General features: G+C 43.8%; 1 long non-coding RNA gene across 1 annotated transcript; it reads right to left on the reverse strand.

Annotated features, from left to right (window-relative positions):
- Positions 1-27,072: 27,072 nt before the first annotated feature.
- Positions 27,073-63,642, reverse strand: LOC132390719 (uncharacterized). The gene is made up of 2 exons (XR_009510988.1): positions 63,511-63,642; positions 27,073-27,346 (listed from the first exon to the last, which is right to left on the reverse strand). It is a non-coding gene; the product is annotated as an uncharacterized LOC132390719 (long non-coding RNA).
- Positions 63,643-144,179: the final 80,537 nt, after the last annotated feature.

Here is a 144,179-nt window from a genome sequence, read left to right on the forward strand (position 1 = left end):
ATTTCCAGCATCTTTAATACACTCAAATATGATGGCAGGATATAGTATTAATGGTAAGCCTCTTGGTAGTGTGGAGGATCAGGGAGATCTTGGGGTCTGAGTCCTTATGACGCTCAAAGCAGCTGCGCAGGTTGACTCTGTGGTTAAGAAGGTGTACGGTTTATTGTCCTTCATCAATAATGGAATTGAATTTAGGAGCCAAGAGGTAATGTTGCAGCTATATAGGACCCTGGTCAGACCCCACTTGGAGTAGAACAAAGAACATGGAATAGTACAGCACAGCACAGGCCCTTCAGCCCACAATGTTGTGCCAATCCTTAAACTTTGCATCCCATATACCCCCCACCACCTTAAATTCCTCCATATACCTGTCTAGGGGTCTCTAATTTAAAATTTTAGAAATTTAAGAGTACTGTGCTCAGTTTTGGTCACCTCACTACAGGAAGGATGTGGAAACCATAGAAAGGGTGCAGAGGAGATTTACAAGGATGTTGCCTGGATTGGGGAGCATGTTTTATGAGGATGGGTTGAGTGAACTTGGCCTTTTCTTCTTGGAGCGATGGAGGATGAGAGGTGACCTGACAGAGGTGTATAAGATGATGAGAGGCATTGATCACGTGGATAGTCAGAGGCTTTTTCCCAGGGCTGAAATGGTTGCCACAAGAGGGCACAAGGTTAAGGTGTTGGGGAGTAGGTACAGAGGTGATGTCAGGGTAAGTTTTTCACTCAGAGAGTGGTGAGTGTGTGGAATAGGCTGCCAGCGAAAGTGGTGGAGATGGATACAATAGGGTCTTTTGAGAGACTCTTGGATATGTACATGGAGCTTAGTAAAATAGAGGGCTATAGATAAGCCTAGTAATTTCTTTTTTTGTAATTTATTTCTTTATTGAAGTTCATCATCAAACAAACATTTTCATAAGATGTATTTCAGACGTTGTACATATATATCATATATGTCACAAATCTCCACTAAGTATTTATCTGAGGTATACACTTATAGACAAGAGTGGAAAGAAAAAACAAGCAAAAGGAAAAAAAGAACTATGTCCAAGTAGGGAGTGATTTCTAAGCCCGGCAATTTTTAAGGTAGGGATGTATTTGGCACAACTTTGGCGGCCGAAGTGCCAGGATTGTGCTGTAGGTTTTCTATGTTTCTAAAGTGCTGGAGGATCTCAGTAGTCCATGTTTATGGACGGGAATAAACAGTTGATGTTTCTGGCCGAGACCCTTCATCAGGCCTGGAAAGGAAGAGAGGAGAAAGTCAGAGTAAGAAGGTGGGGGGAGGGGAGGAAGAAGTACAAGGTGGCAAGTGATGGGTGAAACTGGGAGAGGGGCAGGGGGTGAAGTAAAGAGCTAGGGAGTTGGCTGGTGAAAGAGGTGGGGGGAAACTGATGGGGGAGGATAGAAGAGCATGGAAAAAAGGAACGAGGGAGGAGCACCAGAGAGAGGTGATGGCCAGCGTAGAAAAGAATGGGTGAGAGGGAAACAAGAATGGGGAATGGTGAGGGGTGGTAATTACTAGAGCTAATTATCAAAATACATGTACAATGTACCACCATATGTCACCTGAGGTTCATTTTCTTGTGGGTATTTACTGTAGATACATAGAAACACAGCAGAATTAACAAAGAAAAACTGGCATCAGCAGAATCTCTTGTGTTTACACAATATTATGCATTCTATTTTCCTTTTAGTTACTTTGATGTGCTTATGTATGTAATAATCTGTCTGAATAGCATGCATACAAAAAGAATTTCACTATGGGAATTTCTAAGGTAAGGACATGTTCGGCACAGCTTTGTGGGCTGAAGGGTCTGTATTAGTGCTGTAGGTTTGCTATGTTTCTATATCTTTTTCATCCAAGTACGGACCCAGTTTCATATAGATTACATCTGGATTTTCTATCTCTGTGGGACTGAGCTCCACATTCCTGCCATCGTAAAAAGACATGTGTTCCGAGTTCCATTTTAGATTTACTAGTGATTGTCTTCTTTTAACTGTTTCCTGCTTTGGCTTTCACTCACTGCAGGCTACCCTAAAATAACGTTCCGTCCTCTCTACACCCTTCAGTTGTCACCACACCTTCACTTTTCTGGAGAGCACAGCTTTGCCTTTACAAAAGTGCCCTGGTTATTGGTGTTGTGAATCAAGTTAATGTTCTTTACTTTTCACCTACACACTAACATCTCAGAATGGATTTTACAGACCTGGGCACATGAATCAATGGCTTCCACTGTGTAACAGACACACACACAATGCTGGAGTAATTCAGCAGGACAGGCAGCATCCATGGAGTTGGTTGTTTATTCCCTTCCATGGATGTTACCAGACCTGCTGAGTTCCTCTAGCATTTTGCATCTGTTACTCTGGATTTTCAACATCTCCAGAATCTCTTGTGTTTATGATTTGCTTTCCCTATGCAATAAGGGGTTTCTTGGATTCTACCTTAGCTGACAGCACCCACCTTCAATGCATCATCACCTCTCCATGTGCAAATCTCCGTTGGTTAGAGATGAGTACTTGTGTTAGGCTGATGCTTATTGATTAAAGCTCAGCGTTCAACACCATCATCCCCTCGGTATTAATCAAAAGGTTCCAAACCCTGGGCCTTCCTTGACTTCCTTATCAGGAGATCACAGTCAGTGTAGATCAGCAGTAAAACCTCCTTGCTGACAATCAGCACTGATGCACCTCGAAGATGCGTGCTTAGCCCACTGCTTTATTTTCTCTACACCCATGAAGACACATACTCAAAGCCTTAGGAAATGTTTCTTTCCCTCCGCCAATAGGTTACTGAAAGGATGATGATCCTATGACCACTACTTCATTATTTTTGCTCACTTTTTGTACTAATATAATTTTTAATATATATTTCTTAATGTAATTTATAACATCTTCCATGTCTTACACTACACTACAGCAGCAAAACAACAAATTTCATGACGTACAGTAACGATAAAGCTGATTCTGGTTAGGTCTGTGGGATTGCAGTGACAGCTATGCATGATCCTTTGACTAGATTATTGATTCAGAATGGTAAGTTCAAACCTCTCCATAGTTTGGATTTTCTTGAGTGTCTCAAGTCTGGTTTCACTTTGACTTTTGAGATTTGAAATGATTTTGATTGTTTTTGATTTCCTGTGTCTATTCAGTGCTCCAACGCTTTTCAAGTAGTCAACACTTTTTTCATTGCTGGGTCTTCTTTTGGCTAATCCATCTCTAGCAGGTTTTTTTCCCAAGAGTTTTCTATATTAATCACCCTCAAAATGTCTGAAATAGGACCAATAAGCTTTAGCGCAAGTTGTGAACTTAAATGACTACAGTAATTTGGAGAGACAAGATACTACAGAAGCTGGAATCCAGAGCTTCACACAAAATGTTGGAGGAACTCAACAGGTTAGGCAGCATCTGTGGAGGTGAATCATGTTTTGGGGCAAGACGTTTCATTTGCACTCAGTCCAAAACCTCGACTGTGCTTTCCCCTCCATAGATGCCACCTGATCATTGTTACTTCATTAAGCTATCTTACCTACATTAGACATGCATTTAAAAGTTTATCAGTACAGTATTGTGCAAAAGTCTTAGGCACCCTTAGAGTTTTTTGTATGGCCTTCATAGAAACCTGATTTCAACATTATCGAGCCTCCCTGGGACTACCTGGAGAGACAGAAGCAAGTGAGACAGAACAGAATTTGCAGAAGAACTGTGGCAAGCTCTCCAAGATGCTTGGAACAACCAACTTTCTTATAAAACTGCATGACAGTGTACCTCAGAATATTGATGCCGTTTTAAAGGCAAAGATTGGCCGCACCAAGTATTGATTTGATTTAATGTTTTTTTTACTGCTTACTGCTCTTTATGATAATTTTTTGATATTTAGAAACTTTTCATTTCATTATTTTTGAAAGCATCTTTGCTGTACAGATTTTTTTTTACACGTGCCTATGACTTTTGCACAGTACTACATGTCTCCATTCAAACTAAAGGCTAAAAGCTGAAGTGGAATCATAAGTCTCTGACATTTTACCTCCTTCCCCTTTTGGTTCCATCTACCTTTTTTGTTTACCTTTCTCTTTATCTGTCTCTGTCTACCACCTTCCAAAGTGCTTCAGATTACAGCATCTGCAATCGCTCATGTTTTCAAGCACAACTGTTGGACACTTACAAAGTTGCTTTGGAAACTGTCAAGGAAAACTCTTAAGCGGCACCCCCACTGTGAATCAGTAGCTTCTGCACTATCATTATTAAGAGAAAAACATCACATAGGAACACGTCTTGACTTATAATATGGGATTTGATGGTATATCATGATATGGACAGTTTTATAGAAATGCAGACTCTTCCATAATGCAGGGGTCACCTGTGGCTCTATTATGGTGCACAGAGCCTTGCACCCAAAAATTTTGGCAGTTCTTGCTGGAGAGATCGCCAAGGTTATGTTTGCATTTTGTAGGAGGTAATGACAACCCTAGTCCTAGGGAATCTTCTTTAGCCTGTCCGAGCTCCCTGAGCTACATTCCCACCCTGAAAAGTTGCATGAGACTGAGTGAGACCATTTGCTCAAATGCACACAAAGTGCTGGAGGAGCTCAGCAAGTCATATGGATGGGAAGAAACTGTTGACATTTAGTCTAAGCCTTTTCATCATGATTCCTGTTTGTCTTGGTTCCAGAGACCACTTAATGTTGTGTTTGAAGCAGAGCAAAGCCTACAACCACAAATCTGTGATAGCATTCTGACTGCCTATTTCTATCTTTGGCTCATCAGCTCGGTCCACCCAGTCTCTCGGTTTGTTGCAGATAAAACACTAATCCGTGCTTTTGTTACTTTGTGAAATGTCTTCCCAGTCAGTCTCCCTGATTTGAGTTTGTATAAATCTGTATCTTTTCTGGCTTCATCTTCCAAACTTCACCCAAACAATGGACTGATGCTTCCCATCCTGCAACATGTCCTGCCTCCAAGTTCATACCTTCCACCCTCTCCTAACAAAACTCTGCTCTTTCCCATTTTAAGCTATCCACAGTCGGTGGTCCTTCCTCCAAGTTTCTGGGCCCGGTGTTCATACATTTGTCTTTCTAATCTACTCTGCTACTCTATTGCAGTCAATAAAAATAATAGCGAGAATCGGATTTCAACAGGAGACTGAATAGACTGAATGTAATTGACATGTTTCATTTGGAATCTTTTCCTTCTGATTTATCAAAGTTCAAAGTAAATTTATTATCAAAGTACATACATGTCATTTATATTCTGCCTTCAGATTCATTTCTTACAGGCATTCACAACAGATTAGAGAAATACAATAGAATCAATGGGAAAACTACACACAAATACTTTCAAACAGCCTCTCTGCAAAAGAAAACAAACTGTGCAAATACACAACTAAATAAATGAATAATATTGACAATGTGCGCTGTAGAGTCCTTGAACGTGAGTCCATAGGTTGTGGAGTCAGTTCAGAGCTGTGGTGAGTGAAGTAATACATCCTGGTTCAGGAGCCTGATGGCTGAAAGGTGATAACCGTTCATGAACCTGGCGGTGTGGGAACTAATGCCTTTCATTCCTTTGCTAAAGAACTGAAGCAAATTTAATGAAAATCTGATAAGCTATCTGCTTGCTTGGCAATTCAGCATCTGGGCGTATGCAGGAACAGAAAGTACAAGACATTGGGGTGTGAAGATTGCGTGTGATAAGACAGCTAACAGATTCAGAGACTTCTTTGATACACTTAATTCCTTCTCTTGCTTTTTAAAAAGTGCTAAGATTAGATCATAAAATATAAGACACAGGAGTAGAATTAGGCCATTCAGATAATCCATTCTACTCCACTATTCAATCATGACTGATTTATTTTTCCTCTTAACTCTAGTCTCTTGCCTCCTCCCCGCCCCCTCTCTGCAGTCTTTGGCATTCTTACTAATCAAGAACCTATCGACCTCTGCTTTAAATGTACCAAATGACTTGACCTTCACAGCAAAGTAATGACAGATAGTCAATTAAAAGCAGTTCCAGTATTTACTCAAATTACTAAGTTATGAATATGTGTTATGATAACGACAGGGTAGGGAAGAGGCTGAACACTATCATCGCATAAGAGCTTGAATTATGAAAGGTGATTGACCTACGTCCTGTTTGATTTACAGACAAGAAACTCTTGGTCTCGTTGTTGTTCCTCCCATCTCACTCACCATTACACAGACTATGGTTGGAAGGCACTACCAAAGAGCGAGGGGAACTCGCATACAATCACTTTTTTTAAACAAGTATTTGGACAGGAAAATAAAGAGGCAAGATAAAGAAGAATGCAGCACTCTTGTGAGCAAGTGTGATTAGTGATGCTGAAGAAGATAAAATCAGCACGGACATAGTGGGTCAAAAAGACCCATTCCCATGCTGTATGACTCCACGATTTTCTATGCCTGCAGAGATCATTCTGCATCAGGTAAGCCCCTCTTCCATTCATCCCACAATCTCTTTGACCTCCTACCATCAGCCAAGAGGGACCACAGTGTAAGAATATAAACTGTCAGGCTGGGAACAGCTTCCTCCCCCAGGCTGTGAGACTCCTGAACACCCTGCACATTAGTAATGAGTGTACCAGTTCCATTATGCTGTTGTGTATTTAACTATATGTCGTATATGCACTTTACATCAACTTGTAAATCTATGGAGTATATTTAGCCTATCTGTTAATAATATTTTATTGCCTGTGTGTGATGCATGTACCGTGTTTTGCACCTTGGCCCAAGAGGAACGTTGCTTCATTGAGTTCTAGTATGCTCAGAGTAAATTTATTATTGAAGTACATATATGTCACCATATACAACCCTGAGAATGGTTTTCTTGTGGGCATGCTCAGTAACTCCAAGAGACAGAACGAAAGACCACACCCAACAGGGCGTAGAAACAACCAATGTGCAAAAGAGAACAAACTGTGCAAATACAAAAGAGGGAATAATAGTAAATAAGCAATAAATATTGAGAACATGAGATGAAGAATCCTTGAAAGTTGTGCTCATAGGTTGTGGGAACATTTCAGTGATGGGGCTAGTGAAGTTGAGTGAAATTATCCCTGTAATTCGAGAGCCTGATTGTTGAGGTGTAGTAACTGTCCCTGAACCTAATGGTGTGAGTCATGAGGTGCCTGTACCACCTTCCTGATGGCAGGAGTGAAAAGAGACCATGTCCTGGGTCGTGCGTTCCCGGATGATGGATGCTGCTTTGCTGTGACAGCATTCCACTTACATGTGCTCAATGGTGGGGAGGGTTTTGCCTGTTCTGGACTGGGCCATGTCCACTACATTTTGTGGGATTTTCCATTCAAAGGCATTGGTGTTCCTGTGCCACCTGTGCTGCAACATGTCAATATATTCTCTACCAATTTCCAAGTAACTGCAATAGACTTTTTGGCTACTGCCATTGCAATTTTTATGAATTCTGTCTGATATTTATTCAATTTGGATTTTGATTTTATCCCTTCAATATCGCCTAGTAAAAATAATATTGGATTGTGTGGAAGTTGTATTCCAATAATTTTTTCCAGTAAAACTCTTAAATTTGTCCAAAAAGGTTGAATTTTAGAACAAGACCAAGTAGAGTGTAAAAAAAAGTACCAATTTCTTGATTACATCGAAAACATTGATCAGATAAATTTGAGTTTAATCCATTTATTTTTTGTGGTGTAATATATATTTGATGTAAAAAGTTGTACTAATCTTAGTTGAACATTTATTGTATTTGTCATACTGTCAAGACATAATCTTGACCAACTTGTTTTATCAATTTTAATATTCAAATCTGTTTCCCATTTTTGTCTTATGAATTCCTTGTTTAATTGCCTGTTTTTGAATCAAATTATACATAGCAGAAATAATTTTTAAAATTTTTCCTTTATCAATTAAAGTTTCTATTTTATTAGGTTTTGGCAATTACATTGTTTGACCCAGTTTATCTCTTAAATAAGCCCTTAATCGGAAATAACATAAAGGAGTGTTATTTGATATTTTATATTTATTCTCTAATTGGTCAAATGACATTAATATACCTCCTCCGAAACAATCTCCTATATATCTAATCCCTTTGTGAAACCAGTTATATAAAAGTTGATTATCCATTGTAAAAGGGATAAGTTTATTTTGAATTAAAGGTTATTTTGAATTGCAGTTACTTGGAAATCGGATTCATACTTAAGTGTAGATCGTTGGAAGAATGAAATTTTTAGCTGCATTCCACTTGAGAAAATTACTTATAATTTAAGAGATAAATATGAAATATTTCTGAAAATTTGGCGCCCTTATTTACAAAAAATAGGATTAAATATATAGGTGCACCAAAGATAAAATTATTGGTTATCTGGGGAAAGAAATAAATATATATATTAAAGCTATTATGAACTCCATGGAGCATGTGGGGATCTTCCAATATCCAGGCATTCTTACTTTCTTTTCTCTTCTTTTTTTCTCTATAGGAATATGTTAGGGGGGAGGCGGGAAGGGTTGATAATTTTCTTTTTTCTTTCTGTAACCTATTTGAAAATACAATAAAAAAATTTCAAAAATATTCTCTACCACATATCTACAGAAATTTACCAAAGTTTTAGATGTCATGCCAAATCTTGCAAACTTCTAAAGAAGTAGATGGCCCTGCTGTGCACTCTTCGTGATGCTGCACCCTGGACAATTCACTTTGTTAAATCTATCCTTAATCTTCTCTGCACATGTACATCATGTGTGTACAGTACTGTGCAAAAATCTTAGGCACATGTAAAAAAAATCTGTAAAGTGAAGATGCTTTCAAAAATAATGAAATGAAAAGTTTCTTGTTACATTAATGGCTAGAAGATCTATTTTATTGAATTGGAAAGAAATTAATCCTCCAACTGTATTTCAGTGGTTTTCTCAAACTATTTCTTGTTTGAGTTTAGAAAAAATTAGAAGTGTGGTTTTTGATCCTTCAGTTAAATTTGAAGAAACTTGGAGACCTTTTATTCAACATTTTCACATGAGTTGAATTGTCTTTTCCTAAACCTTACTTATATTATCCTTAATTAATTGGATGGAGGTTCGGCGTTATTGGCACTACTGTATATGTACTTAATATTATTCAATGGCCCATGTTGGTTAGTGTTTTTTTTTGTTTTTTTTTCTCTCTTTTTTTGGGGTTTTTCTTTTTTTTCTCTTTTTACTTCTTTGTTCATTAATGTTCTGAGTTTGAGAGGTTATATATTTTTATTATTATATATCTGAATGTCTATTTAAACTATTAATTATGTACTCTCAAACATTTTGTATTCATGTTTCATTTATGTTTGTTTAAAACTAATAAAAGATTTAAAAAGAAAAGAAAAAAAGTTTCTAAGTATCCAAAAATGTTGTGATAAAGAGCAGTAAACAATAAAAAAAAACCTAAATCAAATCAATATTTGGTGTGACACCATTTGCCTTTAAAACTGCATCATTGAGAGAAAAACGTATATTCTTTTCCGGATGGATTCATCAATTGCCATATATCCACCAGACTGATATCTTCAATAAGTTGATGTAAGGCTGCCCTGTCCCAAGGTAAAGGTGAAGTCTGAAATTTGCTTTTATCAATAACTTGGTTAAAGTCTCCTGCTAAAATTATTTTTCCTTCCTTGGCACCTAAAATTTCGTTCACCTTGTTAAGAAAGCCTGGGTCTTCCTTATTAGGTGCATATATGTTACAAAGTACTACCTTCACCCTATTAATACGTGCATCTCTACAAATTATCTTGCCTTCCTTGTCCTTAAATTCTCCAAGCAATGCAAAATAAAGTTTTTTGTTAACTAAAATCATTGTCCCATTTTGTTTGCTATTAAATGATGAATAGAATACCTGGCCTACCCAATCTCTTCTAAATTTCAGTGCTTCAACATCTTTAAAATGTGTTTCCTGGACAAATGCAACATCAATTTGTTTACCTTTTAAGGTATGATATAATCTTTTTCTTCTTGATTGGGTTTCCATGATATGAAATTAACCATTTCCATGTCTTAAACTTCAATTTGTTTACCTTTTAAGGTATGATATAATCTTTTCCCTCTTGATTGGGTTTCCATGATATGAAATTAACTGTTTTCATGTCCTAAACTTCATGCACACATGTGCAAAAATATACATTTTCTGGGATGACTGAGTCTGGAATGCAATAATTCCAAAAACAATCCAAAGAAAAGCCTGCTGTACTCTCTATCCCCATGCTTAATTATTATCAACAAACATTGCAAATGCTGCTCTTTCAAACAATTAAACAACTAACATAACCCCAAAACATAGCGATAATATATTCCTGCCAGAATAACTAACAAATAAAAACAAACAGGCAGGATAAACTCTACAAAGAAACAGACACATGATATGGTCCGTGAAGTACCGTGCCAGCTAGTAAGCCTAGTACTAAACAGACCGCTTTATCCAGCTCCCCACCCACCCTGCTGTACCTAAAAGTTACCTCCACCTATTACTGTCTGTCAGTCAATGCCAGTGCTGCACTTTTCCTGAATGAATTTCACTGCTTCTGCAGCAGTAGTAAAGAACTTGTTCTTTCCCTTCCATATGAAGTGTAGAACTGCTGGATAAGCGAGTGTATACCTCACGTTGACTCTTTGCAACATCTTCCAAGCCATAGTAAATGCCCTCCATTTTTCAGCCAATTCTCTGGATGTATCTGGAAAGAAGGAGACTTTACATCCCTCCACTCAACTCCTCGTTTTGCTTTGGCCGCTTGCAGCACTTTCTTTCTAGCCGAAGAGCGCAAGAATCATATTAGCCTGGGGGTGGGGATCCTCGCCCGGCCTCAGAGCCGGGACCCGATGCGCCCTCTCAATCTCTCAATCTCAAACTCTACGTTCAGTTTGATGCCAAATCCCTTGGACATGATTCTTTGTGCACGCTTAATCAGACCGCCCGTTTCTGCACCCTCCTTTAGACCGATCAGCCTGACGTTGTTGCATCTGCTCCTGTTCTCAAGCTCCTCGACACGGTTCCACAGCAGGTCCAAGCGTTTATTATTCTGCTCGCTGACGCTCACCAGTTGCACAGTGGTGTCCTCCATGCTGGAGAGGCGGCCCTCGGCTTCCGTCTTGAAGCCTATCTTGAAGGGCATTGATGGAGTTCTTCAACTCCGTTGTTGTTTCCTTAATTGTAGATACAGCGGTAGCCACCCCGAGCAGAATGGAACTTATACAACTAACCTCAGCCAGTAAATTCTCCATGTTGGAGCCTTGGTCTGTCTGTGTCATTAACGTGCCCTGCGGGCCCTGTCTTGTAGCCACGTGGCTCACTGTAGCGCTCTTCAAAGGTCTTGGCATTGTACCGGATTATCTCGCAAAGTTGTTACTTTTTTAGTGAAAAAAAATCACACAGTTTTTAACTGTAGAACAGCTGTATCCGAATAAGGCGAAATAAATATGCTTTAGTAGTTGCACGCAACGCGCTACTAAAGAAACACACGGAGGCAGAGAGAGCTGAACTCAGAATGCCTTTACTGATCCCAAAATTGGGTGCTTAAATCTCCCCTCCCATGGGCCCCATTCTGCAACATGGAATTAGCCTTGTCTCCAAGCTCATAGCTTCACTTTCCACCCTCTCCTTCTAACAGCACCCTGTTCTTTCCCACCTTAAGCTGTCCACTCACCTGGGACCGTCAGGGGGTCGCCATAGACCAATTCCGCCGAGGAGGTGTCCAGGTCCTCCTTGGGGGCTGTGCGGATGCCCAGTATGACCCAGGGAAGCTCATCTGTCCAGTTGGGGCCCCTGAGGCGCGCCATCAGGGCCGACTTGAGATGCCGGTGGAATCGCTCTACCAAACGGTGGGTTGTTCCAAGCATCTTGGAGAACTTGCCACAGTTCTTCTGCAGATTTTACCTGTCTGGCTTGTTTCCAACTTCCAGGTAATTCCAGATAGCAATTATTCCAGGTAATTCCTGAAACATTGTGAGCGTGTCTTTAGGCTCCTGTACCTCCACCTTGATGGCAACAATGAGAAGAAGGCTTGTCCTGGGTGATGGGGATCCTTCATCATGGATGCTGCCTTTTTGAGTCTTTACCCTTTGAAGGTGTCTTTGTTGCTGGGGAGGCTGGTGCCCATGATGGAGCTGGCTGAGCTCACAACCCTCTGCAGCTGTTTCCAACCCTGTGCGGTGGTCCCTCCATACCTACCGGTGATGCAACCAGTTAAAATTCACTCCATGGAAAGTTGTGAATATCTTTGATGACATAGCAAGTCTCCTCAAACTCCAATTAAAATATAGCTGCTGTCGTGCTTTCTATGTGTTGGGCCATGGGTAGATCAGGTTGACACCGAGGAACTGGAAACTGCTCAGCCTTTTCACTGCTGACCCCTTGATGAGACCTGGTGTTTGTTCCCTTGACTTCCCCTTCCTGAAGACCCCAATCAGTTCCTCAGCCTTACTGACATTGTGTGTAAGGCTTTTTTCTGTAACACCGCATTGAACCATGCTCCTTGAACCATACCTTGCTCCTTGAGGAATGCCCGCACAATGTTGGAGGAACTCAGCAGATAAGACATCATAATGATATCATCGTCATCATTATGTGCTGTGCTGTATGACCTTAATTGTTCTTGGCAAATTTTCCTACAGAAGTGGTTTACAATTGCCTCCTTCTGGGCAAGTGTCTTTACAAGACGGGTGACCCCAGCCATTGTCAACACTCTTCAGAGACTGTCTGCCTGGAGTCAGCAGTTGCACAGCCAGGACTTGTGATATGCACCAGCTGCTCATAAGGCCATAAATCAACTACGCCCATGGCTTCTCATGAACCCGGTCCGGTGGTCTACACCTTGCGCAAGGATGACCTGTAGGCTAGTGGAGGGAAGGAGCACCTTGCACCTCCTTTGATAGAGACGTTTCTCCTCCACTGCCCTGACGGAACTATGGGAAGGAATATACAGTCAATGTTTTGGGCTGAGACCCTTTATCAGGACTGGTTCTAATGGTCCCATGGTCCTGGAGGAACGTTGCTTTGTTTTTTTTTACTGTGTACTGTACCAGAAGTTATGATTGAAATGACAATAAAAGTGACTTGACTTGAATGGAAAGGGGAAAGAAGCCAGAATAAGAAGGTGGGGGTGGGAAGGGAAGGAGTACAAGCTGGCAGGTGATAGGTGAAGCCAGTTGAGGGGGATGGTGACTGGATAGGGAAGGGAAATGAAGTGAGAAGCTATGAGGTGGTAGGTGGAAGAGGTAAAGGGCTGAAGAAGAAGGAGAGGAGAGTGGACCATGAGAGAAAGGGAGGAGGAAGGGCACCAGAGGAGAATGATGGGTTGCAATAACATCTGTCTTTATTGTATGATATGTGAAACAGTCCTTGTTTCAGTCATATGCCGACACCTTCCCTCAAATTTAATTCTGTTACGTGGGTGTGATTCCTGCACTCACGCAAAACACAGACATTTTGCTTTATATCAGCAGACTGAGGAATTGAAAGCTATTTGGAACTGGCAGAGAAGAAGATCTGAGGCCGGCACAGATGAGTCATAATCATTTTGCACAGAAGAGTAAAGATTGAAAATTAGCTTTATTTGCCCTATGTACAGTACTGTACAAAAGTATAAGGCACATATATATAGCTAGAGTGCTTAAGAATTTTGCAAAGTACTGGTAATGTTATGTATTGCACTGGACTGCTGTCACAAAAAAAGACAAATTTCATGACATATGTGAGTGATGATAAACCTGATTCTGATATGGGTCTCTATTGACGACTGAGAGGGGGAAGGGGGCAGAGAGAGGGGAATCATGGTTGGGAAAGGGGGAAGTGAGAGGGGAGGGAGCAGGAAGCACCCTGAAAGAGAGATTTTCTGTAATGATCAATAAGCCAGTTGTTTGGAATCAAATGACCTTGCCTGGTGTCTCAGCACTGGGTGTGTCTACACCTAGCCACTGCCCCCCCCCCCCAACCCTGACACCATCTTCTTCTCCGATACCTACCCTTCACCCCTCCTGGGGCGCGCCATCCTTGCAATTCCCAACACCCTTTGTTCCCACCGGATTCACAAACTTTGCTCCACATTGACGAATTGCAAAAATCTTAGTTAGGTGTCCTGGCTAGATACATGTACCCAAGTCTCTTGCACGGTACTGTACGTCAAAACATACAGTGAAATGATCCGTTTGCGTCAATGGCCAACACAGTCCGTAGACATACTGAGCACAGCCCACAAATGTCGTCATGCTTCCAAAATCCGAATCGGGTTTATTATCACTGACATCGGTCATGAAATTTGTTGTTTCGTGGCAGCAGTACAGTGCAATACATAAAATAGACAGTAAGTTACGGTAAGGAATATATATAAAAATTAACTAGTGCTAAAAAAGGACAAAATAATGAGGTAGTGTCTACGGGCTCGTTGGCCATTCTGAAGTCTAACCGCAGAGAGGAAGAAGCTACTTTTAAAACACTGACTGCGTTTCCTCCGGCCCATGTACCCCCTCCCTGATGGCAGTAATGAGAAGTGGGCATATCTGGGTGGTGAGGGTCTTTAAGTCCTAACCCATATATCTTTGGAATGCGGGAGGAAACTGGAGCACTGGCAATGGGCACTGTAAAGTGCTGCAACAACTGCTTACACTGCCATGCTGCCCCTAATGTGCAGGGAAAGCTGGAGGGGCTGAATGTCCTACACTTGTTCCTACTTTTTGTGTGATTCTCTCTTCCTGTAGTTTATGTATTCAGGCTGCCACTCTGCTCTGCTCTCATCTTTGCATGTCCCATCTCAGACTTTTCCATTCCTTTCCTGGGTATCTTTGAGGTGATTTTAGCATCAAGTATCCACGGACAACATGGATGGTACAGTACTGACACCTCCACAGAACCCCTCACCCACCAGACCTCAGACACTCCACAGTCACCCCCACCCGCCAGACCACAGACACTCCACAGTCGCCCCCACCTGCCAGACCACAGACCAGCCACACCCGCTATACCACAGATTGCACCTCTATAGATCCCCCCACCCACCAGACCATAGACACCTCCACAGACCCCCCACCCGCCAGACCACAGACACTCCACAGTCGCCCCCACCTGCCAGACCACAGACCAGCCACACCCGCTATACCACAGATTGCACCTCTATAGATCCCCCCACCCACCAGACCACAGACACCTCCACAGACCCCCCACCCACCAGACCACAGACACTCCACAGACCCCCACCCGCCAGACCACAGACAACACTGCCACAGATCCCCCCACCCACCAGACCACAGACACCTCCACAGACCCCCCACCCACCAGACCACAGACACTCCACAGACCCCCCACCCACCAGACCACAGACAACACTGCCACAGATCCCCCCACCCACCAGACCACAGACACCTCCACAGACCCCCCACCCACCAGACCACAGACAAAACCTTCGCAGATCCCTACACTGATCGATTCTCTTCCACGCTGACACACCTTCATTACCACACTCACGGTGGACTTGCCACATGTGCACCGACCACGACAAGAGGATAAGCTTACCTTTTCCCTCTGGCATCACAAACCAACACCCAGCCCCTTGTTTAAAGCCCTGACTGACCACACCAAAGAGAAGGAGAAGGCTGTAGAATCAGGTTGGGGGGGGGGAATATTAAATCACGCATGATGACATTCCAAGACATGTTGTCTTCTCTCTGCTGCCATTGTGAAAGGTTACAGGAGCTTTTAGGTCCAACATCACCGGGTTCTGAAGCAGTTATTGCCCTTCAACCAAAAGGCTTTTGAACCAGTGTGAATATCTTCACTCATCTTAACACTGAACTGATTCCACAACCTATAGACACACTTTCAAAGATACTGGACCTTGTGTTCTCAATATTATCTATCTGTCTATCATTTGAATTTTTTTCTATCTGCACAGTTTGTCTTTTACACAATGGCTGCTTTATGTGTAGTTTTTCATTGATTCTATCGTATTTCTTTGTGAATGTCTGAAAGAAAATGAAACTCAGGGTGGTATATGATACCATATATGTACTCTGAATGGAGGAGCAGACTCAATGGGCTGAAAGATCTAATTCTGCTCCCGTGTCTTATGTTCTTATCAGTGCAAGTAAAACAGAGGAAGACACACAAAATGCTGGAGGAAATCAGCAGGCCAGGCAGCGCCTATGGAAAAAAGTACAGTTGACATTTTGAGCCGAGACCCTTTATCAGGGCTGGGTCTGTGCATGTGTTGCTTGGACTTCCAGCATCTGCAGATTTTCTGTTGTTCGTGATTGAAATATCACAGAGCAGCTAAGTAAATGGGAGTCCTTACAGGGGGGCAGAATGGGAAAAGTATACAAACAGATCATATAAGCTGGAAGCAGGACCAGGCTATCAGTTCCTTGTTCCTGCCTTAAAGTTCAATAAGAGCATGAGTAACCTTCACTTCAGTACAACTTTTCTTTGCCAGCATCAGAATCAGATAAATTGTCATTGACCTGGGTGCTCTGACAGGTATAGAGATATCAAAATTGCACCTGTTATTTGCGGTCTGACAGGTCTGGGGATCTGTGGAGATACCAGAACTGTACCTACTGTTTGTGGTCTGATCTGATGGGTGTGGGGGTGTGTGAATGTGTCGACGCTGTACCTTTTGTCTGTGGTCTGACGCGTGCGGGGTATCTGTGGAGATGTTGGAGTTATACCTGTCGTATGTGGTCTGATGGGTGTGGGGGTCTGTGGAGGTATTGGTGTTGTACCTGTTGTCTGTGGTCTGATGCGTGTGGGGGGTCTGCGGAGATGTTGGTGTTATACATGTCGTATGTGGTCTGATGGGTGTGGGGGTCTGTGCAGATGTTGGTGTTATACCTGTCATATGTGGTCTGATGGGTGTGGGGGTCTGTGGAGGTATTGGTGTTGTACCTGTTGTCTGTGGTCTGATACGTGTGGGGGGTCTGTGGAGGTATTGGTGTTGTACCTGTTGTCTGTGGTCTGACGGGTGTGGGGGTCTGTGGAGGTATTGGTGTTATACCTGTTGTATGTGGTCTGATGGGTGTGGGGGTCTGTGCAGATGTTGGTGTTAAACCTGTTGTATGTGGTCTGATGCGTGTGGGGGTCTATGGAGGTACTGGTGTTGTACATGTTGTCTGTGGTCTGATGCGTGTGGGGGGGTCTATGGAGGTACTGGTGTTGTACCTGTTGTCTGTGGTCTGATGGGTGTGGGGGTCTGTGGAGATGTTGGTGTTATACCTGTCGTCTGTGGTCTGATGGGTGTGGGGGTCTGTGGAGGTATGGGTGTTATACCTGTCGTATGTGGTCTGATGGGTGTGGGGGTCTGTGGAGATGTTGGTGTAATACCTTTTGTCTGTGGTCTGATGAGTCTGGGGGGTCTGTGGAGATGTTGGCGTTATACCTGTTGTATGTGGTCTGATGGGTGTGGGGGTCTGTGGAGGTATTGGTGTTGTACCTATTGTCTGTGGTCTGACGCATGTGGGAGTCTGTGGAGGTATTGGTGTTATACCTGTTGTCTGTGGTCTGACGCATGTGGAGGTCAGTGGAGGTATTGGTGTTGTACCTGTCGTATGTGGTCTGATGGGTGTGGGGGTCTGTGGAGGTATTGGTGTTGTACCTGTTGTCTGTGGTCTGATGCGTGTGGGGGTCTGTGGAGATGTTGGTGTTGTACCTGTTGTCTGTGGTCTGACGCATGTGGGGGTCTGTGGAGGTATTGGTGTTGTACCTGTTGTCTGTGGTCTGATGAGTCTGGGGGGTCTGCGGAGATGTTGGTGTTATACCTGTTGTATGTGGTCTGATGGGTGTGGGGGTCTGTGGAGATGTTGGTGTTATACCTGTTGTCTGTGGTCTGATGGGTGTGGGGGTCTGTGGAGGTATTGGTGTTATACCTGTTGTCTGTGGTCTGATGGGTGTGGGGGTCTGTGGAGATGTTGGTGTTATACCTTTTGTCTGTGGTCTGATGCGTGTGGGGGTCTGTGGAGATGTTGGCGTTATACCTGTTGTATGTGGTCTGATGGGTGTGGGGGTCTGTGGAGGTATTGGTGTTATACCTGTTGTATGTGGTCTGATGCGTGTGGAGGTCTGTGGAGGTATTGGTGTTGTACCTGTCGTATGTGGTCTGATGGGTGTGGGGGTCTGTGGAGGTATTGGTGTTGTACCTGTTGTCTGTGGTCTGATGCGTGTGGGGGGTCTGTGGAGATGTTGGTGTTGTACCTGTCGTCTGTGGTCTGATGCGTGTGGGGGTCTGTGGAGATGTTGGTGTTATACCTGTCGTCTGTGGTCTGATGGGTGTGGGGGTCTGTGGAGATGTTGGTGTTATTCCTGTTGTCTGTGGTCTGATGGGTGTGGGGGTCTGTGGAGGTATTGGTGTTGTACCTGTTGTCTGTGGTCTGACGCATGTGGGGGTCTGTGGAGGTATTGGTGTTGTACTTGTTGTCTGTGGTCTGATGGGTGTGGGGGTCTGTGGAGGTATTGGTGTTGTACCTGTTGTCTGTGGTCTGATGGGTGTGGGGGTCTGTGCAGATGTTGGTGTTATACCTGGTGTATGTGGTCTGATGGGTGTGGGGGGTCTGTGGAGATGTTGGTGTTATACCTGTCGTCTGTGGTCTGATGGGTGTGGGGGTCTGTGGAGATGTTGGTATTATTCCTGTTGTCTGTGGTCTGATGGGTGTGGGGGTCTGTGGAGGTATTGGTGTTGTACCTGTTGTCTGTGGTCTGACGCATGTGGGGGTCTGTGGAGGTATTGGTGTTGTACCTGTCGTATGTGGTCTGATGCGTGTGGGGGGTCTGTGGAGATGTTGGTGTTGTACCTGTTGTCTGTGGTCTGATGGGTGTGAGGGTCTGTGGAGGTATTGGTGTTGTACCTATTGTCTGTGGTCTGACGCATGTGGGGGTCTGTGGAGGTATTGGTGTTGTACCTGTTGTCTGTGGTCTGATGGGTGTTGGGGGTCTGTGGAGATGTTGGTGTTGTACCTGTTGTCTGTGGTCTGATGGGTGTGGGGGTCTGTGGAGGTATTGGCGTTGTACCTGTTGTCTGTAGTCTGACGCATGTGGGGGTCTGTGGAGGTATTGGTGTTGTACCTGTGGTCTGTGGTCTGATGGGTGTTGGGGGTCTGTGGAGGTATTGGTGTTATACCTGTCGTATGTGGTCTGATGGGTGTTGGGGGTCTGTGGAGGTATTGGTGTTGTACCTGTTGTCTGTGGACTGATACGTGTGGGGGTCTGTGGAGGTAATTGTGTTGTACCTGTTGTCTGTGGTCTGACGCATGTGGGGGTCTGTGGAGGTATTGGTGTTGTACCTGTTGTCTGTGGTCTGATGGTGTGTGGGGGTCTGTGGAGGTATTGGTGTTGTACCTGTTGTCTGTGGTCTGATGGGTGTGGGGGTCTGTGCAGATGTTGGTGTTATACCTGGTGTATGTGGTCTGACGGGTGTGGGGGGTCTGTGGAGATGTTGGTGTTATACCTGTCGTATGTGGTCTGATGGGTGTGGGGGTCTGTGGAGATGTTGGTGTTATTCCTGTTGTCTGTGGTCTGATGGGTGTGGGGGTCTGTGGAGGTATTGGTGTTGTACCTGTTGTCTGTGGTCTGATGCATGTGGGGGGTCTGTGGAGATGTTGGTGTTGTACCTGTTGTCTGTGGTCTGATGCATGTGGGGGTCTGTGGAGGTATTGGTGTTGTACCTGTTGTCTGTGGTCTGACGCATGTGGAGGTGTGTGGAAGTATTGGTGTTGTACCTGTCGTATGTGGTCTGATGCGTGTGGGGGGTCTGTGGAGATGTTGGTGTTGTACCTGTTGTCTGTGGTCTGACGCATGTGGGGGTCTGTGGAGGTATTGGTGTTGTACCTGTTGTCTGTGGTCTGACGCATGTGAGGGTCTGTGGAAGTATTGGTGTTGTACCTGTTGTCTGTGGTCTGACGCATGTGGGGGTCTGTGGAGGTATTGGTGTTGTACCTGTCGTATGTGGTCTGATGCGTGTGGGGGGTCTGTGGAGATGTTGGTGTTGTACCTGTTGTCTGTGGTCTGACGCATGTGAGGGTCTGTGGAAGTATTGGTGTTGTACCTGTTGTCTGTGGTCTGATGGGTGTGGGGGTCTGTGGAGGTATTGGTGTTGTACCTATTGTCTGTGGTCTGACGCATGTGGGGGTCTGTGGAGGTATTGGTGTTGTACCTGTTGTCTGTGGTCTGATGGGTGTTGCGGGTCTGTGGAGATGTTGGTGTTATACCTGTCGTCTGTGGTCTGATGGGTGTGGGGGTCTGTGGAGGTATGGGTGTTATACCTGTCGTATGTGGTCTGATGGGTGTGGGGGTCTGTGGAGATGTTGGTGTTGTACCTGTTGTCTGTGGTCTGATGGGTGTGGGGGTCTGTGGAGGTATTGGCGTTGTACCTGTTGTCTGTAGTCTGACGCATGTGGGTGTCTGTGGAGGTATTGGTGTTGTACCTGTGGTCTGTGGTCTGATGGGTGTTGGGGGTCTGTGGAGGTATTGGTGTTATACCTGTCGTATGTGGTCTGATGGGTGTTGGGGGTCTGTGGAGGTATTGGTGTTGTACCTGTTGTCTGTGGACTGATACGTGTGGGGGTCTGTGGAGGTAATTGTGTTGTACCTGTTGTCTGTGGTCTGACGCATGTGGGGGTCTGTGGAGGTATTGGTGTTGTACCTGTTGTCTGTGGTCTGATGGGTGTGGGGGTCTGTGGAGGTATTGGTGTTGTACCTGTTGTCTGTGGTCTGATGGGTGTGGGGGTCTGTGCAGATGTTGGTGTTATACCTGGTGTATGTGGTCTGACGGGTGTGGGGGGTCTGTGGAGATGTTGGTGTTATACCTGTCGTCTGTGGTCTGATGGGTGTGGGGGTCTGTGGAGATGTTGGTGTTATTCCTGTTGTCTGTGGTCTGATGGGTGTGGGGGTCTGTGGAGGTATTGGTGTTGTACCTGTTGTCTGTGGTCTGATGCGTGTGGGGGGTCTGTGGAGATGTTGGTGTTGTACCTGTTGTCTGTGGTCTGACGCATGTGGGGGTCTGTGGAGGTATTGGTGTTGTACCTGTTGTCTGTGGTCTGACGCATGTGAGGGTCTGTGGAAGTATTGGTGTTGTACCTGTTGTCTGTGGTCTGACGCATGTGGGGGTCTGTGGAGGTATTGGTGTTGTACCTGTCGTATGTGGTCTGATGCGTGTGGGGGGTCTGTGGAGATGTTGGTGTTGTACCTGTTGTCTGTGGTCTGACGCATGTGAGGGTCTGTGGAAGTATTGGTGTTGTACCTGTTGTCTGTGGTCTGATGGGTGTGGGGGTCTGTGGAGGTATTGGTGTTGTACCTATTGTCTGTGGTCTGACGCATGTGGGGGTCTGTGGAGGTATTGGTGTTGTACCTGTTGTCTGTGGTCTGATGGGTGTTGGGGGTCTGTGGAGATGTTGGTGTTATACCTGTCGTCTGTGGTCTGATGGGTGTGGGGGTCTGTGGAGGTATGGGTGTTATACCTGTCGTATGTGGTCTGATGGGTGTGGGGGTCTGTGGAGATGTTGGTGTTGTACCTGTTGTCTGTGGTCTGATGGGTGTGGGGGTCTGTGGAGGTATTGGCGTTGTACCTGTTGTCTGTAGTCTGACGCATGTGGGGGTCTGTGGAGGTATTGGTGTTGTACCTGTGGTCTGTGGTCTGATGGGTGTTGGGGGTCTGTGGAGGTATTGGTGTTATACCTGTCGTATGTGGTCTGATGGGTGTTGGGGGTCTGTGGAGGTATTGGTGTTGTACCTGTTGTCTGTGGACTGATACGTGTGGGGGTCTGTGGAGGTAATTGTGTTGTACCTGTTGTCTGTGGTCTGACGCATGTGGGGGTCTGTGGAGGTATTGGTGTTGTACCTGTTGTCTGTGGTCTGATGGGTGTGGGGGTCTGTGGAGGTATTGGTGTTGTACCTTTTGTCTGTGGTCTGATGGGTGTGGGGGTCTGTGCAGATGTTGGTGTTTTACCTGGTGTATGTGGTCTGACGGGTGTGGGGGGTCTGTGGAGATGTTGGTGTTATACCTGTCGTCTGTGGTCTGATGGGTGTGGGGGTCTGTGGAGATGTTGGTGTTATTCCTGTTGTCTGTGGTCTGATGGGTGTGGGGGTCTGTGGAGGTATTGGTGTTGTACCTGTTGTCTGTGGTCTGATGCGTGTGGGGGGTCTGTGGAGGTATTGGTGTTGTACCTGTTGTCTGTGGTCTGACGCATGTGGGGGTCTGTGGAGGTATTGGTGTTGTACCTGTTGTCTGTGGTCTGATGGGTGTGGGGGTCTGTGGAGGTATTGGTGTTGTACCTGTTGTCTGTGGTCTGATGGGTGTGGGGGTCTGTGCAGATGTTGGTGTTATACCTGGTGTATGTGGTCTGACGGGTGTGGGGGGTCTGTGGACATGTTGGTGTTATACCTGTCGTCTGTGGTCTGATGCGTGTGGGGGGTCTGTGGAGATGTTGGTGTTATACCTGTCGTCTGTGGTCTGATGGGTGTGGGGGTCTGTGGAGATGTTGGTGTTATTCCTGTTGTCTGTGGTCTGATGGGTGTGGGGGTCTGTGGAGGTATTGGTGTTGTACCTGTTGTCTGTGGTCTGACGCATGTGGGGGTCTGTGGAGGTATTGGTGTTGTACCTGTTGTCTGTGGTCTGATGGGTGTTGGGGGTCTGTGGAGATGTTGGTGTTATACCTTTTGTCTGTGGTCTGATGCGTGTGGGGGTCTGTGGAGATGTTGGTGTTATACCTGTTGTATGTGGTCTGATGGTTGTGGGGGTCTGTGGAGGTATTGGTGTTGTACCTGTTGTCTGTGGTCTGATGGGTGTTGGGGTCTGTGGAGGTATTGGTGTTGTACCTGTTGTCTGTGGTCTGACGCATGTGGGGGTCTGTGGAGGTATTGATGTTGTACCTGTCGTATGTGGTCTGATGGGTGTGGGGGTCTGTGGAAGTATTGGTGTTGTACCTGGTGTATGTGGTCTGACGGGTGTGGGGGTCTGTGGAGGTATTGGTGTTATACCTGTTGTCTGTGGTCTGATGCATGTGGGGGTCTGTGGAGATGTTGGTGTTATACCTGTCGTATGTGGTCTGACGCATGTGGGGGTCTGTGGAGGTATTGGTGTTGTACCTGTTGTCTGTGGTCTGATGCGTGTGGGGGTCTGTGGAGGTATTGGTGTTGTACCTGTTGTCTGTGGTCTGATGAGTGTGGGGGTCTGTGGAGGTATTGGTGTTATACCTGTCGTATGTGGTCTGATGGGTGTTGGGGGTCTGTGGATGTGTTGTGGGCTTTCCACACTGGAGCCTCTGAAAAGTTCCCTTTCTTCCTTAATCATGGCTTTTCTTTCCCTCAGCTGAAGGAGATGATATATCTTGCTCCTTTTCTTGCAACCCCTCTCCCCACTGCACAGAGCAAGAACCATGTTTCTGATTCTAACTTTTTACCTCAATAGCCTTCATGCGCAACCAACACATCTGTGTAAAATTTCTACTGCCTTCGATTAAATTCCATGACCAGAGACATCTTCCCTTCTCTTCCCATGACCATTCCGGAGAGGCCCTTCCCTCCCTAATCCATTATTTCACCTCCACTATCTCCTCCCCTTTACAAAACACTCTGCTGAAGAAACATCAAGAGGTGTAACCACTGTCCTTCCACCAAGCCTACGAGATGACTGCTTTGTTGAAAACCCCCATTCAGTCCACAAGACCTACCATGATCTTTTGGATTCCTGCCTTTTTGATTCTCTGTCACCTTTAACTCTCTGCCTGCATTCCCGGAATGACCTGTCCCTAGCATTCTCCATTGTACCAAAAGTGTCCACTGCAAGTTTGGCAACCTGCACATTATCTTCTGTCTGGAGACATTATAACAATAGGGACTTCTTATCAAATTTGATTTCAGTTAACTTATCTTGGCCTGTTTCAAAACTGGCTGTTTTTTGCTGTGAGTTATTCATCCGTGATTATAACTTATTTTTTCTTTCTCCGCTGACTCTGCCTGATCTCCTGGACACATTCTGAAGTCAAAGTTCAAAGCAAGTTGGTTGTCAAAGTATGTACATCATATACAAACTTGAGAATTCATCTTGTCGCAGGCAGCCACAGCACAACAGAATTCGCTAAAAAGGCAGACGCAGCAAAGACCGATAATGAACAAATCATAAATAGAACATGAACTACAAAGTCTCCAAAATTAAGTCCACAGCTTCAGACTACAATCTGATTTACTCTGTCAGTGTTATTTGTCTCTAACTATTCCCATTAACCTGCAAGCCACATCAACAGTATTATAAACACAAGAGATTCTGCTGATGTTCGAAATCCAGACAAACACAAAGAAAAGCTGGAGGAATTCAACAGTTCAGGCAGCATCTGTAGAGAGGAATAAACAATTGACAATTCAGGCTGATACTTTCCTTCCTGATAATGTCTCTCGACTGCCAATGTTGATTGTTTTATTCCTCTCCATAGATTCTGCCAGACCTGCCATGTTCCTCTAGCATTTTGTATGTGTTACCTGAGATTCATCAATATTATTTCCACAGTGACCATAACTTCACCCTATAAGAGATATTCCTTTGTCCTATCCATCCCTCTCCCACCCTCTCTGCAAAACCAACTTGTTTTGTTTTTCTCTTACCCAGGTCTGATGAAAGTGTTTTGAACTAAAGCATTATCTGTTTCTCTTTCCATAGATACTGCCTGGTCCAGTGTTGGATCCAACTGTTTAATTCTTTGATTAAACTATTTAATTATAATTTTACTTGCAGCTTAACAATTTTCTGCTTGTATTTTAAGTCGTGTTTATATGCAGATAACAGTTTACTATGCTCTCTAGCAGTCACAGTGTGTATATACATTTGTTCAGTGTGCACTTTAGTGGTTATATTAGTATGATTCTGGAAAATGTTCTTTGTACTGAATTATTTGAATAAGAGATTTATTATTGGTGGACTCTTATCCACAAATTTGAATGGAACTTACATTAACTATGGGTATAAAAATTGCTGACCATAAGGCAGCGCCAGCTTAGTCTCTTATTTCCTAGTTTCTTTGTCTCTCCTTCACAGTACATATCTATCATTGTCTGTTTCAATTTTCCTTTGTTCTATTAATGCTTAATAAAATGATAATGAAGCAAAAAGTTTTCTGTGTCTTTCCTGACTTAGAACCATAGAACATTACAGCACAGAAACATGCCTTTTGGCCCTTCTTGGCTGTGCCAAACCATTTTTTTGCCTAGTCCCACTGACCTGCACCTGGGTCATATCCCTCCGAACCCCTCTCATCCAATTACCTGTCCAAGTTTTTCTTAAATGTCAAAAGTGAACCCGCATTCACCACTTCACCTGGCACCTCATTCCACACTCCCACAACTCTCTGCATGAAGAAACCCCCCCTAATGTTCCCTTTAAACTTTTCCCCCTTCACCCTTAACCCATGACCTCTGGTTTTTTTCTCCCCTGGCCTCAGTGGAAAAAGCCTGCTTGCATTCACTCTATCTATACCCATCACAATTTTATACACCTCTATCAAATCACCTCTCATTCTCCTACGATCCAGGGAATAAAGTCCTAACCTATTCAACCTTTCTCTGTAACTCAGTTTCTTAAGTCCCGGCAACATCCTTGTAAACCTTCTCTGCACTCTTTCAACCTTATTAATATCTTTCCTGTAATTAGGTGATCTAAACTGCACACAATACTCCAAGTTCAGTCTCACCAATGTCTTATACAACCTCACCATTACATTCCAACTCTTATACTCCATACTTAGATTTATAAAGACCAGTGTACCAAAAGCTCGCTTTACAACCCTATCTACTTGTGACGCCACTTTTAGGGAATCTAAAAGAACTTCTAAAAGAACCTTAGATTAATAACATCAGAATCTAACACTGCTGACTAAAGTTTAGCTTTATTTGTCACATGTACAGTACATCAAAACATACAATAAAACGCACCATTTTGCATCAATGACAGCACAGTCCAAGGATTGTGTTCAGGGAAGCTCCCAAGTGTTGCTGTTCTTCCAGCAGCAACATAGCATGCCTACAACTTAATAACTCTGTCTACCTTTGAAACGGGAAGAACATACAAATATCCTCACAAAAGAGTGGCAGTATTGAACCCGCGCCTAATGGCGTTATGCTAACCACTGCACTATTGTATTGCCTGACTCCAATTAACTGTTATTCATGCTGTTTGCTTTGGAAAAGAGGAAGCTAAGGGAAGTTCCAAATGAGGTGCATTAAAGGCCAAGATGGAGACTCTTTTAACAGCAGCAGAAAGCGAACTTCTCTGTAAAGCGATTGCATTAACCGTTACACTACGGTGCTGCCCCTACCATGCTCTCCTATGTTAATGTACATGAAATTTCAGAGTGATACTGTCATGATCCATGCCAGCCTATACACCTATGTTTGTTAATTGTTAGTGTATCTAGAGTCATTAAGCCCCTGTGATCTCTTGTGTAATCTTGTCAAGTTTATTGTGACTGGCATGGGTTTTCAGCAAATTGCGCTTAATTAAAGTGTATTCACAATTAGCGCGGATTGCGGGGTCCTGGTGTCCATTTTGAGAATGATTCATCCCGTGCTATCGCTCAGTCAAGGCACTGATGCTTGGTTGGAGATCTGATGAATAAACTCTTGTTTCTGTCTCAACATAGCCGGCCGGTAGTGCAGTGGCACCCGCACCGGACTTTGAGCCAGGTGATCTTGGGTTCGAATCTGGCCGGCTCCTTGCACGTTTTCCATCTGTGCTGGGTTCAGCGTTGAGCTAGCAATGTGGCCTCATAATAAAACAGACAAACGCTGAAGAGATGGCAAAAGCCACCCAACGAACCACAAGGTGAGGAGAGGAACTCAGCTCTGCCTCAATGTGAGAGTCTATCGTTCCTCCACACCTGGGTTCAGTCATCCGCCAGTGCACACAGTGACAGATACAGCATGGAATCTGGGTCCAACCCCTCACTTACTTTAATTCTGCATTAATATCATTTAGTGAATTAATCACTGGACAACAAATTTTTTTCAGAAGTGTTGCTTCCTCAGAATTTTTTTTTGTTTATGATAGACTGCTTGAAGATGAACACAAATATAATTTCAGACTACTTGTATCACGTAGGAATTTGGAGAAACAACAAATTAACTTTTATTGAATATAATGTGTTTAATTGCATAATGGTGCTGATGCTTTGCAATAGTTCAACTAAGTTAAAATGTTTTAGTTAATGATTTTCATTTGTATTCAGTGTCTGAGGCTTCTCGCTTAACTGTCCAGCAATAATTTGCCAGCATTGATGGATTCCAGTTGCCCTGGTATCTTTTCTCCATGACCACAATGTCCTGGTGAAGCCTTTCACCATGCTCATCACCAACAGCTCCAAGATTTGCAGGGAAGTCTAAATGAGAATGCAGAAAATGAATCTTTAGTGACATGTTGCATTTCATGGTTTTATATGCTTGAAGCATGCTTTCAACCAGCTGCATGTAGCTTGGTGCTCTGTGAAAGCTGATAAAAATTTCAACAACATCCTTGAATGCCTTCCATGCGATTTTCTCCGGTCCCACTAGAAATTCTTCAAGTTGCCTGTCATTGATGACCTGTTTGATTTGTGGACCAACAAAAATGCTTTCCTTAATCTTTGCATCAGTTATTCTGGGAAGCATCTGTCTCAAATATCAAAATCCTTCATGGAAATTTTTGTGCCTAGTGATACCAAATTCCATCCTTAAAGTCCTGAACCCAATAATTATTACTAAAACCTGTCCTGCCATGCAGCAACAGCACCGCCTAAGCCTGCCCAAGCGTGCCTGGACAAGGTAGGAAACTTTCCAGCTTACATTGTAGGCAACATTTTAATTGACTTGAATTATGAATTGAAACAATAAGCATAAGTTTATTTTAGAAAATGATGCATAATAGGGAAATTTCATGGTGATTTTCATGATCAGTAGCCCAAAATTCATAAAATATACCTAAAGGTATTCAGGAAGCAAAATCTTTGTTGTCCAGTAATATTAATCTTATTTTAATTCTTCCCACAGTCCCTTCAATCTCTCTCCACCCCTTCCCCCAGATTCTACCACACACTAGGTGGCAACTTACTACTAATCTACCATCATGTCTTTGGGATATGGGAGAAAACGGGAAGATCCAGAAGAATCCCACAGCAATAATGTGTAAACTCCGCATAGATAGCATCCTGGAACAGGACTGAACCCTGGACTCTGGCGCTGATTCTGATTCCAAAACAGACATAGCACAGCTGAATAGTTTCATTAAGTTTAGAGACTTCCTGGAAACTTGACTCAACTGTTCCGTTAACTTGTCCGACCACCTTCCTGCAGCTGCGCCCACGGACTACCCACCCCTTATATCTTACTTGTTTTGCACTGTGTAAGGTTATACCATTCAGCACATAGCTGAATATTTCTGTCAAAATGCATTATGTTGTGTGTTTCTGTGCCGGATTTCAGCTGTCGTGCACACTGATACTCAAACACAAAGTCAGTATCTTCCAAAAAGATCAAGGCTAAGGCAGAAAGTACAGGAACTAGAAGGCCCACACCTCAAGGTTCAACAACAGCTTCTTCCCCATTGCCACCAGGCTCTTGAACTGATCTGGAAAACCCTAAATTGGATGATATTTTCTTTCTCTTTCTCTCTCAACTTGCACTAACGTCATCGGGTTCATATTGTAAGTTATGTATAGTTTAACTTATGTTTGAAACAAATTGTGCTGCTGCTAAAAGTTTTATTGCATGTTTACTCTGACTATTCATGCCACAGGAAGGGGATTTAGAAACTGGAAGGACAAAAAGACTTGGGAGTTAAAATGCAAAGTTCCCTAAAGGTTAGCTTACGGATTCAGTTGGTGGTAAGGAAGGTTTATGCAAAGTTAGTAGTCATTTAAAGAGGACTAGAATAGTAAAAAACAAAGATGTAACACTGATGTATGTACAGCGGTTGTCAGACCACAGTTGGAGTGCTGTGAACAGTTTTGGGCCTCTTATCTAAGCAAGGATGTGTTGGCATAGGAGGGGGTCCAGAGGAGGTTTATAAGAATTATACTAGGAATGAAAGGGTTAATGTATGAAGGGACTGATGGCTCTACACATCTACCTACTGGAGTTTAGAAGAATGAGTGGGATCTTATTTAATCTACTGAATATTGAAAGGCCCAGATAGAGGAGACATGCAGATGATATTTCCTACAGTTGAGGTGTCTAGGACCCGAGGGCGCAGCCTCAGAATAGAAGAACAGAGATAAGGAGGAATTTCTTCAGCAAGAGGGTGGAATTCCTTGCCACAGACAGCTGTGGAGGACATCACTGGATATGTTTAAAGTGGAGATTTGATAGGTACTTAGCTTAAAGCGGAGGTTGATAGGTAAGAGTGTCAAAGGTTACAGGGAGAAGGCAAGGGATTGAAGTTGGGAAGGAAAATAAATCGGCCAGGAATGAATGGTGGAGCAGAGTCAATGGTTTAATTCTGGTTCTATGTCTTATGGCCTTATAAACTTGAACTTGAACACGAATCCATTCACATCTTGAGAACGGGAAGCATATATATAATAAGTTATCCATTGCCTCAAGAATTAGCAGAATGCAAAGAGATTTTCCTTGTACGGTAATTATCATTACAAATAAAACAACAGGTCTTTAAGTGTTGTTCAGCAGCTGCACTGATATCAGCTTATGAAATTTAATTTTAATTTTATTTAACTCATAGCTTCTTAACTATTGCTAAGGAAATAGATCTTGACAATAGTGTCTTGTATTTTTCTCAGTACAACCGTGGTCTAAAAATGAGTCACAAGCCTAAATTTAACTCCCATACATACCACATTATTGGTTAGCAATTGTGTCCCTCAAAATGAGCCAAATTTTGTTATAAGATTTGTGAAATGCTGAAAAAGCTGAGAAGGTTTAAAGAAATGAGTTATCTTTAAATTTTCAAAAATACCCCAAAATGAGAAGCCATAAGTTCAAAATATGTTATTAATTAAGCAAAAAAGCCTGGATTGTTCATAACCTATTTGTGCCTCAAAATTTGAGGTGACAAATTTTATTACTGAAGCCACAAATCTTTCTGTTGGCAATCGATGAAGCAAGCAAGGTTTAACCACGGCCTCACTTCAGTCCTTGCAACATATAACCTGCCTGACGTTCATTGACAAATGAGATGGGTGGATGAGGACTCTCCTGAGATTTTTTTCAGGGTGATGGGCTCCGCTGTGGACCATTGGGTGACAGAGCTGATGGTATTGGGAGGTGGTGGAAGTGGGGTGGGCAATTAATGGCCAGCGGTGGCTGCAGAGAACAAGGGAAGATGACAGAGAAGAGGACACACACCGGGAGGGAAGCACGTGGCCACTTGCTAGGGAATGAATGCTGACCATGATTGAGAGCGAGTGGGGGAAGTGACACTTGCTGAGTTCCTCCAGCATTCCGGGTTTCCAGCATCTGCAGAATCCCTTGTGTTGATGAGAAAGAAGAGACTGCGTGTGTTCCCTTGAGTGCTTGCGCCTGTGTGTGTTTGCGTGTGTGTGTGCCTGTATGTATGCGTGTTTGCATATTTCTATGTGCACGTGCACAAATGTGTCTTTGTATATGCATGTGTCTGTTCTTGTCTATGCAAGTGTATGAATGTGCATCTGCGTAGCATGCTGTATGTGCAAGCGTGTGTTTCTGGACTGTATGGTCTGAGTCTTTATGTGTTTCAAGTCTGCCCGTGTGTGTCCGGGCGTGTGTACCTAGTCCGTGCACAGTGAAGTCTAATTTCTGATAAACCTTCAACTATTTGTTCTTCTGCCAGTGGAGAAAGCTCTTCCTCCTGTTAGGGACCACACTAACATTATGGTTAGTGTTATTATGGATGAACTAAAATGTGAACCAGTCTTTCGGAAATAAACCTGTACACAATATAACTTCCAACTGATACTCTATGGTAAACCAACCATTCTAATTCTGGCTCATTGGAATGACTAGGGGAAGGCTCAAGGTGAGTTTTGCTGCCATTAGCAATGAAACGGAACATCCCTTGCCAAGTAATAGCCAGTTCAGGGCACAGTCGTAAACAGACGAGATACTGCAGATGCTGGAATCCAGAGCAACACAGACAAAATGCTGGAGGAACTCAACAGGTCGGGCAGCATCTATGGAGAGGAGTAAAGAGTTGATGTTTCAGGCTGAGCCCCCTCAACATGACAGAACGTATTTTGTCACTTCACCTTTTGGTTAGCAGTATATTCATAAAGCCACCCTTCAACACTGTAACAGAAGGGGTATATTTTGGGCATCTGCAGTTTGTACACAAAGGCTTTTGGAGCACACACCATGTTGAATGTTGTGTGCTCTGCTAGCAGGGATGTGCTGCCATTGTAAATATGAATTCTGTAAATTTACCATATTCAAAATGTTAAAATTTAAATAGGTGATTATAGCAATTGAAACTGTAGTTAATCATTGCAAAATGCTGGAGGAACTCAGCAGGCCAGGCAGCATCTATGGAAAAGAATAAACAGTCAACGTTTTTGAGGGGAGACCCTTCATCAGGATCCAAAACGTTGACTGTTTACTCCTTTCCATAGATGCTGCCTGGCCTGCTGATTTCCTCCAGCAGCTTGTGTATGTTGCTTGGATTTCCAGCATCTGCAGTTTTTCTCCTGTTTGTAATTAATTGTTTATTGGTACCTTCATGTTGAAGAAGTATACAACATCGTGTTAAGAAAGTGAAATTCTCTCGCATTGTTCTGGACTCACTCTCTCCTGGGAGTTCACTATGTGAATAAAGACTTCTATATTTCACATTTATGCCTTAAATATCTCTAATGTATCAATCTCTACTACCACCCCTGGCAGTAAGTTCCATGCGTCCGCCACTCCCCGTGCAAAAAACCTACCTAAGAAATCCTTTCCATACTTTTATCAAATCACCTTAAATTTTGCTCCCTCATGTTAGCCATTTCTGCCCGGGGAACAAAAGTGCTGAGTGTCCACTCTAATCACCTTGCACAACTCCATCAAATCACCTCTCAAACTCCTTCACTCCAAAGAGAAAAGCCTGAATTCACTCAATCTTTCCTCATAGGAATTGGTCTCCAATTCAAGTAGCATTCTGGGAAATCCCCTCAGTATGCTCTCAAAAACTTTACCATCCTTCCTAGAATGAGGCAACCAGAACACCACATAATACTCAAAGTCTACACAATACTCATAATACTCACCACACAATACTCAAAGTGCTAGAGGAACCCAACAGGCCAAGCAGCCTCCATGAAAATGAATAAACTGTTGATATTTTGGGCCAAGCCCTTTCATCAGGACTGGAAAGGAAGGGGGAAGATGCCAGAATAAAAAGAAAGGGGGGAGGGAAAGGAGTACTAGTTAGAAGGTGATAGACGAAGCCAGGTGGGTGGGGGAGGGTGATGAAGTGAGAAGCTGGGAGGTGATTGGTGGAAAAGGTGAAGGTGTGGAGACTTGACTTGACAATGGAATCTGATAGGAGAGGAGTGTGCACTATGGGAGGAGGGGCTCTGAGGGGCTCCAGGGGAAGGTTATAGGCAGCTGAGGAGAATGGGTAAGAGGGTGGCCATTGTTTTTTAAAGGGCTGTTTAATGAAGGCCAACACAACACTATCAACCTGCATGGCAGCTTTGAGGGATCTATGGATGTGGACCCCAAGATCCTTCTGTTCCTCCACACTAATAAGAATTCTACCATTCTACCCTATGTTCTGCTTAGCAAAGAATTATTATCTTCAATAATGCAGATGAGATCATACAACCTGAGAGAAGAAAGGGGCTATCAGCTCCTTGTTCCTGCTTCAACGTTCAAAAAGGTCATAAGTGATCTTGCAGCTCAACACCACTTTTCTACACCAGTATCAGAAACAGGTTTATTATTTTTGACTATAGTACTGTGCAAAAGCCTTTGACACAGATATATATAGCTAAGGTGCTAAGTCTTTTGCACAGTACTGTAGTAACTTTATGTATTGCACTGTACTGCTGCCACAAAAAAAAATTTCATGACACTTGTGAGTGATGATAAAGCTGACTCTGGCGTGGGTCTCTATTGTGGACTGAGAGTGGGAAGAGGGTGGTGAGCGAGGAATCCTGGTTGGGAAAAGGGGAAGGGAGAGGGGAGGGAGCGGGAAGCACCAGAGAGACATTCTGTAATGATCAATAAACCAATTGTTTGGAATCAAGTGACCTTGCTTGGTGTCTTAGGACTGCGTAGGTCTGCATCTGCACCACTCCCAGCCACTGGCACTCCTTCTCTGCCACCTGTCCCACCTGCCTCCCGCAGCACTCTTCCCTCATCGTTCACAACATCCATTGCCCCCACCAGATTTACAAACTGTGCAAAATTCTTAGGCATCCTAGCTATATATATATATATATTTGTGTTTAAGATTTTTGCACAGTACTGTAGGTGATGTGAAACTTCTTGTTAGGAGACAATACATTGCAAAGACAGAAAATTTCAAAAGTAAATAGTGTCACAAAAAGGAACAATGAGATAATATTCACTGGTTCATGGACTGTTAAGAAATTTGACAGCAGAAGGGCAAATCATTTTGCTGAATCATTGAGTGTGGGTTTTCAGGCTCCTGTACCTCCTTTCTGATGGTAGTAACATGAAGAGGGTATGTTGCAGATACTGAGGTCTTTAGTGCCTTCAATCCCCATATTTCTTGATTCCTTTAGAATCCAAACATTTCCAAGATCATAACACATAGGAGAAGAATTATAATATTCAGCCTATCGAGTTTGCTTTACCATTTCATCATGCCTGATCCACTTTCCTGTCAACCCCATTCTCCTGCCTTTTTCCCGTAATATTCCACGCTCTGACTAATCATGAACATATCTATCTCTGCCTTAAATGCACCCAGTCACTTGACCTCCACAGCTGTCTGTGGCAACAGTTTCCACAACCTCACCACCCTCGAGCAAAGAAAATTCCCCCTCATCTCTGTTCTAAATAGATGGCCCTCTATTCTGAGGACATACCTCCGGTCCTAGACTCCCCCACTATAGGAAACATCCTCTCCATATCCACAATCTAAGCCTTTCAGCATTTGATTGGTTTCAATGAGATCCCCCCCCCCCCCCCCCACCACCATTCTTCTAAGTTCCAGTGAGTACAGGCCCAGAGCCATCAGCACTTCTCATACGATAAGCCTTTCATTCCTGGAAACCTTTTTGAGAACCTCCTTTGTACCCTCTCCAATGCCAGCACATCTTTTCTTAGATAAAGAGCCCAAGACTGCATACGCCAAGAGCAGGCCGACCGATGCCTTATGGAGCCTCAGCATTACATCCTTGTTTTTATACTCTAGTCCTCTCAAAATAAATGCTAACATAGGATTTGCCTTCCTCACCACCGACTCAACCTGCAAGTTAACCAAGCCCCTTTGCACCTCAGGTTTTTGAATTTTCTCCCTGTTTGGAAAATAGTCTAGGCTTTTATTTCTTCTACCAAAGTGCATGATCACACACTTGACTCTATGCTGCATCAGCCAATTCTTTGCTTGTCCTCCTAATCTATCTAAATCCTCCTGCAGCCTCCCTGCTTCCTCAACACTGCTTGCCCCTCCACCTATCTTTGTATCATCCACAAACCAGGCCAGAATGCCATCAATTCCAGTAGCCAACTCATTGATTGACAATTTAAAAAGAAGCGGTCCCAATACCAACCCTTGCATAATACCACCAGCAGCCAATCAGAAAAAGTTTCCCTTTATTCCCACTCTTTGCCTCCTGCCAATCAGCAAATTCTCTATCCATGCAGGTATCTTTTCTGTAATACCATGAGCTCTTATCTTCCTTTAAGCAGCCTCATAAGCAGAACTTTGATAAAGGCCTTTTAAAAAACCAAATACATTCACTGAGTCTCCTTTATTCATTACTTCCTCAAAGAAACAATAAAACTGGCTGGCTGCATTATGGTCTGGTATGGGAACACCAATGTCTTTGAGTAGAAAATCCTACAAAAGGTAGTGAACCTGGCCCAGTACATCACAAGTAAAACCCTCCCAAAGATTGAGCACATCTACATGAAACGTTGCCGCAGAAAAGCAGCATCCATCATCAAAGATCCTCACCACCCAAGCCATGCTCTTTTGTCACTGTTGCCATCAGGTAGGAGGTACAAGTTCCTCAGGACTCTCACCACCAGGTTTAAGAAGAGTTCCTACCCCTCAACAATCAGATTCTTGAACAAAAAGGGATAGGTACACTCATTTAAGGACTCTATTATATTGTTATTTCATGCTCGTTATTTAATGTTATTTATTTATATCTGCATTTGCACAGTTTGTTTACAGTTAACAGTTCCTAATGTTTACAGTTTATATAGACTTACTACGTATGCCCACAGTAAAAAACATCTCATGGTTGAATGTGGTGATATGCATGTACTCTGATAATAAATGTTACTTTGAACTTTGAAGAATTACAATAGGTTTGGCAGGGAAGATTTTCCCTCTGTAATTCCCTTTCCTCCACTGTAATACTGATACAGCTGACTTTATTTTCTCCCTCTTAAATTGCAGGGTGAATTCTATCATGTAAAGGCTCTTTTACCTGAAGCTACCTAATCAAATCTGATTCATTATACAACACCCAATCCAGAATAGCTGATCCCCTAGTGGGCTCAACCATGAGCTGCTCTAAAAAGCCATCTTGTAGGCATTCTACAAATCCGCTCTGTTGAGATCCAGCATCAACCTAATTTTCCCAATCTTCCTGGATATTGAAATTCCCCATTACAATCATATCATTATCCTTTTGACATGTCTTTTCTATCTCCCATTGTCCACATCCTGGCTACTGTTTGGAGGCTTGTAAACTCCTTTGCTGTTACTGAACTCTCCCCACAAGGGTGCTACATCTTCTGATCCTACGTCATCTCTTTCAAAGGATTTGATTTCATTTTCTATCATCAGAGCCACACCACCCCCTTTGCCTGCCACCTGCCCTTCTGATAGAATGTGTATTCCTGAATGTTAAGTTCACAACTATAATCTTTTCTTGGCCACATCTCAGCAATGGCTACAATATCTGGCATGCCAGTATCTAACTGCCCTACAAAACCATTTACCTTTTACCGATAACTTTGCCCATTCAAATATAATGACCTTCAGTCCTGTATTTGTCATCCTTCTTGATTTTGCCTCAAGTCATTCTGCAGCTCATCCCAATGACCGCAATCTTCCCCTATATCATCTGCCTGTCCTTCCTCACTACACACTGCAGTTAGTTGTCAAACCATCTCCCCCATCCTCAGCCCTATCACTCCCACCCCCTCCCACCAAATTAATTCAAGCTCTCCCCAACAGTTCTAGCGAACCTGCCCCCAAAGATATTGGTTCAGGTATGATCTGTCCTTTTTCTACAGGTCATAACTTCCCCAGAAGAGATCCCAATGATCCAGAAATCTGAAGCCCTTCCCCCTGTATCAGTTCTTCAGCCACACATTCACCTGCCGAATCATCCTATTCTATCCTCACTTGCGTGTGGCACAGGCACGGTTGTGCACTTTGGTGTTAGAAATATAAGTGCAGACTATCTTTTAGACGGGGAGAAAATCCAGGTATCTAGGATGCAGAGGGACTTGGGAGTCCTTGTGCAGAACATCCTGAAGATTAACTTGCAGGTTGAGTTGGTGGTGAGGAAGGCAAATGCCATGTTAGCATTCATTTCAAGACGTCGAAAATACAAGAGCAAGGATGTGATGCAGGGGCTTTATAAGGCACTAGTGAGGCCTCACCTTGAGTATTGTGAACAGTTTTGGGCCCCTCATCTTCGAAGAGATGTGCTGGCATTGGAGAGGGTCCAGGGGAGGTTCACAAGGATGATTTCAGGAATGAAAGGGTTATCATACGAAGAATGTATGAAAACCCTTTTACCGATAATTTTGCCCATTCAGATATATTTTGAGGGTAAGAGGAACATTAGTGAAGGTAAGAGGAACGTTTGATGGCTCTGGGTCTGTACTCACTGGAATTCGGAAGGATGTGGGGGAAACTCATTGAAACCTTTCGAATGTTGAAAGGCCAAGACAGAGTAGATGTGGAAAGAATATTTCCCATGGTGGTAGAGTCTAGGACAAGAGGGCACAGCCTCAGGATAGAGGGGCACCCTTTCAAAACAGAGATGCGGAGAAATTTCTTTTGCCAAAGGGTGGAGAATTTGTGGAATTTGTTGCCATGTGCAGCTGTGGAGGCCAGGTCGTTGTGTATACTTAAGGCAGAGATTGATAGATTCTTGATTGACATGGTATCAAAGGTTACGAGGAGAAGGCCGGGAACTGGGGCTGAGGAGGAGGTGGAAAAAAAAGGGATCAGCCACAATGAATGGCGGAGCAGACTCGATGGGCCAGATGGTTTGATTCTGCTCCTGTGTCTTATGGTCTTAAGTTCTATGGTCTTATGGCATAACTCCAGAGACTACTACCCTACAGGTCCTGTTTTTCAGCTGTTCATGGGTTCAATGCCCACTCAGGTATCGGATGGCAGAGGGGAAGAAGCTGTTCCTGGATCTCTGAGTGTGTGCCTTCAGACCTCTGTACCCCCTTCCTGATGGTAACAACGGGATGAGGGCATGTCCTTGGTGGTGGGGGTCCTTAATGATGGACGCTGACTTTCTGAGGCACCGCTCCTTGAAGATGTCATGGATACTTTGGAAGTTAGTGCCCGTGATGGAGCTGACAAATTTTACAATTATTTGCAGCTTACTTCAGTCCTGCATAGTCCCGCCCTCATACCAGACAGTGATGCAGCCACCCAGAATGCTCTCCACAGTGTATCTGTAGAAATTTGCGAGTGTTTCAGGTGGCACACCAAATCTTCTCTAACTCCAAGTGAATTATAGTTGCTGTCTTCATTCAAACATTCAAAGGAGAGTGTAGAATGGTTAGGTATAGAGAGTGAACTTAAGAATGTGAAGTGTTTCGGCTACCTTTCAGAAGTACTCGAAAACTGTATATAGGAAATAAGCCCACTGAGATATTGATAACATAGTCTTCCTTTTGTGGCTGAATTAGATGAACCACACAGGCAGGTTTAGCAGAAAATGTGTAGGCATCTAAGAGATAGTGGGCCTTGGGTTGTCCAGCTGACCTCATATGTTGACTCTTGTTTCTGTTTTCAGAATTCTCTGTTCTTTGTTTCAGATTTCCAGCATCTTCTGGTTACTGACATTCTAGTGGGGTATAGATCGAGTCAATGCAAGCAGGCTTTTGCAGCTGAGATTAGCTGACAATAGAACTAGAATAGAAGTTACTGCCAGTCTGAGAGGCGGACAGGTCTGCGAGCCGAAAATTGGTGCAGAAGCAGAGCCGAGGAGTCAGACATCAGGAAGAGCCGTGGTAGTAGGGGACTCCATAGTAAGAGGTATGGAAAGGGGTTTCTGCAGCAACAGGCGACACTTAAGGATGGTGTGTTGCCTCCCTGGTGCTAGGATCCAGGACATCATGGACCGATCGCAGGGAATCCTCAAGGGTGAAGGTGAACAGCCGGAAGTGGTAGTGCATGTCGGCATAAATGACATCGGGAAGAACAGGAAGGACATTCTGCAGCGGGACTTCAGAGAACTCAGAAGAAGGCTGAAAAGCAGGACTTCCAGGGTGGTTATCTCTTGTTTGCTTCCAGTTCCTCATGCTGGAGAGGGCAGGAACAGGGAGATAATGGATCTGAATGTGTGGCTGAGGAACTGGTTCAGGAAGCAAGGATTTACATTCTTGGACCACTGGGATCTGTTTTGGGGTAGGGATGAATTGTACAAAAGGGACGGGTTGCACCTTAATAGGCGGGAGACCAGCATTCTGGCAGACAGGTTTGCCACTGCAACATGGATGTGTTTAAACTAAGTAGTGGGGGGGAGGGGATGAACTGGAAATATAAGGATGGAGTTAAAGGGAAAGTGAAAATAAGAAAAGTTAAAAAGGACAACAGAATCAATGGAGTAGAAAGCTCAAGAAGAGATCATACGGTATGGCCAAGTGAAATAGAAATTGATATGAAAGAAGAGTGGAGTACCGAATTAGAAGTATTATGTATGAATGCACGAAGTATAAGGAGTAAAGTAGATGAGCTTGAGGCTCAGTTGGAAATTGGCGAGTACGATGTTGTGGGAATAACTGAGACGTGGCTTCAAGTGGACAAGGCCTGGGAAATGAATATTCAAGGATATACATCTTACCGAAAGGACAGACTGACTGGCAGAGGGGGTGGGGTGGCTCTGTTGGAGAGGAATGATATTCTGTCCCTTGCGAGGGGGGACATAGAATCTGGGGATGTAGAATCAGTTTGGATAGAACTGAGAAATTCTAAGGGTAGCAAGACTCTAATGGGAGTTATCTACAGGCCCCCAAACAGCAGTCTGGATGTAGGGTGTAAGTTGAATGAAGTGTTAAAATTAGTAAGTCGCAAAGGTATTGATACAGTTGTCATGGGGGATTTCAACATGCAGATAGACTGGGAGAATCAGAATGGTACTGGACCCCAAGAAAGGGAGTTTGTGGAGTGCCTCTGAGATGGTTTCTTTGAACAGCTTGTACTAGAGCCTACCAGGGAGAAGGCAATTCTAGATTTTGTGTTGTGCAATGAACTGGATTTGATCAAGGACCTCGAGGTAAAGGAACCATTAGGAAGTAGTGACCATAATATGATATGTCTTAACCTACAATTTGAGAAGGAAAAGGGAAAATCGGATGTGTCAGTATTACAGTTGAAAAAGGGAACTATGGAGCTATGAGGGAGGAGCTGGCCAAAGTTCAATGGAACAATACCCTAGCAGGGAAGACAGTGGAACAAAAATGGCAGGGATTTCTGGGAATAATGCAGAAGGTGCAGGATCGGTTCATTCCAAAGAGGAAGAAAGATCCTAAGGGGAGTAAGGGGCAGCCATGGCTGACGAGGGAAGTAAAGGGCAGTATAAAAATAAAAGAGAAGAAGTATAACATAGCAAAGATGAGCGGGAAACCGGAGGACTGGGAAGCTTTTAAAGAGCAACAGAAGATAACAAAAAAGGCAATACGCCAAGAAAAAATGAGGTACGAAAGTAAACTAGCCAAGAATATAAAGGAGGATAGTAAAAGCTTCTTTAGGTATGTGAAAAACAAAAAAATAGTTAAGACCAAAATTGGGCCATTGAAGACAGTAACGGGTGAATTTATAATGGGGAACAAGGAAATGGCAGATGAGTTGAACAGGTACTTTGGATCTGTCTTCACTAGGGAAGATACAAACAATCTCCCAAATGTAATAGTGGCCAAAGGAACTAGGGTAAAGGATGAACCGAAGGAAATTTATATTAGGCAAGAAACGGTGTTGGATAGACTGTTGAGTCTGAAGGCTGATAAGTCCCCGGGACCTGATGGTCTACATCCCAGGGTACTTAAAGAGGTGGTTCTAGAAATCGTGGACACATTGGTAATCATTTTCCATTGTTCTATAGATTCAGGAACAGTTCCTGCTGATTGGAGGGTGGCTAATGTTGTCCCACTTTTCAAGAAAGGAGGGAGAGAGAAAACAGGAAATTATAGACTGGTTAGCCTAACGTCAGTGGTGGGAAAGATGCTGGAGTCAATTATAAAAGAGGAAATTACAACACATTTGGATAACAGTAGAAGGATCAGTCCAAGTCAGCATGGATTTATAAAGGGAAAATCATGCTTAACTAATCTTCTGGAGTTTTTTGAGGATATAACTATGAAAATGGACAAGGGAGAGCCAGTGGATGTAGTGTACCTGGACTTCCAGAAAGCTTTTGATGAAGTCCCACATAGGAGATTAGTGGGCAAAATTAGGGCACGTGGTATTGGGAGCAGAGTACTGACATGGATTGAAAATTGGCTGGCTGACAGGAAACAAAGAGCGATTAATGGGTCCCTTTTAGAATGGCAGGCTGTGACCAGTGGGGTACCGCAAGGTTCGGTGCTGGGACCGCAGCTGTTTACAATATACATTAATGATTTAGATGAAGGGATTAAAAGTAACATTAGCAAATTTGCTGATGACAGAAAGCTGGGTGGCAGTGTGAAATGTCAGGAGGATGTTATGAGAATGCAGGGTGACTTGGACAGGTTGGGTGAGTGGGCAAATGTATGGCAGATGCAGTTTAATGTGGATAAGTGTGAGGTTATCCACTTTGGTGGCAAGAACAGGAAGGCAGGTTACTATCTAAATGGAATCAAGTTAGGAAAAGGAGAAGTACAACGAGATCTAGGTGTTCTTGTACATCAGTCAATGAAAGCAAGCATGCAGGTACAGCAGGCAGTGAAGAAAGCTAATGGCATGCTGGCTTTTATAACAAGAGGAATTGAGTATAGGAGTGAAGGGGTCCTTCTGCAGTTGTATAGGGCCCTGGTGAGACCCCACCTTGAGTACTGTGTGCAGTTTTGGTCTCCAAATTTGAGGAAGGACATTCTTGCTATTGAGGGAGTGCAGCGTAGCTTCACAAGGTTTATTCCCGGAATGGTGGGACTGTCATATGTTGAAAGATTGGAGCGACTGGGCCATTTAGAACAGAGATGCGGAAAAACTTTTTCACCCAGAGAGTGGTGGATATGTGGAATGCTCTGCCCCAGAAGGCAGTGGAGGCCAAGTCTCTGGATGCATTCAAGAGAGAGTTAGATAGAGCTCTTATAGATAGTGGGGTCAAGGGATATGGGGAGAGGGCAGGAACGGGGTACTGATTGTGTATGCTCAGCCATGATCACAGTGAGTAGCGGTGCTGGCTAGAAGGGCCAAATGGCCTACTCCTGCTCCTACTGTCTATTATCTACAGAGATGATAGGTTAAGTGTGAATGATGAAATGTTTCTGGAGAAGATGAGGGGGAGCTTCTTCACTCAGAGGGTGGTGAGAGTGTGTAACGAGCTTCCAGTGGAAGTGGTGAACGTCGATTTGATTTCAACATTTAAGAGAAATTTGGGTAAGTCCATGGACAGGTGGGATGTGGAAGGCTATGGCGCAGGAGTAAGCCAATGGGTCTGGATAGGTTAATTGTTTGGCATGGACTAGCTGTGCTGAAAGATCTGTTTCTTTGTTGTAGTCTTCTATGATTCTATGACTGGTTGTGTGGCTTTATGTAAATAATCAGTTGTATGACTTTATTTCTTTTTTTAGAACTGGAAACAGTGTAGTGTGCAGCACTATGCTAAAGTCTTAGGCACTCGAGATTTTTTATGGGGCTTCAAATCGTATGGCCTTCACAGAGCCCTGATCTTAACATCATCGCAACTGTCTGGGATCACCTGGAGAGACAGAAGGAAGTGAGACAGCCAAAGTCTGCAGAAGAACTATGGCAAGTTCTCCAAGATGCTTGGAACAACCTACCAATTGATATTCTTATAAAACTGCACAACAGTATACTTAAGAGAATTGATGTAGTTTTAAAGGCAAAGGGTGGTCACATCAAATATTGATTTTATTTAATATTTTATTGCTTACTGCTCTTTATAGTAATCTTTTGATACTTATAAACTTTTTAATTCTTAATTTTGAAAGCATATTTGCTTTGCATCATTTTTTTTTACATGTGCCGTAGACTTTTGCATAGTTACTGTAAGGTTTTGGATAGTATGTAAAGTTGTGCACCTTTAAGAATTGAACCAGTCATCTTGTGTGACTAGTTACATTTTTTTGCCTAACTCTATGGGTTAGTTGGAAGTTATTGGCCTCAATAAATAAAGGATCCGATTGTGACAATAACAGCAGGAGGTGTGGCTAAAGGCTGATTTATACTTGTGCGTCACATCTACGCCATAGGTACCGCGTACCCTAAGCTGTACCTATGCCATACTCTACACTGTAGGGTGACGTACACCTCTCCAGAAAAGTTACTCACATGTCGCGGCGATGCAGACCGCAACAACTGTGATTGGTCCGCTTGGTAGCATCTCATTTCCTCCTATGCATTTCTGGTTGCTTATTCTCCGCCATGTCTGTAGGCTGTGCGTACGCCGATATGAAATAGATGAATCAAATCGTCAAATCTACCTGCTGATATGCGAAAATGTTTGAAATACATTTTCTCGCCCATGTCGCTCATGAAGAAATTCAACAAAGTGGTATAGAAACCCCACCGCCAACTAGCGTTTTGGCGCACACCAAACGCATGCTCGCTACGGCGTAGAGTGACGCAAAAGTGAAAATCAGGGTTACGGTGTAGGCTGCGGTGTAGCCCATATACACAAGTATAAATCAGCCTTAACTCAATAGGGATTAATGAGGCTGGATGGCTGAGAGGTGGCTCAAGTCCAGCTGTATGGATGGTCCTACAGGCAGCTGGACAGTAGGAGACGATTTGTGCTGTACGACTTTAGAAGCTAAACATATATTCTGTACCCTCTGAGAGAACTGAGGCTCTGTAAATGTATAGGGTCATCATTGTCTTTATTATGTGCTGTGCCATAATATGTGGGTGATCACGGTCTTCCATCTGTCTTTAACCTAAGAAGTTCTAATAAGCTCTTCAAAACTTTTGCCTGTCCATCCCTCGTTGTAACTCATGAATGTCCCAAGGTGTCAATCACAACATTTTCTTCCATCAATTTTTCCCATCACTGTAAGATGTTCGAGTTTCCCTTTCCGCAGTACATGTCCCAGAAATTCCAGCTGCCATTTCCTGGTTGATGGCATCAGCTCTTTTCTTATTTCGGCTTTTTGCAGCACTTCCTCAGTTGTTACTCTGTCTAGGGTGGGAAGCCAGAAGAGGAAAGCAAGGGGAAGGGCTAGAGGAAGAGAAAGAGAGAGAGGGGGTTAGAAAGAGAGCAAAAGGGAAAGAAGAAGATAAAGAAATAGAGTATGAGAAAAAGATGGTGAAGGAGGCAGAGCAAGGGAGAAAAAGAGAAGTGAAGAAAGAACAGTGACAGAGGGGGGGGATAGACAGAGAGTAAAGGGAAAAAGGAGAACATTAGAGAAAGAGGGAGAAGGAAGAAGAGCAAAAAAGAGGGAAGGAATGGAATAAACAGAGCAGAGAAAGAGAGAGAGCAGAGAGGAAGAGGGAGAGCACAAGGGAGAGAGCGAAAGGGATGTGCTGATGCAGATGCTAGTGGGGTTAAAGATGAGAACAATCTCACAATCTCTGTTCTGTTAAGGAGATGTAGGTGAGAACAGATGTGCAGGAAATGGAGTAAATATGTGTGAGATTTCCATCAACCACTCCACCAGCAGAAAGCCTCATGTGTGAACAGAAACGGCAAAGATGGAGAAACAAAGGTGATAAAGAAAGAGTATAGCACACAAAATATTACAGCACAGTATAGGCCATTCAGCCCACGATGTAATGCCGACCCTTTAACCTACTCTGAGAATCATCTAACCCTTCCATCCCACATAGACCCCTCCATTTTTCTCTCATCACCATATCTATTTAAGAGTTTTTTAAATGCCCCTAAAGTATCTACCTCAACCACTAACCCTGGCGTTCACCTACCACTGTCCATGTGAAATAAATCCTTCCCCTATGCTTTCCTCCATCACCTTAAAATTTTGCACCTTCATATTAGCCATTTATATCCTGGGAAAAAGTCACTGGCTGTCCACTTGATCTATGCCCCTTATCATATTGTACACCTATATTAAGTAACCTCTCATCCTCCTTAGGTCCAAAGATAAAAGCCTAACTCACTAGACCTATCCTCATGATACATGCACTTAAATCAGGCAGCATTTGGGTAAATCTCCTCTGCACTCTCTCTAAAGCTTCCTTCCAGAACTGAACACAATATTCCAAGTGTGGTCTAACCTGGGCTTTATAAAGATGCAGCCTTAACTCGGGGCTTCTGAACACAATCATCTAACTAATGAAGGCCAACACACCTGTACGCCTTCTTAACCAGCCCATCAACTTGCAGGGCAAATTTAAGGGATCCATGGACGTGGGCCCCAGGATCCCTTTGTTCCTCCACACTATTGAGAACCCTGCCATCCACCCAGAATATAGTTTCCTCATGAATGCAGAATTCAGCACCAATACATGCATTGATGTAGTGGAGAAAGAGTTAGGGAGGGTTGCCAGAGTAAGTTTGGAATAAAGACTCTTCCAAGTAGCCAAGGAAAAGACAGGCATAGCTGGACCTCATGTGAGTGACCATGGTTAACTCGCAGGCCTTGTCCCATTCCACTAGTCCACCCAGTATCTCTTTCCCTTTGTTCACCTTTTCTATCCTCTCCTGCTTGTTTCCAAGATTTGTTATGCTCCTGCATCAGTTTCTACTGGGTGATTGCTCACAATCATCTGTCCACATCTAGATTTCTTTTCCCCTTCTTTACTTTTCCTATTACTGCACTTTCTCCAAATGGTTCCATCTGCCCATCATCTTCCCTGGACTAGCAGAACTCAATGGGTCCAGCAGCATCAGTGGAGGGAAATGGTCAGCTGATGTTTCAGGTGCAGGCCAGTCCAAGTGTGACGGACAGCACTCGGTAAATACACTTCTTACACACGCGTACACCCTGCCTTTTCAACCTTCTGTCGATGTGTTGATTGTGCGCACATCTATGTCGTCCCCAGTATATTCTTAAAATGGGTTGACTTTGTGATGCCAGACCCCCCTCACCCCCATACATGGCAGGATATTCCATTTCATTCGTAATGGGGTTGTGTAAATCTGTATATATTGTTTGTATATAACATGTATATATTGTACTTAAAGGTAGATACTTTGGTTTAATTTGTAATAATTTTAAGTACTTTGTGGGGTGCTTGCTTCATAGTCTAATTCATGTGTAGTTTGAAGTTAACTTTGTTGGTAATTAAAGATGATATGTCCTGGTGCTTTAAAAAAAAGGAGATAATTGCCCTCAGTGGGGGAGAGATAAGGGAAACCAGTATATTCCAGTAGTCAAAATAGAACAGAGCTTTGTTTTCTGGTAGATATCTGTTTGTAAAAGTTGGCAGTTTTGTTTTTGCTATTTTTGTTAACACTTGTAAGTTTGATTTGTGACACCCCTGATAAACACCCTTGCACTAAAGTGCTAGGCAATTCTAACCATTTTTTTTCTTTGGTCATAACCCACGTATCTAGCACCAAGTGAAAGGTCTTGACCTAAAACAAAATGTGACAAATAGTTTGCTTTGAAAAAGTAGGGAAAAGTAGTGATAAATAACTTAATCTAGTTCCACCTATACCTTGCCCCACCCATTTATACCTGATTCCATCTGATAATTTATTATTTTGATTTTTTTTCTGTTTCTACCTTTCACCTATGTCTCTGTATGTGAACTGTATTGTTACACCTCAGAGTATTTACAGTAATGAACAACGGAACTGAATCATTTGCTGTTTTGCAATACTCTGCAACAGCATTGTTTTGTTACATTGGAGGGTCAGGAAATCCTCTAGTGGGTTAACTGCATTGTTTATTAAAACCCATCCCTGTCAATGTGACTAAGCCCTATAGAGCGTACTGGCTCTGGGACTGGGATCCAGAACTAGTCACCACATATTAGGAAAGAATGTGAATACTCTATAGACGTTGCAGAAAAGTCAAGAGTATTAAAAAAAATGTATAAAACAAGGCTATCTGAGCTCTCAGGACTATCCTGCCATTTAATATTGTCTGTCCAAACTTCACCTCTTCTCTGTGCTCATTCTTCATAGCTTTCAATTCCCTAGTCTTTCAAAGACTTACCTAGTTCTTTAATTACACCCCACGTTCTAGCTTCCACAGGCGTAGATATTCACTGTCCTCTTGGAGAAGTTCAGATGCACCTCTGTATTAGATGACTCCACGCTCCAATGTTGAAACTTTCCTCTTTCTTTCATTTATTTTTATTGAGAGAGAGCGCAGACCAGCCCTTCCTGCCCTTTGAGCTGCGCTGCCCACAACCCCACTGTGTAAACTTAACCTAATCACAGGACAACTTACAATGATCTATTAACCTACTAACTGGTACATCTTTAATAGACAATAGACAGTAGGTGCAGGAGTAGGCCATTCGGCCCTTTGAGCCTGCACTGCCATTCAGTATGATCATGGCTGATCATCCAACTCAGAACCCTGTACTTGCTTTCTCTCCATACCCCCGATCCCTTTAGTCCCAAGGGCCATATCTAACTCCCTCTTAAACATAGCCAATGAACTGGCCTTAACTGTTTCGTGTGACAGAGAATTCCAAAGATTCACCACTCTCTGTGTGAAGAAGTTTCTCCTCATCTCGGTCCTAAAAGGCTTCCCCTTTATCCTTAAACTGTGACCCCTCATTCTGGACTTCCCCAACATTGGGAACAATTTTCCTTCATCTAGCCTGTCCAATCCCTTTAGAATTTTATACGTTTCAATAGATCCCCCCTCAGTCTTCCAAATTCCAGCGAGTATAAGCCTAGTCGATCCAGTCTTTCTTCATATGAAAGTTCTGCCATCCCAGGAATCAATCTGGTGAACCTTCTTTGTACTCCCTCTATGGCAAGAATGTCTTTCCTCAGATTAGGGGACCAAAACTGCACACAATACACCAGGTGGGGTCTCACCAAGACCTTTTACAACTGCAGTAGAACCTCCCTGCTCCTGTACTCAAATCCTCTTGCTATGAATGCCAACATACCATTTGCCTTTTTCACCGCCTGCTGGACCTGCATGCCCACCTTCAATGACTGGTGTACAATGACACCCAGGTCTCGTTGCACCTCTCCTTTTCCTAATTGGCCACCGTTCAGATAATAATCTGTTTTCCTGTTCTTGCCACCAAAGTGGATAACCTCACATTTATCCACATTAAATTGCATCTGCCATGAATTTGCCCACTCAGCTAACCTATCCAAGTCACCCTGCATCCTCTTAGCATCCTTCTCACAGCTAACACTGCCACCCAGCTTCGTGTCATCCGCAAACTTGAAGATGCTGCATTTAATTCCCTCATCTAAATCATTAATATATATTGTAAACAACTGGGGTTCCAGCACTGAGCCTTGCGGTACCCCACTAGTCACTGCCTGCCATTCTGAAAAGGTCCCATTTACTCCCACTCTTTGCTTCCTGTCTGCCAAGCAATTCTCTATCCACATCAATACCATACCCCAATACCGTGTGCTTTAAGTTTGCGCACTAATCTCCTGTGTGGGACCTTGTCAAAAGTCTTTTGAAAATCCAAATATACCACATCCACTGGTTCTCCCCTATCCACTCTACTAGTTACATCCTCAAAAAGTTCTATAAGATTCGTCAGACATGATTTTCCTTTCACAAATCCATGCTGAATTTGTCCGATGATTTCACCTCTTTCCAAATGTGCTGTTATCACATCCTTGATAACTGACTCTAGCATTTTCTCCACCACTGATGTCAGGCTAACTGGTCTATAATTCCCCGGTTTCTCTCTCCCTCCCTTTTTAAAAAGTGGGGTTACATTAGCCACCCTCCAGTCCTCAGGAACTAATCCAGAATCTAAAGAGTTTTGAAAAATTATCACTAATGCATCCACTATTTCTTGGGCTACTTCCTTAAGCACTCTGGGATGCAGACCATCTGGCCCTGGTGATTTATCTGCCTTTAATCCCTTCAATTTACCTAACACCACTTCCCTACTAACATGTATTTCCCTCAGTTCCTCCATCTCACTAGACCTTCGGTCCCTTGCTATTTCCGGAAGATTATTTATGTCCTCCTTAGTGTAGACAGAACCAAAGTAGTTATTCAATTGGTCTGCCATGTCCTTGTTCCCCACGATCAATTCACCTGGTTCACCTGGCGCACAGACAACATACATGGTCAAGATTCAATTTTCAAAATTATTTATTGTTGTTCTTCAGCACATGAGTGGAGAGGAAAATGAAGTGATGACTACTCCTGATCTAATGCAGCATAAAAATACAATAAGCATAAAATGCAATTCAAAAATTAAACACAATAAATACAAATTTAAAAGCATTAAAAATAATATATAAAAAGGCAGATCTGAGCCGAGGCAGAGTCGAGGCCGTGGGGGCCCAGGCCCGAAAGGGAGTAACAAGACAATATTTGGTCGGTGTAAACGCTAAAGGGTCAGGGTGTCTGGGCCAGAGGTAAGGCACAGACCAGTTTTCAGCTCACTGCTCGGTAAGGTTTACTCAACTCTACGCTGAGGCTGTGGCCTGCATCTAATGGGCTTCTGGGCCATCTGCAGTGATGACCGGCTTCATGGCTGTGAACTCACTTTCGTGAACTTCAGTTCTGAATGCTATTTATTTACTTTTTATTGCTTGCACAACTTTTGTTCTTTTTTTTTTGGACTTTGGTTGTTCAATCCTTTTTAATAGGCCCCATTGGGTTTCTTTGTTTTGTGGCTGTCTGCAAGGAGATGAATCTCATTGTCATATATGGTATACGCACTTTGACAATAAATTTACTTTGGTCCATAAAACACAATCCGTCCATGCATATAACAGTTACTGTACATTGTATCTGCATAAAGTGATGATAGGTGACATGAATGTAGTGATGATGGGGGTTGGTGGGGTGGGTTAAAGAGTGGAGGTGTTCATCAGCCTGACAGCTTCGAGAAAGTAGCAGATCTTGGGTCTAGTTGTCCTGTGTGGAATCTGCGTAGCCTCTTCCCTGATGGGAGTGGGACAAATAATCCATAAGCAGGTGGATGGAATCCTTCATGATTTTGCTGGCCTTTTCCAGGTCCTTTGTTTATATATGCCCCTGAGTGTTGGTAAGCTGGTATCAGTGACATGTTGGACAGTTTTTAACTACCCATCGTAGAGCCATCCTGCCACCACAAAGCAGTTTCACTCCATGCAGTAATGCAGAATATTAGGGTGCTCTCTCCCCACTGCACATCTGCAGAAGGTCGTGAGTATAGAGGTGCGTAGATCAGATCTCTTCAGCCTCCTTAGAAAGTCGAGGCATTGGTGAGCTTTTTTGACTGTGGAGGATGTGTTCCGGGACCATGAGGTGGGCATTCCCTAGGAGTCAGCAGGTGCTTGCGGTCCCCACTCCCGTGCAGTCGATGTGAAGAGAAGTGTGAGGGAGGTGGTATTCCAGACACAGGTTGCAATATCTGGAAAAAGGAGGAGCCAGTGGCTCGACCTCATTAGGAGCTTGATAAGATTCGTCTGTGTGACCAACGACACTTCCAACTTTCTACAAGTGGACAGTGGAGGGACTGGTTGTGTCATCGTCTGGTATGAACCATCCAATGCACAGAATTGTAAGAGGCTGCAGAAGGCTGGTCATCCCCACCATTGAGGACATTCTCAAGAAGCCGCGGCTCAAGAAAGTGGCATCCATCATTCTGGCCCCTCACCATCTGGAACGTGACTTCTTCTTGTTACTGCCAACAGGGAGAAGGTAACAGGGGCCAAAGACCCACACTCAATGATTCAGAAACAGCATTTTTATTTCCACCATCAGATTTCTCAATGGTCCATGAACACTGCCTCATTATTCCTGTTTCCATTTATATTTTGCACTGTTTATTTTGTAACTTACAGGTTTTATTTCTTGCACCGCACCTCAAAGCAACAACCTTTACATCAGGTATCAGAGATAATGAACTGGCTGTGAGCTTGTAGTCACTGGAATTTAGAAGAACAAGGAGAAGATCTCATTGAGAGATATTGAATATTGAAAGGCCTAGATAGAGTGGACATGGAGAGGAGGTTTTGTATAGTGAGGAGACTAGACCAGAGTGTTCAGCCTTAGAGTATAACAATGTTCCTTTAGAACAGAGATGTGGAAGAATATCTTTAGCCAAAGGGTGGTAAATTTGTGGAATAATCGCCACAGATGGCTGTAAAGGCTAAGTCATTGGATATACTTAAAGTGGAGGTTGATAGGTCCTTGATTAGTAAGAATGTCAAAGGTTACGGGGAGAAGGCTGGAGAATAGGGTTGAGATGGGTAATAAATCAGACATGATGGAACGGTGGAGCAGACATGATGGGCTGAATGGCCAATTCTGCTCCTATTTCTTATAGTCTGACCAAGTCCTACAAAAAGTAGTGGATGCAGCTCAGTCCATCATGGGTAAAGCTCTCCCCACCTTTGAGCACATCCATATGGAGCGTTAACCACTGGTGGCACAGTGACATCAGTGCCAGACTCCGGAGCGAAGGTTCTCGGGTTCAAATCCAATCGAGCTGCTCCCGGACACGCTTTCCATCTGTGCCGGGTTGAGAGTCGAGCTCGCAGCTCAACCTTGTAAAAAAAACCCAACTGCGCTGAGAGAAGGTCGTGGGGGACCACTCATGGAATCTTTCCTCCAAGCCAACCACTTGAAAAAAAGAGTGGTCGTCGAGGCTCTGGCAGAATTTGGCACACACACAAAAAAAAATATGGAGCATTGCATCATTGACCCCCCCACCACCCAGGTCATGCTCTTTTCTCACTAGAAGGTACTCGAGCCTCAGGACTCAAACTAGCAGATTCTGGAACAATTATTATCCCTCAACCATCAGGCTCTTGAACCAAAAGGGTAACTTCACTTGCTCCATCACGAAACTGTTTCCACAACCTATGGACTCACTCTCAAGGACTTCTCATATAATCTTCTTGATGTTTATTGCCTACATATTTATTGTTATTATTTCTTTTTTTCATATTTATAGTTTCTTGTCTTTTGCACATTGGTTGGTCTCTTTCATTGATTCTGTTATAGTTACTGGATTTATTGAGTATGCTCACAAGAAAATGAATCTCAGGATTGTATGGGATGACATGCTGTATATGTGCTTTGATATGAAATTTACTTTGAGCTTTGAATGTTGGTCTTATGGTCTAAATCTGATTCTGATTCTCAGGAATTCACCTGCTGTATTTCCTTTGGACTGCCTCGCTATTTTATAATTTCTTAGGTAAGGCAAGCAGAACTGTGTATACTATTCCAGACAGTCTCACTGACACCCTGTGCAACTGTAGCAAAACTACTCCAACCCCTATGTCATGAAGGTCAATATGCCATTTGCCTTCTTAAGTACTTGATGTCACATTTGCTAACTTCTGTGACATATGCATAAGAACCCTGTCCTCTCCTCTTTTGGTGTCTCTCCCTATTTGGATAATAATCTTAATTGGCTGCAGTCTACCATCGCTGCAGGACTTGTATGTGTTGAGGAAAAGAAGTGGGCAGGAAAAATGATTGTAGACACTATCCACCCTGCAAACTGCTTTTTTCAAAAGTTCCCTTCTGGAAAGTTCCAGAGGATTACAAAAATAAAAACTTCACCCTGTCTTAAAATTTCTTCCCCCAAGCAGTTGATCTGATCAACCATTCTAGTTAACCGCCAGCCCCTCTATCTATTAACCGCGTCACTGCACTTTAAACCACTTTTTAAAATGCTGTTTACATTGTAAATACATACTGGTATTTATGTATTTATGCACATTTTAATCCATATCCATCCTGTAATCTTTAAAGTTCAAATTTCTAAGTAAAATTTATTATCAGAGTACATACGTGTCACCACATAGTACTTAGTACATCTATAGAACAGTTAAAAATAGCACCAATGTACATCGGTGACTCTCTGCGGCTGCAGAAAATTGTACCAGTTTTAATTACATTTTTATATAATTCTTTATTCTCATAATTATTGAATGCATGTCATGCCAACACATGGCAGGAAAATCCTATCCTGCCTAATTACATTCACGTAACCAATTAACCGACTAGTCCTTACGTCTTTTTGGAATGTGGGAGGAAAGCGAAGCAGCTGGAGGAAGCCCATGCATTCATGGGGAGAACGTGTAAGCTCCTTACAGACCATGGTGGAATTGAACCCTGGTCGATGGCACTGTCATAGCCTTACACTAATCTCTATGCTACTGTGCTGCCCCAAGTTGTGTTCCTTCTTGTAAAAATGTTGTGTAATTTCTGTTTAACTTTTGTTTTCCTTGTGAATACTCCTGATCCAATGCAAAGCAGCACACCCAAAATGCTGGCGGAACTCAGCAGGTCAGGCAGCGTCCATGGACGTGTGCAGTTGAAGTTTCAGGCCGAGACCCTTCTTGATGCAAAATGCCTGTGGCGGTGCTACAATTGTTTTTCGTTGTTTCTGTGCACGCACCTACTTCAGCGGCATGGTGGTGTAGTGGTTAGCACAACGCTTTACAGTTCCAGCGACCTGGGTTCAGTTCCTGCAGCTGTCCGTAAGGAGTTTGCACTTTCTCCCCCTGACTGCGTGGGTTTCCTCTGGGTGCTCCGGTTTCCTCCCACAGTCCAAAGACTTACCGGCTGGTCAGTTAATTGGTCATTATAAATTGTCCCGTAATTAGGCTAGGATTAAATCCGGGGTAATCGATTGGCGTGTCTCGAAGGGCCAGAAGGGCCTATTCCGCTCTGTATATTGCAACAAACTCAAGTTTGACTCCGAGAAACTTAGATTGCTTTCTCTCAAATGTTGGAAGCTCAGAGAGATCTGACAGAGGTTTATCAATTCATGAGAGGCATATGGGGAAGATGTGTTGGCACGTGGCCAAGTGGTTAAGGTGTTCATCTAGTTATCTGATGGTCACTAGTTCAAGCCTTGGCTGAGGCTTGCGTGTGAGTCCTTGCACAAGGCACTTAACAACACACTGCTCTGCAACGACACCGGTGCCAAGCTGCTCGGGTCCTAATGCCCTTCCCTTGGACAACATCGGTGGTATGGAGAGGGGAGACTTGCAGCTTGGGCAACTGCCGGTCTTCCATTAAAAAAAACCTTGCCCAGGCTTGTGCCCTGGAAACTTTCCAAGCTGCAAATCCATGGTCTATCGAGACTAACGGAGGCCTACTACTACATATAGGGAAGATGGTTAGAGTCTTTTGCCCAGGGTAGAAATATTAAGCACTAAAGAACATGGCTTTAAAATGGTGGGGAGGAGTTTAAAAGAGATGTGTAGGGTAATTTTGTTTTTATCCAGAGAGGTACAGTACTGTATATTGTTTAAAATAGGCAAGGGGTGGTGAAACAGAAATACGAATACTTAGCTTTGTATTCACTCTGTAGTATTTAGTTTTATTTGGTAGCTGGAAAGATATAACATACAGTATGGTGCAGAAGTCTCAGACACCCTCACTATATACAGCATGTACCTAAGATTTCTAGATAGTTCTCTAGCTATAGAGTCATAGAGTCTTAGAAAAGTACAGCTCAGAAACAGGTCCTTTGGCTCATCTAGTTCTTGTTGAAACTATTCAAAATGCCCACTCCTATCAATTTGCACTGGGACCATAGGCCTCTCTACCCCTCTACCACCCATGTACCTATCTAAACTTGACATAAACATTGAAATCGAGCTCGCATGCACCACTTGTGCTGGCAGCTCTTTCCACAATCACGCGGTCCTCTGAGTGAAGAAGTTCCCCTCATGATCCCCTTAAACTTTTCACCTTTCACCCTTAACCCAAGACTTCAGTTGTAGTCCCTCCCATCTGGAACGTGCTGCCAGATCAGTAGCATAAAGTGTAATTTGCTAACTAGAAAGACTTTGTATACAGTATGGTGCAGAAGCCTTAGGCATCCTAGCTATACATATGTGTCGAAGACTTTTGCACAGTAGAGTAGGTAACTGAAACGTGCTGCCAGGGGTGGTGGTGAATGCAAGAGCGGAGTTTAGCAGACATTTAGACTAGTACATGAACATTCAAAGAATGGAGGGCATGTAAGAGCAGATAGGTTTTGTGCAAGCTGGCATCATAGAAAGAATAGACTTTGTTGGCCAAAGGGACTGAGGTTGAGCTGTACTGTTTTAAGTTCTATGCAAGCAAGCCAACATTCCTGCAGAGACCTGCCTTTCTCACTGACTAAATGGTTGACTGGTTAAAGGCTTTCATTTCAATAAGAAGGGGAAAACAATTGCTATCTTGCCTGTGAGCTATTTACGCAAATGGAGCTTTCACACCTCTTGCTTGTGATGGAGCCTATCCGACCACTCACTCAGTTACCATCAACTCTGCAAGCCTTCATGGTGAGAACCTGACTAGGAACTTGCAAATACCACAGTTTTGTTTACCATGTTGTGGTTTGACCCTAACCCGATTCTGACCAGTGAATGAAAACCATGAAAGAAAACTGCAAATGTCGGAAGCCTGAAACAAAAAGAACAAATATTGGAAGAAACTCAGCTGGCCAGGTCAGAATCTGTGGAGGGAGATCCTTCATCAGAATTAATAAAGGAATTACATCTTGCTTGGATGCTAATTGATCTGCTGAGCTTTTAAGGATCAAAGATTAACTTGCTTCACCATACATACTTGCAAGTTTTAGGAATTTGCTGTAGTGTGTTGGTCTGGTATGCAATAAAACAATGTTCAAAGTTCAAAGTAAACTTATCAAAATGCACAACTCTACATCACTATATACTGAGATTCAGTTTCTTGTGGGTATTCAGAATAGAATGTGTCTTTTACATGTTAACTCTCTGCAAAAGGACATTTTGGTCTAAAAATATTTAGCAGGTGACAAAAACATTTGCATTTGACTCTTGTCACTGCAAGATGTTCCGAACTGCACTTCAGTCAATTAAACGAAGAGGAAGAAAGGATGCCTGTTACTCTTTTGGCATTTTGGGCTGCAGAGGATGTCCTCCATTTCTGTCTGTCCTTGGCCATCAGAACCAATTTTGGTCTTGGTCTTACCAGTGTTCAGGGATTCTTTCATCATGCCATTAGCTTGCTTTTGGTTTTCACTACTGTCAAGCATGCAGATCCCAGGTGGAGCCTCAGGAATACCATTGCATTCAGATGTAAAACAACTCTTCATTGCTGTTTCCCTAACAATTTTGTTTAACCAGTCAGGGTTGTTAGCCCTAAGCTGAACCCCCAAACTCTGGAGAACCAGTGGACCACTCTTAGTCTGGCTTCTTCCCTTTGCTCTGTTTGGCATGGGTGACCCTACCAAGAGTCAAAGCTCAAGACCCTGACTCCAGCCAACATAGGTCTCCAGGTCACTGAAGTACGCAAGCCTTCAAGCCCTACTGCAAGGTTGTGGTCTTCTTGGAGGCAATTAAATGAAGTTTCTCCTGTAACGTGTGAACATTTGCTGGTAGTTTTCAAAGATGCCTGTTGCATGAATCATAGATTCAGACAACATGGAAAAAGGTCCTTCCACCTGTTATGTCCATACAGCCATCAGGTGCCCATCTAGATTCATAGGGTCAGAGAGCACTACAGCACCGAAACAGACTCATAGGACTATCTAATCCATGCTGAACTATTCTTCTGCCTAGTCCCATCTACTCAAACCTGGACCTCAACCCTCCATACCTCTCTCATCTATATTTCTCTTACTTTCTGGTTGTGATACTTAGTTGCCAACAACCCACAAAAGGGAATCATCAAATTGTCAAGCCTGTGAGAAATTTGTGTTAAAATGAGACAATTCTTCTAATCTCACGAGAATATTAGCTCCATCTGTTTAATTCCTCCTCAAACCAAAGTTCAAGCTCAAAGAGAAATTCATTATCAAAGTCACAACATACTATCCTGAGATTCATTTTTTGTGAGTATTGAGAGATTGCGAGCAGATACAAAGAAACACAAAAGAATCAATGAAAACGATACACAAACAAAGATGGATAACAAACCCAAAGTGCAAAGGAAAACAAACTGTGCAAGTATGAAATAATCAAACAATAAATAATAATAACAAAGTTGTTGTGATGGGAGATTTTAATGTCCCAAGTATTGATTGGCATCTCCCAAGAGCGAGGGGTTTAGATGGGGTGGAGTTTGTTAGGTGTGTTCAGGAAGGTTTCCCGACAAGAGGAGAGGCTGTACTTGATTTTGTATTGGGAAATGAACCTGGTCAGGTGCCAGATCTCTCAGTGGGAGAGCATTTTGGAGATAGTGATCACAATTCTATCTCCTTTACCATAGCATTGGAGAGAGATAGGAACATACAAATTAGAAAAGTGTTTAATTGGAGTAAATGGAATTATGAGGCTATCAGGCAGGAAATTGGAAGCTTAAATTGGAAACAGGTGTTCTCAGGGAAAATTACAGAAGACATGTAGTAAATAGGGGATATTTGTGTAGAGCTCTGTATAGGTACTTTCCAATGATACAGGGATGTAATGGTAGGGTACAGGAACCGTGGTGTACAAAGGTTGTAATAAACCTAGTCAAGAAGAAAAGAACAGCTTACAAAAGGTTCAGAGAGCTAGGTAATGTTAGAGATCTAGAAGATTATAAGGCTACTAGGAAGGAGTATAAGAAGGAAATTAGGAGAGCCAGAAGGGGCCATGAGAAGTCCTTGGTGGGCAGAATTAAGGAAAACCCCAAGGCATTCTATAGATATGTGAAGAGCTAGAGGATAAGACGTGAAAGAATAGGACCTGTCAAGTGTGACAGTGGATAAATGTGTATGGAACTGGAGGAAATAGCAGAGGTACTTAATGAATACTTTACTTCAGTATTCACTATGGAAAAGGATCTTGGTAATTGTAGTGATGACTTGCAGCGAACTGAAAAGGTTGAGCATGTAGATATTAAGAAAGAGGATGTGCTAGAGCTTTTGGAAAGCATCAAGCCAGATAAGTTGCCGGGATTGGATGAGATGTACCCCAGGCTACAGTGGGTGGCAAGGGAGGAGATTGCTGAGCCTCTGTCGATGATCTTTACATCATCAATGGGGACGGGAGAGGTTCTGGAGGATTGGAGGGTTGCAAATGTTGTTCCTTTATTCAAGAAAGGGAGTAGAGATAGCCCAGGAAATTATAGACCAGTGAGTCTTACCTCAATGGTTGGTAAGTTGATGGAAAAGATCCTGAGAGTCAGGATTTATGAACATTTATAGAGATATAATATGACTAGGAGTAGTCAGCATGGCTTTGTCAAGGGCAGATCATGCCTTACGAGCCTGACTGAATTTTTTGAGGATGTGAATAAACACATTGATGAAGAACAACACAAGGAAATCTGCAGATGCTGGGAATTCAAGCAACACACACAAAATGCTGGCGGAACGTAACAAGCTAGGCAGCATCTATAGGGAGAAGTGATGTCGACGTTTCGGGCCGTGACCCTTCATCAGGAGTAACTGAAAGGAAAGATAGTAAGAGATTTGAAAGTAGGAGGAGGAGGGGAAAATGCGAAATGATAGGAGAAGACTGGAGGGGGTGGGGTGAAGCTGAGAGCCAGACAGGTGATTGGCAAAAGGGATACAGAGCTAGAGAAGGGAAAGGATCATGGGATGGGAGGCCCTCGGAGAAAGGAAGAGGGAGGGGAGCACCAGAGGGAGATGGAGAACAGGCAGAGTGATGGGCAGAGAGAGAGAGAAAAAAAAACTAAATATATCAGGGATGGGGTAAGAAGGGGAGAGCATTAATGGAAGTTAGAAAAGTCAATGTTCATGCCATCAAGTTGGAGGAACAACACCTTATATACTGGCTGGGTAGCCCCCAACCTGATGGCATGAATATTGACTTCTCTAACTTCCGTTAATGCCCCACCCCTTCTTACTCCATCCCTGATATATTTAGTTTTTTTTCTTTCTCTGCCCATCACTCTGCCTGTTCTCCATCTCCCTCTGGTGCTTCCCTCCCCCTTTTTTTCTCTGTAGGCCTCCCGTCCCATGATCCTTTCCCTGCTCTAGCTCTGTATCCCTTGTGCCAAATATCTGTCTGGCTCTCAGCTCCACCCCACCCCCTCCGGTCTTCTCCTATCATTTCGCATTTTCCCCTCCCCATCCTACTTTCAAATCTCTTACTATCTTTCCTTTCAGTTAGTCCTGACGAAGGGTCTTGGTCCGAAACATCGACATCGCTTCTCCCTATAGATGCTGCCTGGCTTGCTGCGTTCCACCAGCATTTTGTGTGTGTTACATTAATGAAGAAAGAGCAGTAGATGTAGTGGATATGGATTTCAGCAAGGCATTTGATAAGGTACCCCATGTAAAGGCTTATTGAGAAAATAAGGAGGCATGGGATCCAAGGGAACATGGCTTTGTGGATCCAGAACTGGCTTGCCCACAGAAGGCAAAGAATGGTTGTAGACAGGTCATACTCTGCATGGAGGTCGGTCACCAGCCGTGTTCCTCAGGGGTCTATTCTGGGAACCTTACTCTTCGTGACTTTTATAAATGACCTGGATGAGTAAGTGAAGGGGTGGGTTAGTAAGTTTGCTGATGACTCAAAGGTTAGAGGTGTTGTGGATAGTGTGGAGGGCTGTCAGAGGTGACAGCGGGACATTGATAGGATGCAAAACTGGGTTGAGAAGTGGCAAATGGAGTTCAACCCAGATAAGTGTGAGGTGGTTCATTTCGGTAGGTCAAATATGATGGCAGAATATAGTATTAATGGTAAGACTCTTGGTAGTGTGGAGGATCAGGGAAATCTTGGGGTCTGAGTCCATATGACGCTCAAAGCCACTGCGCAGGTTGATTCTGTGGTTAAGAAGGTGTACGGTGTATTGGCCTTCATCAATTGTGGAATTGAATTTAGGAGCTGAGAGGTAATGTTGCAGCTATGTAGGACCCTGGTCAGACCAAACTTGGAGTACTGTGCTCAGTTCTGGTTGCCTCACTACAGGAAGGATGTGGAAGCCATAGAAAGGGCGCAGGGGAGATTTACAAGGATGTTGCCTGGGTTGGGGAGCATGCCTTATGAGAGTAGGTTGAGTGAACTCGGCCTTTTCTCCTTGGAATGAAGGAGGATGAGAGGTGACCTGATAGAGGTGTACAAGATGATGAGAAGCATTGATCATGTGGATAGTCAGAGGCTTTTTCCCAAGGCTGACGTAGTTGCCGCAAAAGGACGTGGGTTTAAGGTGCTGGGGCGTAGGTACAGAGAAGATGTCAGGGTTAAATTTTTTACTCAGAGAGTCGTGAGTGCATGGAATGGGCTGCAAACAATGGTGGTGGAGGTGGATATTATAGGGTCTTTTAAGAGGCTTTTTTATAGGTACATGGAGCTTAGTAAAATAGAGGACTATAGGTAAGCCTAGTAATTTCTGAGGTAGAGACATGTTCGGCATAACTTTGTGGGCCGAAGGGCCTGTATTGTGTTGCAGGTTTTCTATGTTCTATGTTCTAAATAAATAAACAAATAATATTGAGAACATGAGTTGTAAAGTCCTTGACAGTGAGTCAATAGATTGTGGAATTAGTTCAGAGTTGAGGTCAGTGATGTTTTCCATGCTGATGAAGGAGCCTGGTGTTTGAGGGGTAATAAACTGTTCTTGAACCTGGTGGTGTGGGTCCTGAGGCTCATGTACCATCTTCCTGATGCAGCAGCGAGAAGAGAGCATGGTCTGGATGGTGGAGATGCCTAATAATGGAGGTTGCTTTCTTGTGGCAGTATTCCTTGCCCTCCCCCACCCCCCCCCCATTGGTTAGAGTCGACTATGGGTGTTGTGCCCCAACTCTCTAGGCGATACGTATGCCAAGGCAGTACGATATGGAGTGCACCTGTCATGTAGCAGGCATCCCCTCCCCACACAGCTGATGAATCCAAAGGACCAGCAGAGACCAACACAGTTTGGCACCAGTCATCACAGGAGTTGCCAGTCAGCGTCGAAGTCAATGTAGGAACCCCAATTCCGTATTTCCTCAGGGTTTATAAGTACATATATGTTACCATATAGAACATAGAACAGCACAACACGGGAATAGGCCTTTCAGCCCTCAGTGTTGTGTCAAACCAATCAAACTAATAATCAAATGGCCAACCAAACTAATCTCTTCTGCCGACACAAAACCCATATCCTTCCACTATTCCTCACATTCACGTGTCTATTTGAACATTTCTTATAAGCCTCTCCAGTAACTTCTCTGCAACTGATATGAGACTCACCGGTCTATAGTTTCCAGGTTCCACTCTTGAATAATGGAGCCACATTAACTATTTGGTAGATCATCTGGATCTTGCCTGTAACTACAGAGGACAAGCAGATATTGGTCAAAGCCCAGCAATCTCTTCTCTTGTCTCTCTCCATAATCTGGGATATATCCCATCAGGCCCTGGGGATTTATCCACTTTAATGCCCTTTAAGAGACCCAACGCTACCTCCTCCTTTACCCCAAAATGCCTGAGCAAATCAATATGCTCTGCACTGATCTCCCACTCCCCCAAGCCCTTCTCCTTGGTAAACACTGAGGTAAAGTACTCATTAAGGACCTCACCCACATCTTCCGCATCCAGGCAAATTCTCCCCTCACAGTAGAACAAAGATCTGTGATAAATATGTTGGAATGGACGTGCTGTGCTCACTGTCTCAATTATGTGACTATGACACCTTGAAATCCTGTTTATTCATTCTTTCAAAAGTATCAATTCTTGTGAAAAGCAAATGGTTTTCACAGGTTTTCAAACCTGTGATTTTCTAGTTACACTTTTCATCACAAGCACTGTCACCTTGAAATAACCACTGCTGATGCATCGGAGCAGGCAAAAAAAAAATCACTTAAGTATAAAAGAACCAGACTCAATGGGCCAAATAGCCTAATTCTGCTCCTATGTCGTATGATCTCATGGAGATAATGGAAGTATGAAATTAAATGAGAAAATCCTGGAAATGCCCAGCGACGCTTGTCGAGAGGGTAAACGCAAGCTTGCATTACAGCACACTGTTACCTTTCAGAATTGGAAGTAGCAAGAGACTCAGACAAGTTTTGACGTGTAGAAAAAGGCAGAGGACCGTTGAGAGCGTGTCGGGGTTGTGGCAAGGTGCCAGTGGGAGGTGTTGGTGAAGGAAAGAATCAAATGAAAGGTTTGTATCTGTGTGCAGAGTAGGAGGTACTGAATGATACAAGGATATCTTCAAGGAGCAGTGTCTCAGAAAGGCAGCATCCATTATTGACCTCCAGCACCCAGGGCATGGCCCTTTCTCAATGTTACCATTTGGTAGGAGATACAGAAGCCTGAAGGCACACACTCAGCAATTCAGGAACAGCTTCTTCCCCTCTGCCATCCGATTCCTAAATGGACATTGAACCCATGAACACTACTTCACTTTATATATATATAATTTCTGTTTTTGCATGATTTTTAATCTATTTAATATATGTATACTGTAATCGATCTATTTATTTATTTATTTATCTATCTATCTATTTATTTATTTATTGTTATTTTTATTATTATTTTATTATTTTTTTCTTCTTCTATATTATGCATTGTATTGAACTGCCTAGTTAACAAATTTCATGATACATCCCAGTTATAATAAACATGATTCTGATTCTGAAGCTTAAAATGCACAAAAAGAAAGAGAAAATGGATTTACATCAGATCTAATCATCAAATCTAGCAAATTAATTTATCCAGTTATCTAATCTGGCTTGTCTGTCTGCTATTACCATTGCTTTTAGGTGAGAAAGTCTTGTGACTCAGCAAACTCAGATAAGCTCTGACTAGCACACCAACTTTGTCTGTCTGCATCCCGTTCCCTTTTTGGTTCCTTGTCATGTTGCTGAGAGATAAACTTTCTCACTCTCATGTTAGCAGAAGATCTTTAACTATCTGCTGAGTTTTTAGAATGCAGTTGACCCACTGGGTGGTGAAAGGTCTCAATGCAGCGCATACTGGTCTCATGTTAGGGTGTAACAGCATTGTTGAGTAGTCCATAAAACCAACCCAAACACTGCAATTACTTAGAAAGTGTTGTAAGTTATTAATTCTTATGGCAACCTACATTCAGTAGTCCACTTTATTAGGTGCACCTGTATACCTGATTCTGAATGGAAGTATCTAATCAGCCAGTCATGTGGCTGCAAGTCAACGCATGAAAGCATGCAGACATGGTCAAGAGGTTCAGCTATTGTTCGGGCCAAACATCAGAATGAGGAAGAAATGTGATCTCAGTGACTTTGATGTAGATTGATGGCTCTTGTGGCTAAAGGGATCGGGGGTATGGAGAGAAAGTAGGTACAGGGTTCTGAGTTAGATGATCAGCCATGATCATACTGAATGGCGGTGCAGGCTCGAAGGGCCAAATGGCCTACTCCTGCACCTATTTTCTATGTTTCTAATGATTGTTGGTGCCAGACGGGTTGGTTAAAGTGATGAACTGCCGACGGGGTTTTCCACACACAACAGTCTCTAGAGTTTACAGAGAATGGTGCGAGAAACAAAAAAAATGCAGTAAGCGGCAAAAAGGCCTTGTTAATGAGAGAGCTCAGAGGAGAATGGCCAGATTAGTTCGAGCTGACAGGAAGGCAGCAGTCAGTAACTCAGGTAACCACACGTTACAACACTGCTGTGCAAAAGAGCATGTCTAAAAGCACACAAGGTACTGGAGGAATTTTGGTGAAGGGTCTCAGCCCAACATATTGACTGTTTATTCCTTTTCATAGATGCTGTCTGAACTACAGAATTTGTGAGTCTTACTCTTAGACAGGCACTTGGATGATAGAAAAATGGAGGGCTATGTAGGAGGGAAGGGTTAGATTGATTTTAGAGTAGGTTATAAATCTGACACAACATTGTGAGCCAAAGGACCTGCATTCTCCTGTACTGTTCTATGTTCAGTATATAAAAGGGAATGAATTAAAACAATGAAAAAGTGGACAAAAAAAAAGAAATATTTATATTTAAGTTAATTTATCCTCTCCTCTAATCAACTGCAATGCCAAACTTTACCCTTGCTCCAATTGTTCTGTCTTCTTCCCTCCCTCCTGAGGTGCAAATAGAGTACATACCTTCGGGCATTTCATGTCCTGAGGACATCTTGGAGTCACTCACAGCCTTTTTGATACGTGACGAATGTTACGATCTAGAAAATATATCCTCTGCCCCAGAATCGATGTTCTGAAGGACAGTGTGAAACTTTGAGAGAAAGGGGAAAATCAGTCATTTTCCTCCAAACCACTAGGTGGACCCAGATGTATCAATATCACACACTTCAGCCAATGATGGGCATATCTCAAAGATGCATCTCTTTCAGTATGTACCAAAGAACTTTTCAGGCAATAAAACATTTTTCAGTAAACTCACAGACACAATGGAGCAACCACAACTAAACAGTTAGTCCCAGAAATTATGCACGTTTTATTCCATATCTGTATTTTAGCCTCTAATTTTATTTTTATATAATTCTTTAATATTTATAATTCCTCAATCTTCCAAAAGATTGTAGGGTTGCAGGATTGCAGGAGATTGGGACTGAGAGGGACGCAGATCAACCATGAAGAAATGGTGGAGCAGGCTCAATGGGCCAAATGGCCTACTTCTGCTCCTATACTCTGACAGGTTAAAGAAAATTGTGTTGTAGGGTTTGGAGGCTTGTGTGCCACAATGACCCAGAGCCCAATGACTGTTGGCTTTATGCTTTGGCTCTTGGTAGGGTCACCCATGTCAAGCAGGTCGAAGGGTAGAGGCCAGAGTAAGAGTGGTCCACTGGGCCTCCAGGTTCAGGGGATCCTCTCAGGGCTAACGACCCTGACTGGAAAAAACAAAATGGTTACGGAAACAGCAATGAAGAATCCTTCTACATCTGAGTGCAATGGTCTTCCTGAGCCTTGCATGACTGAGAGTAGCGGAAACTGAGAGGAAGCCACTGACACTTTTAAGGAAACCCTGAACACCACCAAAGACGGAGGACATTCATTGCTGCCCTACGTGTAGCAGGTAGTAAGTAAGCATTGATTTGCCAGGGCATGGAAGGATACAGGGAGAAGGCAGGAGATTGGGACTGAGAGGGATGCAGATCAACCATGAAGAAATGGTGGAGCAGGCTCAATGGGCCAAATGGCCTACTTCTGCTCCTATACTCTGACAGGTTAAAGAAAATTGTTATGGAAACAGCAATGAAAAATCCTAGATCGGTGTGCGACAGAATGGACATAGAGAGATGGAGCATCTTCATTGCTCCCCAAAATGTCGGAGTTGTAATGGGCAGTAAGTAAGTGAGTATGATTACTGAATGTTGTTGTTTTTCATTGGATGTCATACTGACACACCACAGGAAATTCCTCATACATGTAAAATGCGTGTAGTGAATAGATTTCATCCTTGGTCCTTGATCAGTGGTAGAACTTGGTGGCAGCTATTGAGAATATTAAAAAATAAAGAAAAAAAGACTAGTGTAAGGGGAGGCTAGGTGATTAGCTCAGACATAGATGGCTGGAGGGTCTGTTTCTGTGCTCTATGACTTCATTACAGTAAAGAAAGCTGTGAAGTTGCTGTAAGACATCACAAGTTGGTGGCTGTGTTTTTCTTTCGAATAGTTTCTGGAGTCACCAAGTTTAACAAATATGTACCTTGATAATAAATTTACTTGGAACTTTGAACATTGAAGTGCATTTCCCAGCACTGTGTTTCAGTTCTGTATTAGTGTAGGAAGCTTAGAATGAAAATCATGTATATTTCCTGCTAACTTGCACATGTGTGAAGAGACATCTTGTGACAATTTGCAGTCATGTTCTTACTTAATTACTCGGGCCCATCCCCCTGCCCCTTACTGGGGCATAAGCCACTGACAGTAGCTTGTCAGTGTCTTGGGCCAGTCTTTCATGTTGTCTCCAGGTGCAGCCTATCTTCATGGCATATCTCTTCATTTCCAGGGATGAAGTCTTTGGGGCTTCTGTTGCTGTTGTCGCTCTGGGTTTTTATGGGATGGGGAATCTCGCCATGCCCAATCATCCTTCTATCACAGCTGGGACTGTCCATGGCAGAGTTAGCAGTCATGTGCCCCAGCTGCTAATTTTGTTCTTTCAAAAACAAAAGCATCATTGCTTTTGGTTATATAAAATGTTTAGCGCTCAATGCGACATGCAGAGTGGTTGTTGTACTAAACTGTTGGTTAACTCTTAATTTCGAAGCAGCTGTTTCTGCTAGCTGGAAGGAACTCTGTTCTTGCCGGCTATACGCCCTCCATGTACATCTTTGCCACCCGGGGGTCACCCGATTTTACCATTTCGTGAAAGCCTGGAACCTGCCGTACTCCCTTGAGGACATCAGGACAATGACCAGGGACTGCCAAGTCTGTGCTGAGTGCAAACCGCACTTCTACCATCCTGAAAAGGCGCAACTTATCAAAGCCACCCGCCCCTTTGAGCGACTGAGTGTTGACTTTAAGGGCCCCCTTCCCTCCACCGACCGCAATGTCTACTTTCTCAACATTATCGACGAGTACTCGCGGTTTCCCTTTGCCATTCCCTGCCCCGACACCACTACCACATCCGTCATAAAAGCCCTGCACCAGCTCTTCACTCTGTTTGGATATCCCTGCTATATCCACAGTGATAGAGGGTCCTCCTTTATGAGTGACGAGCTGCGCCAGTACCTGCTGGCTAGGGGCATTGCTACTAGTAGGACCACGAGCTATAATCCCTGGGGAAATGGACATGTGGAGAGGGAAAATGCCACAGTGTGGAAGGCCACACTTTTAGCCCTTAAGTCAAAAGGGTTGCCGGTCTCTCGATGGCAGGAGGTCCTCCCTGAGGCACTGCACTCTATCCGCTCTCTGTTATGTACGTCCACCAATGCCACCTCTCACGAGCGCCTATTCTCTTTTCCCAGGAAGTCTGTCACTGGGACCACCCTACCAGTTTGGCTGACGTCCCCAGGGCCAGTGCTGTTCCAGAAACATGTGAGGAGCAATAAATACTCCCCGCTGGTCGAGAGGGTTCACCTTCTACATGCAAACCCCCAGTATGCTTACGTGGTCTTACCTGATGGGCGGGAGGACACAGTCTCCGTCCGCGACCTGGTGCCCACAGGAGCAGCAGACCACTACCCCGAACACTCCACGGTAATTATGAACCCTGTACCCGAGGTGACACCGCGCACACCGAGCCCTACACAGACTCCTCACGACACTCCTATACCGGGCGTCTCGCACGCGTATATACCAGGTGCCTCACACATGCATGAGGGATCACTGACGCCTAGTGGGCTGACACCTCCAGTTAGGCCGGAACTAGCACAACCACCATCTCTGGTGCAATCACCACCGGCACCTGTGCAATCACAGCCAGTGCTACGTAGATCGCAGTGACAGATTCGACCACCTGATAGACTTAAACTGTAAATATACTTGTAACAAACTTCACCCCATGGGGACTCTCTTTTAAAACAAAGGCGGGGTGGATGTGGTGAACTACGTATCCCTGTCTGGACCCCCCCCCCCCCCCACTGACTGCTCCTGTGGCCCTTCCCACTGACCATGGCTCCTCCCATAGACCCCGGTATAAAGGCAATTGAGGCCTGAGCCCTGCCCTCAGTCTCCAGGATGTAGTGTGGTGGTCAATTGCTGCTTGTTCTTTCTTCCAGTCAATAAAAGCTGATATCTCGCCTCCCGTCTCAGAGAGTTATTGACGGTGCATCAAGACCATAGGACACAGGAGCAGGATAGGTCTTTGGGCCCATTGAGTCTGATCTGCTATGTCATCATGACTGATTTATGTTCTCTCTCAACGCTGTTCTCCTGCCTTCTCCCCTTAACGTTTGACACTCTTACTAATCAAGAACCTATCAACCTCTGCTTTAAATTTGCACGATGACTTGGTCTCCACAGCCATCTGTCGCAATGCATTCTGCAGATTCACCTCCCACTGGCTAAGGATATTTCTCCTCATCTCTGTTGCAGCAGTCATTTGAAAGTGAACCAAAACTGCTCAGTAACTGGTTGACACGGTATGACACACTTCAAATAGCAAAGTTCCAAACTTCGATCCTTTATTAAGACACCAGCAAAGACGAACAATGATATAGCAATAAAAAAACTAACAGAACCAGAAGTCGCTATATAACAAAACAAGTGGTCTATTACGGATACAATAGCGATCTAGCGAGAAATTAAGAATCTTAGCAATTTTTTATAGTCAACAAAATTATGTCATCCCGTGGCTCACCCCATGGTTTCAACTCTCAACTAGATTAAACTGACTCAAGCATGAATATGTAACTATACTCATTTACTTCTACCACGCCCCAACTCCCATGACAAAATTAATAAATGTGCATCACCAAATATAACCACAGACAGACAGAAAATAGATACATGGCTTCTACATCTATTCTAAAGAGACATTCTTCTGCTCTGAGGGTGTGCTCTCTGGTTCTAGATTCTCACTAGAAGGACACTTCATGTTTATTTTATATTCAACATTTGGTAATTTTCAGTGAGATCCTTCCTCTCACAGTATGACATCTTGTTACAATCACCAGTCATATTCCCCAACTGTTTATTTTCCTCTTTCAAAATCAAAACCATTTTTTATTTCTAACAAAAATGTTTAAGGCTTAATGCCACATGCAGAGTGATTGTTGCACCAAACTGCTGATTAACTCCTTAACTATTTCTAAACAGCTCCACACGGTGATCTGTAAGAACTCTTTCAGAATCAGAATCAGGTTTAATATCACCAGCATATGTTGTGAATTTTTTTAACTTTACAGCAGCAGTACAATGCAATACATGATAAATAAATATAGAGAAAAAAACGGAGTTAGATTAGTATATATATGACTATTAAATAGTTAATTTAAAATGTAGTGCAAAAAAAAGACAAATAAAAAAGTAGTGAGGTAGTAATTATGGGTTCAATGCCCATTTAGGAATCGGATGGCAAAGGGGAAGAAGCTGTTCCTGAATCGCTGAGTGCGTACCTTCAGGCTTCTGTACCTCCTTCCCAATCGTAACAATGAGAAGAGGGCATATCCTGGGTGATGGGGTCCTTAAAGATGGACGCTCCCTTCCTAAAGCCCAGGTCCTTGAAGGTGTCTTGGATACTACAAAGGAAAGTATCCATGATGGAGCTGACTAATCTTATAGGTCTCTGCAACTTCCATCTTGTGCAGTAGCCCCACCGCCCCATACCAGAACCCAGTTTTAGTGAGATTTCCTCTTGCTTCCCCTCTGTAAGGGCTTCCATTCCTTTAGTTACTCCATTGTATTTTCTCTGTTAAGTCCATGAGACATGGGAAAAGAATCCTAGAGAGATTTCATTCAGTGTGTGCATGAAATGAGAGGAGTATGACATGTTAGAAGCATATAAGATCCTGAAGGATGAATAGAGGAAATAGTCATTGTTTATGTTGAAGGAGCACCCATTTATAATATAGACTAAGAGGAGATTTGATAGAGGCATATAAAATTACCCATGCTTCCTCTAGCTCAAATCATGGTAAAATGGTAAAATGCAAGCAGAATTTTTCCACATGAGGTTAGATGAGATTACAGCTGAAGGTCATGGGTTGAGGATGAAAGGTGAAATACTTGAAGGGAACATGAGGGGAAAGTTCTTCACTCAGAGAGTGGTGAGAGTGTGGAACAAGCTGACAGCGCAGGTGGTGCATGCAAGCTCGATTTCAGCTTTTGAGAGAATTTGGATAGGTGCATGGATGAGAAGGAATTTGGTGGATGGGACTTGGCTGTTTAAATGTTTTGGCACGGATGGACTGAATGCCTGTTTCTGTGCTGTAGTTTTCTATGATTCTATTAAACAATTATTTCACTCTGAGTCATAGAGAATTACATAACTATAAAGCATGGAAACAGGCCTTTCAGCCCATCTTGTCCATCCAAGCCAGTGCCTTTCCCCAGCATTGGGTCCAAAACCCTGAAAACTTCATGAGACATTGAGGCTTTATAAGGTATTGATCAGACCACACTTGGAATACTTTGATTAGTTCTGGGCCATTTATCAGCGGGTGGTAAATCTATGGAATTCATTGTCACATACAGCTGTGGAGGCAAGTCATTGAATATATTTACAGCAGAGGTTGATAACTTCTTGATGAAGGTTCTTGGCCCAAAACATTGACTGTTTACTCTCTTCCTTAGATGCTGCCTGGCCTGCTGAGTTCCTCCAGCATTTTGTGTGCATTGCCTGCACTTAATTGAATGTTTCATATTTGGTGTACAGTTTCAAGATCAATACTCAACATTGTTTAATGACATTTTCAGTACACAAGTGTAAAGGAGAAAGAAGTAATTGTTACTCTGCAGCACGAAAGCACAATGAGATAAAGAATAGAATAATAAAAAAACATAAATTTAGATACAGAAGATAGTAACATTTATTTATTGAAATGCAGTGTGGAACAGGTCTTTCTGGCTTTTTGAGCTGCACTGTCCTGCAATTCTGCAATTTAATTCCAGCCTAATCAAGGGACAATTTACAATGACCAATTGACCTACCAACCAGTACGTCTTTGGATTGTGAGAGGAATCCAGAGCACCCGGAGGAAACCCACGCGGTCACGGGGAAAACGCAGAAACACCTTACAGGCGGCAGCAGAAATTGAACCTGGGTGGCTGGTACTGCGGAGGGTTGTGCTAATCAATGGTGCTGCCGCGCTGTTTCCGTAAGCCTGCATAGATCGATTATATGTCTATAAAGTGATGCTAGGCACAGGAGAGTCTGTACAAGGTGACTGACAGGTGACAAATAAAGCAAATCTAAAAGAAGGCTGACCTGCTGAGCATTTCTTGCACTTTCTGTCTAAAATTTCATAACCAAATCTGAGTCTGCAACTGGTGCACCATTGATTTAATCACTGACCCTAACTGAATATCCTTGACTGGCCTGGTACTGAGCAGCCTGCTGATAGATTCCAGTGACCAGCTGGGAGACAATTATGCTGCCTACAATTCACCAGCCACAGCTCGAAGAGAAGAGAGCAGGTTTCCTTCAGAGAAAAATATTAGCAAGCGTGATGTGTTTTAACTACATTCCAGAAGTTTTGTGATCATCCTGGCTCTTGAATTGCATGATCCATAATTAAATGAACTTCCCCAACTCTGTACTCCTTGCTAACATATCCATGCTTCCTCTAGCTCAAATCATGGTAAGTAACAAAATATCTTACCTTAGTTGTGTGGATGATACTCAAATTTATATAACGATGCCATCAAGTGACTATGGTCCCATACAATCATGAAAAAAACTGTACTGAGCAAATCACTGATTGTTGAGCCAAAATTTCCTCCAGTTAAATGAAGAGAAAACCGAAGTAATTGTTTTTGATGCCAAAAAAGAACACTTAGAATCCCTATCACTACAAACTACAAACCAAGCCAGAAATCTTGGTGTTGTGATGGTGTCCGACCTATATTTTAACTTCCACATTAAGACCACTACAAAGTCAGCCTACTACCATCTGAGAGTTAAAGGGCTTAAGTCTCAGCAAGATCTAGAAAAACACATGCATGCATTCATTTTTAGTAGGCTTGCCTACTGTAATGGCGTTTTCACAGGTCGTTGTAAAAGTATCCCTCAGACAGCTGCAGCTCATTTAGAACACTTCTGCTAGAGTTCTCACCTAAAAGCAAGAAAGTAGAACACATTATTTCAGTTCTCAGATCGCTACACTGGCTTCCTGGCTATCAGAGGATTGATTTTCAAAGATTACTACTGGTTTATAAAGCACTGAATGGTGTAGGTCTAAAGAACATCTCCAATCTCTTGCTGTATTATGAACTTTCCTGAGCTCTCAGGGGCTCTGCTTACCTTCCCAGGATCAAAACTAAAAATGGTGAAGCACTTTTTAGTTACTACGCTTCACATATCTGGAATAACCTTCCAGAGGATCCAACTTCAAGCTCTTTAATCGAGGCTTAAACCTTTTCTTTTTGTTGTAGCTTTTAATTAGAATCTCCTGCACTGTAACTTCTATTAATTATTAGATTAGATTAGACTCAAATTTATTGTCATTGTGCCGAGTACAGATACAAAGTCAATGAAATGCAGTTAGCATCTAACCAGAAATGCAAAGAATGGTGTTATTCACAAAATAACTGTGAATAAAAAGTAAGTGCTATAGCAAACAAATATAAAAATACTGAGAATACAATATGGGTGCAGTGCTGCTTAGTGTGGTGATGTGAGGTTCAGCAGGGTCACAGCCTCAGGGAAGAAGCTCTTCCTGTGCCTGCTAGTGTGGGAGCAGAGGCGCCTGTACTGCCTACCGGATGGGAGGAGAGTAAAAAGTCTATGATTAGGGTGAGATGCATCCTTGATAATGCTTTTCACTTTGCCCAGGCAGCGTTTATGGTAGCATATCTATTTTTTGTGTAGTTGTATTCTCATACATTGTCTGAAATTTGATGTTTGATTTTTATCTTGCTCTACATAAAGCACTTTGAATTGCTTTGTGTTTGAAAAGTGCTGTACAAATAAACTTGCTTGCTTATAAACAGTGCCAGTACTGATTATCCCTCAAGGTTAAAAGAATTGGCTTTATGATAAATATTGGGTTCATAAACAATGTAGAGATGAAATCTCAACAGAAAAATTAGAAGAAGAAGGGCTGAAAAGTAGCAGATGGAACTTAAAGTGTGATGTGTTTCACTTTGGCAGGATCAACCAGGTTAGGTCTTACACGATGAATGGTCGGGCACTGAGGGGTGTGGTAGCACAAAGAAATCTGGGAATATAGGTCCACAATTCATTGCAAGTGGCATTACAGGTTGGCAGGGTTATAAAGAAAACTTCTGGCACATCAGCCTTCATAAATCAATGTATTGAGTACAGGAGATGGAATGTTATGTTGAGGTTGTATAGGACATTGGTGAGGCCTAATTTGGAGTATTGTGTGCAATTTTGGTCACCTCCCCTACAGGAAAGGTGTAAATAAGATTGAAAGAGTACAGGGAACATTTACAAGGATGTTGTCGGGTCTGCAGGAAATGAGTTGTATGGAAGGATTGAATAGGTTAGGACTTAATTTCCTGGAACATAGAAGATTGAGGGGAGATTTGTTAGAGGTATACAAAATTATGAGGGGTATCAATAGGGTAAATGCAAGCAGGCTTTTTCCTCAGAGGTTGGGAGGGACTACTACTAGGGATCAAGGGTTAAAGGTGAAAGGTGAAAAGTTTAAGGGGAAGATGAGGGGAAACTTCTCTCAGAGACTTGCGAGAGTATGGAATAAGTGGTGCATGTGAGCTTGATTTCAACATTTAAGAGAAATTTGTATAGGTACATGGATGATCAGGCTATGAAGGGCTATGGTCCTGGTGCAGGTTGATGGGTGGAGGCAGTTTAAATGGATCAGCATGGACTAGATGGTCTTTTTCTGTGCCGCACTTTTCTTTGACTCTGTGACTATGACTCTACGAACTTCCCCAGCTCTGTACCCCATACTAATAAGCACCACTAGTACTATTATCCCTCAAGGCTAAAAGAAATCAGAAAAATAATGCCTGTATGATAAATATTAGATTTATAAACAATGTAGAAAAGAAATCTGAATAGAAGAAGTAGAAGAAGATGCGAGAAAAGAAATAAAATGGACCAAAATTCAGTGGGAGAGCACATAATAAGAAAGCTGCAGGAGAAACAGAGGGGCATTGGACTATGGAAGCAGCATCCCAGACAGAGAGGGTAGTGAAGAAGGAGCTTTGTACACTGGTCTTCATCGGTCAAGGCATTGAATACAGAAGTTGGGAAGTTATGTTGTATAAGACAATGGTGAAGCCACACTTGGGACACTGGGTGTTCCCGAACTTACCAGGAACAAACACAAAATGCTTGAGCAACTCAGCAGGTCAGGCAGCATCTATGGAGAGGGATGAACGGGCTGAAGTACCGACTGTTCATTGCTCTTCATAGATGCTGTCCAATCTGTTCAGTTCCTCAAGCGTTTTGTGTCTGCTTCTTTGGATTTCCAGCAGCTGCAAAATCACTTGTGTTTATGATTTACCAGAATGCTGCCTGGACTAAGCAACGGGAGTTATAAGGGCAGGCTGTAAGGACTAGAACTTTATTCCATGCAATGTAGGACATGGAGGAGTGGCCTGATAGAGGTATATAAGATCATGAGAGGAATAGGTGAGGTGAAAACACATTGTCTTTTCCCCAAGAGGTGGGTAAGTCTTCTTCTCAGGTAATGGGAGTTTAAAACAATAAGATATTGTTTAAGATCAAGAATGAGAGATTTAAAAGTGACATCAGGGACAGCTGCTTCATGTAGATGGTGCTCCATATTTGTAATGAACTGGCAGAAGTAGTGGCTGAGGTGGGCACATTAGCAGCATTAAGCCACCCTCCTGGTAAATCCAGGGGTAGAAAAGGTTTCGAGGGCTATGTACCAAATGCAGGCAGGTTGGACTAACCCACTGGGCAACAGGATCAGCATGGCCAAATTGGGCTGAAGGACCTGTTTCCAAGCTGCCATGCAAAATGGAAACCAAAGGCAGTCGAAGTTCCACAAAAGATTAAAAATGAGGGACATTCCACTGGAGACAACGCAAATCAGCAAGATACTAAAGGCACAAGAGTCCTGAGGCTCATACTGATGGAAGCAATGAGAAGAGAGAATGTCTTAGGTTCTGTGTGGAACGAGCTTCCAGTAGAAGTGGTAGAGGCAGGTTCGGTATTGTCATTTAAAGTAAAATTGGATAGGTATATGGACAGGAAAGGAATGGAGGGTTATGGGCTGAGTGCGGGTCAGTGGCACTAGGTGAGAGTAAGCGTTCGCTATGGACTAGAAGAGCCAAGATGGCCTGTTTCCATGCTGTAATTGGGGTGGTTGGTGGGGGAAGTGTTAGGGGTGCTGGAAGTTCTTTACACAGAGATTCGTGAATGCATGGAACACCCTGCTGGATTGGTGCTAGATGTAGATACACCAGGGACATTTTAAAAACACTTAAGACAGCCACAGGTTTGAATAAGAAATAGAGGGATAGGACGTAGGTTAAATGATCTTTGAATAGATTAAAAAGTCAGCACAACTTCTTGGGCCAAAGGGCCTGTGCTGCACTGGCATTTTCTGTGTTCTAAATGTAAGGTCACCAGATTATTCTGTAACCAAATAAATATTCATGAGTAATCCAAAACTCCATGATTTCAAAACAAGATTCTGAAGATTAGATTCCAATAAACTTCAGTCTTAATATTTGTATTGCTTCTTTGCATAAATTATGGAAAAGCACTTGACATTAAATAAACACTAGAGGGAGAAAGAATTAATCAGATACTGTAAATTGAAACTGACAGCGAGTGGGAATGTTCTTGCATAGACAACAAATTTACTAAATATCATTTAAGCTGAAGGGTTTGCTTCCCTGTGAATATCTTATGATCTTTGTAATGTATAAAATTTAACCCCTGCTTCCCTCTCTTGGAAGAGATGTCAGTGTGACTCACTGGGCCACTGCCCAGAGCTCAGACAGAAGCTGTGCTGACAGTCCGCTGATTCACATCAAGGGTCAGAGCCGGACCAGTTTCTGCTTTTCCCCAGTGGACACAGACATGCTCGAGAAGCCTGATTGACAGGAATTTGAGTCTTATTATCAGGCACAAAGTACAGCTATAACTGGTCACAGTCTGGCCACCCACAAGTGATCAGTTCATTACTGAAACCTGACTCAATACTACTGAACTTAAACTCTTCAATCCTATTTCTTGAGATGGAGAGTAGAATGAGTTAAAAAATGGCTGCTTGATGCTTGGCATGGATTGGTGTGCTAAATGGCCTGTTTCTAGATACAGCAGAAAAGCTGACTCTTTGGGCCACCGAGTCCAAGCCTACCATCAAGCACCTATTTTTCAACTCAACCTATGATAACCTACTTTAATCTCCCATCAACTATTCCATCCCTCCACTTTCTTCTTCTCACTGACCCACTAGGGGCAATTTACAGCAACCTATTAACCAGCAAAGCAAGGGAATCTGGGTGCTGGAAATCCAGAGAAACACACACAAAATATTGGAGGAACTCAGCAGGTCAGATAGCATCAAAGGAAAAGAATAAACAGCTGATGTTTCAGGCTGAGACACTTCATCAGGATGGAGAAGGAAGGGGGGAGATCTCTCAATTAAAAGGGGGAAGGGAAAGAGACTAGTTGGAAGGTGATAGGTGAAGCCACCACCGGGGTGGTGGGAGAGATCAAAGGCTGGAGAAGGAAGTATCTGGTAGGAGAGGAGAGTGGACTGTAGGAGACTGGGAAGGAAGAGGGACCCGGCGGAGGTGAGAAAAAGTAAAAGGTGAAATAACCAGACAACCTGCATGATTTTGGGATATGGGAGGAAACGGAACTATAATTTCCCAGTGACAAATGATACTCCGTGGTCACAGGGAATACATAGATTCTGCAAGGACAGGACTGGAGGTTGAGACTGAGCCTGTAACTGTGAAGGAGTGGTTTCACTGGCTGCGCTATTGTGTCTCCTTAAATACGTGGAATATTTATATTTTATTGAGAGGTGCTATGCAGAATAGGCCCCACTGGCCCTTCAAGCCACGTCGCCAATGAACCACTGATTTAATCCTCGCCTAAGCACAGGTCAGTTTACCAGTTTACCTTATTAACCAATATGACTTTGGAATGTAGGGAGGAAACTGGAGCATGTATTGGAAACTAATGCGTCCATGGGGAGACCGTACAATCTCCTTCGAAATGATGTCAGAATTGAAATCCAAAATCTGACACCCAGAGCCCCAATAGCATCACGCTAATCACTATGCAGCCCTGGTGCCCTGGTGCCCTGGTGCCAATAGAGCAGTATAGCATAGGTGCAGGCTCTTCGGCCCATGACTTGTGCCAAAGTTATTAAACTATTAAACACCGAACTAAACAATACCAGTATCTCTCCATTCCACCTGTCCATGGGAAATGTCGACTGTTTATTCCATTCCTTAGATGCTGCCAGGCCTGCTGAGTTCCTCCAGCATTTTGTGTGTGTGTGTCCCTTTCCAGTATCTGCTGTTTTTCTCGTTTTATGCCCAGACCATTTCCTCTGGACTTACCGCCATCACTTTATCTGAATGCCCTCTGGTGTTAGACATTACGGCGCTAAACTTCTCTCAGTTCTCCCCTCAGCCTTTGCTGCTCAGGAGAAAACAACCTCGCCTTATAGCAGACACCCTCTAATCAAAGCCGCTCCTTGTTGAACCTCTTCAAATCCCTTTATCTCTTTCCCAAGATGAGACCAACAGAAATGAATCCTGCCTCACCTGAGTTTTATAATGGTGCAGTGTAACTTCTTGAGTCTTGAACTTATTGCTTTGATTAATAGGACAAGCATGCCAGACAACTACATTGCCACCCTATAAAACTGTGTAGAGAATTTCAGGAACTTATGGACTTGGTCCCTGTTATATCTTGTAACTCTAAAACATAAAACAAACTGAAATAAAAAATGGAGCTGGGAGTAACATGTCTTCGACTTTCTTTCTTGATTTAGACGCACACTTATGACATGGTGCCATAATGACACAAGCCATTCACATATAATCCTTAATGAATTAAGTAAACAACAATGAATGCTTATTCAAACAATATATTTATATTTCCAGCAGCACAGTTGGATCGGGAGTGAGAGAGAAGGCTACTCATAGGTCCATGAAGGACATTTAAAAAAGGAGAATTCCCAGGCTTTCAGTATTTTAGTGCGGATCAATCAAATCACGATTCATTAGCAAAGACAAATGAAAATAAGGCAGGGGCAAGTGGAGAGGCCATTGTGTGAGTGGACCAGTGTTGGATGAGGAGGCTTTGGCTCATCAAGCATAGGTGCAACCTTCCCTCGAAGGTGTGCGCGTGTGCATGCGCACACATCTTTTGCTACTAGCGCACAAAGGAATTTAAACTGCGTACAAACGGTTGTCACCCTTTTCCCCATTGGCATGTTACATATATTTCATGATCGTACACAATCACATTTCTTTTTCCAGTTTCTGATGTGGGTGGTATTGACAACGTGAACTGCAATGATTTGCCTGCAGATTTTAGAAATGGCATACTTAAACTGTTTTTACCGAAGAAATTATTCATTCACTCTGTCAAATTCCAAAGAAGCAAAGAGCATGAAGCACAAAAGAACTGCTGATCATTTAAAGCAGAATGGCTTAATGAAACAGTAGAAACTGCTACACCGAAAGCCCATGAGCTTAGGAATGTGCAGCTACGAAAAATATTTATGTACAATACAGAAACTGGTGTCACCTGTGTGTATTGTTGCGATGCAAAAGTTGCAAAAGTTGCCAAGTCAAAAAAAGTAGAGTGATATTTGGAAACTTGACTTCTTAAAGCATCATTTAGCAAGTAAATCACATATGAATGGTGTGAAAAAACCTTCATTACCCACAATAGGCCTGCTATGTACATTTTGTGAGAGTGCAGATGAATGAGAGTGAAAATGGTTAAACCCAGAGGAGTTCAAAGTTCTTATTGACATTGTTTTGCTAGCTATTAAAAGGAATACCTCTAGATATAAAACTCAGTGCACACACGGTGTTGTCACTGGCAAAAAATTGCACAGCACAAGATTTTTTGCGTACACTGGTCATTACAAATTTGAGAGAACATTGCTTGTGTGATGTAAGTATCTCATAAGTTTCCTCTTCTTCATTTTCCCTCTGTTAGTTCCTAGATAGTGCAGTTGTGTTCTTTGTGTGAGATGTGGGAACTCTGGGAGATATCCAGCCTCCCAGATAACATCTGTCCCAGGTGAGAACATGTTAAAGAAAAGGTCTTATTGAAACACAGGGAACTACAGAGGAAGTGCTGGATACAGTACTTCCCTTTACACCTTCTCCGTCAGTACCATTCAGGGCACCAAATAGTCCTCCCAGGTGAGGCAGAATTTCAGTGAGAGTCTTTTGGGGTCATCTACTGTATGTAGTGCTCCTGGTGTGGCCTCCTGTACATCGGTGAGACCTGACGTAGATTAGGAGAGCGTTTCACTGAGCACCTATGCTCCGTCCGCCAGAAAAAGCGGGATGTCCCAGCTGCCAGCCATTTCAATTCTACTTCCCATTCCCATTCTGACTGATGAGTCCATGGCCTCCCTGCTGTCACGATGAGGCCAAACTAAAGTTTGAGGAGCAACACTTTATATCCCGTTTGAGTACCCTGCAATCTGATGTTATGAACATAGAATTCAGGACTGAGAGGGAAGGGGGAAGACATCAGAATGAAAAGGTGAGGGAAGGGGAAGGTGGCTCGCTGGAAGGGGATAAGCGAAACCAGGTAGGTGGGAAAAGTCACGGGCTGGAGAGAAAGGAATGATAGCAAAGGAGAATGGGCTATAAGACAAAGGGGAGGAGGAGGGAACCCAATAGGAAGTAATAGGCAAGTGAGAAGAGGTAAAAAGTCAGAGTGGGGAATCGAGGAACTTTACCGCATGTCACTTTTGGTTCTGTGCCAAGCTCCTTCTTTTTGTTCACCCTAGTCTTAGCCTTCTTACTAATGGAAGAAGTTTTATCCCATCTATTCTGTTGTGGCCCAAACCCATTCTTTGCAATACCAACTTCTCCCTTATGCAGATAAGTTCTTCATCCCTGAAATCATTTGGTATATTCTTTCTGCACACTTTTCAAAGCCATTACATCTTTCTTAATCCATGCTAACCAAAGCTGATGACAACATTTCACTTATGATGAAACCATATTCCTTATGCATTTTTAAACCACTTTCTCAACAATCAAAGTTCAAAGTAAATTTATTATCAACTACTTACGAGGGGTGATTGATATGTTTGTGGCCTAAGGTAGAAGGAGTCAACTTTAGACAACCTAGCACATTTATTTTTGAACATAATCCCCTCCTTACACACTCAGTCCAGCGGTCGTGGAGCATACGGATCTTGGACCTCCAGAAAGGGTCCACAGCAGGGGTGATTAATAAGCTTGTCGCCTAAGGTAGAAGGAGACATAAGGTAGAAGACAGCTCTTGTTACGTGCACATGTAGGTCAACTTTTTGAGTGATTATGCAGAAAGTTTGAAGTTAATAACTCATCTCCTTCTGCCTTAGGCTACAAACTTATCAATCACCCCAATGAGTTATTAACTTCAAACTTCAAACTTTCTGCATAATCACTCAAAGAGTTGTACTGTTTTCATTTCCTATTTAACATCTACTGTTTTCTTCCTCACAGTTAACAAAACCAGCCAATTTTTGTGGCATTTGTATGTTGAGCAATTGTGCAAGTTGTTAAGATATATTAAGAATAACAATAATGTGAATCCAGAGAACTCCACTGTGCACTTCCCTTAGTCAGAAAAGTAATCTTTCAGTATTATTCTTTGTTTCTTTTTATTTAATCGTTTTGCAATATCTGCTCCTAAAGCCTCTGTTATTCCCACACCTACTGTTGAGGACAAATTTATCAGATGACATTATCAAAGTACAAAGTAAATTTATTACTGAAGTATGTATGCAATCCTTTCTGCATTGAAATATATGCAGCTCCAAACATTAGTCCCACCATGCTCAGCCTTTGGATTCCTGACTTCGTATGAGGTCTTAATGATATCTGGCTCCACAACTTGTTCCGTTCTGGCATGCTGCTTCCTATCTCTCTGCAACTCTATCTTAAACACCTAGCAAACTTTCCCTCTAGAATATTAGACCTGCTCCAGTTTAGATGTAAAATACCTCTTCAGTACAGGTCCAACCTTCCCTGTAAGAGAACCCAATGATCCAAAATTCTGAAGCCCTTCCTCCTTCGCATCTTGTTAAACTGTATGATCTTCCTACTTATGGCCTCACCAGCGCGTGGTGCAGGTAGCAGTCCTGAAGTCACAACCCTGGAGATGATGTACTTTATATTTATTGTGTCCCTGTTTACCCTCCGCAGTTTTTATTGAAGTAGAAAGCATATGTCAACCATTCTGTGTATGGTGGCACGAAACAGCAAAGAGTTGTGCAGACAGCTCAAACCCTCCTGAAAACCAGCTTCCCCTCCATGGAATCCACCCACAATTCTCCTTGCTTTGGTTAAGCAGCCAACATAATTAAGGACCACTTCCGCCCTCCCATCGGACTGAAGTTACAAAAGCCTGAAAGGACGTGCCACCAAAGGTTCAAAGGCTAATTTTATTATCAAAGTACATATTCAGTATACAATACCAAGATTTGCCTTCTCCAGATAGCCATACTATACAGAAAACCATAGAAGTCGTTGAAAGAAAGACATCAATTCCACCCCCCACCATGGACAATAAAGAAAAGAATCAAAAACCCGCAGAGCCCAAGCCCTCCCTCTCACAAAAGCTAACAGAGGAAGCACCAAGAAAAAACAGCAAGAACATTACACCCCAAAACCCCATTCCCTCCCCTCCAGTCGGCAACAAGAAAGAATGGGTGAGAACACAGAAACACAGAACTCAGGAACAACTATCTCACTGTTATAAAATTCTTGAATGGATTACGTGAACAAAAATGAAGAATTCCTGACCTTGTAATCTGCATTATCATGGCCTTTGCAGCTTACTATTTATCTGCACTTTCTCTGTAACTCTAGCCCTATGTTGTGCAATCTATTACTGTGCTTCCCTTGTACTACACTTAATGTAAAGGGGGGAGAGGCACTACGGGATGTTCGGGGAATCGATGTCCATCGCATCAGGTTGGAGGCTACCCAGAAGTTCCATCTGGGTAGCCTCCAACCTGATGGCATGAACATCAATTTCTTGAACCTCTGGGAATGGCGCCCACCTCTGCTTCACCATTCTCCAACCTTTTCCCTCTCTCACCTTATCTCCTTGCCTACCCATCATCTACCTCTGGTGCTCCTCCCTCCTCTTCTTTCTTCCAGGGCCTTCTGTCCTCTCCTATTAGATTCCGGATTCTCCTGCCCCGTATCACTTTCACCCACCAACTTCCCAGCTCTTGACTTCATCAAAACTTCATCAAAACTTCACTCCTGGTTTCACATATCACCTGGTGTTTCTCTCTCCTCTCCCTCCACCTTTTATATCTACTCCTCAGTAATTTTTCACCAGTCCTGCTGAAGGGTCTTGGCCCAGTACAATAGACAATAGACAGTAGGTGTGGGAGTAGGCCATTCGGCCCTTCTAGCCAGTACCTCCATTCACTGTGATCATGGCTGATCATACACAATCAGTACCCCGTTCCTGCCCTCTCCCCATATCCCTTGACCCCGCTATTTATAAGAGCTCTATCTAACTCTCTCTTGAATGCATCCAGAGACTTGGCCTCCACTGCCTTCTGGGGCAGAGCATTCCACAGATCCACCACTCTATGGGTGAAAAAGTTTTTCCGCATCTCTGTTCTAAATGGCCTACCCTTTATTCTTAAACTGTGGTCTCTAGTTCTGGACTCACCCATCAACGGGAACATGCTTCCTGCCTCCAGCATGTCTAATCCCGTAATAACCTTACATGTTTCAATCAGATTCCCTCTCATCCTTCTAAATTCCAGTGTATACAAGCCCAGTCGCTCCAATCTTTCAACATATGACAGTCCCGCCATTCCAGGAATAAACCTTGTGAACTTACACTGCACTCCCTCAATAGCAAAAATGTCCTTCCTCAAATTTGGAGGCCAAAACTGCACACAGTACTCAAGGTGGGGTCTCACCAGGGCCCTATACAACTGCAGAAGGACCCCTTCACTCCTATACTCAATTCCTCTTGTTATAAAAGCCAGCATGCCATTAGCTTTCTTCACAGCCTGCTGTACCTGCATGCTTGCTTTCATTGACTGATGTACAAGAACACCTAGATCTCGTTGTACTTCCCCTTTTCCTAACTTGACTCCATTTAGATAGTAACCTGCCTTCCTGTTCTTGCCACCAAAGTGGATAACCTCACATTTATCCACATTAAACTGCATCTGCCATACATTTGCCCACTCACCCAACCTGTCCAAGTCACCCTGCATTCTCATAACATCCTCCTGACATTTCACACTGCCACCCAGCTTTGTATCATCGGCAAATTTGCTAATGTTACTTTTAATCCCTTCATCTAAATCATTAATGTATATTGTAAACAGCTGCGGTCCCAGCACCGAACCTTGTGGTACCCCACTGGTCACAGCATGCCATTCAGAAAAGGACCCGTTAATCGCTACTCTTTGTTTCCTATCAGCCAGCCAATTTTCAATCCATGTCAGTATTCTGCTCCCAATACCACGTGCCCTAATTTTGCCCACTAATCTCCTATGTGGGACTTCATCAAAAGCTTTCTGGAAGTCCAGGTACACTACATCCACTGGCTCTCCCTTGTCCATTTTCATAGTTATATCCTCAAAAAACTCCAGAAGATTAGTTAAGCATGATTTTCCCTTTATAAATCCATGCTGACTTGGACTGATCCTTCTACTGTTATCCAAATGTGTTGTAATTTCCTCTTTTATAATTGACTCCAGCATCTTTCCCACCACTGACGTTAGGCTAACCAGTCTATAATTTCCTGTTTTCTCTCTCCCTCCTTTCTTGAAAAGTGGGACAACATTAGCCACCCTCCAATCAGCAGGAACTGTTCCTGAATCTATAGAACATTGGAAAATGATTACCAATGTGTCCACGATTTCTAGAACCACCTCTTTAAGTACCCTGGGATGTAGACCATCAGGTCCCGGGGACTTATCAGCCTTCAGATTCAACAGTCAATCCAACACCGTTTCTTGCCTAATATAAATCTCCTGCAGTTCATCCTTTACCCTAGTTCCTTTGGCCACTATTACATCTGGGAGATTGTTTGTGTCTTCCCTAGTGTAGACAGATTCAAAGTACCTGTTCAACTCATCTGCCATTTCCTTGTTCCCCATAATAAATTCACCCGTTTCTGTCTTCAATGGCCCAATTTTGGTCTTAACTATTTTTTTGCTATTCACATACCTAAAGAAGCTTTTACTATCCTCCTTTATATTCTTGGCTAGTTTACTTTCGTACCTCACTTTTTTCCTGGCGTATTGCCTTTTTTGTTATCTTCTGTTGCTCTTTAAAAGCTTCCGAGTCCTCCGGTTTCCTGCTCATCTTTGCTATGTTATACTTCTCTTTTATTTTTATACTGCCCTTTACTTCCCTCATCAGCCACGGCCGCCCATTACTCCCCTTAGGATCTTTCTTCCTCTTTGGAATGAACCGATCCTGCACCTTCTGCATTATTCCCAGAAATACCTGCCATTGTCGTTCCACTGTCTTCCCTGCTAGGGTATTGTTCCATTGAACTTTGGCCAGCTCCTCCCTCATAGCTCCATAGTTCCCTTTGTTCAACTGTAATACTGACACATCCGATGTTCCCTTCTCCTTCTCAAATTGTAGGTAAAAACATATCATATTATGGTCACTACCTCCTAATGGTCCCTTTACCTCGAGATCCCCGATCAAATCTGGTTCATTGCACAACACAAAATCTAGAATTGCCTTCTCCCTGGTAGGCTCTAGTACAAGCTGTTCTAAGAATCCATCTCAGAGGCACTCCACAAATTCCCTTTCCTGGGGTCCAGTACCATTCTGATTCTCCCAGTCTACCAGCATGTTGAATTCCCCCTTGACAACTGTATCATTACCTTTGCGGCATGCCAATTTTAACTCTTCATTCAACGTACACCCTACATCCAGACTGCTGTTTGGTGGCCTGTAGATAACTCCCATTAGGGTCTTTCTACCCTTAGAATTTCTCAGTTCTATCCATACTGACTCCACATCCCCTGATTCTATGTCCCCCCTCGCAAGGGACTGAATATCATTCCTCACCAACAGAGCTACCCCACCCCCTCTGCCAGTCAGTCTGTCCTTTCGATAAGATGTACATCCTTGAATATTCATTTACCAGGCCCTGTCCGCTTGAAGCCACGTCTCAGTTATTCCCACACCATCGTACTCGCCAATTTCCAACTGAGCCTCAAGCTCATCTACTTTATTCCTTATACTGCCAATGACTGTACTCTTTCCCATAGATGCTGCCTGCATTGCTGAGCTCCTCCAACATTTTGTGTGTTGTTTAGGTTTCCAGCATCTGCAGATTTTCTTTTGTTCCTATCCCATCTAGTCCTGTTACAGTATGGGAATCCCAGTCAGAATGTGGAAAATTAAAATCACCTCCTATGACAACATTATATTTCTTTCAACAGCCTGTAATCTGCAGATTTGTTCTTTCCATCCCCTCTGACTGTTGGGTAGTCTGCAATAAAGCCCCATTAACATGGTCATACCTTTCTTCTTTGTCAGTTCCACCCATAACAGCTCATTAGGTGAGTTCTCTAGTCTATCCCAACTGATCACTGCTGTGACACTTCCCCTTACTTCCTCCTTTAATCCCTCTCACTCTGCCACATCTAAAACAACAAACCCTGCAATACTGAGCTGCCAGTCCTGCCCCTCCTGCCGCCAGTTCTCACTAATGGCTACAATTTCATAATTCCAGGTGTTGATCCATGCTCGGAGCTCATCTGCCTTTTCTACAATGTTTCTTCCATTGAAGTATACACAGCTCAGGGCTTTAGTCGCACCATGCCCAGCCCTTTGGTTTCTGACTTTGTCTGAGGTATTACCAACGCCTACCTCTACGACCTCTCCACTATCTGCTCTGACACTCTGGTTTCCATCCCCCTACAACTCTAGTTCAAACTCCACCATGCAACAATAGCAAGCCTTCCCACTAGGACATCAGTCCCCTTCAAGTTCAGGTTTAAACCATCTCTTCTGTACAGGCAACACGAGTGAATCTGTAGATGCTGGAAATAAATAAAAAACACAAAATGCTGGCAGAACTCAGCAGGCAAGGCAGCGTCTATGGGAGGAGGTAATAACGACGTTTCAGGCCGAAACCCTTCATCAGGAGGACCGGTACAGGTCCCACCTTCCCTGGAAGAGAGCCCAGTGATCCAAAAATCTTAAGCATTTCCTCCTACACCAACTCCTTAGCCACATATTAAACTGTACATCCTTCCAATCTCTGGACTCACTAGCACGTGCCATGTGTAGCAATCCTCAGACAACAACACTGGAGGTCCTGCCCTTTAACTTAACACCTAACTCCCTGAACTCCTCTGCAGAACCTTGTCTCTCGTCCTACTAATGCCATTGGTACTTACATGGCCCACAACTTCTGACTGTTCACCCTCCCACTTAAGAATACCGAGGACTTGATCCAAGATATCCCAGACCCTGGCACCTGGGAGGCAACATACCATCCGGGAATCTCGTTCTCATTGGCAGAGCATCCTTTCTGCTCCTTTCAGCTCGCCTCTCTTCTCTTACAGAGTCACTCAATGCCAAAAGGAGATGACTGCTGTGGCTCTTTTCTCCCGATCATTCTTCCTCACCAGGTATACCTGTTGTTGAGGGGGATAGTCGCCCGGGTAATCTACACTGCTGTTTAACCCCTTTCCCTTCCATGTGATATTTAATGATAATAAAATTGTAAATACCATTTGGCCAGCCCCTTTGTAATATGTGACGGCAGAATGGCAACAAGCAAACTGTGAAACAGTCTGAGGTGTCAACTTTGCAACTGCTGATCTGTTGATTCTTCAGTGTTTTTCACTAGAATTTCAATGTTTTCGATAGTCACCACAAAATCATTAGCAGAAGTGAGAAATTTCAAAAGAGCCTTCTCTTCACAAAATGAAGAAATAGCTATAAATAGCCTTTGATATAAAGACCCGATGTAGATTGGGAGACCGCTTTGCCGAGCACTTATGCTCCATCTGCTGATAAAAGCAGGGTCTGCTGTTAGTCACCTATTTCACTCCTACTTGCTATTCCCCCTTCCAATATGTCTGCCAAAGGCATCCTCTACTGCTGTGATGAGGCTGCACTCAGGCTGGAGGAGCAACACCTTATATTACGCCAGGGTGGCCTCCAACCTGATGGTATGAACATTGCTTTCTTGAACTTCTGGTAATTGCTTACCCTATCACCATTCCCCAATCCTGTTTCCCTCTCTCACCGTATCTCCTGACTTGCCCATCACCTCCCTCTGGTATTCCTCCTCCTTCCCTTTCTTCCATGGTCTTCTGTCCTCTACTATCAGATTCCCACAACTCCGGCCCTTAATCTCTTCCACCAATCAACTTCCCAGCTCTTTATTTCATCCCTCCCCCTCTCCCAGTTTCAGCCACCACCTACTACCCTGTACTTCTTCCTCCCTCCCCCCACCTTCCTACTCTTTCTCTTCAGTCTTAGCCTGAAATGTTGACTGTTCACACTTTTCCATAAATGCCGCCTGGCTCACTGAGTTCCTTCAGCATTTCATGTATGCTGCTATAAATAACAATTACTTAATTGTAGGCCTCCATTAGTCTCAAGAGACCATGGATTTGCACCTTGGAAAGTTTCCAGGGCGCAAGCCTGGGCAAGGTTTTTTTTATGGAAGACCTGCAGTTGCCCAAGCTGCAAGTCTCCCCTCTCCACGCCATCGATGTTGTCCTAGGGCATTAGATTACGTAATTATGCATTAGAAAAAATGGTTTTGTTCAGTTTATAAAAATTCCGAGGAATTGTTTGGCTTGTACTGCTTTTGATGCTCCCTTTCAATATTTGCCAACATCCCAAGCGGGGTTAGAAATGAAAGGTACAGAATTTAGGCTAAATCCAGATGACATTTTCATTAGATGGCACAATGTGGGAGGTTCTTGCTTGCCATATCATGAGAGAATAGAACAGCAAAGGAGAAGATGCAAAGAGGTACCCAGGGATAATAATATACCACACCCTGGGAAAGGCTTCACTGCTAACGCAATGGTCTTTAAGTAGAAGCAGGGTTTGGGTTATGGTTAGACATAACGGGAGCTTTGGAATGTTAGCCGTCCAATGACAGGAGTGTCTTTTACGTGCTGCGTGCCTGACACCGGCGTGTGAACTGGGCCTTTGGTTCGGCGGGAGATAAAGGGAGAAGACGATGGAGAGAACTGGTTGCAGGACTCGACCCGGAAGTGGAGCCATGATCTGAAGAAGGACGGGGAGATCGAAGGAGGATCGGCAAAGGGGGAATCATGAGCTCCAACTTGTGCACATTAGACTGTTTAATTAAAATGGGGCCCTCTACTTTTACTGAACTCATTTCTGCTTACCTTGACACTGTTTATCCCCCCCCTTGTTCAATCGCTTCCCACCTATGTTCGTGACACTTCTCATGCTTTGAATTTTTTCAATGATTTTAAGTTCCCTGGCCCCCACCGTCTTATTTTCACCATGGACGTCCAGTCCCTATATACCTCCATCCCCCACCGAGATGGTCTCGAAGCTCTTCACTTTTTTTTGGATTCCAGACCTAACCAATTCCCCTCTACCACCACTCTCCTCCGTCTAGCGGAATTAGTTCTTACTCTCAATAATTTCTCCTTTGGCTCCTCCCACTTCCTTCAAACCGAGGGTGTAGCCATGGGCACCAGTATAGGTCCCAGTTATGCCTGCCTTTTTGTTGGCTTTGTGGAACAGTCCCCCTCTTTTCCCCCTCCTCATCCCCCTTTTTCCTTCGCTACAATGATGACTGCATTGGTGCTGCCTCCTGCACGCATGCTGAGCTCATCAACTTCATTAACTTTGCCTCCAACTTTCACCCTGCCCTCAAATTTACCTGGTCCATTTCAGACACCTCCCTCCCCTTTCTTGATCTTTCTGTCTCAATCTCTGGAGATGGCCTATCTACTGATATCTACTATAAGCCTACAGACTCTCACAGCTACCTGGACTATTCCTCTTCCCACCCTGTCTCTTGCAAAAAGGCAAAAAGGCACCTTTCTCACAATTCCTCCGTTTCCGCCGCATCTGCTCTCCGGATGAGGCTTTTCATTCCAGGATGAAGGAGATGTCTTCCTTCTTTAAACAAAGGGGCTTCCCTTCGTCCACCATCAACTCTGCTCTTAAACGCATCTCTCCCATTTCCCGCACATCTGCCCTCACCCCATCCACCCGCCACCCCACTTGGGATAGGGTTCCCCTTGTCCTTACCTACCACCCCACCAGCCTCCAGGTCCAATGTATAATTCTCCGTAACTTCCGCCACCTCCAACGGGATCCCACTACCAAACACATTTTCCCTCCCCCCCTTTCTGCTTTTCACAGGGATCGCTCCCTATGCGACTTCCTAGTCCACTTGTCCCCCCCATCCCTTCCCACCGATCTCCCTCCTGGCACTTATCCTTGTAAACGGAATAAGTGCTACACCTGCCCTTACTCTTCCTCCCTCACCACCATTCAGGGCCCCAGACAGTCCTTCCAGGTGAGGCGACACTGCACCTGTGAGTCGGCTGGTGTGGTATACTGTGGCCGGTGCTCCTGGTGTGGCCTTTTATATATTAGTGAGACCCGACACAGACTGGGAGACTGTTTCGCGGAACACCTACGCTCGGTCTGCCAGAAAAAACAGGATCTTCCAGTGGCCACACATTTTAATTCCACGTCCCATCCCCATTCTGACATGTCTTTCCATGGCCTCCTCTATTGTCAAAATGAATCCAAACTCAGGTTGGAGGAACAACACCTTAATACCGGCTGGGTAGCCTCAGTAGAATCCTGAGGTAAGAGATATCAGAGGAAGATTTGTCTCTTTCTTCTTGATGAATTGAGGTACGGATAGGTAAATTAAGTTACTGTTCACACATGGTTCCTCATTGAGCTGCCAGTGGTGGACAGGGTGAGGAGGTCCAAGTCATTAGCTGTCAACAACCCAGAGGGTTTATCGTGGGTCTGACATATCGATGCCATCCGGATGAAGGCGTGCCAGTGGCTACCCTTCATAAAGAGCTGGAAGAGAAATCTGGAAAATGTCTATAGATGCACCGTGGAGATACGTTTGCATCACCAGCTGGTCTGGAGGCTTCAATTGACGGGATCAAAAGAAGCTGAAGAAGGTTGTAGACTTAGCCTGCTCCTTCGTGGACACAGGCCTCCCCACCACTGAGGACATCTTCAAAAAGTGATACTTCAAGAAGGGGTATCTATTACTAAAGACCATCACCAGCCAGATCATGCTCTCTTTTCATTACTACCACAAGGAGATCCACACTCGACAGCTTCTTCCTCTCCAACATCAGATTTCTGAATGGTTCATGAACATTGTCTGCTCTCCTCTTTTGCAGCATCCACTTATTTATTTATACATCTATTTATTTGTCAATACATCTCTGTCTGCCTATGTAAGCATGTATGCATTTATCATAACTTATAATGCTTTTTCTTTATGTCTTGAACTGCACTGATGCCATAAAGCTAAAAATTCCATTACATATATCAGCATTTATAAACCTGATTCTGATTCAGTTTGTAAGTCGGAAATGTAGCCACCCAACAACATATTTAAATAAAATCATAGGCCAACTAAGGGCGGTGGGCAGTTCAGCCAGTGTGTTCAAGTCAAGCCTACACAATTCTCTGCATTATGCAGCATTATGTCCACAAACCGAGTTTGGACAAGGTAGAAGATGCCTGTAGACCCACAGCAAATGACAAACTATCCTCTCTGCCTCCTCAACACTCATTCAGATGAGCAGGTGGACAAAAGCTGGGGGGACATGTAGTCCTTTTTTTTGTTCTCTCTCTGCCCATCACTCTGTCTGTCCTCCATCTCCCTCTGGTGCTTCCCACCCCTCCCCCTTTCTTTCTCTCTCGGCCTCCCGTCCCATGATCCTTTCCCTTCTCCAGCTCTGTATCCCTTTTGCCAATTACCTTTCCAGCTCTCAGCTTCATCCCACCCCCTCCGGTTTTCTCCTATCATTTTGCATTTCCCCCTCCCCCTACTACTTTCAAAATCTCTTAATATTTTTTTCTTTCAGTTAGTCCTGATGAAGGGTCTCGGCCCGAAACGTTGACAGTGCTTCTTTCCACAGATGCTGCCTGGCCTGCTGCGTTCCACCAGCATTTTGTGTGCGTTGCTTGAATTTCCAGCATCTGTAGATTTCCTCGTGGTAGCCATTTTAATTCATGTTTTGGGATGTGCTTTGTTCAATTTGTTCATTCGCAGATGATGCTGAAAAGACCATTATTTATTGTCCAGCACACACCTACTGAATTATACTGGTTGCTCACTGATCTCACTGGGATTAACAGCCACCCATACAGTTGCATCTGAAGTCACATGCTGACTAAAACCAGACAAAGCTGACAGATTTCCTTCCCAATTGCACTTTTATAGCATTCTAGCATTTCCAAAGTCATGCTTACTAATATTAGCTTTTTTAAAGAAAAATTCAGACATTCCTAATTATTTTGAAGTTTGCTCATCAAAGGGTACAGCAGAATATAGATCTGTTCTAGATATGGATGGAGAAATGACAGATTTACACAGGAGACCCTGCATATGTTGGAAATCTAGAGTAACACACAAAAAATGCTGGAGCAACTCAGCAGGTCAGGCAGCATCTATGAAAAGGAATAAACAGTTGACGTTTCAGGTTGAGACCCTTCAACAGGACCTGCTTCTTCCCCTCTGTCATCTGATTTCTGAATGGACATTGAACCCATGAAGAGTACCTCACTACTTCTATCATTTCATTCTCCATTACTTATTTAAATTAACTTTTTATAGATATATATATTTCTTACTGTAATTTGCAGTTTTTTATTATTGTGTATTTCTATGTACAGCTGCTGCAAAGCAACTAATTTCATGACATAAGACAGTGATATTCAACCTGACTCTGATTCCTATTCTGCACTGGTTTCTTTCCACACGATATAGGTATCTGGGTTTGTATGTAAATGACCACTGTAAGTAGCCCCTGGTGTGTAGTGAGTGATAGAATGGGGGAGAAGAGTTAATGGGAATGTGGGATAAGTGTTTGAGATTACTGAGGGATCAGTGTAAATGGATGTTAGATATGTGAATTCAGTGGCTCGAGAGGCCTGTCCCAAGCCGTATTGGTATTGGAATTGCTCTCTTAAATATTTAAAGGTTTAAAGATTGGTTTGTTTCTCACTTGTGCATCAGAACATACAGTGAAATGAAATGTCTGTGTCAACGATCAACACAGTTACATGGATGTGCTGGGGGCAGCCCCAAGTGTCTCCATGTTTCCGGTGCAAACGTAGAATGCCCCAACTTACTAAGCTGTACACCTTTAGAACGTGGGGGGAAACCGGAGCACCTGGAGGAAACACACACCATCACAGGGAGAACGTACAAACTCCATACTGACAGAGCCCGAATTGAACCTGGTCGCATGCATGGTAGTTGCTACTTTTCCGTGCTTCCCCATTGATAGTTACCCCTACGATGATGCAATCATGTCATTGATAGAGATTGGTGAAGTGCCACCTGCTCTTTTCCGTGGCTGTTTCCTATTGGCCACAGGATTTTTGTTCTCTAAAGAGCGTTCTGAGAAAATAAAGCTTAAATGAGCCATCTGGCTCCAGTTCCTGAAATGTGTGTAGACAAATGTAATTAATTTCAGAGTGTTGAGTGGTAGTGTAACATCAGACATTCTGCATTCATTACAATCTGAGGAGATTTGGCATGGCCCCAAAGGCACTTGCAAATTTCCACAGATGCTCCCTGAAGAGCATACCAACTGGCTGCATCACTGTCTAGTATGAGGGGGTGGGGGAGGAACACTGCACTGAATTGTAATAAGCTGCAGAAAGATGTAAACTCAATCAGCTCCATCATGGACACTACCTCCATAGTATCCAGGACATCTTCAAGGAGCGATGTCTCAGAAAGGGGCATCCATCATTAAGAACCCCCATCACCCGGGTCATGTCGTCCTCTCATTATTACCATCAGGGAGGAGGTACAGAAGCCCAAGGGCAGATACTCAATGATCCATAAACAGCTTCTCCCCCTCTGTCATCCAATTCCTAAATGGACATTGAACACCTGAACATGACCTCTCTACTTTTTTCTTCTCTTTTTGCGCCACTTATTTAATTCAACTTTTTTGAATATATATACTTCTTACTGTAATTTACAGTGTTTATTATTATGTATTTCAATGTACAGCTGCTGCGTAACACCAAATCTCATTATCTTGGTTCTGATACTGAGCTGGTTTCTTCCCACAACTGAAAGGTATCAATGTTCATATGTTAATCACCACTGTAAGTAGCCCCTGGTGTGCAGTAAGGGGTAGAATAGGGGAGAAGAGTCAATGGGATTGTGGGGTGAGTTTTTGGGACTACTGAGGGATCAGTGCAAATGAATGATTGTTGTGTGAACTCAGTGGCTCGAGAGGCCTGTCCCATGACGTATTGGTATTGGAATTGCTCTCTTAAATATTTAAAGTTTTAAAAATTTGTTTATTTCTCACTTGTGCATCAGCATGTACAGTGAAATGAGATGTTTGTGTCAACGATCAACACAGTACATGGATGTGCTGTGGGCAGCCCCAAGTGTCTCCATGGTTCCGGTGCAAACATAGAATGCCCCAACTTACTAAGCTGTACATCTTTAGAACGTGTGGGGAAACCGGAGCACCTGGAGAAAACACACACCATCACGGGGAGAACGTACAAACTCCATACTGACAGAGTCCGAATTGAACCTGGTCACGTGCACGGTAGTTGCTACTTTTCCGTGCTTCCCCATTGATAGTTACCCCTACGATGATGCAATTAAGTCACTGATAGAGATTAGTGAAGTGCCACCTGCTCTTTTCCGTGTCTGTTTCCTGTTGGCCACAGGATTCTTGTTCTCTAAGGAGTGTTTTAAGAAAGTAAAGCTTAAATGAGCCATCTGGCTCCAGTTCCTGAAATGTGTGTAGACAAATGTAATTAATGTCAGAGTGTTGAGTGGTAGTGGAACATCAGACATTCAGCACCACGTTTTGCCACTGCAAGAGGTTCCCAGGAGGGGAAAGGAAATGGTTCAAGGATGTTCTCAAGCCTTTTAGAAGAAATGTGACATCCTCACTGGTTCATAATGGCCTGTGCGACCAGTCAGGATGGAAAAGGAAGATCCTATAACATTGAACATAGAACATAGATCCAGAAGAATACAACATAATACAGGCCCTTCAGCCCACAATGTTGTTTCCACCTTTTAGCTTACTCTAATATAAATTTAACCCATCTCTCCTATGTAGCCTTCCATATTACTTTCATCCAAATGCCTACCAAAGAGTCTTTTAAATGTCCCTAATGCACCTGCCTGTACTATAACACCTGGCAGCATGTTCATGCATTTATCAGTCTCTGCATTAAAAACTTACCTCTGATATAACCCTGATACTTTCTGCAACTCACCTTAAAGTTATCTTGTATCAGCCATGTCTTTGCTGGGGACATAAGACATTCCTAAGGCATTCAATTCAAGTTTAATTGTCATTTAGCCTAACATGAATACAGCCAAATGAGACAGTGTTACTACGGGAGCAAAATGCTAAAACACATTACCAACTGTCACACACAAGAAAACATTCACGGAATAAAACAGTCCTGATGTCCCACTCCCGCAACACCACACCTTGATGCCCAACCCTTGCACATGCAAGTCAATTAACCTATATGGAGTTTGTTAACTTATATGTGCCCTCTAATCCAGGCAGAATCTCTTCTGCACCCTCTCAAAAGCTTTTGCGTCCATCCTATAATAAGGCAACCAGAATTGAACACAATGGTCCAATTGTGGTCTTCTAACCTAGAGCTGCAACGTTTCTTCATGGCTCATGAACTCAATAGCCCTTAGCTCCTCATTTCTCTTCACAGTGTAGAACGGACTATTTAGTCCCAGGCTCAGTAATGCACAGTTACTTTTGGGACAACTATATCTTCTTATTACAAAGGAGCAGGGCACTCTTTTCAGGTGTGTTCTTCCATAGCAGGAGTTATTATATCATAGAATACACCATTAAGCAAGGGGTCCATGGACCTCAGACTGGGAACCACTGCTGTCAATCTTCTCTCCTCCTGGCTGTGTCAGACTGCAACAAATTCCTAATTCAGCCATTCAAGAGAAGTTGACACCTAGATATTCAAGTTGGTGAATCCAGAGCTTGAGGCCTGAGGTTCAGGGTCTCGTTGTCATTCAGTCCAGAGCTCGAAGTCCTGTCACTGGCAAGTCCTGGGACAGTGAAGATTGAAGCCCGAAGGTCGTTCACAAGTGTGGAAGTCAAGGCCTGACGGCAAAAACCCTGGCACTGGGTGTTGGAAAATCCACCAGGGACATTGAGTCCAATTGAGGCCGGAGGCCCATATTTGGTCTGTCCTGAGGTGGCAGGGACTGTCTGTGTGTGTGTGTGTGAGTTGGTGAACTGGAGGGAGGAAAGGGTTTGGTTGGCTGTTGTTGTTGTTTGTACTGTTCCGCTGAACACTCTGGCCATGCAATGTTGGCACCGGAATGTGTGGTGACACCAGAGGGCTGGCCCCTGCACATTCTTAGGTGTGTTGGTTGTTAACATAAATGACATGTTTCACCATATGTTTCGATGCACATGTGATAAATAAATGATCATGAATCATCTGGGTCTGATCCACTCCTCCTCTGCCTGAACCTTCATCATGCATAATACCATTCCCAGGCTGAGATAGATGACCTTGGTGTTCAGCCTGATGGGTTTTTTTGGTGTTGATGCAGAGACACTCTCAAAAGTGCCATAGAACTTTGGGGGGTGCAAGGGTGTCAAAGGATATAGGAGAAGGCAAGAGAATGGGGTTGAGATGGATAATAAATCAGCCATGATGAAATGGCAGAGCAAACTCGATGGGCCAGATGGTCTAATTCTGTTCCTATCTCTTATGGACAATACAGCAACTAAGCGAGGAACTCGAACATTAAGTTGTGGTACTGTGAAGTAGTTGGCTTAAAGTGATCTAAGGATTTTGTTTCCCAAATGACGAAACAGACTTTCATATTGTTGTAGAAGTCTTCCCAATATAGTTGTGAAATACTCTCACTAAATGCATTCTTCAAGTCCAGCTTTGTTTTTTTCTCTAACTCCTCCTCCGCCAGCCAAGCATTCTGCATCGTTTGATCTTTATAAATAACTACACATTGCATCAGACCTGTGGCCTTTATCATCTCACCAGAATATAGATCCAATTTTGCTAACAGATTGCTAATGGCATTTTGTTGAAACTTTTGAGTATGTGACCACCCAGAATCCAGATATCAGCAGTTGCAAAATTATTTCATGTAATACATTAGTCATTAACTTTCACTTCAATGTTAAATTTGTTGCATTTTCCCATCACTGTTCCATATGGCTATAAACTGAGCTTCAGTTTCAGAATACTTAAACACTTCAGTCAGAATGAGAATCAAATTTAATATCTCTGGCATTGATTGTGAAGGTTGTTATGTGGCAGCAGTACATTGCAATACATAATAAAATCTGTGAATTTCAGTTAGTATATATATTTAAAAAGTCGTATATATATATTTAAAAAGCCATGCAAATAGAGTGAGGTAGTTGTTTATTTGATATTTCAATAATATTAGAGTAACTTTGTGTAAAAGTATATTTGCTGATTAAGCATTTTTGTTTGTTTAAATATTTTATTGCAGGTTATATGTAAAATACATCAATTGCTTCCATCATCACGCTACCATATGATACATAAGCGCTTCACTTAAAGTAAACTTCAACTAGACCCATATTCCCAGATTCCCATGTCCTCATTGGAAGTTGTTCAATGTTTTAAAGTTACAAAACTTAACAGTAGTGTTTATGGGTTCAATGTCCATTCCGAAATCTGATAGCGGAGGGGAAGAAGCTGTTCCTGAGTCATTGAGTGTGTGCCTTCAGACTCCTGTGTCACCTTCCTGATGGTAGCAATGAGAAGAGGGTATGTCCTGGATGATGGGGGTCCTTAATGATGGATGCTGCCTTTTTGAGGCACCGCTCCTTGAAGATGACCTGGATGGTGGGGAGGCTGGTGCCTATGATGGAGCTGATCTGAATGTTACACAAGCCTTGTTATTAGTTGTGCCTTGATACTAGGGATGTTATTATTCTTACTAGGGCCTGTACACTTTCTTTCAACGGATAGTGTTTTCACTTATTTTTTAATTTAGTATTGTTTATTTATTTATTTATTTTATATATTTTATATATTATTTATTTATTTTACTTTTTTTTATATACAGCATGGTAGCAGGCCTTTCCAGCTCAATGGGCCCCTACTGCCCAATTACACCCATTTGATCAATTGACCTACTAACCCATTCATCTTTGGGATGTGGGAGGAAACCGGAGCACCCAGAGGAAACCCACGTGGTCACGGGGAGAATGTACAATGTTCATTCAGACAGTAGTGGGAACGGAACCTGGGTCATGGGTTGTGTGAAGTGTTGCATTAACCGCTACGCTATCGTGAAACTCCAAATTTTCTATTGAAATTGGCACAGTCAATGCATCAGTAGCAGCTTTTCCTGATCGCCCTGTTTGTCTCACTCAACCAGTTCACGATGAAAGGGTTAGAGTGATCTTAGAGTAGCTTAACAGGTCAGCACAATATTGTGGGCTGAAGAGCTGCACTATGCTGTATTGATCTATATTCTATTTACATGTATCTTTTTCTACAATAAAGTTCCAAACTGCAGATCAGTGATGGTAGATGCGTGCAGTAACAGGGAAGACAACTATGTTCTATGTCACACACATAAGATGCTGGAGGAACTCAACAGATCAGGCAGCATTCATGGGAATGTACAAACAGTCAATGTTCTGGGCCGAGACCCTTGTTCAGGACTGTCTTGAAGAAGGGGTCTTAGCCCAAAGCACTGTTCCAATTTACCACGTTGCCATCCATATCATTGATATAGATGACAAGCAACAATGGACCCATTAGTGTTGCATGCATCTAGTCGCAGGCCTTTAGTAGGCAAGGTAACCGCCTACTGCCATTGTCCAATCCAATTTACTATTTGTTCTTCCACTCATTCCTGTCCCACCAATCAATATGATCCTGGCTGATCTATGTTGGCCTCAAATCCTCTTCTCTGTTGGTTAGAAACATAGAAAACCTACAGCACAATACAGACCCTTCAGTCCACAAAGTTGTGCCGAACATGTCCCTACCTTAGAAATTACTAGGCTTACCCATAGCTCTCTATTTTTCTAAGCTCCATGTACCTATCCAAAAGTCTCTAAAAGATCCTATCGTATTCGCCTCCACCATTGTTGCCAGCAGCCCATTTCACGCATTCACCACTCTCTGCGTAAAAATCTTAACCCTGACATCTCCTCTTGTACCTACTCCCAGCACCTTAAACCTGTGTCCTCTCGTGGCAACCATTTCAGCCCTGGGAGAAAGCCTCTGACTGTCCGCACAATAAGTGCCTCTCATCATCTTGTACATCTCAATCAGGTTACCTTTTCATTCTCTGTCACTCCAAGGAAAAAAGACCGAGTTCCCTTAACCTGTTTTCATAAGTCATGCTTCCCAATCCAGGTAACATCCTTGTAACAATACACACAAAATGCTAGTGGAACACAGCAGGCCAGGCAGCATCTATAAGGAGAAGCACTGTCGATGTTTCGGGCCGAGACCCTTCATCAGGACTAACTGAAAGGAAAGATAGTAAGAGATTTGAAAGTAGTGGGGGGAGGGGGAAATGCAGAATGATAGGAGAAGACCGGAGAGGGTGGGATGAAGCTAAGAGCTGGAAAGGTGATTGGCGACAGTGATACAGAGCTGGAGAAGGGAAAGGATCATGGGACGGGAGGCCTCAGGAGAAAGAAAGGGGGAGGGGAGCACCAGAGGGAGACGGAGAACAGGCAAACAACTAAATATGTCAGGGATGGGGTAAGAAGGGGAGGAAGGGCATTAACGGAAGTTAGAGAAGTCAATGTTCATGCCAACAGGTTGGAGGCTACCCAACCGGTATATAAGGTGTTGTTCCTCCAACCTGAGTTTGGATTCATTTTGACAATAGAGGATGCCATGGATAGACATATCAGAATGGGAATGGGATGTAGAATTTAAATGTGTGGCCACTGGGAGATCCTGGTTTTTCTGACGGACCGAGCGTGGGTGTTCAGCGAAATGGTCTCCCAGTCTGCGTCAGGTCTCACCAATATATAAAAGGCCACACCGGGAGCACCGGATGCAGTATACCACACCAGCCGACTCCCAGGTGAAGTGTCGCCTCACCTGAAAGGACTATCTGAGGCCCTGAATGGTGATGAGGAAGGAAGTGTAAGGGCAGGTGGCATTAACTTCCGTTAATGCCCTTCCTCCCCTTCTTACCCCATCCCGTTTTCATATTTTATTTTTTTACAACACTAAGTCACCATGGATTTAATTTGGCCTTTTTGACAATGATCAGCAAAAAAAGACTCTTTCATGTTAAAGTGAAAACAGATCTGTACAAAGTGATCTGAGTTAATTACTGATGCACCATCAATAACTCTCTGAGACATGAGGCAAGATATAGGCTTGTATTGACTGGAAGAAAGAACAAGCAGTAATTGACCACCATACTACATCCTGGAGACTGAGGGCAGGGCTCAGGCCTCAATCGCCTTTATACCGGGGTCTGTGGGAGGAGCCATGGTCAGTGGGAGGGGCCACAGGAGCAGTCAGTGGTGGGGGGGGGGGGTGTCCAGACAGGTATATGTAGTTCACCACGTTCACCCACCCCTTTGTTTTAAAAGAGAGTCCCCATGGGGTGAAGTTTCTTACAAGTGTATTTACAGGTTAAGTCTATCAGGTGGTCGAATCTGTCACTGCGATCTACGTAGTACCGGCTGTGATTGCACAGGTGCTGGTGGTGATTGCACCAGAGATGGTGGTTGTGCTGGTTCTGGCCTAACTGGGGGTGTCAGCCCACCCGGCGTCAGTGATCCCTCATACGTGTGCGAGGCGCCTGGTATATGCGCATGCGAGACGCCCGGTATAGGAGTGTCGTGAGGAGTCTGTGTAGGGCTCGGTGTGCGCGGTGTCACCTCGGGTACAGGGTTCATAGTTACCAGGGAGTGTTCGGGGTAGTGGTCTGCTGCTCCTGCGGGTGCCAGGTCATGGACGGAGACTGTGTCCTTCTGCCCATCAGGTAAGACCATGTAGGCATACTGGGGGTTCGCATGTAGAAGGTGAACCCTCTCGACCAGCGGGGAGTATTTATTGCTCCATGCATGTTTCCGGAGCAGCACTGGCCCTGGGGACGTCAGCCAAGCTGGTGGGGTGGTCCCAGTGACAGACTTCCTGGGAAAACAGAATAGGCGCTCGTGAGGGGTGGCATTGGTGGACGTACATAACAAGGAGCGGATAGAGTGGAGAGCCTCGGGGAGGACCTCCTGCCATCGAGAGACTGGCAACCCTTTTGACTTAAGGGCTAAAAGTGTGGCCTTCCACACTGTGGCATTCTCCCTCTCCACCTGTCCATTTCCCCAGGGATTATAGCTCGTGGTCCTACTAGTAGCAATGCCCCTAGCCAGCAGGTACTGGCGCAGCTCGTCACTCATAAAGGAGGACCCTCTATCACTGTGGATATAGCAGGGATATCCGAACAGAGTGAAGAGCTGGCGCAGGGCTTTTATGACGGACATGGCAGCGGTGTCGGGGCAGGGGATGGCAAAGGGGAACCGCGAGTACTCGTCGATAATATTGAGAAAGTAGACATTGTGGTCGGTGGAGGAAAGGGGGCCCTTAAAGTCAACACTCAGTCACTCAAAGGGGCGGGTGGCCTTGATAAGTTGCGCCGTTTCAGGATGGTAGAAGTGCGGTTTGCACTCAGTGCAGACTTGGCAGTCCCTGGTCATCGTCCTGATGTTCTCAAGGGAGTACGGCAGGTTCCAGGCTTTCACGAAATGGTAAAATTGGGTGACTCCCGGATGGCAAAGATGTGCATGGAGGGTGTATAGCTGGTCGAGCTGTGTACTGGCACACGTTCCCTGGGATAGGGCATCAGGGGGCTCATTGAGCCTTCCAGGCCGGTACAGGATATCATAGTTGTGGGTGGAGAGTTCTATTCTCCACCGCAAAATTTCATCATTTTTGATTTTGCCCCGCTGCTGGTTGCTGAACATGAACGCAACTGAGCACTGGTCGGTCAGCAAGGTGAACCTTTTGCCGGTGAGATAGTGCCTCCAGTGCTTAACAGCTTCCACTATGGCCTGGGCTTCTTTCTCCACCGCGGAGTGCCGAATTTCAGGGCCTTGAAGGGTACGAGAGAAGAATGCTACCAGCCTTCCTGCCTGATTGAGGGTAGCAGCCAGCGCGAAGTCAGAGGCGTCACTCTCTACTTGGAAGGGAATGGTCTTGTCCACAGCATGCATCGTTGCTTTGGCAATGTCCCCTTTAATGCAGCTGAAGGCCGCGCAGGCCTCAGCAGAGAGGGGAAAAGTGGTAGACTTGACCAGGGAGCAGGCCTTGTCTGCGTAATGGGGGACCAATTGGGCGTAATAGGAAAAGAAACCCAGGCACCAACTGAGGGCTTTGAGGGTGGTGGGAAGAGGCAGTCCTAACAGGGGGCGCATACGGTCGGGATCAGGGCCAGTGACCCCATTCTCCACGACATACCCAAGGATAGCGAGTTGGGTGGTTCCTAACACACACTTGTCCCTGTTATAAGAAAGGTTCAGGGCTTTGGTCACTTGGAAAAATTGTTGGAGTTTGGCGTTGTGATCCGATCAGTCATGACCACAGATGGTGATATTATCCAGATAGGGAAATGTGGCCTTCAGTTGGCACTGGTCCACCTGTGGTGAACTACGTGTGCCTGTCTGGACACACCCCCTGCTGACTGCTCCTGTGGCTCCTCTCACAGGCCCCTGTATAAAGGCGATCTGAGGCCTATGCTCGGCCTCAGTCTCCAGGATGTAGTATGATGGTCACTCACTTCTGGTTCCTTCTTCCAGTCAATAAAAGCCGATATCTCGCCTTACGTCTCAGAGTGAGTCTTTGATGGTGCATCACCACTATCCGGTCCATTTCCCTCTGGAAGACAGAGACACCATTCGTGACACCGAAGGGGACGTGCAGGAAGTGATAGAGCCTGCTGCCCACCTCGAAGGCAGTGTAGGGGCGGTCCTCTGGGTGGATGGGGAGCTGGTGATAAGCGGATTTCAGATCTATTGTTGAGCACACCTTGTACTGAGCTACCTGGTTGACCATATCCACGATGCGGGGTAGGGGGTACGCGTCAAGCTGCGTGAACCTATTGATGGACAAGGGAGTTGCTCAGGGAGCGATCCCTGCAAAAAGCAGAAAGAAGGGGGAAGGAAAAATCGCTCCCTACGCGACTCCCTTGTCCACTCGTCTCCCCCATCCCTTCCCACCAATCTCCCTCCTGGCACTTATCCTTGTAAACGGAACAAGTGCTACACCTGCCCTTACACTTCCTCCCTCACCACCATTCAGGGCCCCAGATAGTCCTTTCAGGTGAGGCGACATTTCACCTGTGAGTAGGCTGGTGTGGTATACTGCATCCGGTGCTCCCGAAGTGGCCTCTTATATATTGGTGAGACCCGACGCAGACTGGGAGACCGTTTCACTGAACACCTACGCTCAGTCCGTCAGAAAAAGCAGGATCTCCCAGTGGCCACACATTTAAATTCCATGTCCCATTCCCATTCTGATATGTCTATCCATGGCTTCCTCTACTGTCAAAATGAATCCAAACACAGGTTGGAGGAACAACATCTTATATACCGGCTGGGTAGCCTCCAACCTGATGGCATGAACATTGACTTCTCTAACTTCCGTTAATGCCCCTCCTCCTCTTCTTACCCCATCCCTGACATATTTAGTTGTTTGCCTGTTCTCCATCTCCCTCTGGTGCTCCCTTCCCCTTTCTTTCTCCTGAGGCCTCCCGTCCCATGATCCTTTCCCTTCTCCAGCTCTGTCTCACTTACGCCAATCACCTTTCCAGCTCTTAGCTTCATCCCACCCTCTCCGGTCTTCTCCTATCATTTCGCATTTCCCCCTCCCCCCATTACTTTCAAATCTCTTACTATCTTTCCTTTTGGTTAGTCCTGACGAAGGGTCTCGGCCCAAAACGTCGACAGCGCTTCTCCCTATAGATGCTGCCTGGCCTGCTGTGTTTCACCAGCATTTTGTGTGTGCTGGAATGGGGAGGTTTTGGTCATGCTGTACTGCCACAGACTCTGAGACAAACAGAAGGATGCCCTCTCCTTGGGACAACCAGCAGAGAACTTAGAGGTTCTCATTGACCAGTACGTCCGTTTTGATAATCGTCTGGCAGAACAAAAGCGGGACCACTTCAGGAAATCAAAGAGAACTGGCCTGAGCCCTGTCCCTACCCATTGCAGTTCCACTCCCCAACCTCAGGCCATGACCAATCTGTCACCTGCTCCAAATCCAGTTCAATCCTTGCAGTACACTCTCTGCCAATGAGGTCCCAGCATTGGAGTCAAGGTTGCTGCATTTACTCCGGGGAAGCAGGTCACTGTGGGCCGAACGTCCGAAGCTGCAGCCCCCTGGGGAACTGCTAAGACTATCCAGTGTCAGGAGGACTCTGACGGTAGCAGCCACTGTGCCCAATCCCATGGTTTCTGGTTTCGTGCTGAAGGCAGAGTTCACCTGGGGTAAGAACGTGGCAGGTGGAGGCTTATGTGAACTTGACGGCAATGGGTAATTTTTGATATTTAGAAACCACCCATCCGTTCAACATACCACTGCGAGAGTTAAACCAGTCCATGCCCGCAACTGTCTTGGACAATGGCCTGCTAGGTTCTGGGCAGATCCAACACCAGACTATGGTTTTGCATATGAGGATGGGGGATCATGTGGAAGATATTAGTCTCTCCATTATTGACTCTCCACTCATACCCCCTGATCCTCAGATACCTCTAACTGACCCACCATAACCCATCAATGGACTGCAGGGAGGGGAGACTGATTGCTTGGTCCAGTCGTTGTTCCAACACCCAGAATCTCCAATGACCTACAAGCGGGCAGACCTCAGTACAAGGAAACCTGAGATTTCTGGACACCTAGTCCAGTTCTCAAAAGCAGACAAGATGTTTCTGGCCAACGGGGCAGCGTGAGTCCCGACAGAGTCCAGTTGAAATCCCACAGGAACTAGAGAGGGGGATTTTCTAGGTCAGGAGAAGATCAAGGAGATGCCCAGGCAATCTGGGTGACTTGTCGCTAAGCTGAGGGGAACCAGCTGCCAGGCCTCAGGAAGAGAAAGACCCCTGTATGCCAGTCCTAGAAGCTTATTCCTGGGGAAAGCCTCACTGCCGTTGCCTGTGAATACAGACAGAGAGTCAGACTCTGATTTGACCACTGTTTCCACAGATGAACTCTGTGACCTTGGAGAGAGGATTTTGAAGCCTGTCAAGTTACCCTTGTCACCAAAGTCGTCTCAGGAGACATCCTTGAAGGAAGGTCCAGAAGGGATAGCAACACCCAAACCGGTCAAAATCCTGTCCGTTTACAAGGATTTAGAGAAGGTTTTACAGCAAGGGAAAGGCCTTGACTCTTTCACCGGACCAACTATGACCATGCCATAAGATCTGCTCCCCGGAACTTTACCTTTGCAGGGTGTATGTACTGTACGTGCTCTCGGGCCCAGCGAGAAACACCATGGAGGAGTATATAAAGGAAGTTCTTGCCACGGGCTTCATTCAGTCCTTCACCTCACCCGCCAGCGCAGGTTTCTTCTTCATACAAAAGAAAAGATGGGAGCCTGCAGCTGTGCATTGATTACAGGGGATTAAACTGACCAAGGATCACTTCATCCTTCCTCTTATGAATATGGCTTTTCGAGATGCTCCAAGAAGCAAAGGCATTCACAAAATTAGACTTCTGGAGTGCCTGCAATCTGGGCCATATCAGGGAGGGCAAATGAGTGGACAATGGCATTCAATACACTGACCAGACACTACGAGTCCTAGGTTATGTCCTTCAGCCTTACAAACACCCCGGCCATTTTTCAAACCTTTATGACCAATGTGCTCCAAGATACTTTCTATAAGTACGCCTTTGAGTACCTGGATGATGACCTAATCCTCTCGAAGTCCATGGAGGAGCACGTTGCTCAGGGACATTTTAAAGAGGCTACTAGACCTTGGACTTTACGTCAATTTGGGGCAGTCCGTTTCATATGACAACTGTTTCATTTTTGTGTTTCATCATATGAATACAATATGTGTTTCATCATGAAGATACGATAGGGTCTTTTAAGAGACTTTTGGATAGGTACATGGAGCTTAGAAAAATAGAGGGCTATGTGTAAGCCTAGTATTTCTAAGGTAGGGACATGTTTGGCACAACTTTGTGGGCTGAAGGGCCTGTATTGTGCTGTAGCTTCTCTATGTTTCTATATCTAGTGGTGATCTCAAGAGGGACCTTAGCAAGACCCAGGCCATCAGAGACTGGCCTCCACCATCCAATAGCAAATGTGTCTAATGATTCCAGGGGTTTGCTAAACTCTACAGGAAATTTATCCGAATCTTCAGCTCGGTGGCAGGTCAGCTGCTGGCTCCAACTAGGCAATCCACAGGCCCTTTTGCCTGGACTGCTGAAGAGGAAGCTGCTTTTGCAGAGCTTTAATAGTGGTTCACGACAGCTCCAATGTTGTTTTCATTTTCTAACTCAGACATTCCCTTCATCATGGAAGTGGACACCTCAGATATTGGAGTGGGGGCCATCACCTTCAAATAGTCAACTGCACCCATGTGCAATCTTCTCCAGGTAGCTATCTCTGCAAAGAGGAACTATAACATCGGGAATTGGGAGCTTCTTTTAGTTATGTTAGCTTTGGAGGAATGACATCACTGGCTGGAGGGGTCCAAGAACCCTTTTATCGTTTGAACTGACCACACAAACCTGGCCTATATTCAGGAGTCCAAGAGGCTGAATTCCATGCAGGCCAGGTGATATTTTCCTTTTAACCAGTTTAATTTCATCCTGATCTATTGACAGGGATCTAAGAACCAGAAGCCTAATACCCTGTCCTGTCAGTGTGATGAACCCGAACGAGAGAAGCAACCTATCACCATTTTGCCCCAAGCCAGGGTTGTGGCGCCAGTATTTTTGGGGAGTCGATGCTCTTGTTCACAAGGGCCTAGCGCAAGGGGAGATTCCTGGGAACTATCCTCTGGGTCAACTGTTTGTCCCAAGTACTGCAATGGGAACATTCATCAAGAAGGATCAGACTCAGGGATTGCCAAGACCCTCAGGTTTATCAAGAGGAGGTATTGGTGGCCTGGAATGATGAGAGAAGTTCAGCAGTGCATGCAGGTGTGTAAGGTGTGCACCCAGAACAAGGAGCCCTGCACCCGACCTCAAGGGCTACTTCACCCCCACCTATTCCAAGAAGACTTGAGGCACACATCTCATGGACTTTGTCACAGGTCTCCAGCTGTCCAAGGAGAAGTCAGTCAATGTGGTGGTTGGCGACTGGTTTTTCGAAAGCCTACAAGATCATTGCCTTGGAGAAGCTACCTTCCACCCCAGAGATGGCCAAGATTGGACCTGGTTTTCGGGGTCCACAGACTCCCTTTGGACATTATCTTAGATTGTGGTCCACAATTCTCATCATATTTCTGGAAGGCTTTCCCTGAGAAGACATACCCTGAGCTGACAGGCTCAGAAAGACCTTATGAGTGGTGTGACCACTTGTTTTGTTGACTTCTGCTCACATCACCATACAACACTCGGTGCATGGGATGTCTCTGTTCTAATGCCAGTTTGGTTATCCTCCGCCTCTTTCCAGAACAAGAAGCTAAGGTTGTGCTCCCTGCAGCAGAAGATCTTGTCCAACACTTCAGGAGAAATGGATGAGGGCGAGAGAGATTTTCCTGGTCTTTACTGGAAGAGCAGAGGCCAAGGCGTACTGAAGGAGAGATCTGGGACTCATGTTACAGCCTGGATAACAGGTCTAACTGTCTACTCATGATTTTCTTCTCCAAGTGGAATCTAGAAAGTTGCTGCCCAAGTTCATTAGTTCCTTTAAGGTCCAGAGGTAAGTAAACCTGGTGGCTTACACCTTGTAGCTCCCCACGTCTCTGAAGATCAACCCCACCTTCCAAATTTCTAAATTAAAACCTGTCTGCATCAGCCCTTTAGCCCTGCTGCCACCCAGGTTTATCGAGGGGGAATAGGTCTTTGCGGTGAAAAGACCTTTGGACTCGTGAGCTGTTCGAGGTGTTTGGCAATAACTAGTGGACTGGGAGGGAATTGGACTGGAGGGAAGGTGGTGGGTGCTGGGAAGAGACATTGTGGATCAGACTCTCATCCACGATTACCATCACTGCCTTTCCGAGCAATCAGAGCTGTCAGGGGGTTGTGGGGGAGGGTGGTCCATTTACAAGGCACTCCCAACTATGCCAACTTCTGAGATTTAAGCATTCTAACTCTCGGGAGTACTGATAGCTGGCATGGACTCTTTAGGGGCTCAGGATGTTCCTGTTAATTGATAATCACGCTTTGGGCACCAAGAATTGAGAATTTAAGGAACATCTGGACATGGGTTCATGCTCAATCGTAACCCTACCAGAGTTATGATTTAGTGATTGTTTTGTGCTGAGATCCAGTTTTGAACCTTGCTTCAGGTATCCCAGTCTTTAGGTCCGAAGCATCCTTATCAAGGATTCTTGTCACAGTGTACACCCCAGAGTTCTGAAAGGGGTGGCTGAAGAGACTGTGGAGACATTAGTAATGATCTTTCAAGGATCACTAGGTTCTAGAAAAGTTCTGGAAGACTGGAAATTTGGTAACATCACCCCACTCTTCAAGAAGGGAGAGAGGCAGAAGAAAGGAAATTGTACACCAGTTAGTTAAGGCCTCAGTGATTAGGAAGATGTTGGAGTTAAACATTAAGGATTCGGTTTTCTGGGTACTTGGAAGCCCGTAATAAAATAAGCCATAGTCAGGATAGTTTCCTGAAGGGGTCATCTTGTCTGGTAAATCTGTTGGAATTAGTTGAAGAAATAACAATCAGGATAGATAAAGGATAATCGGTTGATGTTGTGTGCTTGGATTTTCAGAAGGCCATTGACAAGTTGCCACATAAGAGGTGCTTAGCAAGCTACGAGCCTGTGGTATAATGGGGGAGATTCTAGCATGGATAAAGCAGCGGCTGATTGGCTGGAGGCAAAGAGTGGGGATAAAGGGAGCCTTTTCTGGTTTGTGGGTGGTGACTAGTGGTGGTCCACAGGGGTCTGTGTCAAGACCGATTCTTTTTATGTTGCATGTCAATGATTGGGATGATGGAATTGATGGCGTTGTTGCAAAGTTTGCTGACAATATGAAGATATTTGGAAGTACAGGTGGTTTTAAGGAAGTAGAGAGGCTACAGAAAAACTTGGACAGATAAGGAGAATGAGCAAGGAAGTGGCTAATGGAATATTGTGTTGGGAAGGGTATGATCATGCATTTTGGTAAAAGAAATGAAAGGGTTGACTATTTTCTAAGTGGAGAAAAAGCAGAAAAATCTGAAGTGCAAGTGGACTTGGGAGTCCGTGTGCAGGATTCCCTAAAGGTTAATTTGCCACTTGAGGGCTCGAGGTGTGGAGCAAATCAAGACGGTGCTAAGCGGTGACTCCTTTGTTTTCATCTTCAGAAACAGCTCTATTCCTATCTTCTGTCTCTTTTTTTTTACTTTTTAAGATTCTTTCGAAGAACCTGATCTGGAGTTACACCCTGACTTCGGTTCTTTGCAGGAATAGGACCTGTTCTCAGGGCCTCGTGTCCTGCCATTTTTTGATATCCCCAAGGACGCAGCCTGGAAGACTAGTGCGCCTTCAGAGTGTTGGATTTTCAAGCTGATGCCCTTGACTGAGGTGTCGCGGGAGAACACAGAACAGCTGGTCAGCTGCCGGGGGCTGTGTGTCCAGAGACCTGAGCCTTTCTGGGGCCAACTCTCTGGGCGCAGAGCTTGGAAAAAGTGACGCAACAGATTTTTAGCATCATGAATCAGTGAGTTGTTTGTTATGTCTACCCTGTTGCTGTGAAACAGAGACATTTCTTTTTCCTTATTAAGGAAGGGAACAGCCTGTGGTATGTCGAATTGCTGGGTGAACAAGGAGTCTTTGGGGTACTGCAAGTCTGTCTTTATCGATGCCTTGTTGCACATTGGAGGGCGCTGATGCTTTTTTGCCAGTGGTGTGGGGGGGGGTGGGTCATGGCTTGCTGCTTCTTGTGTGTGGGGGGGGGGGTTTGGGGTTCTAACGTTTAATGTCATTCATTCTTTGGGGCACTCCTGTATTCATGGATGTTTGCGAAGAAAAAGAATTTCAGGATGTATATTACATACACTTCTCTGACATCAAATATACCTATTGAGTCTGTGATCAACTGCCTTGCAAGGACACTGCCCAGGAGAAGGCAACGGCAAACCACTTTTGTTCAAAAATTTGCCAGGAACAATCACAGTCACAGGAAGACCATGACCGTAAATGTCACACGACATGGCATGTAACAAAATAATGAATGATCAGATCTCTCCCCATAACTGAAGTCCACTAATTAAAACAACATCCTGGTGGACATGGTCTGCATCCCTAACAGTATAACCACATAGTTCCTTCCGTGTGGTGACCAAAATTACACACAATTCTCAATGTGCGGTCAAACTAGGGCTTTGAAAAGCTGGAACACAACATCCCAAGTTCTACATTCTTTGTCTTGGCCTGTGATAACAGAATCAGAAACATGCTAATCATCACTTTCCTATGCCATGAAATTTGTTTTGTGGTAGAAATGCAGTGCAAGATATAAAAATAACTATAAATTACTATAAATAAACAAATCATAGATAAATAAACCACAGCTGCTGCGCAGGTTGACTCTGTGGTTAAGAAGGCGTACAATGCATTGGCCTTCACCGATCATGGGATTGAGTTTAAGAGCCATGAGGTAATGTTGCAGCTATATAGGACCCTGGTCAGACCCCACTTGGAATACTGTGCTCAGTTCTGGTCACCTCACTACAGGAAGGACTTGGAAACCATAGAAAGAGTGCAGAGGAGATTTACAAGGATGTTGCCTGGATTGGGGAGCATGCCTTATGAGAATAGGTTGAGTGAACTTGGCCTTTTTTCCTTGGAGCGGCGGAGGATGAGAGGTGACCTGATAGAGGTATACAAGATGATGAGAGGCATTGATAGTGTGGATAGTCAGAGGCTTTTTCCCAGGGCTGAAATGGCTAGCACAACAGGGCATAGTTTTAAGGTGCTTGAAAGTAGGTACAAAGGAGATAGAAACATAGAAAACCTACCGTACAATACAAGCCCTTCAGCCCACAAAGCTGTGCTGAACATGTCCTTACCTTAGAACTACCTAGGTTTACCCATAGTTCTCTATTTTCTAAGCTCCATGTATCCATCCAGGAGTCTTTTAAAAGACCCTATCATTTCTGCCTCCATCACTGCTGCCGGCAGCCCATTCCACACACTCACCACTCTCTGACATCTTTGTACCTACTTCCAAGCATCTTAAAACTGTGCCTTCTCATACTAGCCATTTCAGCCCTGGGAAAATGCCTCTGACTATCCACACAATCAATACTTCCCATTATCTTGTACCCCTCTATCAGTTCACCTCTCATCCTCCGTCACTCTAAGGCGAAAAGGCTGAGTTCACTCAGCCTATTCTCATAAAGCATGCTCCCCAATCCAGGAAGCATCTTTGTAAATCTCCTCTGCACCCGTTCTATGGTTTACAAGTCCTTCCTGTAGCAAGGCAACCAGAACTGAGCACAATACTCCAAGTGGGGTCTGACCAGGGTCTTATATAGTTCCAACATTACCCCTCGGCTCTTAAAATCAATCTCATGATTGACGAAGGCCAATGCACTGCGTGCCTTCTTAACCACAGAGTCAACCTGCATAGCAGCTTTGAGGGTCCTATGGACTCTGACCCCAAGATCCCTCTGATCCTCCACACTGCCAAGAGTCTTACCATTAATGCTATATTCTGGCATCATATTTGACCTACCAAAATGAACCACCTCAGACTTATCTGGGTTGAACTCCATCTGCCACTTCTCAGCACAGTTTTGCATCCTATCAATGTCCCGTTGTAACCTCTGACAACCCTCCACACTATCCACAACACCCCCAACCTTTGTGACATCAGCAAATTTAATAACTCTTTCCTCCACTTCCTCATCCAGGTGACTTATGAAAATCACAAAGAGGAGGGGTCCCAGAACAGATCCCTGAGGCACACCACTGGTCACTGATCTCCTTACAAAATATGACCCATCTACAACCACTCTTTGCCTTCTGTTTGCAAGCCATTTCTAGATCCACAAAGCAACATCCCCTTGGAATCCATCCTCCTTACTTCCTCAATAAGCCTTGCATGGGGTACCTTATCAAATGTCTTGCTGAAATCAAGATGTCAGGGGTAGGTTTTTTTTACGCAGAGAGTGGTGAGTGCATGGAATGGGCTGCCAGCGACGGTGGTGGAGGCGGATGCGATAGGGTCTTTTAAGAGACTCCTGGATAGGTACATGGAGCTCAAAAAAATAGAGGGCTATGGGTAACCCTAGGTAATTTCTAAGGTAAGGACATGTTTGACATAGCTTTATGGACCAAAGGATCTGTATTGTGCCGTAGGTTTTCTATGTTTCTAAATAATATGAAGGGAGAATATCAATGTAGAAATATTAAGAGGGCATGTCCCAGATGGTAAGCACCTTTAATGATTGTGTTAGGCATACTCTGGAGTTAGGGTATGTGGTATATTGTGTTGCTCCGGGGGCAGGGGTTGGTGTGGTGGACAGCCTGGCCCAGCATTCCTGGTGGCCAGCACCATTTATTGTTCTTGTGCTCAAATGTTCACGTTCCTTTTCTTGTAAAATTTTAGCTTGGGTTGTACAGTTATTCGCATGTATGTTTATGGTCACCCTGATTGTTACCAGGACGTGTTTTCATCACGTTCCCCTGTCTGTATGTGACTGAGTGGGTTCTCTCCCCTGGGCATAGCACTCGCTCTGTTTTTGTGCTCGTTGTAATAAAATTGCCGCTTAGCTAAACAAGCTTTGCTCCTCTGTCATCATGGACCGAATGCTCGCTACAGTGGTGTCAGGAGAGGGAACAGAAATTGACGACGAGATTGTAGAGCCCAGAAAGAGCTTGCCCCTCGTGCCTTTGTAAAGGCGGTGATGCTGAATCACCTTCGGCAGCATGTTCGCCTGACATACACACACAAGACAAGACAAAGGAGCAGAAGTAGGCCATTCGGCCCATTGAGTCTGCTGAGGTGCTGGCAGAGGTAGAGAGGGCAGAAGTGATTTTGACCCCACAAGGCATTCCAGTGTTGCCCCGCACACAGTGAACCTGGGCTGATGTCACTGAGGTGGAGGAGGAAGCTCACCAGGAGGAGCTCGTGAGACAGTACGACCAGTGCTGTGCTGGCCCTGTTGTGTGCCACTGAGCGATCTCTGCTAGCGGTGTAGCGAGGCAGGGCTTGGAGCCCAAGATGGCAGCACACCAGAGCCCAGTGCGGCCATTGGGAAACACTGAGCGGCCAGCGCTGCCCGAGACCTCCAGCAGAATTTCCCCCACACCATTGTCGCCTCTCCGGGTGGGCCATTTGGGTGAAGAGCAAGGCTTATACGTGGACTGCATGGTGGAGGGCATCAGATGCCATGCATTGGTGGGCACAGGATCAACCATCACCATCATGCATCCAGGTGTCCCTCCCATCATAGTCTAACCAGCCCTGCCTGCTGAGCAATGAGGGCAGCCACCAGTGACTGCGCGGCGATGAGAGGGAAGAGGTGGCTCTGCAGGACAGTGGAGCGTGAGGTGTGGGTAGATCCGGCTGTACCATTAACCTGGACCTGCTGTCTGGTGGGGGTGGGGGGCCCACGTGTTTGTGCCGGGAGCAACACTCTACTTCGGCACCGAAGCCCCGTCTCTCTGACAGGGGCCGCTCCAGGACGTAGACCAGCCCGGTGCAGCAACAACCACCGCCAGTCATGGCGACACGCCGCAACGCAGCATGCCCTGCTGCATCCCATGCAACACAGCGGAACTAGGCGCAAGCGGCGGTGGCAGCTAGCGGCCAGGTAGACCTCCCCGCCATTGACCAGCAGCCGCGCAGCGAGCAGGTGAGCGAGCCCGTGCTGGCCCGGGTGATGAGATGGCGGCTGGAGTGGACAGCGGTCTCCACCTTGGATCTAGAGATCAAAGGGCTGTACTTTCAGAGGGACAAGCTGGAGATGTGCGACAGGTAGCCGTTCTGGTGCTGACCGTTTTCCGATGACAACAGGCATCTCTTGCAGCCAGTGGTCCCCTGGGGGATCTCAGTGTACAGGGTGGTGGGGGACGGCCATTTCAGGGTCGCAAAGACATTAGGCAAGCTGTGTGAATGCTTCTACTGGCTTGGATGCAGGCAGGACGTGCAGCTCTTCATGCACTGCTGCGACTCTTGCACGTCCCCGGAGTGGCCCGGCTGCCAGTCTAGGGTGGCAATGCAGCAGTACATAGTGGGGGCCCCAGCATGGGTCTACTGCCCCTCCTAGAAGAAGGGACATAGCATCTGAAACTGGGAAGCCACTGGAAGGGGCGGGAAAGGTGCTCAACCATATCTTCGATGTGGAGTGTCGGGTGTGGTTGCTGGAGCGGTGGAAAACAGCCGTGCTGTACGAGCACCAACTGGCATCTTACTGACCCCTGGCCACCACCCACCCAGCAAGACTGAGGAAAGGAAGTAACACTCCAGGTGCCTCTTGTCTCACCAAACAGAGCCTCCCCAGCATTTGGCTGAGTTGGCCACCACTGAGACATTTGGATTTTGTTGTGGTCTCTGTGGTTGCCAGGGATGGCTGAACCCCACCCCAGTTGGGGGACAGTGTGGCACTCTGGGGGGCATGGTCGACAGCCTGTCCTACCATTCCTAATTGCCAGGGCTATTTATGTTCTTGTGTTAAAATGCTTTTGTGGTAATATGGTGGGTTCTTCAAGATTATTATTGTTGCACTTTAGTTTGGGTTATACAGTTATTTGCATGTGTATTGGTGGGTCACCCTGACTGTAACCAGGGTGTGTAACAATCACTTCCCCCCCTCCCCACCGTGTCTGTATGTGACTGAGTGGGTTCTCCCCCCAGGTCAGGGCCTGCTCTGGTTTTGTGCTTGCTGCATTAAAAATGATTGTTGAATTAAACGAGCTTATCTCATCTGTCATCATAGACCGAATGCTTGCCACAGTACGTTAATTTCACCAGCAACTAATCTTCAGACATAAGCATGGGTTGTAGTTTGAATTTGAAGTGCAGTCCTGAACAAATTTTCCTGGAGCTGTGGACTGCAATAAATTTGGAAACCAGACAATGCTGATTAACATTTATTTTGAGTGTCTGTAATGTGGGTTCTGGGTGTGTGAAAATTATATATCATTCAAGGGAAGCATTGTAGATATGTTGTAACTATAGAATTGTCCTGTTGTTACCTTTGATCTTTAGTGTATAAAAATGTCATGTAAAATTGGCTTGAGAGGCCTCTTCCTTCAGGAGTCTCTCAATTTGCTTATTTTGTTGAATAAAATTTCTATATCCTCTAACTTTATGTGTTTCCTGTGACTTTGTTCCCAACAGAACAATATGCACACTCTTTTAGTCCTTCACATTGAAGCTGACAGACCAGGTGTTGATGCAACTCATTAGAGTGTGCTCCACCATATCTCTACAGGAAATTGCTAGAGTGTTTTATGACATATCAAATTTCCTCAAACTGAGGTATAGCTACTGTGAGTGCATTCATGTGTCAGATGCAGCATAAATCCTCTGAGATGTTGACATCCAGGAACTTGAAAAAGCTAAGTATGAGATTCTGCAGATGCTGGAAATCCAGACCAACTCACACAAAATGCTGGAGAAACACAGCAGGTCAGGCAGCATTCATGGTAAAGAATAAATGGTCAATTTTTCCCGCAGGTCCCTTCATCAGGACTAGAAATAAAGGGCAATGATGCTAGAATAGAAAGGTGGTGGGGGGATTGTTGGAGAAGGGAAGGATGTCTAGTTAGAAGGTAATAGGTGAAGCATGGTAGATGGGAAAGGTAAATGGGTGGAGAAGATGGGGGGGGGGGTGGACCATGGAAGAATGGGCAGAAGGAGAACCAAGGAGAGGTCAGTGAAGAGGAGAGCTAAGAGGCCAAAGTGGGGAGGAGAAACAGTGGAAAGGTGAGGAAAAGAAATTACTGGAATGAGAAACTGATGTTCATGCCATCAGGTTGGAAGCTACATGGATAGAATATGAGGTATTGCTCTTCCACCCTGAGAGTGGCCTCTTCATGGCAAAAGAGGAGGTCGTGGACCAACATGTCCAAACGGGAAAAGAGACAGGCATTAAAATGTTCTGCTACTGAGAAATTCTGCTTTTGGCAGTAGGAGCAGATGTACTCAACAAAGCTGTCCCCCAATTTAATTTGGTGGACTAACTTGAAAATGATCATCCTTTCAACCCAATGAGGACTAATGAGTGCACCTCTGACCTCCCCTTCCTGAAGTCCAAAGTCTATTCCTCGGTCTTTCTGACATGGAGCGCAAGCCTCTCACATTACCACTCAACCTCATTGCCATTGGAGATTCTGATGACACCAGGAGTGTCATTGGCAAATGTAAGCATCTGGGCTGTGCCTAGCTCTGAAGCCATAAGTGTAGACAGAATAGAGCAGTGGGATAAGTATGCATTCTAGAGGTGAGCCTGTGTCGATTATCAGAAAGGAGGAGACAAGCATGCCCTGAACTATGGACTATTGCTGTTTCTGTCCATCAATTCATTCCTTAATTCCCTACCACTTACTGCATATATGCTGCACTTGTCTTCTCAAAATGCATTACCTCACACTTGACTGTGTGCCAAATTCCATCTGCCACTATTCTACCCAAATATCCATCTAATCGGCTTCAGTAAATCTTCCTTGCTTAGGACTTCCATGTCATCTGCAAACCACCAAATCATTCATTCTAAATTCACACTCAAGACCAATGAACAGTTAGGGTCCCAGCACTGGTCTCTGTGGTTCTGGTTCAGATCCAGTTCGTTACCTTGCCTTGCATCCCATAAGCCTTAATGTTCTGGAGCAATTTTTCATGTCGGACCTTATTAGAATCTGTGGGGGCATACTCCAAGGTCCTACTCACCGACTCCCCCAACACCCAGTGCCACCCGGCACAATATCCTGCCATTGTTGAGTGCATTCCTTTGCTTTGTTGTCCTCTTATCTCACTATTGATTCCCAAATTAAGTGATTATACATTCTGGATGAGAAAAAAAATGTTTTCCCTCAGTGGGTTGAGAACCAGTGGAGAGTTCCACCCAAGAGGACCAGGGAAGCTGAGTCATCGATAAATGGTTGGGGTATTGAAGGAGTGAGTAGGACCTTGGAGTTCACCTCCAGAGATCCATAACCCTATCCAGGTCCCACAAAAAATTGATCCAGACCGTTACAGCTCATGGAATCCAAGACAAGATAGCTAACTGGATCTGAACCAGTACCACAGAGATCAGTGCCGGGACTTGAGCTGCTTATTGTCTTGGATGTGAATTTGGATGTCAATGGATATAGGGACAATTAGCAAATTGATTTATTATTGTTTCATGTACCAAAGTGCAGTGAAAATTTAGTCTTGCAAGCCTTTCAGAATGATCATTTCATTACATGTGCATCGAGAGAGTACAAGAGGAAAATGAGAACAGTGTGCAAAATATACACTCAGTTGCCACATTATTGGGTAACCAGTACCTAACAAAATGGCCACTGAGTGTATGTTCGTGGTCTTCTGCTACTATGGCAGCGATGCTCTTCTGCAGACCTCTGCTGTAATGCGTGTTTATTTGTGATACTATCACACTCCTGTCTGCTTCAACCAGTCTGGCCATTCTCTTCTGACCTCTCCCATTAATAATATGTTTTTGCCCATTGAATTGTTGATCACTGGACTTTTTTTTTTGTTTCTAGCACTATTCTCTGCAAAGTCTAGAGAAAACCCCAGGAAATCAGCAGTTTCTGAGATACTCAAACCACCCCATCTGGCACCATCAATCATTCCATGGTCAGCATCACTTAGATCACATTTCTACTCCAGTGTGATGTTAAGTCTTTACAACAACTGTACCTCTTGACACATTTGCATGCTTTTATGCAATAATTTGCTGCCACACGAGTGGCTGTTTAGATATAGCCATAACAATTACAGCATGGAAACAGGCCATCTCGGCCCTTCTAGTCTGTGCTGAACGCTTACTCTCACCTAGTCCCACTGACCCGCACTCAGCCCATAACCCTCCATTCCTTTCTTGTCCATATACCTATCCAATTTTACTTTAAATGACAATACTGAACCTGCCTCTACCACTTCTACTGGAAGCTCGTTCCGCACAGCTACCACTCTCTGATTAAAGAAATTCCCCCTCATATTACCCCTAAACTTTTGCCCCCTAACTCTCAACTCATGTCCTCTTGTTTGAATCTCCCCTACTCTCAATGGAAAAAGCCTATCCATGTCAACTCTATCTATCCCTCTCATAATTTTAAATACCTCAATCAAGTCCCCCCCTCAACCTTCTACAGTCCAAAGAATAAAGACCTAACTTGTTCAACCTTTCCCTGTAACTTAGGTGCTGAAACCCAGGTAACATTCTAGTAAATCTTCTCTGTACTCTCTCTATTTTGTTGACATCTACCTGACTCTGCTTTGGACACTTTTAACTTGCACTGGACACTTATAACATGTTTTTAACTGACATGTGGCTGTTGTGTTTTACTTATTTATTGTTATGTTTATTATTTAGTGTTGCATTTGTTATGTTATGATTGCACTGCTCCTGGGAAACACTGTCTCATTCTGCTCTGCAGAGCTGATGTACGGTTAGATTGACAATAAAGTTTTAAAATCTTGAGTCTTTCCTATAATTTGGTGACCAGAACTGTACACAATACTCCAACTTCAGCTTCACCAATGCCTTGTTCTATTTTAACATTGCATCCCTACTCCTATACTCAATGCTCTGATGTATAAAGGCCAGCAGATATTTGCATTAACAAGCAGGTGTACAGCTGTATGTAATAAAGTAGACACTGTGACATTTAGAGAGAAAGTGTAGTGCACAGCAACACACAAAATGCTGGAGGAACTCAGCAGGTCAGGCAGCATCTGTGGAATTGAATAGACAGTCGACATTTCAGGCCAAGACCATTCATCACATGAAGATTTTTGTCCCGTTTGATGTTGCTTGCACGAATTAATGGCTTTTGATTCTCATTTGTGGGTGAGATACTTGGGTCACTTTCAGTTCTGGTCAAATTTTCTTTGACTCTGCGAAGCACAAATGGCTTTGTTCAAAAATAAAACTCTTTGAACGTTGAACTATTCTTTTTGGGTTTAGTCTGTTGACGTCAAATTACCAATGCACATCCTGTTCAAACATAATTGCAATCTCAGGAGTGTGGTCGAGATTCTTGAATATTTGAATCAACATTCTGATTTTCAGTTTGGAGGAGGCTTGATCGGAAATTGCAGTTTCACTTGGGCACATATTTTGATGAGTGCTTTTGAGTAAAATAACACCAACAAAAAAAACACCTATTCCGCACCCCCCCCCCCACCTTAACTGGCTTCATCTATCGCATTCTAGTTATCATAAACAAGAGAAATTCTACAGATGCTGGAAATCCAAAGCAACACACACAAAATGCTGGAGGAACTCAGCAGGTCGGGCAGCATCCATGGAAATGAATGAAGAGTCAACGTTTCGGGTCCTTATGAAGGGTCTCATTCCAAAATGTCAACTGCTTACTCTTTTCAATATCTGCTGCCTGGCTTGCTGAGGTCCTCCAGCATTTTGCATGTGATATCTTTCAGCTATCCTCCTTCCCCTTCCTGCTTTCCTATTCAGGCTTCTGCCCCCTCCCTTTCCAGTACTGATGAAGGGTCTTGTCCCAAAATGTCAGCTGTTGATTCCTTTTGACAGATGCTGCTTGACCTGCTGAGTTCCTCCAGCATTTTGTATGTGCTGCTCTGGACATTAGTGTGAAAGCCTTCGAGCTGTTATCCAAGTGTACGTTTAGAATGAGATGCTCCGTTAAATAAATTAAATGAATGCACAACCATTTAGCTGTTCTCTGCTTCATCTCTTTTTTGGAGGGATACTGAAAATCAGGTCTAATGGTGGCCCTTTCTGGTTGGCGGCTGGGAACTAGTGGTGTTCCACAGGGCTCTGTGTTGGGACTGTGGGACTTTTTCTTTCTACGCTACGTGTCAATGATTTAGACGATGGAATGGGTGGCTTTGCGGCCAAGTTTGAAGATGATACAGAGATAGGTGGAGGAGTAGGTTTGTTGAGAAAGCAGCTGCAGAAGGACTCAGACAGATTTAGAGAATGGGCAAAGAAGTGTTTGGTGGAATACAGTGTAGGGAGGCTTATGGCCATGCACTTTGGTAGAAGAAAGAAAGGTGTAGATTATTTTCAAAATTTGGAGAGAAAATTTCAAAATCTGAGCTGCAAAGGGACTTGGGAGACCCTGTGCAGGTTCCCTAAAGATTAATTTGCAGGTTGAGTCGGTGATGGGGAAAGCAATGCATTCATTTCAAGGGACTAGAATATAAAACCAAGATGTAATGTTGAGGCTTTAAAGGCACTGGTGAGGTCTCCATTGGAGTATTGTGAGCATTTTTGGACCTCTCATCTAAGAAAAGATATACTGACATTAGGAAGAGTTCAAAGGCGGTTAGCAGAAATGATTTCAGGATTGAAAGACTTATCATATGGGGAGCTTCTGACGACTCTTGGCCTGTACTCACTGAAGTTCAGAAGAATGAAAGGGGGATCTTATTGAAACCAATCGAATGTTGAAAGGCCTCAAAAGATGTGAAGAGGATGGTGGGAGAGTCTAAGTCCAGAGGATACAAGCTCAGAATAGAGGGATGCCCATTTAGAATGGAGATAAGGAGGAATTCTTTTAACCAGAGAGTGGTGAATCTGTGGAATTCTTTACCACAGGTGCCTGTGGAAGTCAAGTCATTGGGTATATTTCAGGTAGAGTTTGATGGATTCTTCATTGGTCAGGGCATGAAGGGATATGGGGAGAGCACAGGAGTTAGGGCTGAGAAGAAAATGGATCAGCCATGGTGAAATGGCAGAGTAGACTCGATGCGCCAAATGGCCTAATTCTACTCCTATATCTTATGGCACAACAACAGCCTCTCTTTCAAAGTCTGCAAATCCGAAGAGATGATTGTTGACTGTTGGAGGAGGGGGTCTACGAGCCATTCCTCATTAAGGGATCATTTGTACAGCTGGCCTTCTTTTGTACGTGGGTTGTGTTTCAGTCTTTGTTTGTGTGTAGTTTTTTCATCGATTCTATTGTATTTCTTTGTTCTACTGTCAGTGCCTGGAAGAAAATGAATCTCAAGGTAGTATATGCTGACTTACAATCACCCAGTGTTCACTTTATTAGGTACACCAGCTTGTTAATGCAAATATCTCCTCAGCCAATCATGTGGCAGCCACTCAATAACTAACAGCACACAAGCATGGCCAAGAAGTTCAGTTGCTGTTTAGACCAGACACCAACATGGAGAAGAAATGTGATTTAAGTGATTTAGCTTGTAGAATGTTTGGTGGTTTAAGTATCTCAAAAACTGCTGACTTGCTGGGGTTTTCATGCACTACAATTTCTAGAGCTTACAGAGAATGGTGTGAAAAATAAGAGACATCCAGTGAGCTGCAGTTCTGTGGGTGAAAATGTCTTGTTAATGAGAGAGGTCAGAGGAAAATGGCCAGACTGGTTCAAATTGACAGGAAGGTGAGAGAAAGTAGCCAATCATGTGGTGGCAACTGATTGCATAACAACATGTTGACAAGATCCAAGGTTTCAGCCGTTGTTCTGACCTAACATCGCACTGGCAGAAATGTGATCCAGGTTACGATGACTGTGAAGTAATTGTTGGTGCAATGAGGGGCGGTTAGAGAATCTCAGAAGCTGCTGATCTCAGGGGATTTTCACGCACAGCAGTCTCTAGAATTAACAGAAAATGGTGTAAAAAGAAAAAAAGAAAACATCCAATGAAACTCAATTCTGTGAGGAAAAACACCTTGTGAATGAGAGAGGTCAGAGGAGATGGCCAGACTGGTTCAAGCTGACAGGAAGGTGAGGGAAAGTGGCTCAGCTAGCCACGCATTGTAACAGTGGTGTGCAGAAGAGTATTTCTGAATATACAATATGTTGAATCTTGAAGTGGGTCGGCTGCAGCAGTAGAAGTCAATGGACATACTCTGAGTGGTCACTTTATTAGGTACAGGGAGTATCTAATCAAGTGGCCAGTTAGTACAAGCACACTTTGTAATAAATTTACTCTGAACTTTATTATTTCCATTACATTCATGGATAAAATATGTTGTTTGCAAAGTACAGTGTGGCTGTTTTTGTCACTACGAATCAACTACGAATCTTAACAGATGTTCAGCTATTGCGACAACAGAAACAATCAGCAGACTTAATGTAAAAAAACATGATCCAAAGTATTGTTTAAACAAACTTGATACCAAATCACAGACATTAGGTCACAAGATCATAAAAAAACAGGAACAACATGAGGTCCTCTGGTCCATAGACCCTACTGCAGAACTCAATGACTACTTGACCTTAATTCCACTTTCCCTTCCAAATCCATTCTCCTGAACTTCAATATCTACTTATTTCATCCTTGATCTTAATGACAAAGATTCCATAATTCCCTGAGGTATAAATTCCAAAATGTCACAAGCTTCTATAGAGAAGAAATTGCATGTCATGTTGATCCTAAGTGACTGACCACTTATCCTGAGACTGCTATTAGTTCGAGGTTCTTCCAGAATGTAAAATTTCCTTATCGAATTTACCAGTAACCCCACCCAAAATATTACGTGTGTCGCGGGGTGCGCTGACAGTATCAGAACCCAAGTGTGGAGGAAAGGCGGACTCTGATGTAGAGATAGTGACCAGAGTTTATTCATAATAATTTCAAAAGAACATCTGTGGCTCACTCAAGCGACACCGTGAGAATTAATATTCTCTAAACCAGACCCCATGATAAATGCTAATTGGGAGTCTGCTTAAGTAATACAAGCAACAAGGAATTCCTGAGCCTATCAAAATAAAGTTAAGCAGAGAGGACAAGGAGACTGCAATACAGAGAGTGAATTGCTCAAAAAAAAGAACACAAGAAACTCTAAATGATTATGACTCCTATTAAACAACAATTAACCAGTTCTGCTGCTCTGAAGACCTTGGAGCCCAACACTCTCCAGTGTCCCGTGCAGATTGGAAGAGCTCATGTCAACATGTCTCAATAAGGTCACACTTCAAAGTTCTTAACTCCAGTGAGTATAGCCCCAACACAGTGAACCTTTCCTTGTAAGGCAACCCAGGAGTCTGATGAATAAAGTTTGGTCAAAAACTATGGTCTTAAGAAGTAGCTGATGACTTAATAGAGCATTGCAGAGTAGTGGAGCTGATTGAATATTTGTCTCACATCTCCAGTGACCCAAGCTCAATGCTGACTTCTAGAGTTCTTTGAGTGGAGTTTGCACATTCTCCTTGTGATTATGTGGGCTTCCTCCAGATGCTTTAGTTCCTCTCCACCATACCACTTCCCAAAGTTAGGCTGTCAGTCTTAAACTATTGGTAGATTGTTGGATGCTCTGCAAAATGTCATGGTGGATGTCCCCAGGGTTTGTTGGAATCCCTCACAGTATACCGTGGAAGGCAAAAAAGGATATTGCCGGGGCTTTAGCAGATATTTTTTATCCTCTATGGCCATATTTGAATGCAAGGAAACTGGAGAATAAGGCATGTTGTTCAACAATCAACCTGCTGAGTGAATTCAGCAGGTTGAGCAGCATTTGTTGTGGGGTGGGGGATGAAACGTTGATGTTTCGCGATTTCTGGGGCAATCCATGAAATTATAGATCAGTGAGCCTTACACTGGTGAGATGGAAATTATTAGAGAAGATTCTTCAAGGCAGGATAGAAGCAGGGACTTCTGAGAACTCCTGAGAAGTTCTATCTCACACATTTGAGCTTTTTGAAGAGGTGACGAAAATGATTGATGAGGGTAGGGGAGTGGATGCATCCGCGTGAACTTCTCTAAAACATTTGACAGGTTCCCTTACAATAAGCTTAAATCACATAGGACTGACAGTGAGTTGGCTGGGTGGACAGAAAATTGGCTTGGTTGTTGGGCAGTGGTGGAGAGCATTGTTCTGACTTAAGGTGTGCGATGAGAGGCATTCTGCAAGAATCAGTGCTGGGATCTCTGTTGTTTGTAATAAGACCATAAGACATAGGAGCAAAATTAGGCCATTCAGCCTATTGAGGCTGCTCCACCATTCCATCATGGCTGGTTTACTATCCCTCTCAACCCCATCCTCTTGGTTTCTTCCCATAACCTTTGACATGTTGACTAATCAAGAACTTATCAACCTCCTCTTTAAATACACCCAGTAGCTTGGCCTCCATAGATGCCTGTGGTAATGAATTATACAAAGTTACTTTCCTGTGGCTAAAGAAATTGCTCTCATCTCTTTTCTAAATGGACATTCCCTCTATTCTGAGGCTGTGCCCTTTGGTCCTAGACTCTCCCAATGTAGGAAACACCCTCTCCACATCCTGTCTATCAAGGCCTTTCAATTTTCAGTAAGCTTCAATGAAATTCCCCTTCATTTTCTAAACTCCAAATGGACTAGACTCCACATTCAGTATATATGCATAGATAAAAATGTAGGTGGTCTGATTAGAAAGCTTGTAGATGGCACTAGATTTGGTGGAGGTGTGGATAATGAGGAAGGTTATCAAAGGATGTTTCAGAATAGAAATGAGTTGGAAATTTAAGCAGTAAAGTGCCAGATGGAATTTAAACCCTAGTATGAGATGACACATTTTCAAAATCAGAATCAGTTTTATCATCACTGACATATCCAGAGTTTAAATTTCAAAGTAAATTTTTCTCAATGTACATATATGTCACCATATACAACACTGAGATTCATTTTCTTGTGGGCATAATCAATAAGTCTATTGAATAATACTACAACATGATCAATAAAAAATAGTCCAACTTGGGAGTTCAATCACAGTTCAGAAGACTCTGTGCTAACTGTGCTAATACAAAAAGAAAGAAATAATAATAATAAAAAAACAAAAATACTGAGAACATGAGACGAAGAGTCCTGCAAAGTGAGTCCGTAGTTTGTGGGAACAGTTCAAACATGGGATGAGTGAAGTTGAGTGAATTTATCCTCACTGGTTCAAGAGCTTGATGGTTGAGGGGTAGTAACTGATCCTGAACCTGGTGGTGTGAGTCCTGAGGCTCCTCTACTGTCTTTCTGATGACAGCAATGAGAAGAGAGCAGGTCCTGGGTGGTGGGAGTCCCTGATGATGGATGCCACTTCCCTGCGACAGCATTTCACATAGGTATGTTCAATGGCTTTACCCATGACGGACTGCCTTATATCCATTACTTTTTGTGGGATTTTCTCTTCAGATTTCAACATTTAAGAAAGGTTTCGATGAGTACATAGATAACAGAACTATGGAGGGTTATGGTCCATGTGCAGGTTAATGGGACTAGGCTAAATAATAGTACAGCATGAATTGAATGGGCCAAAGGGCCTGTTACTGTGCTGTATTGCTTTATGATTCTAAAGAACACAATTGGAAAAAAGCAAATCAAGTTCCATTGCAGTAGAGAGAGATCAAAATGTTACTATTCTGAGGTAGTTGGGGTTATGCCAGTTGATTCAGGGATTGAATGGTTAAAGGGAAGTAGCAGATAACTTCACTCACCACATCATTGAAATGTTCCCATAGTCTCACTTTCAAGGACACTGCATCTCATGTTCTCAATTTTTGCACACTGGTTGTATGCCATTGAGTCTCTCATTGGTTCAATTATGGTCATTATTTTATTATGGATGTATTGAGTATGCCGGCAAGAAAATAAAAATCTCGGAGTTGTATATGGTGGCACATATGTACTTTGAATTCTTGAACTTGGTATGTGTGAGACTTAAGGTTTCTTACCTTCAGCCCAGTGATAGATGTGGCAAGATGATATGACCTGGATAGTGGGTCTTTGATGATAGATGCTGTCTTCATGTAACAGTTCTATTATACTTTTTATGTTATTTATTCAAACCACAAACTCATTGTGAGTCAGAATTAACTTCACTGGAACATATTGAAATGAGTTAGTCTCATGTGATGACTAACATTATCCCGTGAGGTACATTTGGACTAAGCACCTGAGCGACCAGTGGCATTTCAGTGACCACAATGGCTTTCTGTAGTGAAAGGTTAGTGTAGAAGAGACAGATATAACTTTCGTACACATGCGTATGTATTTACATAAGAAGTGGGAGGAGTGTGGAACGTGCTGCTGGGGTAGTGGTAAAGGCAGGGACATTGAGGTCTTCTTAGATAGACACGTGGATGAAAAGAAAGGGGGGGGCTATGTTGGGAGGTGTGGAAAGGTTAGGTTGATCTTGGAGTAGGTTATAGGGTCAATTCTCAAAGTTCAAAGTTCAGTCTATTATCAAAGTACATATACGTAGATTTTATTTATCTATTGAGATGCATCACAGTACCGGTCCTTCGAGCTGCACCACCCAACAATCCCTCGATTTAATCCTGGTCTAATCATGAGGCAGTTTATAAAGACCGATTAACCAATCAATCAGTACATCTATCGACTGTGGGAAGAAACCTGAGCATCCGGAGGAAACCCACACGGTCACTGGGAGAATGTCCTTAAGTGCAATTACGGGAATCACCATATACTACCTAGAAATTCACTTTTTTGCCTGTGTCCACAGCCGAACAGAGAAATACAGTAGACTCGATGAAAAATTACATATAAATAAAGACTGACAAGCAACCAAGAGAAACTGTGCTAATAAAAAATTGTAATTAAGTAAATAAATAATACTGAGAACCTGAGTTCTAAAATCCCTGCAAGTGGAATTAGTTCAGCATTGAGGTGAGTGAAGTTACCATACTGTTGTGTCAATACAACCTTGTGAGCCGAAGCTCTGTACTGTACTGTATTGAACTGAATTGACTTTATTACTCACATCCTTCATATAAATGAGGAGTAAAAGCCTTTACGTTACGTCTCCGTCTAAATGTGCAATTTATAGTAACTTGTAATAAATAGTACGTACAACAGAACAGTCAACATAATATAGAAATACAATTGTATCAGCATAGGTTAATCAGTCTGATGGCCTGGTGGAAGAAGCTGTCCCAGAGCCTGTTGGTCCTGGTTTTTATGCTGCCGTACCGTTTTCCAGATAGTAGCAGCTGGAACAGTTTGTGGTTGGGGTGACTCGGGTCCCCAATAATCTTTTGGGCCCTTTTTACACACCTGTCTTTGTAAGTGACCTGAATAGTGGGAAGTTGACATCTACAGATGCGCTGGGCTGTCCACACCACTCTCTGCAGAGTCCTGTGATTGAGGGAGGTACAGTTCCCACACCAGGCAGTGATGCAGCCAGTCAGGATGCTCTCAATTGTGCCCCTGTAGAAAGCTCTAAGGATTTGGGGGCCCATTCCAAACTTCTTCAACCGTCTGAGGTGAAAGAAGCACTGTTCTGCTTTTCCTTACCACACAGCCAGTATGTATAAAACACGTAAGATCCTCGGTGATGTATCCGAGGAAATTAAAGCTGTTCACCCTCTCAACCCCAGATCCATTGAAGTTAACAGGAGTTAGCCTGTCTCCATTCCTCCTGTAGTCCACAACCTGTTTTTGCAATATTGATGGAGAGGTTGTTTTCTTGTCAGTCAGTCCTGATGAAGGGTCTCGGCCTGAAACGTGGACTGCTCCTTTCAACGGAAGCTGCCCGACCTGCTAAGTTCATCCAGCTTGTTGGTACGTGTTGATTTGATCACAACATCTGCTGTGTACTTTGTATTCAGACATGTTACCTTGGTCTTTTTAGGTACTGGAACAATGCTGGATGTTTGTTGGTCTGTTATGCAGCTTTTCCTGCAATAAGTTACCAAAATGTAGTTCATTGATTGTATGTACACAAGGAGAATGACTGACCAAGTCACATAAAGTTATAGAAAAATACAGCAGAGAAACAGGCCCCTCAGTCCATCCATTTCATGCCGAATCACTTAAACTGCCTACTGTCATCAAGACATGAAAAGTTCTATTTTATAGCATCTAGGGTACTCGTCTTGCCCATACTGCATCAACCGCCACCACTGGGCTATAAACATGAAGGAGCAGTATGTGGTTAAGTGCCTTGCTCAAGGACACACACACACTGCCTCAGCAGAGGCTCAAACTAACGACCTTCAAATGGCTACTCCAAAGCCTTAACCACTTGGCCACACGCCAACACTTGCACTTGCGGCATTCCAGCGACCATATTGCCTTCCGGCAGTGAAAGATTCCTCTAAGAAGACCACGACCTTGGTGTTGGGTTTGGAGGCCTAAGCACCTCATTTACCTGGAGCGATACATGCCGGCTGGAGTCAAGGTTTTGGCTCTTGGTAGGGTCACCGATGCCAAACACGTCCACCGGCCCTCCAGGTTTGCAGGGGGGGGGGAGGGGGGGGTTCAGCTCAGGGCTACCAATCCTGGCTGGTGAAATAAAATTGTTACAGAAACAGCAATGAAGAATCCGTCCATACCTGAGCACGGCAGTATTCCCCAGACTCCACCTGGGACTTGCATGCCCGACGGTAGTGAAAACCGAGAGGAAGCTACTGACATGATGACCTGAGCACCACCAGAAATGGAAGATCTTCATTGCTGCCCTAAACACCAGGGGCTTAATGGCAGCAAGTATGTAAGGGAAAAATTAGAGTAAGAGAGACAGAAGTAATTTTCACATACATATGTCTATCCTTGTGTGGTGAACTACATATACCTGTCTGGACACACCACCCCCCTGCTGACTGCTCCTGTGGCTCCTCCCACAGACCCCTGTATGAAGGCGATTGAAGGCACTGCTCCTCCCTCAGTCTCCAGGATGTTGTGTGATGGTCTCTTGCTGCTGATAGTGCTTTCTTCCAGCTAATAAAAGCCTATCTCTGACCTCACGTCTCCGAGAGTTATTGACGGTGCATCACCTTGCACAGAGAATGGTAGGTGTGTGGAATGCAATGCCAAGGGTAGTGCTAGAAGCAGATACATTAGGGACATTTACGAGGTTCTTAGATAGACACATGAATGGAGGAAAAATGAATGGCTATGTCAGGGAAGGGAGGTTCTTTTAAAGGCTCGTTTAGCCAAAGATCTAGACAACGACTGTATTTCAACATTGATGGCAGGAGACACTGGCCGATGGTCGTGCTGGAATTGATTATTTCCTAGTGCTGAAGTAGTGGAAATATCATAGGCCACATATTAGCACAGTCAGGAATGTTATTCTTCTCTTTTTGATATTGTTATACTGATATTAGTCATTGGCATGTCGTGGGACTTTTGACTTTGTCACAGCAAGCCTTCCTGTTTTGTACTTGAATTTTAAATACGAGGAAGGCATGTGCTCACAAAGAAGAAATAGACAAGTTTGGTTAAGGAAGTGGGATCCTCGCTGCCAGAGACTCCTGCATTGCTGACCTTAAGATAAGCAGCTGCAGAACGATGTGCCAGCCCAGGGTTACTAATCATTTGCCAATTCAGAGGCTTGAGTTCAATTCTCACGGTCGCATTTGTGGAATTCAAATAAACATCGAATCAAACATAGGATATAGAACATAGAACAGTACAGCACAAAAACAGTCCTTCAATTCACAATGTGAACTAATTAATCTAATGATGCTTAATTAAACCAATCCCTCCTGCTTGCCATAGGCTACGTCCGCACTACGCCTGATAAATCCGTAACACAAGCTTTTTCTCTTCGTTTTTACCCTCCGTCTACACTAAAACAGCGTTTTCGTCCCCCGAAACCGGAGCTTTTCAGAAATGCTTTCCAGGGTGGGTATTTTTGAAAACGCTGCTTGGGCAGATCATTGTGGACGGGGTAACCAGAGACTTTTGAAAATGCTGCCAGATGGCAGTGCACTATTTCATTGTTTTCTTAAACGCAACCTGACAATTACAGAACAGATGACAGCGAGACTGAAGCCAGAAGAGTTCAAAATGTACTCACCAAATATTTTGACCCATAACTTACTGAATAAATAAGTATACTCACATTGTCCTGTTTTCTGTCCTTGCTTGTATGAAGGTGGTTTACCTATTTATGCAAGTACTTCTCTGACAATAGATGTCTAACAGCCTAATGTAACATTGTATGGAAATACAAGGTAACACTGATACAGACATGTTTTATACATTTAACAAGGTGCTTTATTAATGCAACAGAGTTAGTCAGTTTTTCAATGTTCGTCATCAGCCGGGTCATACTGTCCGTGAACTCCCTATTGGTTGCATCCGTATGCTCCAGTATTTGTTTTTTTTTAGTTTTAAGTTCTCCTGCACGAGAGCTAACAGCTGCCCGTTGTTTAAGTTTTTCTAGTCTGTAACTACACAAATGTGCACTTTCACAGCGAGATTCGACACCACACATGTCGCTTGTTTTCGGTAGATGTGTCCCGCGCATGCGCAGCAGGAGGAGATTCACCGAAATCTCCATTTCAATGTGGATAGAGATATTTTTAAAAACCCATAGTGTGGACGCCTATCGTTTTTACGCGAAACCGGTGTTTTCAAAATTATCTGGTCTAGTGTGGATGTAGCCTATATACCTCCATTCTCTGCATATTCATGCACCTATCTACAAGCCTCTTAAATGCTGCTAATGTATCTGCCTCCTCCACCACCACAGGCATTGCATTCCAGGCCCCCACCACTCTTAGTGTAAAATCAATTAGACCTGCACATTCCATTGAACTTTACCCCACTCACCTTAAATGCATGTCCTGTATTATTAGACAGCTTGAACTTGGGGAAAAGAGATACCTTATCATACTTTCAATAAACTTCTATCAGTTTTCCTGTCAGCCTATGTCACTCCAGAGAAAATAATCATAGTTTTTTGAACCTGCCCTCTAATCCAGGAAGCGTTCTGGTGAACCTCTTCTGCACCTTCTCAATAGCTTTTCCATCCTTTCTGTAATGGAGTAACTAGAATTGATTGCAATAGCTTAGACTTATACAAAGTTTATAAAGAAGGCATAACTTCCCAACTTCCGACTTCAAAGCCTTGCTGAATAAAGCCTTTGTTACAAAAGATACAGTGAGATTGCTGACTTGCCATTTGAAGTAAACATCTGATTCACTAACATCCTGTATTGAAGGAAATCTACTATACCCACTGGTTAGGCACTGTCTGTATGACTAGAAGCCTAAAAATACACCCGGTGGCCACTTTATTAGGTGCACCTGGACATTTGCTCGTAAATGTAACTATCTAATCAGCCAATCATGTGGCAGAAACTCAATGTATTAAAGCCTGGGTCAAGAGGTTCAGTTGTTGTTCAGACCAGACATCAAAATGGGGAAGAAATGTGATCTAAGCAACCTTGACTATGGAATGATTGTTGGTGCCAGACAGAGTGGTTGGAATGTCTCAGCAACTGCTGATCTCCTGGGATTTTTACGCACAACAATGTACAGAGAATGGTGGGAGTCACACAAAAAAAAATCAGAAAGTCGCAGTTTGCAGGTGAAAACACCTTGTTAATGGGAGTGGTCAGAAGAGAATAGCCAGACTGGTTCAAGCTGACAGGAAGGGAACGGTATTCCAGATAACTGTGTTACAATAGTGGTGTGCAGAAGAACATCTCTGAATGCAGAACACGTTGAACTTTGAAGTGGATTGCCTACAGCAGCAGAAGACCATGGACATACTAAAGTGGCCACTTTAATAGGTACAGGATGTACCTAATAATGTGGCTACTGAGGGTATGTTATGAAAAAGAAAAGTTAACAATCAAACCATTTGGGGTATCCACCTATCCTGTAGATATTTGGTGTTATACTGGACATGGGAAATGTACAAAATAACTTTCAAAATAGTTTGAACACTTTGTGTTACAATGGACCTTGTTTTTCTTATTTTCTTCTATAGTGTTCATTCTTGTATAATTTATATCTAATTTATGATATTCTTGTGAATGCTGCATCTCTAATGCCACGTGTCTGTGATACAGCTGCAAGTTTTTCATTGCACCTGTGCCTACATGTATTTGTCTGTATGACAATAAATCTGACTGATTTTTATCAACATACTCCTCCATCTACAAATATAATGAGGGTACACCATCTATGGGCTGGCTGGTAGTGTAGTGGCATCAGCACTAGGCTTCAAGCAGATGGTCTTGAGTCCAAATCCAGCCAGGTCCCAACCTGGGCAGCAGCAGTATCTGCACGGCAGAAAATCCTGGTAATCTACACCTGTATCTATGGAAAACCCTATGGTCGATGAGGACACAAAGAGTGGGACTCAACTTAACGACTGAATAACAACAACAAAACACCATGAATGGACTCACTTTCAACAAATCTTCATCTTACGTTCTTGATAATTATTAACTCATTACTTATATTTTACTCTTGTACTTGCCCATTTTGTTATCTTTTACAGATTGGTTGTTTGTCCATCTTCCATTGATACAATAGTGTTTCTTTACTGTGACTGCCCACAAGAAAATGAATCACAGGGTTTATATATATATATACACTTTGATAATGTTTATGTTGAAATTGGAACTTTGAAATGAAGGGAACATTTAGTCAGCCCAGAGAACCAGAAACAGCTACTTAACCACAGCTCAATTTCAAAATTTGTGCTTTCTGGTATTTCTTGCACTATTTCTATAAAAAAAAGGAAGCATTAAACAGAGTAGCTTTACACTTCACAGTTGTAGTTGGAAATGAGAACTGGGAGCTGCCTCTGGTCTGAAGAAAATTGCCAACTTGGCAGTATGGACAATGTTCAAAGCAGCAGGAATACTTGCTCTGTGTGTTAGCAGTGACCAACAGCAACTGATGAAAACAGACCACAGTGGTCACCAGACCACAGTGATCTGCGGTGTAACCTTTGCGACAGAACTTTTGGTGATTTGATGGTTTCTGCAGGATGTCCATTACCAAGACAAAGCTAAATGTTGCTGGCCTCTCCACACCAAGACTCAGAGAGAAACTCATCACAATATTGGTGTACCCCAAGTGCTTTCTTGAACTGCAGTTATCACGCTAAAAATCGGCAAGCTTTCAACATATTGGCCTTCATAAATCAAAGTATTGAGTACAAGAACTGGGATGCGATGATGAACTTATCCAAGGTGTCAGGGAGGCTTAATTTAGGGTATTGTGTGCAGATCTGGTCAACTACTTATAGCAAGTATTTCATTAAGATTAAAAGAGTGCAGAGAAAATTTATGTGGTTGTAACTCAGGTTTTACCTGAAGACCTGAGTTATAGGGAAAGGTTGAATAAGATAGGTCTTTACTCCCAGGAGCATAGGAGAATGAGGGGAGATTTGATAAAGATATGCAAAATTATCTTGGATGTAGATGGGGTAAATTCAAGCCAGCTTTTTCCTCTGAGGTGAGGTGAGACTAGAGGTCATGGGTTAAGGGTGAAAGGTGAAATGTATGAGGAGAACATGAGGAGGAGCTTCTTCACTCAGAGGGTGGTGAGAGTGTGGAATGAACTGCCAGCAGAAGTGGTAGATGTGTGCCTGATTTCAACATTTAAGAAAAGTGTAGATAAGCACATGGATGGCAAGGATATGGAGTCCAAGCATAGGTTGATAGTAATAGACGGAATAATAGTTCAGCACAGACTAGATAGGCCAAAGGGTCTGTTTCTGTGCTGTCATGCACTATGACTCTATATCTATGAGCAGATGATTGAGGCAGGAGCGTAATACTCATATGAACAAACTAGCAGAATATTGAAGAGGTAGCAGGAACAAAGGACCCTGGGATGGACAAGCCTTTGAAGCTGATGATCTGGAATTTTAATGCACAATGATATCTAAAGCAGGGCTACCCAACTTTTTTTTATGTTGTGGACCCCAGGTTGGGAACCATTGCTTTAAAGTTTACAGAGAACAGTACAAAAAGCAAATAACATCCATAAGACCGTAAGACCATAAGACATAGGAGTAGAATTTGGCCATCTGGCCCATTGAGTCTACTCCGCCATTCAATCGTGGCTGATCCTTTTTTTCTATCTCCTCCTCAACCCCACTTCCAGTCCTTCTCCTCATAACCTTTGATGCCATGTCCATTCAAGAACCTATCAATCTCTGCCTTAAGTACACACAACGACCTGGCCTCCACAGCTGCATATGGCAACAGTTTCCATAAATTCTCCATCCTTTGGCTGAAGAAATTTCTCTGCCTCTCTGTTTTGAAATGGCACCCCTCTAACCTGAGGCTGTGCCCTCTTGTCCCAGACTCTTCCACCATGGGAAACATCCTTTCCACATCTACTTTGTTAAGGACTTTCAACATTCGAAAGGTTTCAATGAGTTTCCCCTTCATCCATCTGAATTCCAATGAGTTCAGACCCAGAGCCATCAAACATTCCTTGTATGATAACCCTTTCATTCCTGGAATCATCCTTGTGAACCTCCTCTGGACCCTGTCCAATGCCAGCATATCTCTCCGAAGATGAGGGGCCCAAAACTGTTCACAATACTCAAAGCTGGCCTCACCAGTGCCTTACAAAGCCTTAGCATCACATCCTTGCTCTTGTATACAAGACCTCTTGAAGTGCATGCTAACATGGCACTTACCTTCCCCACCACCGATTTGACCTTAAGGGTGTTCTGCACAAGGACTCCCAATGCCCTTTACATCTCAGATTTTTGGATTTTCTCCCCATTTAGAAAAATAGTCCACACATTTATTTCTACTACCAAAGTGCATGACCATGCATTTTCCAACATTATATTTCATTTGTCATTTTCTTGCCCATTCTCCTAATATGTTGAAGTCCTTCTGTATCCTACCGGTTTCCTCAACCTCCCACTCAACCAATATTCATATCATCTGCAAACTTGGCCACAAAGCCAAATATTCCATCATCTAAATCATTTATATATAGCATAAAAAGAAGTAGTCCTAACACCAACCCTTGCGGAACATCACTAGCCACTGGCAGCCAACCAGAAAAGGATCCCACTTGCTGCTTCCTACCAATCAGCCAATGCTCTAACCATGCCTGTAATACCATGGGCTCTTAACTTGGTAAACAGCCTCATGTGTGGCACCTTGTCAAAGGCCTTCTGAAAGGCCAAATATACGACATCTACTACATCCACTTTAGCTATCCTACTTGTAATCTCCTCAAAGAATTCCAACAGGTTTGTCAGGCAGGATTTTCCCTGAAGGAAACCATGCTGACTTTGTCCTATCTTGTCCTGTGTCACCAAGTACGCCATCACCTCATCCTTAACAATTGACTCTACCATCTTCCTAACCACCGAGGTCGGGCTAACTGGTCTATAATGTCCTTTCTGTTGTCTTCCTCCTTTCTTAAAGAGTGGAGTCACATTTGCAATTTTCCAGTCCTCTGGTGCCATGCCAGAGTTCAATGATTTTTGAAAGAGTTCTGTATGCAAACCACCTTGTTAATGAGAGAGGTTAGTAAAGAATGCGCAGATTGGTTCAAGCTGACAGGAAGGCGACAGCGAGTCAATTAACCATGCGTTACAATAGTGATGTGCTGAAGAGTATCCCTGAACGCACTCCACATTGAAATTTGAAGCGGATGGGCTACAGCAGCAGAAGACCATGAACATGCAGTCAGCAGCCACTTTGTTAGTTACAGAAAGTTTTTAATAAAGTGGTCACTGAAGGTAGTTTTGATGAAATGTTGCTTGCTTGAAACTTTAAATCCGCTTTTTTTTTTCCTCACCAGATGTTTCTGATATTTGGAGTATTTTCTGCTTTATGTTATTAAAGCATGCCTCACCCATAGAGAGCCATAGAGTTGTACAACATAGAAACAGACCCTTTGGCCCCCAGATCAATGCTGACCATCATGCCTACCTATACTAATCTCACTTAACAGCATAAATTACATATCCCTCTATGCCTGTGGTTCCCAAACTTTTTTATGCCATAGACCAATACCATTATGCAAGGGATTTGTGGATTCCAGGTTGGGAACCCCTGCTGTCTGATCGGTTTATTCAAACACCTGTCCAGATGCCTATTAAATGTTGTTCCTACTCCAAACTCCACCTCCTCTTCTGGCAGCTCACTCGGATGCCAAATGCACTTTGTGTAAATAATTTACAGCTCAGATCCGCTTTAAACTTTCTCACTTGCACTATAAGCTTAAGAAATGGACTCTGGCTGTCTACCCTACCTCTATCATGCAACCTCTCAGACTCATTTGCTCCAAGGCCAATCCAATTTCTTCTTTTGATTTAGGTCCTCCAGATACATTCACAGAGTGCAATAGCTTTAAAAGTTATTCTAAGCTCTAGCATATATCAAATAGAAAGCTGTATTTGGTTTCAGGCACTGAGTTTTATTAATTTTGAGGAGAATCTTGAGGAGAGTCAAGAGAATAGTTGTTGGGTTGAGGAACTTTGGCAAAATAGAGATGCTAGGGAAGAACCAACCTGATCAAAAAGGCATAACAGCCTTTATTTCCTGCAGTGCATCAAGAAAGCTCATCTCTGTCCCAGGATACTGACGGACTTTTACTGCTGTACCATTGAGAGCATATTCACCAACTGTATCTCAGTGTGTTATGGCAATTCTGCCGTATCGGACCGCAAAGCACTCCAGCATGTGGTGAAAACTGTCCAACAGATTATCGACACCCAATTGCCCACCATTGCGAACATCTACCATAAACGCTGCCTGGGCAAAGTGAAAAGCATTATCAAGGATGCATCTCACCCTAACCATGGACTTTTTACTCTCCTCCCATCCGGTAGGCACTACAGGAGCCTCTGCTCCCACACCAGCAGGCACAGGAAGAGCTTCTTCCCTGAGGCTGTGACCCTGCTGAACCTCACATCACAGCGCTAAGCAGTATTGCACCCATATTGCACTGTCTCAGTACTTTTATATTTGTGTGCTGTAGCACTTACTTTTTATTCACAGTTATTTTGTAAATAACACTATTCTTTGCATTTCTGGTTAGATGCTAACTGCATTTCATTGACTTTGTATCTGTACTCGGCACAACGACATAGAAGTTGAAATCACTTGATGAAGTCACTTTCTTAGTGGAGAGAAAGCTAAGATCAAAAATAACAGATATTTTCAAAATTATGAAGACTGACAATACAGCAGATGCTGGAATCTTCAATCTGCCAGTGCTCTGGTCTAAGGTTCCCACTTGCTTCCAAAGGGAAGCAATTGTACCAGTGCTCAAGAAGAACAGGGTGGGGAACCTCAAACACTATTATCTGGTAGCACTTACATCTATAATTATGAATTATTCTGAGAGGTTGCCTATTGCTAGAATTACCATGCCTGTTTCCCTACCACCATAGCTGATCTACAGCGGGTGAAATCTCATTGGCTCTCCATTCTTTTATATTGCCATAACATGCACCAAGCTGCTTTTATCAAATGTTGCTTGCCATTCAATACCATCATCAAGCTGCTAAATCTAGCCCTGTGCACGTCCCCCTGCAAGTGGATCCTCATGAGACCAGTCAGTGCGGATTGGTAATAACATCTCCTCTTTGCTGACGATCAATACAGGCGCTTGTCAAGGATGTGTGCTTAGCCTACTGCTCTACTCAGCACACACACACAAAATGCTGGAGGAACTCATCAAATCAGGCTGCATCTAAGGAGGGGGATAATCAGTTGACGTTTCAGGTGAGGATCATGCATCAGGACTGGAAAGGAAGGGGGCAGAAGCCAGAATAAGGTGGGGAGAGAGGGGGAGGAGTACAATCTGGCAGGTGGTAGGTGAGGCAAGGTGAGTGGAGAATGAAGTAAGAGATTGGGAGGCGATAGGTGGAAGAGGTACTTTGAAAAGGGTCAAGAAAATAGTTATTAGGATGAACAACTTTTGTAAAATGGAGAGACTAGAGAAGATGAAGTCACTCTTCTTAGAGCAGAGAAAGCTAGAGCAAAAAATGACAGCAGAAAAAGAAATGTCTAATAGGAGAGGACTATCGAAAGAAGGAGGAGGAGGGGGAGCCAAAGTTCAATGATTGGCGGGTGAGGAGAAGAGAGAGATGAGAGACTGCTCTATTCTCTTTACACTCATGACTGTGTAGCTAGGCATAGCTGAAACAATGATAAATTTGATACCACTGTTGTTGGAAAAATCTTAGATGTCAACGAGAAGACGTAGAGGAATGAGATAGATTAGATGGTTAAGTGGTATCGCAACAACAACCTCATACTCAGCATCAGCAAAACTGAGGGATTGAGTGCGGACTTTGGAAAAAGAATGTCTGAAAAAATCAGTCCTCATTGAAGGGTCGGTGGTGGAAAGGGTGAGAAGCTTCAAGTTCCTGGGTGTCAACATCCCAAAGGATCTCTGCTGGGCCCAACATATTGATGCAATCAGGAAGAAAGCAAGCCAATGTCTCTATCTTGTTTGGAGCCTGAGCAGATTTGGCATGTTACTAAAGACTCTTCCAAATTTATCTTGATGTACGGTGGAGAGGATTCTGGTTGGTTGCATCACCACCTGGTATGGGGACTCCAATGCACGAGACTGCAAGAGTCAGCAGAGGCTTATAGCTTCATCACAGGCAAAACCCTCCCTAGTATTGAAAACATTTTCAAGAATCAGTGCCTCTAGACGTTGACAGGTATCATTAAGGACCCTCACCGTCTGGGACACATCATTTTCTCATCACTACCACTGGGGAGAAGATAGAAGAGCCTGAAGACCCACAGGCAATGATTCAGAAACAGCTTCTTCTTGTCCGCCATCAAATTTCTGAATGTCTATTGTCCCCTGAACACGACTGGATTATTCTTTTTTCTTAGCACTATTTATTTGACTTGTAATTTATAGTAATTTTAGGTGTTGGTACTATATTGCTGATGCAAAGCAAAATTTCACTTCATCTGAGACAGTGATAATAAACCTGGTTCTGATACAAACAAAATGCTGGAAGAACTCAACAGGTCAGGCAACATCTGTAAAGGAAAATGGAGTGTCCACGCTTATGGGAAGACCCTTCATCTGGCCTGAATGATAGAAGGGAGATACATCAGTTCAGAAGAAGGTTATTGACCCAAAGCATCAACTCTCCATTTTCCTTCACATATGCTGTTCCTCGATCGAGTTCTTCCAGCATTTTGTTTGGTCTTTAAAATCTGGGTTTTGCAGAGTGAATGAGAACTGTTTTAATACCAGAAGTTGCCAATTGGAGGACTGAGATATAATCTAAAAAAATCAGAGGTAATTTGAGGAAAAGGTTTGATAGGGTCTTTTCCAGAGCCAAAGGAACAGTCTTGAATGCATTTGTTACGATTGGAACCATTTCTTTCAGAATTGTAATGCCAGAAAGGGATCCTTGATATTTATCCAGTTTGAGGACATTTTAATTTTGAGTAACATGGATTTCTGACATTGACACAGTCAGTGTTTCATCAATTTATTACACCGTATGTAACTATTCAGGTTGTTCATTTTTCAGCTCTTGGACTACAGCCTAGTGAATTAGGATTCTTCAAATTGTGCTTTTTGAATGTTATAAGAGTTTCTAACCTAAGCAGCTTATCAGACTGCGAGATCCAGATCACCTTCACCTTCCAAAACTTCTCATTACAGCCTCAGTTTCCTTACATTTCTTAAATACAAGAGATTCTGCAGATGCTGGAGAGTAACACACACAAAATGCTGGAGGAACCCAACAGGTCAAGCAGCATCTACGGAGAAGAACAAACATTGATGTTTCAGGCCAAAACCCTTCATTAGGACTGCTGAAGAGTTCTGATGCAGTGTTGTGGCCCAAAATATCCTCTATTTATTCCTCTTCGTAGGTGCTGCCTGACCTGCTGAGCCCCTCCAGCATTCTGCCTGTGTCTCTCCTGCATTTCTCAAAGTACAAAGTACATTATCAAAGTATGTATAAATTATATAATCTTGAGATGTGCCTGCGTACAGCCAGCCACGAAACAAGAAACCCAAAAGAACCCAATAAAAAAGTGACCAATGCCCAATGTGCAGAGAGAGAGAGAGAGAGAGAGAGAGAGAGAGAAAACAAATCATGCAAACAATGAAGCAAGCATCGGCATTCAGAAAGAAATAGAGTCCATAAACCTGAAGCCGGGTGCAGCCGGAGTGGGCCCATCATCTCAGTCTCAGTCCTTCTCAGTTTCTGTTCTATTTACTGTATCTTCTGCAGTCAGGACAAGTACAAAATACCATTAATGCCTCATTGAGTTGCATTGTCAGAAGGGATGTTGAAAACGGCTTCAGTGGAAATTTACAAGTGGAAATGGGTGAATTATTTTAAGGGGGTTTGGCAAAGTAAAAGTCTGGGAAGGGACATAGGGTGAGGGAAACGTTAGAATAGGTACCTAATAGGTTGAATGGCCTCCCAGGTGGTGCATCATGCAACTGCTGCTAGTGATTACAGTCAGCCACTCTGTAACAGGTCCACATGCACCAGAACAATTCATCACAGTGGGATAACATCGGATATCAACTTTGCCCTCCAAGGCAAGCACAAACACCCACATTTTGCATCAATTCTCTTTAGTTTCAGGACCTCAGAACGCCACTTTCTGAAATTAATCTTCCTCATATGCTTTCAGTCAATTCCAGAGGTAAAGCTGAAGATTAATATCTAAGCAACATTCTTCATATTTAAATTGAAAAGTTTCACCACATGAATCCATTGCTCATACATGTTTGAAGGCAATGAACTGAACCCCACAAACCACAGATGCTCTAGATTAAATAGTCTGTCTTGTTGAGCTAAGCAATTTTCAGCTAGAGTTGCAAATAGGAACATAGGAAGCATTCTACCCATGGCTAACTAAAGAGTCAAATGCTCGAGGATAATGTTAGAGGTTTGCATGTTGCAAAGAAGATTAGTAACAATAAAGTATGTTCAAAATATTGAAAGTGCTCCAGTAGCCAGCTAAAAAGCACAAATCCTTTCCACTCAATGGCCATCGCTTGAGCTTGAAGTGAGACTCAAACCACCCTGTTTGCCTCCAACAATCATACACAGTCAAAGTCATTTAGATCACATTTCCTCCCCATTCTGATGTTTTAGCCTGAACTCCAACTGAACCTCCTGACCAAGTCTGTATACTTTTATGCATGGAGTTGCTGCCACATGATTGGCTGATAAGATATTTTCATAAACGAGCATTAAAGCTATGCAGGTGTACCTAATAAAGTAGGTACTGAGTGTATGTCACCATATACTACTTTGAGATTCAGTTTCTTGCTAGGATTTACAGAAAAATAAAGAAATACTAAAGAACTTGTGAAGAATTATTCATGAACAAAGGCTGACTAGAAGCCAATATGCAAAAGAAGACAAACTGTGCAAATCAAAAAACAATGCTGAGAATATGAGTTGTAAAGTTCTTGAAAGTGAGTCCCTAGGTTGTAGAATCTGTTCAGACCAGTGGTGAATAATGTTATCCATGCCGATTCAGGAATCTGATGGTTGCAGGGTAACAACTTGTCCTGATCCTGGCAGTGTGGGATCTAAAACTCCTGTACCTCCTGCCTGATGGTGGTGAAAGAGATCATGGTCTAGATGGCGAGGGGGTCCTTGATGATGGATGTTGCTTCCTTGGGGCAACACTCCGTGTAGATGTGCTCATTGGTACCGGAGTACAGAAGGCATTGCTTCATGTTGGTGATTTGAGATATTTCTGGAATTCTTTCCTCCAGACAGTTATGAAACATGATCGGTGAGCCTTTCAACTAGAATATCATCCTGGTCATTAACATATATTCTTTGGAGAGGATGATCCCTAGTAGAATACAGGTGAAGAATGAATGAGCCAATGGAGTTGCCAGGCAACCTGGAAATGACTATTGCAGAGATCTATTGACTAAACATGGAGAGAAGATATTGTTATGTTGGGTGTAAAATTGTAATTTTGCTTATATTTTCCTTCTTGTTTATCATTCCTCTGCTTGCTTGTATTTTACGTAATCACCAACATGCACTGACCGCTTTACTAGGAACACCTGTATGCCTGCTCATTAATATAAATATCTAATCAGCCAAACATGTAGCAGCAATTCAGTGCAGAAAAGCATGCAGGCATGGTCAAGAGATTTAAGCCTCTTGAAGTTTATTGTTCAGACCAGACATCAGAATGGGGAAGAAATGTGATCTAAATGACTTTGACCATGGAGTGTTTATTGGTGCCAGATGGGGTGGTTTGAGTATCTCAGGAACAGCTGATCTTATAGAACATGGAACAGTACAGAACAGGAGCAGGCCTTTCGTTCCACAATGTTGTGCCTACAGTATTGTGCAAACGCGCACACGCACACACACACACACACACACACACACACACACACACACACACACACACACTCACACACACATATATATAGTTAGGGTGGCTAAGACTTTTGCACAGTACTCTAGTAATTTTATGTTTTGCACTGTACTGCTGACATAAAAAACAAATTTCATGACATATGTGAGTGATAATAAACCTGATTCTGTTTTAGGTCTCTATTGTGGACTGAGAGCGCAGAAGGGGACAGGGAGAGTGGAATCATGGTTGGGAAAAGGTGTGTGGAAACAGGAGGGAGTGGGAAGCAACAGAAAGGCATTCTGTAGTGATCAATAACTCGTTTGTTAGGAATCAAATAACCCTTGCCTGGTGTCTCAGGGCTGGGCGTGGCTGCACCAGCATCAGCCCCTGCCACTTGCGCTCCTTCTCTGCCGCCTGTCCCACACCCCTCCAGCAGCACTCCAGCCTCACCATTCCCAACATCCCTTGTCAGATTTATAAATTTGCTCTCCACTCCACATTAACAAGTACAGTACTGTGCAAATGTCTGAGGCATTTAGTTACAGATATATGTACCTAAAACTTTTGCACAGGACTGTAAATTTGTAATTGACTGGGTAACTAAACTAATTACTTTTGCCTACATAATGCCCACATCCTTCCATTTTCATCACGATCATGTGCTTATCTAGCATCACTTAAACTCCTACAGCTGTGTGGTGGAGAGTATATTGACTGGCGGCATCACAGCCTGGTATGGAAACAGCAAAGCCCTTGAACGGAAAATCCAACAAAATGTAATGGATATAACCCAGTCCATCAAGGGTAAAGCTCTCCCCACCAATGAGCACCTCTGCATGGAGCATTGTCACGGAAAAGCATCCTGTTCATAATTCTATTATGTTATTGCATTCACTGAGTGTGCCCACAAGATAACGAATCTTGGGCATGTACATGGTGACATATATGTACTTTGTTAATAAATTTACTTTGAACTTTTGAACTTTGAAGTCTGCTCTTGTGGAGTGCAAAGTGTCAACAGCTTCTCCTGTGCAGCAGAGCAGTGAGCAAGCTATGATCTGTGTCATCGGTCGATGTACAGACACCGTGGGTGTAAATCTTGCTGATGGTAACTTTCACGTGTTGACATAATTTGGCCAAGGCTCATCTTGGAGAATCAATACTTGCCAATAAGACAAATTCACCCAAAAATAAGCCAAACAAGGAGAATAGAATGTGTGTAGTACTCCAGGTATGAGTGAACACCAAAAAAGAGAGCTGCCGACAACATTGATTTACTCCGCATTATTTCAGCTTTGCAATGCTTTCTTTTTTTTAATCATCTGAATCAGAGCTGCTAAGTATCTTCCTACGCTGTTCTCCACCTCAGTGAGTCCAGAGGTAGAGGCCCAAATGTCAAAGTCCCCGGGGTTGGCCTGTCGAGGACAGTGGTCCATTTTCTGCTTGTCCAGGCTGGGAACTGAAGGTTGGAGATCAGCTGTCTGTGAATTTGAGAGCACAGGGGCGAAGGCGGCCTGTCCTGGGGTTGTACACCTGTCTGTGTATGTAGGTAAGTGGACGAGAGGGTGGAAAAGGGTCTTGTTTTGCTACTGTTGTCATGTGTAGTTTTATGGTTTTTCTGTTAAACATCGTGGCGATGCTATGTTGGCATTGGAACATATGGCAACACTTGTGGGATTGCTCTATCACATCCTTAGATGAGGTTGGTTATTAATGCAAGCGACATTTCGCTATATGTTTTGATGTTCATTAGTTAGTTACTGCCTGTTATATCACTTACAATTAGGGCCCTTATCTCTGTTTCCATGGTATGGCAGTAAATGTGGTTAATAAGCCTGAATCTGAGTTATTTCTTTAGCAGTTTGATTGGGGCATGACTATGCAAGCGCGTTGACGTCAGCCAGTGAGAACTACAATAAGAGCTTAAAAGGAGACAGATTTATAGAGTGGGTGTCCGAGGAGCAGGTGACAGAGTAGAGCAAGACACAGAGCAGGACGGCTTTGGCTCAACAGGGCTTCAGCAATAACGGGTCAAAGTGAGGTAGGTTGCCTGTGTAGAATACGGACACGAAGTATGTGTGTGAAGCCGGTGTTCTGCGCTGGGCGTCAGATGCGGGAAGTTCTGGAGACTCCCAGCCACCCGGACGGCCACATCTGCGCCAGGTGCGTCGAGCTGCAGCTCCTTAGGGACCTCGTTAGGGAACTGGAGATGCAGCTTGAAGACCTTTGTCTGATCAGGGTGAGTGAGGAGGTGATAGATAGGAGCTATAGCAGGTAGTCACACTGGGGCCTCGGGAGACAGAAAAGTGGGTAACAGTCAGGACAGGACAGAAGGACAGAAGGACAGGAGTCAGAGACTAGAGAGCACCCCTGTGGCTGTACCCCTTGACGAAAAGTACTCCTGTTTGAGTTATGTTGGGGGGAACAGCCTACCTGAGGGAAGCTACAGTGGCCGTGCCTCTGGCACAGAGTCTGGCCCTGTGGCTCAGAAGGATAGGGAAAGGAAGAGGATGCCAGCAGTGATAGGGGACTCTATAGCTAAGGGGTCAGACAGGTAATTCTGTGGACGCAGAAAAGAGGCATGGATGGTAGTTTGCCTCCCAGGTGCCAGGGTCCAGGAGGTTTCTGATCGCATCCGTGGTATTCTGAAGTGGGAAGGAGAACAGCCATAGGTCATGGTGCATATTTGTACCAACAAAATGGGCAGGAAAAGAGAGGAGGTCCTGAAAGCAGACTACAGGGAGCTAGGAAGGAAGTTGAGAAGCAGGACCACAAAGATAATAATCTCAGAATTACTGCCTGTGCCACATGACAGTGAGTATAGGAATAGAGTGAGGTGGAGGGTAAATGCGTGGCTGAGGGATTGGAGCAGAGGGCAGTGATTCAGATTTCTGGATCATTTGGACCTCTTTTGGAGCATGTGTAACCTGTACAAAAAGGATGGGTTGCACTTGAATCCGAGGGGGACCAATATCCTGGCGGGGAGGTTTGCAAAGGCTGTTGGGGAGAGTTTAAATTAGGATTGCTGGGGGGTGGGAACCAAACTGAAGAGACGGAGGAAGAGGTGGTTGACTCACAAATAGAGAAAGCTTGGAGACAGTGCGAGAGGGAGGAAAGACAGGTGATAAAAGAAGGAATGCGCTCAGACTGATGGTTTGAGATGTGCTATTTTAATGCAAGGAGTATTATGAACAAAGCAGATGAGCTTAGAGTGTGGATCAATACTTGGAGTTATGATGTTGTAGCCATTACAGAGACTTGGATGGCTCAGGGACAGGAATGGTTACTTCAAGTGCCGGGTTTTAGGTGTTTCAGAAAGGACAGGGAGGGAGGTAAAAGAGGTGGGGGTGTTGGACTGTTGATCAGAGATAGTGTCACCGCTGCAGAAAAAGAGAAATCATGGAGGAATTGTCTACGAAGAGTCTGTGGGTGGAAGATAGGAATAGGAAGGGGTTAATAACTCTACTGGGTGTTTTT

The sequence above is a fragment of the Hypanus sabinus genome, chromosome 3 (assembly GCF_030144855.1).
Source record: "Hypanus sabinus isolate sHypSab1 chromosome 3, sHypSab1.hap1, whole genome shotgun sequence".
Lineage (NCBI taxonomy): Eukaryota > Metazoa > Chordata > Chondrichthyes > Myliobatiformes > Dasyatidae > Hypanus > Hypanus sabinus.